At 34.8% G+C, this 140764-nt stretch overlaps 4 protein-coding genes across 7 annotated transcripts in view; 3 read left to right on the top strand and 1 right to left on the bottom strand.

Moving 5' to 3' along the window:
• Positions 1-19250: 19250 nt before the first annotated feature.
• Positions 19251-45718, top strand: LOC144965246 (uncharacterized). The gene is made up of 4 exons (XM_078900383.1): positions 19251-20237; positions 30718-30851; positions 43682-43901; positions 44147-45718. The coding sequence occupies exons 1-4, from the start codon at positions 19871-19873 to the stop codon at positions 45385-45387; spliced, it is 1962 nt and encodes a 653-aa protein (XP_078756509.1). The 5' UTR covers positions 19251-19870; the 3' UTR covers positions 45388-45718.
• Positions 45719-55806: 10088 nt separating this feature from the next.
• LOC144965244 (protein prenyltransferase alpha subunit repeat-containing protein 1-like) lies at positions 55807-66397 on the top strand. The gene is made up of 8 exons (XM_078900382.1): positions 55807-55939; positions 58169-58338; positions 58963-59038; positions 60426-60530; positions 61888-62215; positions 63770-63887; positions 64114-64216; positions 65240-66397. Exons 1-8 carry the CDS (start codon positions 55872-55874, stop codon positions 65469-65471), a joined length of 1200 nt encoding a protein of 399 aa, XP_078756508.1. The 5' UTR covers positions 55807-55871; the 3' UTR covers positions 65472-66397.
• A 15751-nt stretch (positions 66398-82148) lies between these two features.
• On the bottom strand, positions 82149-129203 carry LOC144965243 (rac GTPase-activating protein 1-like). Of its 4 annotated transcripts, XM_078900378.1 has the most exons (22): positions 129043-129195; positions 123296-123377; positions 122634-122775; positions 119636-119696; positions 119006-119151; positions 117861-118032; positions 117255-117396; positions 116727-116829; positions 115863-115962; positions 111397-111442; positions 110579-110673; positions 108752-108805; positions 106693-106757; positions 104531-104591; positions 103175-103286; positions 102621-102726; positions 100683-100815; positions 99395-99512; positions 98563-98659; positions 97401-97439; positions 86570-86643; positions 82149-83747 (listed from the first exon to the last, which is right to left on the bottom strand). In XM_078900378.1, exons 1-21 carry the CDS (start codon positions 129079-129081, stop codon positions 86586-86588), a joined length of 1971 nt encoding a protein of 656 aa, XP_078756504.1. In that variant the 5' UTR covers positions 129082-129195; the 3' UTR covers positions 82149-83747; positions 86570-86585. The 4 variants fall into 4 exon arrangements, with proteins under 4 accessions (XP_078756504.1, XP_078756506.1, XP_078756505.1 ...); XM_078900380.1 differs by lacking the exon at positions 97401-97439 and having other exon boundaries at positions 129043-129202; XM_078900379.1 differs by lacking the exon at positions 86570-86643 and having other exon boundaries at positions 129043-129199.
• An 8773-nt stretch (positions 129204-137976) lies between these two features.
• LOC144965242 (telomerase protein component 1-like) overlaps positions 137977-140764 on the top strand; it is a 64559-nt gene continuing 61771 nt past the window's right edge. Inside the window, exon 1 of the mRNA XM_078900377.1 lies at positions 137977-138259. The gene's annotated coding sequence lies outside the window, so the exon portion shown is untranslated. The remainder of the gene's footprint in view (positions 138260-140764) is intronic.

The raw sequence follows: 140764 nt of genomic DNA, 5'->3' as shown, positions 1-140764 counted from the left end.
AAAGGAAGAAGGAGCATGGTTCAACCCTCCCTACAGTAAAAACGTGACAACCTTTATCGGCAAAAAAAGATTCAACCTTCTACAAAAATGCTTCCGATAAGACCGTGTTTTGTACCCCATAATGAACAAAATTACCAACAAGATAGGATACTCCTGCATGCCAAACAACCTAACAACAATCTTCAGAAAAAAAATGCAATTTCAGAAAACAACATGCCCATTAAATGGCAATTGCTTGACACAAAACGTTATTTACCAAGCCATAGTTACACACTCAGACATACAAAAAAACAAAAGACATGCACATCGGTCTAACAGAATGCTCATTTAAAACCAGATATAATCTACACAAATCAACTTTCAAAAACATACATAAACGACACTCTACTACACTGAGTGAATATATCTGGAACCAAAAAGAAAGCAACATAAAACATAATATTAGATGGAAAACTATCTCAAGAGCACAATCATACTCAACATCTACCAAACTATGAAATCTGTCATTAGAAGAGAAAGTTTACAATCAAACATGGCTACACTGAACAAAATAAATGAACTCACATCCGCATGTAGACACAGAAATAAACACCTTCTTTGCAATGGGAGCGATCTATATTCATGTTTTCGTCCAACCGAGTCATCAATCACATGATTTGTTGATGTCCAACGATTGGGTATTTCTTAACAAATGTAAACAAGCTGCTTTGTTTATGAAAGTTGTAAACATACACATGTGTCAAGCTGAGCAAAATCATCAATCGTGATGTTAGATATTTCAAAAGCTGTGAACACTTTTCACTATGTAGGTCACTTTGAGCACATTTTCAATGTGACCAATGACCTCGAGCACATGGAAAGGAAATATAGATCATGCTCATTACAAACCACCATGATAATCTCGACACCAAAACATCACAGGAAGTACGATACGACACACAGTCCTAAACAACAATAACGATTACACATAGATTACCTTAGTGGCATGAAAAGGGTCTATAGAGCAGTATAATTAGGTGCCCCAAACGTAAACAATAACAAGTTGCTGGTGATTTTCGTTAGGGACCGGAAAAATTTACGCACAATATAGGTCTCCCAATTTTGTAGTTTGAGTTGTAGGCAATACACTTTCAGTATTGAAAATATGTTTAGATAAAATCTAACAGTTGCAGAAATAATATTATAAGGCTAAATTGTTCTGAAAATCAGGCTCCGAATAATTTTCGTTTTGTTCACACCAGCGCAATAATTTGCTCTGGTCTAAAAATAGATAGACTGTAACTTTTGATAAATTTTACCTTTTGTTCCATAAAATATCCATATCTAGACATTATTTGATGCATGATTGAGTATTTATGAATATGTGTTTCTTTTGCCACCTAACAGCCAAATTTTAAAGGTTATTTTTTTTCTATAATTTACATTGGAACGTGAGCTGTCAAGACAGGAACATGTGGTTTGCAATGTGCTTCTCGACCTTTGTTTACGTTTGGGGCACCTAATTATACTGCTCTATATATGTATGTATGTAATTAAATTGAGCTTTATATAGCGCAATATCCACTAAAGGTGCTCAAAGCGCTTTAAAAGGGGTCCCTGGTCAACAGCAACATTTAACATGTAGGACGGGACATGACACCTGTTAGGCGATATTACAATTTTTCGGACAAAGACAACGCTGTCAACGGCCATGTACTCATTTTTACACCTGAGTACGGTGAGAGAATGTGAGTAAAGAGCCTTTTCCAAGGACTCAACTATGCGCCGAGCGGGAGGCTCGAACCCAGACCTTCCGATCCGAAAGCGAATGTCATACCACTAGACCACATAGCCGCATGTATGTATACATACATACATACATACATACATACATACATACATACATACATACATACATACATACATACATACATACATACATACATACATACATACATACATATCAAAATTGTTTATTTCAGGAAATATACATGATAATGTAACAAGGATAACATATTCATTGACATAATACCATTTCCTAAAATAATGTACAATGTATAGAGCTGGAGTATTAATTTGAACAGTGAAGTTTCAGACTCTGCCACAGAATGTCCCAGAGGTAATAATGATATTAGTGTTGATGACGATGATAATGATGATGATGACGATGATGAAGATGATGATGATGATGATGATGATGATGATGATGATGAAAACGATGATGATGACGATGATGAAGACGATGATGACAATAACAGTGTTGCTATGGCGGTGATGGAGACGACGACGATGAGAGTTACAACGGTAGCAATGATATTAATAATAATAACAACAACAATAATAATAATAACAATAATAATAATAATAATAATCCCTACCACTATAATAATAATAATAATGTTGATAATTGTGGTGATGATAACAACAGTACTAATAATTACGATGATGATAATAATGACAATAATAATAATAATAATAATAATATAATAAATAATAATATAATAATAATAATAATAATAATAGATGATAATAATAATAATAATAATAATAATAATAATAATAATAATAATAATAATAATAATAATAATAAAACAGTAATGAAAAATTAAATCGATTATTACAATCATATACAAATTGATATATTTGGAATATTTGACAAATAGATGGATACATGTAAATAGAGGGATATATAAATAGACAAATATCTATATTATTATTATTAAATATGTAGTGCTACTAATTATGATGAATTTTACATCTTTGTCTCCAAACTTTGTAAGAGCTAATACATACATACATACAGACATACATATGCATGTATGTTTGTATGTATGTATGTATGTACGTACGTACATACATACATATATACATACATACATACATACATACATAAATATATACATACATACATACATACATACATACATACATACATACATACATACATACATGGAAATGACCCAGATGATTAGAGAGGCAGCCGAGGCGTCCCGATCAGATGATTAAAAGCGTAAGGTCTTAAGACTTAAGGTATATATATATATATATATATATATATATATATATATATATATATATATATATATATATATATATAACAACGCGTCCTGGATGTCAAGTGTTACTGTCGGCTTGGGACTCTTTGTGGGGTGTCAGTAGTGTCACAGTAAAGGTTGTTCACAATTATCTTATTAAATTTTATTTTATTAAGAACTGAATTCATCTCACTCCAGTTATATTTCGGTAGGCTTAGATAAACTTTACCTTCTAATATTAGATCGTCTTTCCTTTTATAGCCTTCCCTCGAATTAATTTCTAATTAGTGAATACTTTTCGTTCTACATTCTGTCACGTAGCCACTTATTATAAAAGCTGATAGGTCTAACATTCGACACTCACTTTCTCTCCACAATCTATGCCGGACGGCCAGTCGCTCTATTCCTTCTATATACTGTAAGATTTTTATCTTTTGGGACTTTGTAGATATTATATCTACACCATTAAGACGCCGGAGCTTTTAACTTTGATTGTATAATCTTCAAGGATCAAACCCAAGCCCGCTGTCAAAGGATTACATATTAACACATTACCAATTGCCTGGAAGTGGAATTTTACGAGTCCGATCCTGTTATCAGAGGAATAGATCATCCAAGCCCATCAACTGCCTGGAAACGTAAACTTACGAACTTGACATATTATCATAAGTTACGTAAAATATTCATATCTCTATTTGTAACTGCCACGATCACTGTTTATCTCTTTTAATTAAATTTCATCATTATTTTTATTTCATTGTAAACAAATCGTTAATTGTTTTTCATTTATAGTAACTAGTAAATTCTGGGGCCTCATTCTACATATATCTTTATGCATAGTCGAGTAGCTCTTTACTCACTTGAGACCATGACATTTTGGAGGGGACACATATAAAGAATTGAATTTATTTAGTTACTTATATCTATTTCATCTAACTTTAAAGTTTAACTCTTAATTGCCCCACTTGATCATATTTTAATTGAACTCCCTATTTACAGGATTAATTTTTTTTTTCTTTTTCATTTCTTCATTTAAATGGAATAGCAATTTATCCATTCATTCTTTCATTCAAATTGAATAGCATTTTATTGATTCATTCCTTCATTCATTTATTCATTTATAAATTATTCATTCATTCATTGTTCATTCATTCATTCATTCATTCATTCATTCATTCATTCTTTCATTCATCCATTCATTCGTTTATTCACTCATTTATCCAATCATTCATACATTAATTCCTCCCTTCATTCTTTCATTCATACATTATCCATTCATTCATTCATCTATTCACTCAGTTTTTCATTCATTCATTCATTCCTTGTCCACTTTGTTATTACATCACTCATTTCATTTTGTTGTTTGCCTCATTCATGAATTGTTTTCAATATGTTGACATTCCATAACGATTCATTCACCTATCAACCAATCACTCAGTGTTGTGAACACATTTTGTAACTATTGTAAATCTTACGATATTTTATTGTTTTGTATTTCAGACATCACTGTTAAACACTCTTCAATTCCTAATTACAATTGTTGAACAACCATTGAACAAGAGAGAGGTCCCAGCCACGAACTGAGTTGGTAAATATATCCTTCATTATTCTCTTTTACATGAGTTGGGCATCACATAGTAACTATAGACATCGTGATTTGTTTTGCATAGTGATTTGTTTTAAATGCATTTTTGGCATATTACTGTTACCGAAAACCACTTATATATTATGTTCTGAAAAGTGAGTCTTTAAAAACTAAATAATAATAAAAGGAGTCTACTAGCCGTCGTGTTATATTTAGTGATAGATAACTTGGGATTATTTTGGCATCCTATTATTGTTATCACACTCTAGTATATTAGCGTCATTGCGAATAATTGTACACAAACTAACGAGACACCGAGGATGTACAAAGAAGAAAACAGCTATCAAACGCCGCACTCAGTAAACTCACCAATGTATGGATTAGAGGTGACAAAATAAAGAGAAAAACCAAACTGAAACTGTACCATGCTCTTGTAAAACCGGTACTTCTGTATAACTGCGGCACTTGGGCGTTGACAAAATCCGAAGAAGAACATCTGGATGCCTTCCATCGCACACAGCTAAGAAGGGTACTGGACATCAAATACCCCAAAAAGATCTCAAATGAATCACTCTATAAGATCACAAAAGAAAGACCAATCTCCCTTGACATTTTACAACAACGATGGCAACTTTTCGGTCACATACTACGCAGGGACAAAAACATACCAGCAAACCAAGCCATGTCGGGATACTTCCAAAAACACGGGAACCTTTTCAGAGGAAGACCGATCACAACACTCCCTGTGATCCTAAACAAAAACCTCACAACACTTGGACAAAGCATTAGTCTCATAACGGCAGGGGACCTTGAAAATCTGAGAACCCTAGCAGAGGACCGGCAATATTGGAGACACCTCACACAGGAAATACTGGAAACAGCCAAGGCGACCCGATCTTTCGGTCGAGACGCGAAAGGCATCTAAGTCAAGTAAGTCAAACTAACGACGAGTCACACACATTGGTGATACATTTTTCGTAGTAACATAGTTTAGAGTACACGCGATTGACACATTGTTATTGACACAAGTCATAATAACTCCGCATTGTATTGACACATTGCTTTATAAGATATAACGATAAAAGGCATCAAATTCAACATACATCATAAGTTGAAATAAGAGAGAGAGATTTCTAAAAATAGAACAGTTCATTCCAGTAAGTGTAAATAAATAAAACAGTCAGTAACAGTATCCTGTCAATATAATATATATCGTAACTAATTTAGTGCAACATGGAAGCATATAAAAGATACTTAAGTCTCGCAAAGGACTTAGAAATACCCCAGGAAAGAATATTTTCATGGTGCGAAGAGAAAATAAAAGAAGAAAAAGAAGAAAGAATTCGTAGAGAAGAAAATGAAGAAAGAATTCGTAAAGAAGAAAAAGAAGAAAGAATTCGTAGAGAAGAAAATGAAGAAAGAATACGTAGAGAAGAACGAGAAGAAAGAGTCCAAGAAAGGGAACTAAAAAGACAAATAGCTTTAGCAGAAGAAGAAACCAAAAGGACCCAAATGATGCTGGAAATTGAAAAAACAAAAACCGATCATGAAAGAAAACATAATAATAGTGATGAATTTTTCGTGAAACTTCCACGCATGCCAACATACGATGAACGCTCAGACTGTTTAGAATCCTTCTTACACCGATTCGAAGTTCAGGCTAAAGGTTATCGTTGGCCAGAAAGCAAATGGGCCACAGCCTTGATTAACTGCTTATCTGGAGAACCGCTAAAAGTTTTCTATACCTTAACAACTGAAGATGCAGATGACTATGGAAAAATTAAAGACGCTCTACTAAAAAGATTTAGATTAACGGAAGATGGTTACCAGGAAAGGTTTCACACTGCAAAACCGGAAAGTGGAGAAGACTTTAATACATTCGTGAACCGAATTACTCAATTTCTAAATCGGTGGCTTGAGTTGGCAAACGTAAAACAAGACGACTTTGCAGGCCTTTACTATCTCACGCTGAAGAATCGAATCTATCAAGCTTGCAACCCAGATTTAGTCGCATTCTTTAAAGAGAGAAAGCCAGAAAACTTGGACAAATTAAAAATCTACGCAGAAAACTTTAACAGCGCACATCCATTGACACCCCTTAGCAGAACATTGAAGGAACCATACTACGCTGCTGCTGCTCAGAGTCCAGGTACACCTAAAGTTCAGTACTCAAATAGAACGAGCCGATCAATCACTCGGAACACGCAAGTGAAACAGGATGACCATAGTAACAAACCATGGAACAAACAGTTCAATAGAGACCATAGCCGACCCTATCAAAACAAAACAAGAAATAGCACTGACAATAATACTGAGTATAAGAAAACCAACAAACCTATAATTAAATGTCAATATTGTGGAATGAAAGGCCACACAGCAGACAAATGTTACAAAATCGTCGGATATCCGAAAGAAACTGCAAATGCATCACTCCAAACCAGTGTAAACAATCAGACACGAGTAATGTCAGGAGAAAATATAAATGTGTATTGCGTGAAAGGTATGTCACTTTTAACACAAACTCACAAGTCAGGATCGCTCTTTTTTTGTGAAGGCAAAGCTAATGGAACTGATTGCAAAATATTGAGAGACACAGGATGCAGTACAGTAGGAATAAAAGCATCTTTGATCAATGACGAAGACAAAACTGGAAAAACGGTACAATGCATCACATTCAGTGGCACAGTCGAAACCTTTGAAACAGCTAACGTGTACATAGAAACCCCATACTATACAGGAATAGTGGAATGCTGTATACTTCCCAACCCCGTCGCTGATGTTATTGTTGGCAATATAAAAAGTCTTAAAGACAACCCAACAGATGTAAAAGAATGGTCATTAACCCAAGAAACAGCTTGTCTAGCAGAAACAAGAAAGATCACTAAGACAACAGAGAAGCCAATGACTATTTCTCTTGAACCACAACAATTTGACAGGAACACGTTCATTGAAGAACAGAAAAAGGACCCGACTTTAACTTCATATTTCAATATCGCAAACAAAGGGACGAAATCAAAAGTTGAATACATCATTGAAAAAGATATTCTGTTCAGGTTACATAGGAAAAGAAACAAAATAGCTAAACAACTGGTCACGCCGAGTATTTACAGAAACAAAATCCTTGGAATAGCGCACGATTCAATAACTTCTGGACATCTTGGGAGCTCTTCCACATTGAAGAGAATATCCGAGAATTTCACATGGCCTGGAATTACTAAAGACGTCCGAGAATATGTGAAATCTTGTGACACATGCCAAAGAAGAGTCGCAAAAGGCAGAATACCGAGATTGCCATTAGAGACAACCCCAGTTATTGAAAAAGTTTTTCAAAAAGTTGCAATTGACATTATAGGCCCTTTAACAAAATCAGATAGAAACCATACACACATACTAACACTAGTCGATTACGCAACCAGGTGGCCAGAAGCGATAGCATTGAAATCAACTACATCGGATCACATAGCTGAAGCATTGATGACAATTTTTACTAGAATAGGCATACCAAATGAGATACTGTCGGACAATGGACCCCAATTTACATCACATATGATGCATGAAACCATGAAACTCATGGGAATCCAACACTCATTCACAACTCCCTACCACCCCCAAGCAAATGGTCTTTGTGAAAGATTTAATGGCACTCTAAAGAATATGTTAAGAAAAGTGTCAGCAGAAAAACCAGATGATTGGGACAGATACTTACCAGCAATCCTATTTGCATATAGAGAAATACCCCAATAATCTACAGGCTACTCCCCATTTGAGTTGATGTATGGACGATCACCTCGCGGCCCGATCAATATAGTAGCCGACATTTGTAAAGGGAATGAGGAGGACAATAACGAAATTATGTTTGCTTACGAATATGTAAGAAACCTGAAAGACAGAATAGAGGACACATGTAAGCTAGCACAGGAATCCGTCACTAAAAAAGCAGAGAAATACAAGGAATACTCCGATCGAAAAAGCAAGTCAAGAAAATTTGAGATTGGTGACAAAGTACTAATACTCTTACCCGATGACTCGAGTAAACTTTTAGCTACATGGAAAGGACCATTCAAGGTATTAGCAGTACGATCTGGTGTTAATTACGAGATTAAAATTAACAACACAACAAAGACATTCCATGCAAATATGCTAAAAAGATATTTTGATAGAGACACAGTGTCGCAACCTATGTTTACTAATATCGAAGCTTCAAATGCAGGATTGATCATACCGTTGGTCATGGGACACAGACACCCGAGACAGAAAAACAAACAAAAATCGCACAATTGCAACCACCTAAGACAAAAAAAAGAAGTACGCAAAGTACTTGGGCTCCTAAATTTTTACAGGAAATACATTTACAACTTCGCGCACATTGCGACACCGCTAACAAATCTGACAAAGAATGGGTCACCGAACAAAATTGTTTGGACAGAAGCGTGTCAGAATAGCTTTAACCAATTAAAGGCATTACTCTGTTCAGAACCAATTCTTAAATTACCCGACATATCAAAAGAATTTGTTGTAAGAACTGACGCGTCTGATAAGGGCATCGCAGGTGTACTATTACAGGAACATGAGGGAACTCTAATGCCTTGCTTATATGCAAGCAGAAAATTATTGGACAGAGAATCACGATACTCTGTAATAGAGCGTGAAGGACTGGCCATCGTCTTTGCTTTAAAGACATTCAGCAGATATCTACTGCTAAAAGAGTTTGTGGTCGAAACGGACCATAAACCACTCACGTACATAAGAAATAACAAAATGAATAATAGTAGAGTACTAAGGTGGAGTCTATTTTTGCAAAATTACACTTTCAGTATCTCTCACATACCAGGCTGTGAAAATATTCACGCCGACCTACTTTCTCGATTAGTGTAAACACGTGAGAAGGGTATAACTTAACCTCCCATGCATACTGTTAGTTACCTCGCAAATTATGCCAAATCAGAACGCACAATTTCGATAATTTTATTTGTAAACATGATGACCCAACTTAATGTAACATTGAGTATTGTTTGGATATATATACCATACCCATTCATGATTTGGGAAATCTTCTCTTTATCTATTATTGTTATGAATTTTCACTCATTTATGATTAATAATTGAAATGTCAATATTTCATTTACATTTTCATTCATTTCATTTAGTAAATTACCTTCATATCATCGATTTAAATCATGCTTCATTGCCATCACTATTGTTTATCACAATGATTTGTAATCACATTGCCATCATGTTGTTCATCACAATGATTTGTAATCACAATCTTTCATTGTTATTGTCACCCATTCATATACCTACGTTAATATAAACATTTCCATGTCTAGTTAATAAATAATTTAATTGTAGCACAAATCATAACAATGGATTAATGCTAGAGTATCATGATAGTAAATTTACTTCCGTTTGTAAAATCTATCTTTCCCATAATGGTTAAAGAGTATATTTTAAACGTGGGTGGGGGGTGTCACAGTAAAGGTTGTTCACAATTATCTTATTAAATTTTATTTTATTAAGAACTGAATTCATCTCACTCCAGTTATATTTCGGTAGGCTTAGATAAACTTTACCTTCTAATATTAGATCGTCTTTCCTTTTATAGCCTTCCCTCGAATTAATTTCTAATTAGTGAATACTTTTCGTTCTACATTCTGTCACGTAGCCACTTATTATAAAAGCTGATAGGTCTAACATTCGACACTCACTTTCTCTCCACAATCTATGCCGGACGGCCAGTCGCTCTATTCCTTCTATATACTGTAAGATTTTTATCTTTTGGGACTTTGTAGATATTATATCTACACCATTAAGACGCCGGAGCTTTTAACTTTGATTGTATAATCTTCAAGGATCAAACCCAAGCCCGCTGTCAAAGGATTACATATTAACACATTACCAATTGCCTGGAAGTGGAATTTTACGAGTCCGATCCTGTTATCAGAGGAATAGATCATCCAAGCCCATCAACTGCCTGGAAACGTAAACTTACGAACTTGACATATTATCATAAGTTACGTAAAATATTCATATCTCTATTTGTAACTGCCACGATCACTGTTTATCTCTTTTAATTAAATTTCATCATTATTTTTATTTCATTGTAAACAAATCGTTAATTGTTTTTCATTTATAGTAACTAGTAAATTCTGGGGCCTCATTCTACATATATCTTTATGCATAGTCGAGTAGCTCTTTACTCACTTGAGACCATGACAAGTAGCACGTTTAGTGAATATTTCTCTACATAAAAGCTTAATTATTATTATTTTTTTAATTTACAAAACTTTTATTTACCTACTAAAACGGATCTTCTTTTGTCAAAATCATTATTTAAATGTTAGTGTTCCATTTTAAAAATAGGATTGGTACTTTAAATAAATAAAAAAGAAATCCAACAAAAACACATACAATAGACACACACACACGCACACACACACACACACACACACACACACACACACACACAAAACACAAAGAATAAAAAAAACCCCAAAAAAACGCCTTTATGCTACTATGGTGGTTTTCTTGTTTCATTCTTATATTGCAAAAAAAAAAAAAAAAATTAAAAAAAAAAAAAAAACCCAAAAAGAAAAAAAATTTGGTCTTTCATATTGCGTAAAATCCACTAACTTTTCTAAAAGCGCTTTATGCCGGGTCCCAAAACAACAGCAAAATTTTAAGGGTATGTAGGAAAATACACACTGGACTGCCTATGGGCGCAATTATCATTTATCAATAATAGATAACGGGACGGGTGGGTTGTACACGCAGTAAGTTAAACTCAAATCTCAATGAAGGAATTTTAGCTAGTGCTAAAATTAAACACAAAAGTAAATACACCACACCTTCAAATCAGCGAGCGTTCTGTCTTTGTATTTATAGACCTTACATCAGCCAAATGTTTTGTTGTTGTTCTCAGACTTGCACAGCGTAAAAAAAATACACGCAAATCTGTTGGTATTAAAACCTCTCTCAACTAATATGGGTTTATAGTGGATTTGATGACCGAATGGTAGGCGTCTTGTCTTGTAACAATTTTCCAGCGACATTGAGCATGTTCAATAATCGGACGCTTGCTAATGATCTAGTAATATCTAATCCCGGCATTGAGACCCTTTGATAATGCAATTTACAAGCTTTTCCTTTTCCATCAATTAGGTGTAGATAAGTAGATATCCCGTCTGTTAATAGTGTCGAATGTGCTATAAAATACCTTACAGACGACTTGTTCCGTTTGAAATGGATATGTTGCTCTACATCTACAATAATTAAAATATCACATCAAAGGGCTTCATGTATCACGTGCATAATGTAGCTATGAATATGGGATGCAAAATAAAATATTGAGTTACCCACCATAACATTCACAAAATAATGTCGCAAATTTAAAGAGGGAATATCAATTCTAAAACCATTTTTTATCAAAGTTGGCAATAAAAAACACGAACACAAATGAAAATAAAAATAAAAAGATTATTAAAACATAATACAGAATCACAACTTAAATGTTCGCTCAGTACAGTCTTTGCAGTCTCTAGATACGTGGAATCGAAGGTGTTTGTTCATTTCGCCGCAAAGAGAGCAGTAGGCTTAATTATATATTTTATTTTGTTTACTTCTCATTATCTTTTTTATCGAGACTATGGCCATAATTTTCTTATTGATGCAGCCTGCTCAGACCAAATTGTTTAGAGTTTCAATATGGAGAGGTGGATGGCGTCGATTGTAGAGCGTCCCTCGTAACGGTCGGGTCGTGGCTTGGAATATTCATCGCCGCAAAGTATTTATTTTCCAATGTCTTTTGGTACTTTACTACTCACTTCATTTCTTGTTATTATCAACATCAGTGCCTGCTTCACTCACTTTTCTGAATTGGATTATATTGACATAAGTAGATCTTATGGATTTATATTGAGTTTTGACGTCTCCTGAAATCGATATTTCAATGTTTCAAACTACTCCAAATGTTTTTAAATTTTTTTTTATTCTCGTATTCTCGTACAGCAGTTTTACTTTGCATGTTCTTGTGTGTTCGATTGTGTCCCCTCATCAAGCGTCTACAATTTAATTCTTTCTCACAAATTACATTTATTACCGTGTTGAACTCGAAAAGAAGATTGTTCACAGCATCCATATTATTAGCAAAGCAAGAAATACTAACTAACCGAAAACAATGATTTTGTCATATTATTTCCTATACCGGTGTTATACTGAAATTATATACTTAGCACAAGAAAAGAATGTGCTGCTCTGAGTAAGTATGGTCAAATGAGCATAATTTAATGCCGAACCGAAATTTTAAAAAAAGAGGCTTTTATCGTGGCATATTATAATAATTAATCTTAAACGAATATATTAGATTCAAGAAAAATCATATATTCAAACAAGACACTTATATATAATATTACAACATACTTTGTTATGAGAATTTATAGCTAAGATTCTCCCTATGTAGATTTTGGCGGGAAAAACATATGTTTTTCTGTATATATATTTTTTTTCATATGAAAAGCATACTGTTGTTTTGTTGTGTTTTTTTTTAATGCATGCTTTGGAAAATATCAAGTATTAATTACACTAGATTATCAGACCTGCAAAGATGCACGCGTCGATATGAATCATTCCGCCTACAAAAAGTTAAATTTAGTATGTGAAATGCTGACGGATCGGCTGATGTGTAACCGAATGAAGTAAACAGGTTTGATTTTGTTCGATGCTTTTGTTTTGTTTCTGTTTGTAGTTTTTTTATCTGTTTGTTTTTTGTTTGTTTAGTTTTGTTTTGTTTTTGATTTTTTTTTTTTTTGTTGGTTAATGTTGTTTAGGGTTTTGTTCGTTCGTTGGTTTGTTTGCTTTTATTTTGTTTTTGTTTTGTTTTTTAGAAAGGTGTGTGTGTGTTGGGGGGGGGGGGGGGGTCGTGATATAAAGGATCTCTTAAAAGTTGTCAGAGTGTATTTTGACTATGAGTGAACTTTAATTAATGTAGAAGCAGCACACCAAACACTGTTTTTTATAATTTCGTTTTATTTTTGTCCCTTCCTTTTTTTTTTAATGCAAACAAATATCCATCGTATGCACATACGCCTACTTGTAGCAATTACACGGTATTGTTGCTGTTTTTGTTGTTGCTATTTTTGTTCTAAATCTTCTTACTTTGTCATCATAATCCTCCTCCTCCTCCTCCTCCTCCTCCTCCTCCTCCTCCTCATTATCATCATCATCATCTTCATCATGATCATCATCATCATCACCATCGTCACCATCAATATCATCATCATCATCATCATCATCATCATCATCATCATCATCATCATCATCAGTTTGTTGTTGTTTTTGTTGTTGTTGCTCTTCTTCTTCTTCTTCTTCTTCTTCTTCTTCTTCTTCTTCTTCTTCTTCTTCTTCTTCTTCTTCTTCTTCTTCTTCTTCTTCTTCTCCTCCTCCTCCTCCTCCTCCTCCTTCTTCTTCTTCTTCTTCTTCTTCTTCTTCTTCTTCTTCTTCTTCTTCTTCTTCTTCTTTTCTTCTACTTCTTCTTCTTCTTCTTCTTCTTCTTCTTCTTCTTCTTCTTCTTCTTCTTCTTCTTCTTCTTCTTCCACAAGTAGTGGTGGTAATAGTTCTCCTCCTCCTCCTCATCCTATTCCTCCTCCTCACCAACCCCCTTCTCATATCACAGCAACACAACTACCATGTTCCATCGTGTAGAAAATTACAAGATTGTTTAAATTTTATGTCGTTGATGCCAATCGTTTAGTTATTATAGGGGTGTTTATCGTATTCATCAAGTCTATTTTCATTAATTTCAAACCAATCCCATAAAAACAAAACTAATTTCAGTCCACAAATTCATGGTCAAAAAGCTCTCCTGGAGGGAATGGTGAACATTGGAGATTCTGATAGCTAAGGCTTTACACGATAAAATCAATGGTCAATATTGCTTTCACTTTTATACGACGTCGTGCGTTTTTAAATTCTTTTTCCTCCATTATTACAATTAAATATTATCTTTTACCGTCGTTATTGTGATATGGTATTAGTTTTGGCATGTAGTGTGATAAACATCTAAATCATACCTAACGTGCTGGAATATTATAGTGTAATTTGAGATACAGGTGAAAACGCCTTATTTTCTATGAAATGACAGAGACATTGTGAGATAGATATATAAAGTTTGATAGGTTGTAATGACAATGACACTGGGCCATATTAAAAAGCCGAGAAGAAAAGAAAGGAGAAAAAAATCATCTTTGATTTAAAAAAATCAAACTTCATTGGCTGGGGATCAAACCTCAAATCTTGTGATTGATGGTTAAGCTTATAAATCTGTCATACAGCTATGTGACCAGATTCTATAATTAAATGAAGGAGAGAGCTGCAGTTAAGTCCATAGGAAAGGCTCTTTACTCATATTCTCTCATCGTACTATGGTGTAAAATGAATGCCTGGTCGATAAATGTGTTGTCCAAAAAAAATAAAAATAATAATATTTAATAGCGCCTTACATGCACCGTGCCCCGATCTAGATGTTGCTGTTGGCTTGGGACCCCTGGACATTTTGTGGCCAAATAAAAGCTCAAGTTTAGATTCAAATTCATTATAGTCCATATGGCGATAATCATGATGCGATGGACCAGCGTCCATGTATGGGGCCCGGACATACAATTTTATACGGCGGCACAAGGAATGGACGTATAGAAATTTATCTCATTATAAAGATTTAATCCGTACTCGTCATTTTGTTGGCGGTGAGCGATTTTGTGGAATAGCGAGGTCTTCGTCTAGTTCACAATTTAGCACAGGCGAGTTAATGGCTAGATGGCATTTGTAATGCGCATTCGTAAGTTAAAATGTTTTATCATCTTTGTTCATAAACAATGAAACCGACCGCAACCGCTGGGCCGTTGATTCTGATGTTCTGTGTGCACAAGTAACTGGTAGCCTACTTAGTTTAACAATCCCTATGGTTTCATTTAGTCTCAATAATATGAATTGTGCATTATTATTTGTCAACAGTCATCCTACTTGTGTTCTTTTCAAGTATTATTAATTCACTCACCAACCACTCCTCTCACCCGCTACCATCACAGGCAATGAATAAATTAAATTCAGGAACTCATTTGTCGTTTGTAATCAGATTATCGAAAGTCGTTCAGTGAGTAACATCAGGGACCATGCCCATCATTAAATGCGTTATATTATTGTTTTCCTTGTTTCTTTTTTAAAATCATTATTATTATTATTCATCTGTTACTTTTGAGTGTTCGATCTTCGTATCGTATCGTATCGTTTAAAAGAACCAATAGGTTCTAATAACATTTAAATGCTCTGTGTAACTTTTATGCACAGATACAATTTATCAATCATGCGAACAGCATTCAATGTTAATTGATAATATTGATTATTAAATATCTAATACATAAATAAGTGTCATAGTCAATATTCGTAGTACAATTAACTCTATTACCCACCATCATTAGTTTCACACTTATAAACACAGTAAGACACGCGACCGCACGCGCCCACAAATACACACATAAACACACACACACACACACACATACATACAATCACACATACATAAAAAGCTACTTACCCTTAGAAAAATGATATAACTCGAACAATGAACTGGCTAGATCACGCACAGTCCAAAACTACAATACCTTCACAGCTCATTCATAACGAGCTCCATTCATTGATTCATTCAGCACGCATCAATCAGTATCGGAAGTAAGTACGTAGCTAACCGTACTCGCAGAGTGAGTGAGTGCGTGGGCCGAATGAGTGTAGTGTGTACTACTAGGTCTGCCAGCCACCGCCCACTACCAACCATCCATCCTCTGAAAAACGTAGTGCAGACTACTAATCAATGACAAGTAATTGGACGATGATAATGAACGCCCACGCGCATCTATCAAGCGCCAGGTCCGTTTCCCTTGGTCGTGACAACAGTTGTGGTTGTCGCAGTCGTCAATAAATTCGTTTAGGATGGACCTTAGTTATAGGGCAATGCTTGGATGACACTCCTTTATCATAATAATCGTCAACATTATCATAATCAACATTGATATCAATATCACCTTAATAGTTTTTAATTTTTGTTTGTTTTGATAGTATTTTTACATATGGGGTATCAAATTACCCCCGACGTATGATTAAGGGTTAATAACACGACGTACGATTAGGGTTAATCGTGTTTCATCTTAGTATAGTACTGCGTTGCTATGTTACTTCTCGTTCGTCACCATCACACCAATTCTTGCAATAAACAATGAACAGAACTCTCTTTTATAATATGAAAAAAAAAAGATCTGTATTTTCATTTCCCAGGGTTAACTTCCTCCACGCGATGCATCTGCTCTCTCTCTCTCTCTCTCTCTCTCTCTCTCTCTCTCTCTCTCTCTCTCTCTCTCTCTCTCTCTCTCTCTTTCCCAACGGATCATTTGGAAGCTTAAACTTAATTCCATCAAAACGCACTTCTGACGCCTTTTTCAAATAAATACAATACTCTAAAAAACGCCCATCATTGCCCATGACAATCCTTGCCCATATGACCGGTTGGGAACCCATTCACACTCTAGTCGCATGGGGTGAGCTAATGCACCCTAACTGTCTAAGCGGAAGGACATAACCCTATCATTGTAACCATCCTCCGTCCTGCTTAAAGAAACAAGGACCGACCTGGCAGTCGAATCGCATATCTGTGCTCCTAATCATGTCAATAGGTTGATCAACTGTGACAAATTACGTAACTTGGCCTCTCCCATGATGTCATGCATCCTGTTAAAAAGAAGAAGAAAATAAAAGAAAGAAACCGGTCAATCTCCCGAGTGACGTCCATGTTTTCAACTTTTCAATTAACTTTTAGTAGGATCGCCCTTACACTTCAATTGTAATTTAATCCCTTTAAATGTGTTTACAAGTGTTTCCATTTTTAGTTCGAAGCTGAAGTCATAAACTCAGTAAGTTTGGGAAATTATTGTGACATGATTATTTATTTAAGCCTGGCCACTCCTCAATGTCTTGTAGTAACTGATTTTATCGTTTCAGCTTCAGACGGTTGATTGGTCACTGAGCAGATAACGTTTAGCTTGTATTTAATTTGTGATGATTAAATGATTAATTTATCTACTGATAACCGATAATTAACCAAATCTAGAATATCAAAGGAAATCTTGAATACTCCTGAGCTGACCAAAGTCGGTAAATAATTAAAGGTAAATCTAATGACTAAAGATAGCAAAATTAGGCCCATCGATGCCTGCATTTCCCCGATATGAAATAGATAACTCATCTAACAAACGTTTTGTGTCAACAAGAATCGCGAATTTTGTCCAAGTGAGCAAACCGATCCGAAGACTACATTACTTTAATCAAGAAAACCCGACTAATTTCTGTATTAAATGTTTAAGACGACGAATCTGTGGATGGAGAAGCGAAGGGTTGAATTGGGTAATGATCGGGACCTTTAGTGTAAATATCTCATAAATATCTATGTCATGGTAGAGCGACGTGCACTTATTTGCAGGTCTGATAACCCAATTCCTTATGGGCTCATTGTTGTAATGGGAATCTAAAAAAATGATGCAAAATAATGTCCATTACAAAAATGTTAAACTATGCATTGCGCTTAGTAAAAAAAACCCCTCATAACATCCGCCACAGAACAATGTGTAACCTTAAACTTTTAAAGTCTGATTAATACTATTTAGTGAAAGCTACTCATAAAAATGGCTGGCTAAAAACAATAACCAAGAGCGGAGTCAAGTCAATTTAGTTCTATCTATAAATTAAGATTAGAAGTCGGCTGACGTCTCACGGCTGTATTTTCAACTAGACTGGGTACCGATGTGGCGCTCCATTCAGTTTCAAATTATTGGTGTTATTTCGCAAATGTGAACTCAATTTGATATATTAAACTATTACACTTTTGTAATAAGAACAGAGATAAAAGAGCATATTTTCATCAAAAGAATTGATGACCAAATGGAATTTGATCGAAAATAGATTGGATCAAAATGAAGGCCAAGGCACGTCCATTTGCCCTCACCACACTCACAGTCGGGATTATCTTCGATGCACGGAGTTGCCACTTGTATGGTTGATGAAAATAAACAGAAAAAGATAAACTAACCACCATTTTGCACCTTTAAAAAAGTATTTTCAAGTTCCCACAAAATAATCGGAACTAACCGACGTGAATATATTTGCAAATGTGCACGTCGTCACTAAAAGTTGTTTCAGAGAACGTACATAAGTGCTCTTGTTGTATAATAACTCCCCCCTCTCCTTCGCCACCCCTTTCTCGTCATGAGACGGGGGCACAGGAGTGAAAAAAGGTAAAAAGATTGAAAGTGTGGCGGGAAAAAAATAGCTTTATAATGTGTTCCTTCATCACGCAAGTAACAATTTCATTTATCGTGATTGATAATACAACGGGAACATAAGGAAAGAGGCGAAGGTTGGATCAGAGACTGCCGAATGGAATGTGGTTATTTCCGACCCACCTGTCTCTATAAACGCTACACACCTTGTTTCCCCCCCCCCCCCCCCCCCCCCCCTCCTCCAATTCTGCAATTCTGTTGCTTGCTTTCTATCGTGGGAAAAACAAGTTGTGCTCGTGACTTGTTTTTTCCCCCCGCAATGTGACGTCACATTTACTCATTATAAAAAATCATCTAACACACACATACATCGTTGACGACACACACAAACCTAAACAGCTTATGTTATGAAAAATTTGGTTGAAGTTAACGATTAACTATTGTAAACGATATAAAATTACTTCCGATTGTTATAGTCAGGACAAAATAGAACACGGTAAAGGCGTATACACAAGAGAAGCTGCTTTTTTGTTGATCGTAAGACACGAGTTTTAGCGCTGTCAGAACAACAATCTTAGCCGCGAACGCGTCACGCAAGTGTGTAGTGGAGTAAGAAACCAGCCAATGAAAACACGATGGTGAAACACAACTTGGCATGGCTGGAGATCAATACGCTCATTGACGGGCGATTCATTCATTCATAGGTATAGGCACAAGCCTCTTTTTCATCTTTCAGTCAGGTTTGGTGTTGTGAACAGGATCACTTTAAAACATCTTTCATCAGTGTGTTGCTTACTGGACATAATGTGATTATTCATTGCATTACCAAGGAGTGTTAATTCATTTAATTATTTCGTGAGCTCAAGCTCACACATATTGTTCTACAAAAACGGATCCAAGCAAAGGCTGCTTCCATATTATTTTGAGTCTCTTCCATCTGTCGTACATAATCCACCAAAATGGAGAATGTGTGCGGCATACACGCAGTGGAGATGACGGGAGTATTGGGCTCAAAGAATGTTCAACATTATCTCATTATAGATTGTCGCTCGTTTTTATCGTTCAATCAAGGAAGAATTTTGGAATCCATAAATATTCATTGCCCTCCCATTTTGAAAAGAAGATCTGGAGGCTTCATATCATTGGAAAACATAGTTCCATGTGAGCACAAACGTAGCTTACTACAGAATGGGATTCTCACGAATGTGCTTGTGTATGATGAAAACACAGATGATTTAACTCAAGTATCCAAAGATTCAAATCTTCTATCGGTAATTAAAAGTCTCCTTCAACAAATCAGCAATGTGACAGTACGCTATGTTATTGGTAAGTTCTCTTTTTCGAGGTTAAGTTTCATGATCTTTACAACCTATGTTTGCAAAGACCTTAGCCTTAATTTATGAAACATTATGTAATGAGATGTCAGCGTGTACTAATGTTGTGACTGTGGAATAAATAGGGTTAAGGAGTAGGAGTTAGAAAAACGATTTAGATAATACTAAAATACAGCATTATTTTTATTGGAATTTGGTATGGGGAAAACGGATTTATGACAACTATTTTTTTATTTTCTGCCTTATCTATCAGTATTCAGATTAATAATCTAGCCTGATTGGGAGTGAGGTGTAGAACAAGTGTAGGAGTATGATGTGGTAGTATGTGTGGGCGGTAAATATATTTAGCTTTATTTCTTTGCTTTCCCGTCCCTTTTCACATGCATTTCGAGCTGAAATGAATGTGATGCTTCTCTAGATAACGTAAGTACCTTTAATTCAATGAAATGTGCTCTCGCCAATCAAAGAGCAAAACCTGAAATTGAAGAAAATTAAGATTTTATATTTACTCCAGTTCAGTTTTGGATGTGAAAAATATGATCCGTGGCAAAGTCGGGTCAATCCCAATGAAGTTTTATTATAAATATTTAACCGTAATCTTTCCGATGGTTTTGAGAAATGCTCCTCCTCCTCTTTTTCTTCTTCTTCTTCTTCTTCTTCTTCTTCTTCTTCTTCCTCTTCTTCTTCTTCTTCTTCTTCTTCTTCTTCTTCTTCTTCTTCTTCTTCTTCTTCTTCTTCTTCTTCTTCTTCTTCTTTTTCCTCTTATTCTTCTTCATCTTCCTGTTAAGTATGTAACTTCAATTTTGAAGATTCCACAGACCACAGTATTTTTCTTTTGGTTCCTTTTTGGAGATGTGAGCATGAGACCAATCTGCTCTCAAAGCCGATGTACGAGTACAAATAAATGGGCATCCATTCTTGAGTGGGGAATGATTCCGAATCATAAATCAATAAACAAGAAAGAGAGAAACAAGAAACGACCAAGTGAAATTGCTTCTCGATGATTTTCAACAAAATGCCATTGAATTAACTTGATTTGTAAAGCTTACTAAAAAAGAAAGACTGGGGTATTGATTAAATTGCATGTCATGTCGAATTAAGAAAGAGAAAGTTGCGTATTAATATTATGTTATCTTGCAAATTTAATAATAATAATGATTTGTTATTTCTATCACAACTCTTGCTTTGATGACGGTTTAATCTTTCAATTTAACAAGATTACACCAGGAGGATGCATACATTCAAAATCACTTGTCTGGTTGACAAAGAAAAGTGTACAATTCTATATAAACATCAGTTACTAAGATGAGGCCCAGCTGAGACACCCCCCCCCCCCTTTTTTTTTTTTTCTTTCTTTCTTTTTACATACATTATAAGATCACATAATATTTTTAAAATCCAAATCTACATCTATTGTCTTTTGAAACTGCAAAATAGGGTAAGAAGCTGTATCAGACATTGTAGAATGGGGAATCTTTTGGAGAAAGGCACACACTCACACAATCACTATTCACCATACATTTTTAGTATCAAGACAGGGTGGGTTATCCTACGCTAAAATGTAGTCCTTGCATCTCCTTATCTACATTCTGTCTTGATTTTTATGTTGATTACAAAATGCAGGAATATAAATTTAAATGTACACATTTGTATTATACATCCATTGTATGACAACCCAAGGTTATGCACAATAGGTCATTTTGCTGCTTATTTATGAAGTTGTTTGCTTGAATGGGAGGATGACGTTAAGTCGTATCGTTCTTTTGAGTGGCCTGTTCATTTCATACATTCAAAAACGTGCGTCCTTCCTGTTAACCTCGTATAGGATTAGAATAACTTGATGCGTGTGTCAATTAATTCCTGGCATGGAACAGAGCACGGTCATTATCCATTTCCTGCTTTTCGGCCACTCACCCCTGGTTGTTTCAGTTGTCAAGTCATTGCGTTTTTCTCTCTTCCGTTCTCACTACCCCCTCCTCTGACCCCCTAAAACTGAAATATACATATAATGATTATTTTAGATAACAAATTCAAAAGACAAAAATAAATTAATTAAGTGAAATAAATTAAATAATTAAACCTTTAGAATTTCCCATTCTTTATCCTCTTTTGTGTCAAATGCCTTTCATTTTCCCTTTATTTATTAATTTATTGTATTTTGTTTATTTCTTAATTAATTAATTTGTTAATAATAGTAATACATTTTTATAATTATCATTAGTAGTAGTAATTATAGTAGTAGTAGTAGTTTTGTGGATTACTATTTCCAATCAATAAACATCAAATTCGGATTGCATGATTTTTTTAAAAAGAATAGTTCTGCCGAGAATCGTTAGTTATAACTTGGAGAAAAAAAAATTATGATAAAGAGGTCCTGAGGGCTGAAAGTGGAAATGGGCGGCTCCCTTGGAGCGGAAGTATGTGTTTACTGACCTCCACTGCTCCAAGGTCCGTAAGAACTGAAGGAACAGTTGTCAGAAAGAGAATAAACTATGGGAGGAAATGAGAAACAAACGAGTCCCCTGTTTGCTCCGTAACAACTAACAACGTCAAGGGTGTTTTGTTGATAACATAGTGGCAGGTTTCGTTTAGACGGGACCGGAAAATGAAGAAAAATAAGGCAAAAATTAGGGAGAGGGGCGCGTTAAAAAAAAAAAAAGAAGAGAGAGAGAGAGAGAGAGAGAGAGAGAGAGAGAGAGAGAGAGAGAGAGAGAGAGAGAGAGAGAGAGAGAGAGAGAGAGAGAGATTTCCGGAAGTGTAGCTAGCATAAAGCTAAAGCAAATACAAAATTAAATGTTTGGCGCGGGCATGCGACAGGATGTGTTCTAATTATCTCGTGGACATTTGGACACGGCATCCGGTTGTTAAGTTGTCGTTTTGGCGTTGGAAACCGTGACCTTTGGGATGATGTGAAAAGAAGTGGCGCGTGTGTTTAATTCATAATCGTTCAATGCGATTTTTTTCATCTGACAGATGTTATGGAAATTGTTTAATTACACAAGCCTTTATTTTCCTTCTACCCTCATGCCCCTGTTCCGCCTCTTCTTGTTCCTGTTCCCCTTGCTTTCCCCTCTCTCTCGAACTAATTCATACCTCAATGCCCTCTTATGTATTTTGTAGTTCTGAATAAGAGCAAAACGGTATAAATAAACAGCAGTAGAATAAATCATAATAGTTTTCATAGCGTTCAAAAATATTGACACGATGAAATGTAATTATGATGAGGATAATAGTTGTCATTGTCAGTTATTATTATTATTTATTATTATTATCATCTTCGTTTTTATTATTACACTCACTGAATATCCTGCCTCAAGCGCTTTCTGTCCAAACCTCAAAGCGCTTCACAAATTCCTTAAAATTAAATCGCTAGATTTTATAAAACTCAGTAGAGCAATTGATTTCTCACGAAATAGATAGGTACAGTTAGTGTCTTGTGTGTAAAAGATTTTTGTTTTGTTTTGTTTTGTTTTATCGTTATGAATCTCTATGTCCATCATAAAACTCACGTACATGTATATACTATATAAGTGTACTTTGTCATATAATCTGGTAATGTTGTGATAGGCGGTGACCAATGTATCTGGTTCTCGAAGTATCACAGGTCGATGAATACTACGAGGCGAGTGTTATAACTTAAATCTGTGTTTGGTTCATTTGTTTACCGATCACTGACTTGTCTGGTGTGTCGCAATGTACCTACTGTGTGTTTATGTTCATTGAGTTATTGTGTTCATATCAAATCATGCGTATATTGTGCAAGGATACTGTCAATCCACCCACCTCTCTCTCTCTCCCCCCCCCCTCTCTCTCCCCCACCCCCCTCTCTCTCTCTCTCTATCTATCTATCTATCTATCTATCTCACACATACACACTGTCTCTCTCTATCTTCCCTCACACACGGGGGGGGGGGGGGGGGGGGGGGGGGGGGGTAGGTGTTCATTTTCGTATGTGCCGAACCATGATCTCGCACAAGAGATATGTGTGCCTCTCGTTTTCAACTGAGTAGATAGGTATCCAGCTATTTCATTTGAACAGGTGCGGTGAACAGGTTTTTGAAAACACAAGAGGCCATCTGTTAATTGGTATTATGCGTGTATGAATGTAGAGAACGGAACATTACATACATCGGTGATTCTGTTCTATTCATACGTCATTCCCTCACGATTTTCATCAACTATAGAACAGAGCATAGATATGCCGAAGCCTATTATTAGTACGTATTGGGTTGAATCGCTCGCTTTTTTTTTTTAGTGGCCTTCAAGCTCTCGAGTTCAAACCCCAGAGGAGTCATTCGAAATTGTTTTGAGTTTGAAAATATTGTGATCGCTGTTGCCTGGATTTAATGTGTCTAGTTGGAGAAGGGAAAAAACAACTAGCGGGAGGGATACGGGGATGATGGGGAGAGAATGTGGATGGGAGATTCCCCCTAGTAATTGGGTTGTTGGGTCAATTTGAGATGGCGGAAATGACTCTGTTGCTATTTGTTAGCGCCCTGACCAAAGCGAGCAATTGCCATTGTCCCTGATCAACTCCGGCTTCGTTGTTAGCAGTGAAGGAAAAGGATGATGTCAAGGATCTCTGTCTGAATTTTAAGCCCAGCCTGATATTTATATCGCCTATTGTATTATACAAATAATAATACTTTACATATTGGTACATACCATACAATTAATAATAATAATACAAAAAAAAAAAGAAAATGCGTCGATATAATATTACCATAACAATGTACAACTCCCGTCCGTTATAACATCGGGTTGGTAAGAAAAATATTGTATTGTAAGTCGATGATAATGAGATAACGCGGACCGCGATTTTCTTTTTAGACAGATTGGGAGGATCGGAATGAAGCCATACTTCGAGGTGGTCTTGGCGTACGTATGCTTTCAATATAACTACACACTGCCGCACAATGAAAGAACGCCTTGTTTTCATTTTGGCCGGGACAATTTGACCTCATATATTATAGCGATGGATTAGAATGACCCGCGACTGTCAAAATTATCTTTCCAAGGAAGTCTCCGGTTTGAGATTTCTTAACAATGTGGGTCGTTTTACCTTTGGTGTGTTGACAAAATAAAACGTTTTCTGTCATTGAACAACAGAACAGTAGTTGTCTGTTATTTGACTGCAGACACAAGAGCTGTCAACTGTACGCCCAAAGGGCGTATTTTTACGCTGTTTAAATCAAAAACACACTTTTCTGCTTTTTTGTCCCACATTACGCTTTTTTTCTTCTTTTTTTGATTTTTAATTTTTATTTTTATTTATTTTTTTTTGGGTCGTAATCGAGGTCGTGTGTGCTGATTTAAGCAATTTTTTCTTCGTGAGGAATCTTAACTCCTGGAAAACGGAAGAAAGCTGCATTTTCATCATCCTGTTCTTGTTTTCTGAAGACTAATCCAGAAGCTTTATTTGGGCAGAAATAACCTATACCAAATTTATTGTGGAGTTGAATCTACTAATGGCGATTGAAGATGATTGTGGCATATAATTTTTTTTTTTTGTGTGTGTTTATTTTTACGATCAGCCTTGAAACAGAATAGATTAAAAAAGAAAAGCTTGATTGATAGATTGATGAGGTGTAGTGTGAGAGAAGGGGGGGGGGGGGGGGGGGGGGGGCGAACTGACCTGGAAGGGCTTGCAAAGAAGTCGAACAGGATTTCCTGTCAGTTCTTTTATCTTCTACCTCGGGAAAGAAAAATACAATCATTAACCGTTTTGCATTGACTGACTTCCGTTGCTTGTTGTAGTCATCGTCCGTCCGTTGGCCGTTGTCTGCTGGTCTGACCAGTTTATGCACCAGCTGACCTTATCGCTGGACGATAACAACATGACAACGATTTCCTCTCCTTCGGTTTGAATGAATGAACGCTCGGCTGACCCATCCAATATTTTCATTCAGTGCGTAACTAGTTCACGCTGTCCTCATTGTCATTCATTTACACCTCGCGTCCATCGATGTTGTCCAGGTGCTAGATTATATTATTAATTAGCATGTATGTATTGTTTACTGATGTTGGTATTATGATCAATAGAGTAAGGGGAATTTCTGGAGCAGTTACCATGGAAATTGTAGAGGATCTGTCGCATTCATATAATAAAATGGCTCAGATAACAATGCTTTAGATTGCTCTTATCAGCTCTTGTCTGCAGATAATTTGTCCCCATCATTGTATTTGTATTAAAGAATTTAAAGTGATTATTATAACCGTGCAGTTTAGCCTTTTTCTACTTCTCTTCAGTTGTAATCTGTTCGTGTTCTTTTCTATCCTTTTAACCCCTTATTTCTTTATTTTCTTTCCTTGTCTCGTCCCCGTCCCCTCTTGGACAGATAGTTTATTTTATTATTGTTGTTGTTATTATTATTATTATTATTGTTTTTGGTCATTGTGATATTGTTATTACTATTTATTGATATAGTTCAATGGATATTCTGCATGATGTACTATCTGAACATGGTTGATTGGACTGTAGATATAACATGATTTGATATGAACACGTCAATTTATTTACTAAGCGGGATTGAATCTGACCGGAAGTAATAACTATATTTCCAAGTTGACTTTTCATCTCAGCCTTAAACTGAGATTTAATTTTATTTCAATTGTATTTATTTATTGATGTGTATTGCTTGTCACAGCAATTTTGCTAGTCTTGTTACTTGGGTGGGGTCGTGCCTTTTTTATGGTAGGTGCTGTCAATGATGTCTATGTGTTGCTTAGATACACGTGTTGGCCGGAAGTAGTGACCCTTTGTTTGCCCGACAAAATACACATATTGCCTGAATTATGACATGGATAGCACTGTTGACAGCTTAATAAAGTTTTAAAACAATAATATTTTTTCTTTCCATTCGTCGTGTGCTGGTGGTGAGGGTATGGGTGGTTAAACCATCTCTTAACTGACACGTTTTGAAGAAAGACAACGTACAAAAGATTCAGTCTAGCTTGTTTAGATTTCTGCTTGCGCACTTGGTTTGTCTCGTTTATTAATAGATAAAGAGGTTAGCGAATAATGTACTTGGGCAATTCCTAAACGAATTTTTTTTTTCATTTCAATTGTACTCGTGGTGTTATCCAGTCACTGGGTGCATCTCTCTCTCTCTCTCTCTCTCTCTCTCTCTCTCTCTCTCTCTCTCTCTCTCTCTCTCTCTCTCTCTCTCTCTCATCTGTGTATGTTTGTGAGTGTTTGTTTTGTTTGCGTGGGCGGCCACCATTGTTGAAGATAAGCTGCCCGCCCACCAACTTTGGTGACAGCCGCTCTGCTACGGTTGCAGCAAACAAGCCGCCACAGCGACACGTTCAGAATAAGGGAAACTATGTTCACTGGGAAGAGAGAATAGAAATAGTAACAAAATTATTATGTACATTTTGTCCCAATAATTTATAGAAATGCTCTGTGCTATGGGAAAAGTTATTTTAGTACGGTAATTGTTTATATCTCTTTGAAATGACAGTAACAGTAACAGAGTAAAGTGATCGATTTGAGAAATATAGTTGTTTTTTTAAAATAGTTATTTGAAAGTCTTTTTCTATTTTTATTGTGCGGGTGGTTATAAGTCATTTTATCGTCAGTAAATGCTAGTTGTAGCTACCCTTTTGATAGGTCGATGGTTTATTGTCAAGTATCCCCCCCCCCCCCCCCCCCCCCCACACACACACACACAAGATAAAACTGATAACTCAACCACTTCATCACTGCTATATCTTGTTGGGGAAGAGGGATGGAAACATCTTCATATACCACTTGTGTTCGGGAAGGTAGGAATAAAGATATATAGTGAGAGAGAGAGAGAGAGAGAGAGAGAGAGAGAGAGAGAGCAAAATTAATATGTCATAGTTATACATGCCCTTACAAACGATTATTCTGTTTTTACCTTTCGTCCATCAATACAGAAATCAATAGGTTGACATTACTTATAATTTCCTTTTACATTCTCTACTTCAGTATTATATTATTATTATTATTATTATTATTATAATGCAGCGTGTCGGTATTTTACACGCTAATATTAGGGGTAAACCTGGTAGTGAAAGCATCTGGTTTTCAAGATCTGGAATAAATTGATGTCTTTGTAGGCTGTCAGCAATCTTCGTGGTTCCAATTATGAATTATGCCATTAATGCACGAGAAACTGGGTCTTCTTATTGTCCTTTTTTTTAAAAGCAAAAGATTAAATACATAATCACCCGAAAACATTTGTTTTGTTGTGCCTCGAAAGAAAGAAAATACGCATTAGTAAATGTAATATTTCATTGATATCGATGTCACAAATTTTCCACCGCCATCTTGTTTCCACATCAATTCATACTATAGATAACACTTTAAAAAAAAAAAAATAAGGGTGAGAGATCAGGACAAGTTAGTTATTTTAAATATCTCATTTCCACTCTCTTGTTCCTCTTTTTTGGTTTCAATTTATAACGGTATATTATTTGTTGCCAACATTATCAGTTCTTATTATGTCATCAAGAGTCATCCAAATGTATTGTCTGATGACATCTTCCCATTTATAATACATCATTCGTTGACCATCCCTTTTTAATATGAGCTATAACATATTTCCTGTCCAGTTTTAGTTTCAGGAACTTAACAATCGATCGTGTTTTACAGCCACGAGCGTCTGGTTTATCGAAAATTCGAAATTATAGGTTGGCGTCCGCATTGTTATGGTTGGTTTGCTGTTCATTGTTAGAAAAAAAAAAGAAAAAGTAGTTCATCAGTTTGTCATCCGGTGTTATCTGATAACTGAATAGCAATATGATGATGAATCCATCATGAACATGTGTTTTTAATATCTTCCTTTTTGCCATCCCAATGACTTCTCTCTCTCTCTCTCTCTCTCTCTCTCTCTCTCTCTCTCTCTCTCTCTCTCTCTCTCTCTCTCCCTCTGACATACACACACACACAGAGATTCCAAAAGCTTTCTATCTCTTGGTAATTATTTGGATGAACCTAGTGGATTACGTTTTTATAAGAAACCCTGGTATTCCCTGATGTTTGCACTATTTTCAAAATGTACTTAATTTCATGCACAGAATCGAATCTGCTAAACATTCCTTCCAAGAAAGACAAAAGTCTGCCGAGGTTGGATACTGTAATAATGCATCATAAATGGGTTGAACAGCCAGTGTGATTATAACTTCGATTAAACGTAAAATACCTGAAAATTAGAACTAATTGCGACGACAGCAAGTAAATACAATGCAATGATGAAGCGTTTTCTATTTCATAATGGAATTGATGAGGTTGTTATGTTACCTTTAGAATACAAATTGGATTTGACTACCATCACGCATAGTTTAGTTTAATCACCAACAGAGGTGAATGACTAATTTTTGCTCTATCAGCGAATATGAGTTGGTTTGTTGGTATAATGAAGATATCACAGCCATTCTATACATAACTTGATTTGACTTGAAAATAACATTCCGTTCTGGTGACGTGCCTCCCCAACCTTGACCTTGTCGTTTGTGTGTACTTTTTAAATCATTTATTTAATAAAATTAAAAGAGGTTTAAGTGTCTATATCTCTAAAGGTCAATATTTTGTCGAATTGCAAGGGTTAAACGTAACTAGGGAAATTTTGATAATTATAGCCGTTCTATTATTATTTTTTGTTGTTTTTCACACTGGCAGTTAGTCGTGTTGTTGTTCTGTCAGACTGAACTTTGTCTGCCAAGAAACTGGAAGGTTTTTTTTGGGACCATATTATGACTGTAGTTATACGTTTTCATTTCGAATTATCATCAGGCGATGCAGCTTGTACAGCAAAGTAAAATAATCAAATAATAATTAATAAATAGATGGATTTAAAAAGAAAAAAAATTAAACTATATATAAATAAAACATCTATCATAATATATTAACGACCACCCACCATCATCTTCCTCAATCTGCCATCGTATGGTTGGGTTTTTGTGTGTGTGTGATTCTTCTTCTTCTTCTTCTTCTTCTTCTTCTTCTTCTTCTTCTTCTTCTTCTTCTTCTTCTTCTTCTTCTTCTTCTTCTTCTTCTTCTTCTTCTTCTTCTTATTATTATTATTATTATTATTATTATTATTATTATTATTATTATTGTTATTATTATTATTATTATTATTATTATTATTATTATTATTATTATTATTATTATTATTATTATTATTATTATTATTATTATTATCAACGTCGTCGTTTGTTATTATTATTTCAGAAATGCCCCGATTTACTATTGAGATCAACTTTTGCATCCTGTAGATCCTTTTGTTCTATTTAGATCTACCTTTGCTCCCTGTTAGAACCAATCCGCTCACTTGTATCACATCTTGTTGGGCGTTTACAAGCGCAGATAAACAAACTCGGATCATTTGTCAGTCCTATCATTTTCTTTTCAACTCTTGTTGATATGACATAATAATAATAGTAGGACAACCGTGAGCCTCATGAATACAAACTAATATTTGAATTACTTCTTTATTTCACAGGTGGATTTGAGGCCATGCGAGAGGAATGTCCGGCTCTGTGTGTAGAGCAAGTAATGACTCACATTAGTCGGGAAAAGTCCTCTCGAGATAACAATAGGACATCTGTCATGAACTGCAACACTTCATCGTCATTTGTGAGTTAAAAAAAAAAAATAGTTTATTATTTTGTTTTAATCATTTACCATTTTTAAAACACCAAGGAGTCCTCAGTGGGTAGAGCATTCGACTTGCAAACAAAAGGGCCGGGTTCATCATTTATTTGACAGTTGGGTCTGACCGAAAGTAACTAATGTCCAATCCAAAAAGCTATAGTTTTTTTTTTTTTTTTTTGGGGGGGGGGGGGGGGGGGGGGGGGTTTAGGGCCTCAGCGGGTCGTATGGCTCGGAGGACCATTTTTCTTTTCTTTTCTTTTTTTTTAAATTTATTTTTTTTTAGGTTTGATAGATAAAAATTGTTGTGTCTTTCGAGATTAGCATGGCTGTCCCCGCTTTTAGGAAACCGCCACTGGGGGGGGGGGGGGGGGGGGGGGTTCTTTTTGGGTCTTTCATTTTCGGCATTCATTCCAATATCCCGCTGTCTCCACGGCACATTTTGCAACTAATACCGCACCTAGAATTCGATTCTTCTGTGTTTTTCCTTTTCATAAAGTGTTTATACCGCTTTAGGTAGGGTTGTGGCTTAGCCAACTTTTGTTCTTTTTTTTTTAGCCAGTTAACTGTCGCACGGTGGTAAAACTCTTGTTAAAAAATTTGGCCAGAAAAGTCGTCCTCCAAATATCGATCGATTTAAATGACTCTCATCTTGGTAAAAACTCTCAAACCTGGGACTCCGTGAAGTGCCAGGTTTAAGAGATTTTGCTAAGATGAGGGTCATTTAAATCGATCGATATTTGAAGGACGAGTTTTCTGACCAAATTTCTAAATTCGATTTTTTATTTAGTGCGGCATGAGTTAACTGGTTAAAAGCCCTCTATTGTTCCGTTGTCACTATAATACGACCAAGAACTTAAATACAGATGGAATTTAAGATGGTAAAGATAATTTTCTGACTGTACTCTATGACCCGACTTGCATGCACCATGAGCAACCCGCGAAGACTCATTTTTTGCCTTTGGCATTATTTTATTATTATTATTTTTTTAATTCACCAGATGGAAATTTATTTCCACATGGCTTGCTGGCTACGTATTGTAAAATGTGTGAATGAAATTGAACTGAGTCGTGATCCACGGTTTAAACACGCAATGGATTTTTAACATAATATAATATTAATGTATGTATTATGAAATCACCCTTTTCCCCCACCTACTCGATATCCAACAGATGGTTGTTTTAGTCATAGATATTTTTCACCACATTTTCCTCAACCTGTTACCATCCATATTTATATATTTATTTCTTCTGTCTTTCATTTTTTCCCCTTTTTTTTTCTTTTTTTTTTAGGGGTGGGGGGGGGGGGGATGCGTGTGTCCCCCCGCGCATGATTTGGTCTTTGTGTGTGTGTGTGTGTGTGTGTGTGTGTGTGTGTGTGTGTGTAAAGCTACCACAGTATTGAAGCATGGCGAACCCATCAACTATTATTGTCAACCGTGACTTTATACACGCCATAGAACAATATGATATTATTGATCTTTTGCCTATGGGTTTCTCCCTACCTATTCGTGAACATATTTTCTTTCGGTGTTTAGAGAGAGAGAGAGAGAGAGAGAGAGAGAGAGAGAGAGAGGGTGGGGGGGGGGGGGGGGGGTGTGCGTCTTTATAACGTTCATCTTGTCTTGTCAAATATTATAACATGTTCAGGCATAACATTATGATCTCTATACAAATTGAAGGATGACCATCTAAATTGTATGGGTCCCTGGTAGAGCTGGGGAAGACAATGGCATTCCAGACATTGAAACATTAAGACAATGTTATAATATTGTAAGGATTTAATTGAAAGAAAAAGTAGCTTGCTACTTCTTTTTCGTGACGCAATCCCGCTATTGATAAAACCGATGGTTTATTTGATTTGTCAAAGGTCATCTTAATTTACCGATATCTGAAGTAAAAAAAATTCTGGTCAAAATATAATTTTTTTTTAAAAGAAAGAAAGAAAAATATGTAAGTAAATAGTATATCTGAAAAACAAAAAACAACTAGACATGTGTTTTTGTCTTAATGCGATAAAATAGTCTCGAGTCCCTGCCAACTTTGGATGAAATAATATGATCCACACCCTTGATTTTTCCTACCACAAACTCTTCCACCACGTTTTTAGTAAAGAGGCTTGGTTTTTCTGCGGGTTTTCCTTGAATTCCATTGACCCCCGTACATGTACTACTACTCATTCATGACTATAGTTTGCCATATATGGGCATGTCCTACTACTACCACGCTGACGCATACACAAATAACCCACGGGATTGTAATTTGTCATTGCCATTCATAGTTGTGGTTTTTGGAATTAGTAGGGTGTACTATCATACCGAGCGTCAAGATGCAATACCGCGCGCTGTACTATCGACGAATGGTAATGATGGGACTATTTTGAACTCATTCAATACCCAGCTAAGCAGCCTGTCATGGGTCAATACTCGCTGTCGATCAATGCATTTTTGGTTAATATTGTCATTTGAGTTCCTTAACCAAGTTGTCGTGGGCGGTTTTGATGTAATCAATGACCAATGACAATCCCTACGCGTAATGATTGCACACTCTACATTACTGTAAATGACGGTCTTATCAATCCAGCTCTCCCCCTCCCACACACACACACACACACACTCCCACACGCAAATCACATGCATGCATTTATCTCAGTGCACTAAGTACGATGATATACTTGGTCCAGCTCCCCCCCCCCCCCCCCCTCCCCTTTCCACTCCCACAGGTACATCACGCTCGCCCCTTTTATTCTTTATAATCAGAATATACTTATAATATACAGATTGTCGTCATGAAGACTGGTTAAATATAATGGTTAATCTCTTTTATAATCAGAATATACTTATAGACATATTGTCGTCATGAAGACTGGTTAAATATAATGGTTAATCTCTACTAATGATGCTGTTACTCATCAACCTTCATGTCGTTTGGTAATCTTAGTGAGTGTAATTAACTCCCCGTTCTTGCCCTTCACTCAGCTATTATTACAATGGAAGAAGACGAGAATTGATCGTCTAAAGGTCTGTTTCCATTTTCCGCTATCAGTCTGTTTTTCAAATACACCCCTCTCTTCAATTTGAATCAATTTTTAATTAACTTCATATCCGGTCATTGTCATCACTTTAGAGGGTTTCAATGTTTCTACCTATGATCATTGGTAGTTCGGTCTATCGAAAGTACCTGCAACAAACTAGCGTTCAATATCCCTACGGCACGTGCAACGTAAGGCTACCTAAACCGGGATAAACTACAGCTCCGTGGGCCTTATAAACTCTTCTGCAGAAGTGGAGTGAGTGTATTTTACAAGCAAACAACGTTCTCAGTACAGCTACAAATTAATGTTGCGATGCTTGGGAAAGCCCATAATAAGAGGCGATGCGTCACCCAGCTTTTATCCCATCTCCCACGCGATGAAGGAATTCAAATTTCTAAGACGTGACTGAGTTTTGAAATGTCACTGTTCTAAGTTTTTCGTAACCCATTATATTTAAATCACCATCTTCTAAACTGCCCACGCTCTCAATGTTTGTCTGTATCATCACCACCTAGTCTCTCTCTCTCTCTCTCTCTCTCTCTCTCTCTCTCTCTCTCTCTCTCTCTCTCTCTCTCTCTTTTTTTTTTTTTTTTTTCTCTTTCTTTCTTCTCGCTTCCACATCTCAAGTCTTTGAGAGCATGCAACCTGCTCAGGCATAAATGCCCGATGAATTTAATTTAATACACACCACTTGGAATCCAATCAAACGCCTCGTCTGATGCTTTCTTTTCTATTTGCCTGTTCTCGTGTCTAGTATTTGTCTATTTGAATTTCACTCCCTATTTATGATGATTTACAGGACACCCACGCTTATTTTTAAAAATTCGTTTTTTATTTGTATGGCGCGTGCGGTAGACAGGGTGTGGGTCAGATCGAGTGAGTAACTATGTTGACTTGGGAGCTAATCGAATGGTGACACACAATATGAATTCTTTTGTTTAGATTAAAATTACAGGGGATGGGATAGTAGTCATTGATTTTTGGAGAGAAAGAAAACAAAATGACCATATTATGGAATCCTGGAAATGAATCAATCGTGTCATGCAAGTTGGCATTAGTATGGCTGAAATCAAGCAAAAAGTAGGTCATGAATACACATCACAGACTACTACTATGCTGCTTCTACTACTACTACGACAACTACTACTACTACTACTACTACTACTACTACTACTACTACTACTACTACTACTACTGCTGCTACTACTACTACTACTACTACTACTACTACTACTACTACTACTACTACTACTACTACTACTACTACTACTACTACTGCTGCTGCTGCTGCTGCTACTACTACTACTACTACTACTACTACTACTACTACTACTACTACTACTACTACTACTACTACTACTACTACTACTACTACCACTACTAAACTCATCATCATCATCAGCAGCAGCAGCGAAACATGGTTTTGATCTCAGCGAAGCTTAATGAGTTCATCATCATCATCATCATCATCATCACATTTTAAGATATTAAAGCGAAATATGGGTTTGATCTCAATGAAGCTTAACGAGTTGCATTCTATGTACATTTTCAAACGGGACAAATAGTACCTTGAAATGAAATGAAATAATAAACATAATAAATGCGGCTTCAACACCCAGCTCTTTGTAGAATTTATATTCTTTTCGCCCGCGGCCTACCAAAACTTTTAATTTTATTAACTCTCTCTCTCTCTCTCTCTCTCTCTCTCTCTCTCTCTCTCTCTCTCTCTCTCTCTCTCTCTCTCTCTCTCGGTGTTTATGTGTATGTGTGTTTATTTTATTATTTTTTGTTGTTGACATAATACATAAGAGAATAAATGAAATAACGGTTGAGTGGTTACATTGATTTGCGCGCAGCAATGCTCCGTGTAATTTGAGACCATTGATATTTTTTTATTTTTTTTTGGGTTCCCGTTAATTATTCTGACCCGAATATAAATGGAAGGTATAATTTTATTATTTTCCTTTTATAAATTGCCTGGGTGTGGTTGCTTTTAAAGAAAAAATAAATATAAATACATCTTCAGTGTTGGGGTTCCGTTGAAATGTTTAATTTCTTCCTTTCTCTTTTTTTCTTCTTTTCCCTTCTATTATTTAAATATCGCTTCACAGAGCTTCCGGTTTAAAAAATCCTACCTTCTGCGTTTTACAAATTAAACTCTCTCTCTCTCTCTCTCTCTCTCTCTCCCTCTCTCTCCCCCCCCCCTCTCTCTCTCTCTCTCTCTCACACACACACACACACACACACACACACACACACACTATCTCACCCTCACTCTCGATGCAAAATATGGTTCAACGATATAGATAAAATAATATGTAAATGTCCGTTTTCTTTTTTGTTTGTTTTTGGTGTTGATATTATTATTATTATTATTATTATTATTATTATTATTATTATTATTATTATTATTATTATTATTATTATTATTATTAGAGAACCCAGTGTGAAGCCCATTCACTTTCACATTATGAAACTTGTTTTTGTCTTTTATTTTCAGGCTTAAAGCAATGTTTTTAAGAGATCATAACTAAATAAATGGGTAGAGAATAAATAGATAAATAAATATATGAATAAATAGAATTTGTGTCTATCCCTGCGGAAACAAACTTAACAACCACGGATAATATTATTATTTATTTATGATAAAACGCGTTTAAAGTTGTCGGGTGATTGAATTATCCATCCACTTTTAAACAGCCAGCTATGAATTATGTATGTACCTACATAATAAAGCTGTTCCCAGCTCGGTTGTTATCTTCTTAAACAAGATCGTGTTCTGTTTCGTATTTGTCTTTGCCATGTTTGTGGAGTACCCGCCCACGCGTGTAAATGGGAAAGAAAGAAAAAACAAAAAACAAAAAAAAACGAGTGCGATCAATTACTGTTTCTTGAAACTCGATACTTCTGAATTGAGTGTGGAGAGAGAGAGAGAGAGAGAGAGAGAGAGAGAGAGAGAGAGAGAGAGAGAGAGAGAGAGAGAGAGAGAACGTGTGTGTGTGTGCGTTTGAAAGAGAGAGGGGAGGGGAGAGTGTGTTGTGTGTTGTGTGAATGAGAGAGAGGGAGGGACGCATAAAGCATGTGTGTGCATGAGAGGGAGATGGGGAGACACACAGAGAGAAAATGTGTGTGTGTGTGTGTGTGTGTGTGAGAGGGAGAGGGAAGGGAGACTGTGTTGTGTGTGTGTGTGTGTGTGTGTGTGTGTGAGAGAGAGAGAGAGAGCAATTCCATCATCCATCACTGCAGGGGTTGATTAAATCCCACTTGTTGAATTCTGCATCATTGAATTCGTTGCTGTAATGTTATTAATTCTATTCATTTGACGTGAATCTTTTGTTATTATTGTATTATCTTCCCCTCCTCCCTCTATTTTATGTATGCATGCATTTTTGTTATCAATCCTATTGTTAAAACTTTCCTTCCCCTTTCTTGTCAACCCCCTTCCACCCCCCTCCCCCCTTACGCACGTCTTCTCTCCTCTCTCTCTCTCTCTCTCTCTCTCTCTCTCTCTCTCTCCATCTCTTTTTCCACCACCCTTGCTTTTATTTATACCTACTCATTCATTGTTTTATTTATCTATTTATTTTGTTTTGTGCGTGAGCGTGGGTGTGTTTTTGAGTTATCTTTTTGTTTGTTGTTATTTACTTGTCTTTTTATTCAATTATTCACTTAGATTTAATTATTGTTCGTGGCTAATAGATTTATCATTTTTATAGTTTTTGTTTAATTTCCTTGTGTGTCTTTCTGTCTTAGTCCTGAAATGAGATTACTTGGTTTTGTCGTGGCCGGAGGCCTTCCAATATTAGTGTGTTTTCTCTAGTAGGCATATTTTTAAAGGATTATTATTTATTACTGTCGTTATAATTTTAATAAAATATTTGAAATCAACCCTATTTAAAAGTGGACTTTAACAATAAAAAGTTGATGCGGATGAGATGTAGAACCTTTTATCTAGTAAAGCCCAATGCTCTATTCATTTTAAAAATAAAATTCTGACTAAATTGCATCGGTTGGCATCTTTTTTTTTTATATTTAAAAAAAATTGCTTCCTTTTTTATTCTCCAAGAGTCACGTTCACAGATTCACAACTTATGATTTTTAAAAAAAATATTTTTTTTCGTTTTCCCTCCGAAACTATGTTCGAATATAGTTTCCTACTATAATAAAATGACGTTTTTATTTTTAAAAATGATTTAAAAAGTCCTTTGCATTCCTTAGTTAACAACGCAGTGAACAGGTATACGAGTCAATTGAGTTTGCGTAAAAGTGTGAGTGGGCTAACACTTTTAACACACTCAAAACCACCAATTATAGTATTGAAGGAGAGCACGAGTCATACAAATAACTTGTGATATAAAATTGAGTACCATTTTTGTGTCTATGTTAATCGTGTGGGTTTGTCTAGTGCGTTGGGCCAGTTTTAGCAACAGCTGCTGGTTCAATGTTTTCCTTTAATATACGCATTTTTAAATTTGCTCATTTTATTGAAGTTAGTTTGATTTAATTAAATGTTTTACCTTGCGTGAACATATTTGGAAGTTTAATAACCGAATGAAAGTCGATGGGGTTATTTTTATTACGTGTATGTGTATTAGTCACATTATTGACACGTAAAAGATAAAGAAAGAGAAGGTAACGGGACTTAACAATTATTGTTTAATTTAATAATGAAATAGGAGTTGATGGTGGAAATGACGAAACGGACGAGTTGTGAAATAGGGTAACAGGAAATTTAGACCAGCAAGAAAAGAAATAGCAGACGGCGGGCGACCAAGGGTCGGGAGGGGGTGGGGTTAATTAAATGATGTCCAAATTTCTTTCACGTTCTCGTATCCTTCGAGATGCGTTCAGGGGGGGGGGGGGGGGGGGGGGGTGATTTTGAAGAATGTAGAACGGTTTCTTTCCTTGTCTTTTCTTCTTTTAAACGGTGTTGGAATAGGGGCAGGTCGAAGTACACTTATTTGCATGTATTTGTTCACGTCGGGGCGGATACATTACAAATCTACTAACGTCTTTTACTTATGTGCTTATGTTAAATGTGTGGGATTATCTGGCTTCGTAAAAAAGGAACGGTTGGCTGCTGAAACCTTGTCAAACCTTGTCCCAGTAGGTAATGTTAAAGCTTGGCTAGTGAAATATTATCAGTATAATCTAGGTCATGGTATCTCCGCCACATCCGCTCCCTGTCGTAAACAACCTGAAAGGCAAACCGACCCGTGGATCATGATGTAATCATAACCTATATTGTAGTTATTAGGATATTAATTTCTGAATGAAGGTAAAGTGTGTGGGGAGGGGGGGGGGGGGGGGGCAACAAAACCTAAACCAAAAACAATAAAAAATCCCGAGTAACAACACTGAAAGTTAAGGACCGGTTTACTATCTACACTGTCGAGGGAGTATACAAAATAAAGTAGGCTAGCTCGGTTATCTGATGACGGGTACTAACTTTATTTTGCCGTCTAGCACGCTGACCTAATTTTGGAGGGGCAAGAGAATAATAAGTTGTTTATTTTGGTGGGTTCTACAAAGCAGCATGAATGAAGCTTTAGTGATGAAACACGTACGCGTAAATTAATGTGTCAACGCTTTGTGTTGAGAATAGTGCCGCATACCTGCAACATCATTACACCGTAAAGATACCTTACCCTCAGTGTCAGTTTGGTTGGTGGGAGTAAAGACGTCCTCCCCATAATAATATACGAAACAAATTTTAATAGAATAAAAATTTTAAAATAACAACAAAGAGACCTACTTTCCGTTTAGGACCTTAGTAAGCTTATAAAAAATTACATTGAGCTGGTTGATTTTATCTTAGAGGCTCAAGAAAATATTTTATAGATTTTTAAAAGTAATGTTTTGTTTACAGTTGAAAGGTAACTTAAATATTTACACAAAAAAAAAAAAAAAAAAGAAAGAAAAAGAAAGAAAGAAAACCGTACGCGGTTCAGTGGTTTTATTTTGGGTGTGTTTTACTTTTTCTTTTTGGTTGGTGGGGGGGGGGGGGGGGGGGGTTGTCTGTGTCTTTTAATTAATTGTTTTTATTCATTTTATGAATATAATTCTTATATTTATTAAATGTATTGTGGAATTCTCCTGACTATTATAGTCAAGATGAAAATTAGTTCAAATTATTATTATTATTATTATTATTATTATTATTATTATTATTATTATTATTATTATTATTATTATTATTATTATTATTATTACGTAACAGAAATATTAAAATTGGCATTTGCCCTCTTAGACACTTTAAACCAGTTAACTGCCGTGCTTTGGAAAAACATATTTAAAAAGTAGTCCAGAAAAATCTTCCTGACAATGTCGATCGATATAAAATGTCTCATCTTGGGAAAAAAAACCTCTCAAACCTGAGACCTCGCGAGGTCAGAGTACGACAGTTAATTTTATTTTCATTTTTCATTTTTTAATTTTTTTTTGTTAATTGTTTTTTTAATACACAAAGGTATGAAGAATAGGGGCAGTGTTAAGAGGTAAATAAATGCTTTGTGCTCGTTGGTGGCATTTAGATTTACTTCCATGTCCTCAACGTGCCTGCTGCAGCTAGCCTATTGCTATACTGTTAAAGTTAGGCCAATTGTCACCACTGCCGTACTCTGGAAAAACCCGTATTTTAAAATTTTACCAGAAAACTCGTCCCTCAAATATCGAACGATTTAAATGACCCTCATCTTGGCAAAAAAAAACTCTCAAACCTGGGACTTCGCGAAGTCCCAGGTTTGAGCGTTTGTTTTTTTTTTATTGCCAAGATGGTTATTTAAATGATCGATTTTTGAGGGACGAGTTTTCTGGACAAATTTTAAAATATGGATTTTTCCAGAGTACGGCAGACCAGTGGCAGCATTACTAGTAAAAAAAAAGTAACGATTGATTTCCTGTGTGATGTTGTTTTTGAAAATTATCGAGAGAGGGAGAGAGAGAGAGAGAGAGAGAGAGAGAGAGAGAGAGGGAGAGAGAGAGAGAGAGAGGGTGTTAAGCGTCACCGCGGAGATTGGTGGCAGCAGCATCACTTCCAAAGCACATAGCTCTTCATCCAGTGTCTTGGCGAGGCGATGAGTCATTCTCTTTGAGAGTGGGTGGACCAATTGATTTCTTCTTTACTTGGTTCGATTTTTTCACTTATTATTTTCTTTGTAATATTATTTATCTGGCACAATCTCTCCCCCTCTCTCTCTCTCTCTCTCTCTCTCTCTCTCTCTCTCTCTCTCTCTCTCTCTCATCTCTATCTCCCTTTCACGCACTCTAGGATAGCAAATTTTTAATTCACTAATTTTTAAATGACATAGTATTGCAAGCAAAGAAAACACATTAAAACTTAAGCTTTTCACTTATCAGAGCACTCAGCAATGAAACGATCAACAGTACATGAAGAAATAAGGGGGGGGGGGGATGGAGAGAGAGAGAGAGAGAGAGAGAGAGAGAGAGAGAGAGAGAGAGAGAGAGAGAGAGAGAGCAAGGGCACGCAAATGAACTACAATATTATATTTAATTATTGGCTGCCGACCACATCTCATTCATAACAACAACAACAACAACCGCCATTGACATTTTAAAATAAGTTACATTTGATACTGGTACTCTCGTTTGATTTACTACGGCGAATACCCAATCAGACCACCAGCCCATCCCATGGCAATACACGTCACAATGACGGGGCAATCGATCCCTCCATTCATTCATCTCTTTCATTCATTAGCATCACTTTTTTTTTAAATGTTAGTTGCTCCCCCTCCCCCCATTAGTTTTTCTTTTTCTTTCTTTTTCAGATTATCAATTATTCACTCAATTTTATACATCCATTTTTTATCTCCCCGCCCCCACCCACCTACCTATCTATCTATCTATCTATCTATCTATCTATCTATCTATCTGTCTGTCTATCGAACTATCTACCTATCGATCTGTCTGTCTTTCTATAATATATGTATATTCATTCATCTTTCCATCAATCCCATCCGTCCTCCCGTCAATCAACCTACCCCAGCATTCCTCCACTTTAATTCCTTTTTATTTCATCCATACGTTCGGTCGTTGGTCATTCCTTTCATCTTACACACCTTCCTCTTCTCCATCCCTCACCCCCGCCCTCTTCTCTTTTTTTCTGTATTTTTTTTTCTGTTGCCTTTTTGTGAGTTTTTATGGTCAAATAGGATCGGCTTTGGTCGTCTTGTCATTCCATATTTTGAACGGAGAGTGTAAGCATACCCCGTTCCCGTAACCCACAATGACAAATTAATTAGAAGCGCTACTATTAGAGCTTAACCTTGGAACGCTGTCTTCTTTTATTTTCCCCTGTGACAATGGTCAGTCAGTTTGCCCGACGCTGATCTGTCCTCGAAACTTTTTTTAGGGGAAAAAAAAAAGGGGGGGGGGGGGGGGGGGGGGGTTGTGGGATTGGTTGATGACATGAATTAATTGTTTTTCTTCGCTCTCCGTGAATGATGCAAAAAGTAACATTTTTTCCAATCATCTATCCGTCTGTCCCTCCATCCGCCCTTTCTCTCCCGTCGTTTTTACTTTTCTCTATTTCTTGCTCCCGTCTACTTTCTTTTTCTTTTTTTTTCTTTCTTTCTTCTTCTCTTATGTCATCCATATTTCTTTTTCATATTATTGCAAAGAATGTTTTTTAAAAAAAACAAAAAACTTTAAAACATCCAATCATTTCTCCTGCAGGTCGTTCGTCCTACGCAAAGAGTGTTAAGATTTTTTTTATTTATTACATATTATCTTGTTTTTATGTTTTCGAAATCGCTAGCACAGCAATAATGTTTTCTCGTCTTTCTTTATTATAATCATCTGTCTGTCCACGCCATAGGATGGGAATGAATGGAATCACATGATGGTGCCAGCTTGATGGGAGATGCCGATTGATCGATCTAAGTCCACCCACTCCTCCTCCTCCCCTTATGTTTCTCTCTCTCTCTCTCTCTCTCTCTCTCTCTCTCTCTCTATCTATCTATCTATCTATCTATCTATCTATCTATCTATCTCTCTCCGTTTCCCCCTCTCCGACCGCCCCCCCCCCCCCCCCCCCCCCCCCCCCCCCCCCCCCCCCCCCCCCCCACTCCACTCTCTCACTCTCCTTATTGACCCGTGGCTCCCAGTTTATATCTTTCTGTCTTTCTCTCGCTCCCTCCCCTCCTCTCTCTCTCTCTCTCTCTCTCTCTCTCTCTCTCTCTCTCTCTCTCTCTCTCTCTCTCTCATATTCACACCCCCCCTTTTCTTCTTCTTCTTCTTCTTCTTCTTCTTCTTCTTCTTCTTCTTCTTCTTCTTCTTCTTCTTCTTCTTCTTCTTCTTCTTCTTCTTCTTCTTCTTCTTCTTCTTCTTCGTCTGACGAACCAATATTGTGCCAATGCTGTCATTTTCATTCAAAATATTATCCTCATTGTTGATTAGGTCGGTGACCGGAGACTCAGTATAGTAATGTGTACGGAAGCGGCATACAGAAAACTATGAACACATGATGTACCCAACAATGGCATTGCTTAATAAATAATAAAGTCAGTGGGTTGTTTTACAAGACGTTACTAATTGTTCTTAGTGTTTATTCCATTACCCACTTCAAAACAAGATACTTTCCAGCCAGCTTTAATGCGCTCACAACAACAATAATAATTCCTTTCCTTTATTATGCTCATACACCCCCCCCCCCTCTCTCTCTCTCTCTCTCTCTCTCTCTCTCTCTCTCTCTCTCTCTCTCTCTCTCTCAAAACTGTCCAATATGATTAAATTGTTTTGTTTTCGTAATCTTCCACAGAAAGAGCCAGCTGAAATCCTGCCGCATCTTTACCTTGGGGACGAGTCTCACTCCTCTCAACAGACCATGCTGGATCGCCTTGGGATCACTGCCCTGGTTAATGTTTCGTCTTCCTGTAATAACCACTTTGAAGACCGTTACCGATACATGAACATCCACATTGACGATTCCATGAATGCCGATCTTTCCTCCTGGTTTTCGTCTGTCATCACCTTTATTGGTAAGCCCATATTATCATTCATTGAAGTCCTTAGCAGACAATTCTGGGCACAGCCAGTTAGTTATACATTGAAATTAATGATTGCCAAACTCTTTGTCATTTTACCTGGCGGAGACTATTTGATTTGACTTATTTATTTATTTATTTCACACCATGTGTACCAGAAGATATACTTTGTAACAAAGTGTAACACAGCAAATTCCATCTCTCTTGTAATTTAATTCTTTAATTTTGTTTTTCTTCAGATGAAGTGGCAGCTAGTGGTGGAAAGGTTTTGGTCCACTGTTGGGCAGGCATCTCCCGTTCAGCAACTGTCTGCATTGCCTACATCATGCAAAAACAGCACATATCCTTGGAAAAAGCATTCGACTTCGTACTCACCCGACGCTCCGTCATCGACCCCAATCTCAATTTCATCCAACAACTTCAAAGGTTTGAGACCCAATGCTTACAACAGCATCAACAACAAGAGGGAAACAAAAACCTAAGACATCAGCTCCATTTCCCATCATCATCATTGTCGTTGTCGTCACCATCTTCACAACAGCAGATAATGTCTGCCCACCATCACGTTCCTCCCCCATCTCCAAGACCTTGTTGTCAGACCAGCAGCAATACTAGTTCTGTGTTCAGTTTTTCCCCTGTCAGCCCAACAGCTCCTCCAACATTGACATCTTCATCAACTCATGCTCTAACAAGACTTACCTCAATGGTGCCATACAACAGCAATAATAATAGTAGTAGTTGTAATAGTAGTCATAATATAATTACCTCACAGATTCGTAGAAATAGCAGCACGGGAAGTCTCAACAGATCAGAGACCGTGTCAATGTCTTCTACAGAGAAACAAGATCTCTCCCCATCCAGCCTGTCTCAGACTGCTGCCTCACCAAATCCATTGCGAGTGGCTCCATCTCGACCCAACACCTTGCCAATTCTCCAACTCAATGCTTCCTCTTTCCCAAATCATCATCACCGCCATCACCATCCATATCATCATCCCCAACAACAGCAACAGCAGCTGCAGCAGCAAGTGCATCATCCATACTCACTTTCACCTCTAGGTTTGACGAGTCTCACCCAAGGGACAGAACCACCATCTCTCATCTTGTCACATCCCCAAGTTCAAAATAACAGTAGCAATAATAATAGGTTATCTCCATTATCTCCTATGTTTGAATTCACAACCCACCAACCCGAAGATGAGGTGGCAGTGGCCATCCCAGTTGTTCCTCCGGAAGCCGCTTGTGGCTTTGATTTCTTTCAGAGAGAATCTTCTACCGCTTGCTTCCCTCCTGTGACACTGTCATCCCCACAACATCCTACCGCCTCCACCACTGCCCAGTCCCACGATACAGCAAATTCATTGAACCCATTGCTCCAGCCTGGGAAGATGGATAGAGTTACATCTCCCGTCTTTCCGTCTCCCATTTCACCTCATGCTGTGCCACGGTCTCCTCTTTCACCTGTCCCATCCTTTGGATGACCCAGCCCTTACCACCTCTTATCATAGCCATTTTCAACTTTTTGTCAAAATAACAATTCCTGCAATATACGAGCATTTGGATTTCCTCACAATGTTCTAAAATATACCCTATTTAAACTGAACTCTATAAACATTACTATTTCAGGCGTCAGTGGTATTGTTGCTTTAGGTAAAATAGTTATATGGGTTGAATTCCATTGAAGGCATTGTCATTTTTCTACCCCACTTATGGCTTCAGGCCTATGCAGGGATTGTGATTAAAATTGAGGTGCCACTCAACTTCAAATGGACAAAAGAAAGAAAAAAATAAGGATTTAAAAAAAAAAAGAAAGAGTGAAATAGATTCTTTGCATTAAAACTTCAGGTGAATGTTCGACGATGGCTGTGCCTCCAACCTATTCAATATAATTGTTGTCTCACAACTGACTTGGACTAGCACACTTCATAACACATTTGTCATAGGACCACTTTGATTCCGTTCTATTTCTCTTTATGTTGGTAAAAAATGACTATTTAGCCTTACAAGTTATATCATTATTTGTTGCATGCATATATTCAAGTTTGTAAAAGATCTTTTGAACAACTCGTGCTGGGAGTGATATATTTTATTTTTCATTTAGATAAAGGACATAACTTGGAAAATAAATTGCATATTACACGCATTTCCTTGTTTTAAAAAAGGTTGTTGATCCAATTAATGAAAGTTAGATTCTAGCCAAAATTTTAAACTTTCTAGCCATTTGACACTTTTTGTCACCAAATAGAAAACGATTTATTAATGTTCTCTCTCTCTCTCTCTCTCTCTCTCTCTCTCTCTCTCTCTCTCTCTCTCTTTCTCTTTCTCTCTCTCTCTCTCTCTCTCTCTCTCTCTTCTCTTCTCTTCTCTTCTCTCTCTCTCTCTCTCTCTCTCTCTCTCTCTCTCTCTCTCTCTCTCTCTCTCTCTCTCTCTCTCTCTCTCTCTCTCTCTCTCTCTCGATAAGATCTGATTTAAAATGGTCCTGGTGATATTTTTGTCACGGTGGGTTACAAGCCTGATCATTTATTAGATCTAATGACGACATGAAGCAATAATTCATTAAATAATAATTGTCCAGTATTATTGTCTTTCAATGAAGTGACAAGATCCGCTATTGTTACTACTCAAAGTGTGTTACCATTTGGAGTATGTTGTGTGAATTTAAAGGGTGCAAAAGAAGATCATAAATGAGATAATATCCAAAGAATATTTTAAAATATACCACTATGACAAATGGAATGTTAAATTTGATATGATAATATGGTGCCTTTGCGGTGTGATGATTGCTTGATTGTTGTTTTGGTTTTTAACATTTTTTTTTTTTGGAATTGATGAGATGACGGATGTGGTGATTCTTTAAATAAAATGTTTAGAATAATTGTATATTTGTTCATCTTGTAACCTAACAATTCTGATCTAGATTTTCTAATCCCATTGTCAGTAGGTTTACCAAAACTATATTGATATTTGAATTTATAATATGTATATTAGATATTATTTCTTTCATCTTATTTGAATAGAAATCAGGTCTATGCAAAAATCCTGTTTTCAAGACTTGTGTGATCAAAGAGAATAACTGCCATTAAGGAAAACTGGCTGTGTTGGATGAGTTGATGAAATCTCGATAATTAGTTGATAAATATTTTATGCATCCCCGATTTAAGGATTTAAAGGGTCGAATATTGAAAAATTTTGAATTTTGAAATAGAAGTTATAGACTTTGTTGACAACGGCCTAAGCCTGTCATGGAAAAAACTTTAATTGAATCATAAGAGAAAGAGTACAGAACTCATCAAATTTGTTTCGATGTATTTTATGCATGGTCTTCCACTTCCGCAGTTTACATCTTTTTTTATTTAGTTTTTTTTTTTTTTTTTTCATTTGTGTAAGATCCCTATCCACTTGATAAAGTTATGATTTCTCTTTGTACTATTTGTAATTTGGCATAAAACATTTATCTACAATTGCAGGGTGCAAAACATTGTCCATCTGGGCTCGTATGTCTAAATCAGTCCACAACCTCGCTATCCCTTCAACCTCCTTACACCGTTCTTTCCATTTGAATATCCCTCCATGTCATTTTCACTGCTGCTGAAATGACCTAAAAGTTGTGTGTGTTCAAACCATGAAAAGTAAAGATCATATTAACGAGGGAAAACTCACAAATAAGTTGTGGTTCTTTCCTATCCACGCTTTTCTTCTTCTCTCCTTTAGTTTCCCTTACTCACAGGTCAGGTCTTTTACACACACAGGGCTTTTACACACCCACAATGAATAATTAGACTCATAGCTTAAATATTAATTGTATTGTATATTATATATATATGCAGTAATCATAAAATCTATTAAAAGTCAAAGCGAATACTTTCCAACTATGAAGATAGCTCACTTCTATAGCAGTTTCTCTCTCTCTCTCTCTCTCTCTCTCTCTCTCTCTCTCTCTCTCTCTCTCTCTCTCTCTCTCTCTCTCTCTCTCTCTCTCTCTCACTCTCGTTTTTTTCTTCTTTTTTTCATACCTTTCTATTCATCATTGTTTTTGTTGTTGTTGTTATTTTGTAACATTCCAGTTCCAGAGTTACTGAGTTTGTAATATCTTCTGATATTTTTTGTAGATGATAACAATCGGACCTCGATCTTACCCAATGCAATTTGTAGTTAATTGTTGATAATGAAAGACAGTGTTGTTGAATATATGAAAGAGTATGTTGATTGTTTTTTTTTCCTCCCTCACATCACACCTCATACATTAATCTCAATGATCTCTGTGTTGAGTTAAACTGATGCAGCAATGATTTGTCAAAATGTTAAAATAATCGAAAGTTTTCATATTAACTCTGTATCGTATCCATCATCGTTTATACAATTCTCCATAAGCTGATCTTTGAGTAGCAGGACATATTCCATTTGTACATGATAAGAGAAAAAATGTATTCATCAAATTCCAAATAGAGTGTATGCAAGTTAAGAATACAAAATCCGAAATTTTGGGTGGGGTTCCTGACCATAGTGGGCAGGGAGGCACTTACTGTGTCTTCTATCCCCCTGTATCTGTTTTCTACATGCTTTCTGTCTTTGTCTTGGAATGAGATTTCTTGGTTTTGTCCTGGTCCTGGCCGAATACCCTGGCTGAGAAGGAAACAGTCAAATGTATGGTTAGTTTTGGGAGATGATATTGTTTTCCTTGTAAATCATCTCTCTGTTATTTACTGTATTGTTTTGTTTACGTGTTATATATGATTTGTAAACATTTGAGTGTATTCCTCTTAGTGAGGATCTGTGCTTGTGTATGGATGAGACTTTTAGGTGATCTCAAACTAAGTACTTTGATGGTGTGCTCTTGGAATCTACATGTTTCCTATTTGAACCAATTCCCCTTTGTCTTACCTTTTCTTTGGTGATTTAATTGTAATTCTAGAACTTCTTACTTTCCCATTCTCTTCCTTTTTATTGGTGCTGATATGACCTTAATGTGTTGCAAGCGCCGAAAAAACCTTAAAACAAATTTTAAAAAACAAAATCCGAAATTATTTCTCGAGAGGATATATTATTTTTCATCCAGGAGGATATATTATTTTTTCAAACTGAAAGAACAGCTTATCGAGATCCAGTCTCAGGAATGATTAGAAGATGTGTAATACCAATTACTTGTAGCAGCTACAAACATTGAAATGAAACATTCTTTACACATTTGAGGTTGTGATTGAATTAAATTATAATATAACTGCACAACATTGTGATACATTCTTGTCGGTAGATGTATTTTTTATTAGTCTAATATTAATATAAGTATTTATATATTATAGCCATTTATATTTTTTGCCATTTTTGAGTTTAGTCGACTGCTCAGTACGGCATGCACACACTGGTGACAAAAAAAGATGTAATATTCATATAAAATAAAATGCTTTCTGTAAGGATGTTTATTGACAAGGAAGACAATATGGGTCACATCCTCAGTCACTTGTAGACACATGGATAAATTGTTCTTTAAATCTGCTTATGTTTCTGTGTGGACCAGTCCCATTTGTCTCACTTTTTTTCTATGGGCTTATTAGTTAATACAGTTGTCTCCACTTAATCGCACACCTTCAGGAGTTCAGGTCAGTGTGTCGATTAAGCGGAGAAGCTAAAAATAGCATCTAAGCACCAGCTTTCATGTTACATTCATGTAGGACCTTCTCTTAGTCTTCTATGAGTTTTGAACCGTCATATTCAAGATATGGCCTCATTAGAAGTTTTTTTTTTGTTTGTTTTTGTTTTGTTTTGTTTTTTGGGTTTTTTTTTGTTTGTTTTTATTTTCTTGTTTTGCTTGTTTGTTTTTTTCTTGTTTTCTTTCTTTTCATTTTCATGTTTTTATTCAACAACAAAATTTGACATCATTTTTTGTAAGAATAGTAGTGACGTGTTGATTGCTATCTATTCTGTGCAAGGTGTTTTCTATACCCTTGCCTCCAATATCGCCAATGTTGGTAGATATGTCAAACATTCTTCATGATTGAAGCAGCGTAGTTTGACCACTATGTCAAGTTTTTTAGTGTTTGCCAGGGGTGGTGTGTCAAAATTCCGATGACTCAGCCTCATTATCCAGGATTTTTTTTTTATGTGGCTGAAAGGAGTAGATGTCAGTTCACTATTGATGGGTATATTGTTGTCCAATTGAGATGGTGTGTGATTAAGCAGAGCAATTATATAGAAACAATTCTGTTTTTCGGGAAAGTGTAGCGTATAAGCGGAGTGTGTGATTAACCGATGTGCGATTAAGCGGAGTGAACTGTACCTTAATTAAGTTCATTAAATTGCCCATTATATTTCTTTTTATTAGTTCTGAAATTACCTAAAATTACAACAAAGCCCCCAAAACAATCAAACATGTTAGCTGTTTTGTAATTTAAGATATTTGCTCACAACCTGTTGTGCACGTCCAGACAACGAATTGAGCATCTAACTCTATACTGTGTTGTTTGTTTGTTTTTCCTGTAGCATATCAGATTAGAATACGGGTAGCAGTGTGTGCATGCTTCTACAGTGTTCCCAAATCTGGGTAGAAATTTTTTAGAATGATCTTGACCACATCGTTTGAAGTGAGTTATTAATCAAAATGTTGAATGAAAGAGTAAATTAAGTGTTTTATTTTAAGATTAACAATCTGTAATTTTCTTTAATCGACGTCTGTGAACCAGGCACTGTTGAACATTTTTTAAAAGACGATTCAAGATTCTAAGTGATGCAAGAGTTAAAAGATAATATATCATTAAAGTCCATATTCTGCATGTGTATCACTACTTTTTCTCTCGGTCGACGTGTGCATATTTGCAGGTCTGATAGCAATGCTATTATGGGCTTGGTTTACTTTGTAATGGACAATTTATTGTGTTGGGAGTATTTCCATTACAAATAATGAGCCCATCTAATTTGGTTTATCAGACCTGCAAATGAGTACACGTTGCTGATAGTACGTTATTACATCACAGCATTCAGATCATGTTTTTGAACTGAATACGTAAAGTTTAGGTAGTTTCTGGAAATTCTTTGTGACATTATTATAGTGAAGTTCACTCTCCCAACTTTGATTTCAAAGACTTGAGCTACTGATAAAAAAAAGCATTTGAATGAATCCTTTTGTTAGCTTAGAACACCTGATAATTTAAAGCGTTTTGAGTACATTTAGTGAATATTGCGCTATATAAAACATTTACTGAATATTGCACTATATAAAAGCTCAATTTTTTTTTAGCGCAGATAATAGTTTGGGATTTTATATGGTTACAGACTAGCTGCAATGATTATTATATTGCTCTTATATCTACTTCTGATAATGATTATCAATTCGTCCCTTTAGCGGGTGGTTGGATGGGAGCATCACCCTTGAATCATATACCTATGATGTTCGCATGGGTGTACGATCCGATAGTGATGTCGTTTCTTCTTCTCTTTACTAGCCTATCCTGCTTCTTTGGTTTGTGATTGTATTTTTGACAGGGGATATTTTTTTTCCTGTAAATCTTCTGCCTGTTTGTTCTTGGTTATTTATAATTTAGCTTATGATATCTTTAGGTTATGATTTTGATTTACATTTGTACTATTTTTGTTAGATTGCTTGTGTTTTTGTTTCAGCGGTCTCTCATATAACCTCAATTGTGTTGGAAGAGACCTAAAGCAACAAACAAACAAACAAACAAAATTCGTCCCTTTGTCTTACACTTTTCCTTGAGTGCGTGGGAGTTAGATCTTAAATTTTGACTTTTCTAGTATTTTCCCATTTACTTGCGCTGTGCTGAAATGATCTTAAAGTTTTGCAAGCGCTATAATATCACTAAAACAAAAACAAAAAAAAAGAAAAAACAATGTAATGGTATGTACAAATGTAATAAAATTGTTATTGTTGAGTGTTATTTTGTCTTCCATGCAAATAATCAATTCCTCTGCATGAGTTGTTGGATTATGTATCTATTTTCTATCGGTGTATAGAAGGGTCATAGAATGTTTGTTTTTTTGTTGTTGTTTTTTTCTTTTCATTTTTCTTTGATTTGGTCTAAAAGCTGGAATAGATTGATACATTACTATTTATTTGATAATAATAACAATGATTACAATAATCAAAAGTTTTGATTGATATTAATATGTAAAGTTACCTTATAATAAATAATAAATTATTTGTCAAAATTGATACAATGTTTTTGTCATTTACTCTTTAATAGATTGTTGTGTATTATGTACGTTATTATCATTTTGTGTTTTCGTGAAAAATGCATGTCTGGATGGGGATGGAGGTACTTATGTCTCTTCTATTCCCCTGTATCTGTTTTCCAATTGCTATCTGTCTTTGTCTTGGAATGAGATTACTTAGTTTTGTCCTGACCCTGGCAGGATTCCTTGACTGGGAGGGAAACAGTCGAATGTAGAGTAGTCGTTTTGGGAGATGATTTTTTAAATTTTTTCCTTGTAAATCATCTCTCTGTTGTTATATACTGTTTTTTGTTTTTTAACAAATGATATGTAAACATTTGAGTGTGTTCATCTTAGTGGGATCTGATCCCCATTTGTTCCCAGTTCCCCTTTGTCTTCCTTTCTCTTGGGTGCTTTAATTGTAATTCTAGAACTGTTTACTATTCCATTTTCTTCCTTTTTACTGGCGCTGATATAACCTAAATGTGTTGCAAGCGCCGTAAAACCCTTCAAAACAAACAAAAACAAAATTAGTGGGACCTTGTGTTGGTGCCTTTTATGTAATCTCAAACTTAGTTCGTACACTGATAGTGTGCTCTTGGAATCTACATCTGTTCCCTATTTGAACCATTCCCCTTTGTCTTACTTTTTCCTCAAGTCCTTTTAAGTGTACATCTATAATGTTTTTACTATCCAATTTTCTTCCTTTTTGCTGGCGTTGATATGACCTAAATGTGTTGCAAGCGACGTAAAACCCTTATAAACATAACAAAACTAGGGCTGTAAAACCCTTAAAAACAAAACAAAAATACATGTCATTGCATTGCATATGGTGTGTTGTGTGTGTGTGTGTGTGTGTGTGTGTTGGGGGGAAGGGGGATTATATTTTTTCCCATGCCAAACATCTCTTGCTGCTTCTGATATATGTTGAACTCATTTCTTTTCGAAACCTTTGACCATTCTTTTATCTTCTTTTTTACTGGTGCTGAAATGACTAATAAGATTGGACGCCTATATCTGTTTCTCTCTCTCTCTCTCTCTCTCTCTCTCTCTCTCTCTCTCTCTCTCTCTCTCTCTCTCTCTCTCACTCTCTCTGGGTGGGGTTCCTGACCTCCCATAGTGGGCAGGGGGGTACATACTGTGTCTTCTATCCCCTTATAACTGTTTTCCAACATGCTTTCTGTCTTTGTCTTGGAATGAGATTACTTGGTTTTGTCCTGGCCCCCGCCTGAGTCCTATCTGGGAGGGAAACAGTCAAATGCATAGTTATTGTTTTGGGAGATGATATTTTTTTCCTTGTAAATCATCTCTCTATTATGTATTATTATATTTGTTATTTTCAATGTATAATTTAGGCATTTGAGTGTATTCCTCTTTGTTGGATTTTGTGCTTGTGTCTGGATGAGACTTATAGGTGGTCTCAAACTAAGTACATTGGTGGTATACACTTGGAATCTACATCTGATCCCTCTTTGTTCCCAGTTCCCCGTTGTCTTACTTTTTCTTGGCTGCTTTAATTGTAATTCTATAACTTTTTACTATCCCATTTTCTTCCTTTTTACTGGCGCTGATATAACCTAAATGTGTTGCAAGCGCCGTAAAACCCTTAAAAACTAAAAACAAATTCTCTCTCTCTCTCTCTCTCTCTCTCTCTCTCTCTCTCTCTCTCTCTCTCTCTCTCTCCCCTCTCTCTCTCTCTCTCTCTCTCTCTCTCCCTCTCTCTCTCTCTCTCTCTCTCTCTCTCTCTCTCTCTCTCTCTCTGCGCGCGCATGTGGGTAGACCCTTTTCTTTTCAGTGAGTGCTGACATAATCAGTAGTTTGAAATTATTTTTTTTTTCGTTTTCTGAAAGAATAAAGTTCACCATAGCATTTTAATCTTTATTTGAAGTAATTCGGGTGATTTTTTAAATGATGTTATTGTCAGATTTATGTGAAAGATATCCAGCAACTTTTCTCAAATTTCATACAGTATCAACTTGACTACCTCTAAAAAATATTTAGAAGTGAAAATACGCTTTGATGTTTCCCGAAGGTACAAAAAGAGTTGATTTATTAATTTATGACAAGACTTCATTTTTTATTTTTTTAAATTTACCTTCTAACTAAACTTGGCAATATCTCAGTTCAAACCTTTTCACCATCCGACTGATCATGTCATTCACTGCAACAAATATGTATCAAGCAGTATTACATTCCTAAATAATTTAATTTTGGTAGAAGGAGCTGATGAAAAGAACTAATATTCAATGAAAAGTGTGTATATTTGGGAAAGGCCTATTCCCCCACTCCCGCACCCACCCTCAGCCGTGGCCCATAGGAGACGGTATCTCGATTGCCTTTCCATAACGTGACTCTCTGTCCTAGCTCTGGAATGTTTAGTATTGCATGGGCCGAGGATTGGATCATCAACACGTTTGTTGGAGACATCCCATAGGTAGGATGTCGTCAACGTCAGGAATTCAACTTTTTCTTGGTAGGCGGGGAGGTCACTATTGCCGTGAGTTCTATATCCCCTATTTTATGTGATCTTCTTTTCCGGGACGTTTTCTTTATCTTAGAATGGGTTTACTTGGTTTTGTTCAGGCCCAGATCGGGGTCCCTTAGCTGATAAGGAAACGGTCAGATATATAGTATTTGCTTTTGTTTGTTTGCTTGTTTTTGTGTTTAAGGGTTTTATCGCGCTTGCAACACAATTAGGTCATATTAACCCCAGTAAAAATGGAAGAAAATTGGATAGTAAAAACATTCTGGATGTACAATTATAAAGACTTGAGGAAAAGTAAGACATGGGAGAGTTGGTTCATATAGGGAACAGATGTAGATTCCAAGAGCACACTATCAGTGTACTTCGTTTGAGATCACATATAAGTCTCACCCAGACACAAACACAAGATCCCACTAAGTGGAATATACCCAAATGTTTACAAATCCTATATTTAAAAAAAAAACACATACATAACAGTACATAACAGAGAGATGATTTACAAAGAAAAAAAATCATCTCCCAAAACTACAACTATACATTAGACTGTTTCCCTCCCAGCCAAGGACTCCGGCCAGAGTCAGGAAAAAAACTAAGTAATCCCATTCCAAGACAAAGACAGAAAACAATTGGAAAACAGACACATCAAGTACCTTTCTGCCCACTACGGGAGGTCGGGAATCCCACCCAGGTATTAGTTTTTGGACGGATCATTATATAGTGTATATGTAAAAAGCAAACATCAATACAAACAAAACAAAACCAAACAAACAAACAAATAATATATATCCACAAAACGTGCTCAAACCGCTTTACAAAGGTTTTCTTGGCCAACAGCAACACGTAACATGCAGGACGAGACATGATGCCTGTTCGGATATACTAGCTACATTTTTTTCTTCCGTCACAAACAACGCTGTTAACGGCCATGTACTCATTTTGAGAGAATGTGAGTTAAGAGCCTTTTCCTAATCGTTAACAACAACAACAACAACAACAACAACAATAATAATAATAATAATAATAATAATAATAATAATAATAATAATAATAATAATAATAGTAATAATAATTATGATGATGATGATGATGATAATGGTGATGATGATGATAATGATGATGATGATGATGATGATGATGATGATGATGATGATGATGATGATGATGATGATGATGATGATGATGATGATGATGATGATGATGATGATGATGATGATGATGATAATAATAATAATAATAATAATAATAATAATAGAGGCATTCAATGTATCTTCTGAAGAAGAGCTCTATTGTATGTGATCACATGACATAACAAACAAGATGGCGGATATTCGAGGTCCTCGACTGTTTACTGACCTGAATAATGCATTTAAACGGGACCCGAACATGTAAGTTCTTTATTTGTGACAGAAGCAAAATTTTATTTCTAAATTAATGCATATGTAAACGTTTATGTCTTCACTGATTTACAAATTAACCTCAATGGAATTGTAAGAGTGGGTTATTTAATGGCAATACATTCATAATCTTCTTTACTTTATTTAGAGAGGTGGGCCTTTGGCCGACCAACCTCCGCTGCACGTCCAACTCGCCTTGAGCATGCATTCCATTCACGTAAAATATAAAGATTTTTCTTAAAAACCTACCTCTGTTTCAAAAACTAGCATCTTTCAACTTTCTAAGAAACATTTTGATTTTTCAGAACTTTAGTTCGTTAAAAAATACCGGCCAATCTGACCCGTTGAGTCGAATGAAAACGAAATTTTGTTGTTTAGTCTAGATTTCTATTTCTAGTAGACTATAGATAGACTGATAGACGTCTACTTTTATAGTTATAGGCGTACTTTGGTTTGTTAAAAAAATCAGATTGGATTGATCTCAATGAAACCTATACCATTATAAAGTGCTTTTCAACATGATTCTAATGATACCAAAATTGTGAAAATCAGATAAGCAGAAGAAAAGTTATGTCTAATTTAAACGGCTGAATAATTGTCTTCTATTTGCCTTTGTTATTTACTGACAGATAGTGAATAAGAATAAGACATAAATTATAAATCATTAAAAGGGACATCCATAAACAAAAAATCTATGGAACTTTTTCTAAGACCTATCACTCAATAGTCCAAAAAATCGGGTCACAGCCACTAGGCCATTTATCAGCTCACTGCTGGAGTGCCAAATGGACGTTTACCTGCCTAAGTGCCTACTTGTACTTTTAATTAATTTTTAATTTAAAAAAAAAAAAAATATTCTCACTCTCTCTCACTTTTCACTGTTTCCTTTCAACAACTTTCACAGTCTCATACTAACTAATCGCTGTTCATAGATTCATAGTCTTTTTAAAACTTAATAACTTAAGGCTGTGACTGTATGAACATGAACGCACTCATTTTTCATACTAAAATTAGCAGAAGGTTGTTGGGTTAAAAAAAAAAAGGTGGTGTTTTTATGAAAAAAAAATGCTCAGCTCAGGGCTCAGGTTCCAGAATTTCATTTAAAAATCAACAAACAACCCATACTTAAATTTATATGTCTTTTTTTCTGCAACGAAACATCAGTTGGTAGATATTATATTGAACTTAACTATCTCTAAGTAAGTAAGTGTAAGCATACAAATACAAGTATCATCTATGGTGTAGTGTTGTTCTCTTTCCGAAATGATGAATGAAGAAAAAATTCTGAAAGTGAACTAAGGACATAAATTTTGAATGAAAATTAAAAAAAAATTTTTTTATGGATTGTTTCCAGCGCAGGTCCTTATAAGTCCTCTTCGCCTGACTTTATTTTTTCATTGTCTTCGTGATTTTATTTTCTTCCGGTTTTACAATCTAAAGTGCATTTATAATTGTACAAAACATTTTGGTCAGACCAAAATTTGTCTTGTCTGCTCTTGAAGCTATTTGTTTTTTTAAAAGAATAAATCATTTACATTTCGAATAATGAGAAACCTTATTTTCTGTACTTGCTCATTGCTCTCCTTGTACTATAAACATAACATTTTGGACTAAGTAGATTCAACGGGCCAAACGATCAGGTTTTATCTTGGTTGTTTCTTTTTCTCTCTTTTTTTTTTATTGAACGAGCAATGTTTTAAAAAATGGAAGTAGTTAGAAAGTGAAAGCGAAACACAAATATTTTTGATAATGAAATATTTTACTGCAAATAGGTAACTCTTTGAAGTAAAAGGAGACAACAATCCATAATTTCTTACCTCCAAGTGCTTGATTCTTGGGACAAGTCTCTCATCTAATGATATTTAACCCTAATTGCTTGTTAATTGATTGTTGATATTCTTCCGCTTTTGTGCTCTGACATTACCGGGCATAACCAACCAAAAGTGTTTTGTTTCCAGACATACACAATGAAAAGACATATTTGATACTACCCTTACAAAACACTTGATTTTGGTATTCAGAGGTTTGTCAGGTAAAGAAATAAGCTACACAATAACACTAGCATTCTTTTTTTCCTCCACAAAATTTTTCAAATATATAGTTTTGTCATATGTTAAGAAATACATCTTCTCATTCATACGCAATGTTTTGATCTTATGAAATTTTCCATTTAGATGGAGAAAGAATAATCTTATGTTCTATCCACATACATCTTTCCAGAGACGAATTTGATGTCCTTGCAATTGTTGAGCCAAAACACAACAGATCTCCATTTATATTACAAAATCACAAATTGGGAGTTGAGGCCTGGGCTGTGAAAATTTTACTGAAGTATACAGCTAATCGTCTAATTGGTTGGAGGAAGAGAACACCAGAGGAAAAATTGATAAGTAAGGTCCTCATAGTTGAAGATAATAGTGCATATGGTCGTTTTCAAGGACAAGTGGGGTAACCTGCAGTGTTAAAAGTTTTTGACGAAGTTACTTGGGACATCTTTCTTATCATATTGGACCTCTTTTATCTAAAAATCATTAATTTCTAATGGTTAAAATGGTTAATATGAAACACTGATGCTGTGAGCTGAAAGAAACCTGGCTTGACATTTTTTTAAATCGAGAGAAAGTGAACATATGAGTTTTGAAAAAAAAAAATTAAGATAGCCCAGCTGTCCCTATGTTTGCATGCTTGTTTGTTTGTGAGTGTGTATGTTTCTGTGTATGTGTGCATGTGTGCGTACATATGTATCATTATGATAACAACTTTTAATTCAAAACTAAAACTAGTCAGGATACTATTGTCAACAAGAAAAGATCCGACAGGTACAGATAGTATATAACATAACATTTTCTTAATTTTTATTTTAATAAGATAAAAGCTTCTATATTCATTTTTAAAATGGTTTTGTTCATCTATCTTGAAATGTAATTTTGATTATTTTCAAAGTAATTATGGTAATATATTGGAATTTTCAGTGAAAATCTATTAAAGACATTTTCTTTCCCACTGATAATCAGATCCAATTGAGGTATGTCAGCTCACACGGGCTGTACTGTTGTTTAATCCAGACAACTACACTGCATGGAATGTAAGGTTGGTGACTTTTATAAATCATTGTTCTTTGGTGGAATCTTATAAAACATCCTACTAATTTAACTTATATCTAGAGGTGTCTTTACATTCCAAACCCAAATTTGGGTGGATGTTCAGTCATTTTTATATTTAACTGAAAACTGAAATTGGTCAAAAAATGATTATACAAAAACTTTTTTTTTATTATTCAATGAATTGTAATCTATTGTTTGTACCAGATCTATCCTGTGAAAAATCATAAATTCATCTAAGGCTACGAAATGGGGTGCTGTGATTTTTGTGAGCTAAATTTTGATGTATAGCTATGTAACAAACTGGTTAAGCAGCACAGACTGCAAAAGAGCTGGTAAACCGACAATAGATTGGTTCATTCTATGACTTTTCTTTAGAACATTTATCCATTTTTTTGGGGGGGGGGGGGGGGCTTCTTTTACGGAAAAGGGGGGGGGGTTGGTGGTTGGGTTTTTTAAAATTTTTTTTATTTTTTAAAGGGAAAAACAAGTTGCCCCATTTTGTGTTGTTTTTTTTGTTTTTTTGTCACTGTTGTGCCTGACGTCTTTGTAAACAAACCTTCAAAATCATGTATCATATTCAACAAATCTTCAAAATCATGTATCATATTCAACAAATCTTCAAAATCATGTATCATGTTCAACAAATCTTCAAAATCATGTATCATATTCAACAAATCTTCAAAATCATGTATCATATTCAACAAATCTTCAAAATCATGTATCATGTTCAACAAATCTTCAAAATCATGTATCATATTCAACAAATCTTCAAAATCATGTATCATATTCAACAAATCTTCAAAATCATGTATCATGTTCAACAAATCTTCAAAATCATGTATCATGTTCAACAAATCTTCAAAATCATGTATCATATTCAACAAATCTTCAAAATCATGTATCATGTTCAACAAATCTTCAAAATCATGTATCATGTTCAACAAATCTTCAAAATCATGTATCATATTCAGCAAATCTTCAAAATCATGTATCATGTTCAACAAATCTTCAAAATCATGTATCATGTTCAACAAATCTTCAAAATCATGTATCATATTCAGCAAATCTTCAAAATCATGTATCATGTTCAACAAATCTTCAAAATCATGTATCATGTTCAACAAATCTTCAAAATCATGTATCATATAAAATAACTATTTATTCTTCTTCTTTTTTTTTTCCTCCTCTCTACTCCTACTCATCCTTCTCCTCCTCCTCCTCTTCTTTTTCTTCCACTTCTTCCTTTCTTTCTCCCTTTTTTATGTTAAAAAAATCCGTTTAATAACAATTTTTTTTTTTTTTTAATTTTTTTAGTTGTTATTTACTTTGGGTGAAGTTGTTGAATTTTTCATTTTTTTCTTTTATTTTTCTAGAAAAGAACTCATCGAAACAGGTTACCTTACTATAAGCGAAGACCTGACATTTGGTGCTCTTGTTCTCACAAAACATCCCAAAAGTCCTGAAACTTTTATACACAGGTAATTGGTCAAACTAGGATAATTCATAATTTTACCATAATATAAGTTGAAAATAAAATATAACATGGAATTAAATCTTCTCAGTCATTTATTAAGCAAGTTTCTGTACATTTGCTATGCTCTATGTGATTTCTAGTGCATTATTTATCACCCCAGCATACCAAACAGAACCAAATTTTTATTTGTGTTGTATGAGTCACTTGTGAAGGCACTCTTTTTTGTTTTAGTGCTTGTGTCACGTTAGGTAATGAAGTTAGGTAATGGCTTTAAAGAATTATTTATTTATTTATATTTTTATTTTTGCACAGTTGATCAGACAGCAGGATGTCTTGTTTAATTTGTGCGGCCTTGTGGTCTTGTTATATAACATTCCCCTTTGGATCGGAAGGCCCTCTGTTCCAGTCCGGCTTTGAGCGGTGCATCTATGAGTCCTTGTAAAAGGCTCTTTACTCACATTCTCTCCCTACACTCAGGTGTAAAATGAGCACATGGCCGTTTAATAGTGCTGTATCTGTCTGAAATAACAGTAATTTTGCCTAACAGAAGTCATGTCTCAACCTACATATCAAGTGTTCCAGTTGGTTAGGACTCCTTTGAGCATGTTTTAGTGGATATGGCGCTTTATAAAAGCTCACATTTTAATTTATAGTCAAGGTGATTATTTCTTAAAGATCCTTCTGTTCTTAATGTTATTTTATACCTCTGCACTCATTAAATTTTTTTATATGGGCAGGGAGATCACTGTTGTTGTTTCTCCTATCACACTGTATTTCCTTTTCCAGGTTGATTTCGGTCTTTGTCTTGGAATCAGATTATTTAGTTTTGTCTTGTTCTTGGCTGAGGGGGAAACAGTCAACTGTATAATATTAGTTTTGGGAGATGATGTTTTTTTCCCTTGTAAATCATCTCTCAGTTATGTACTGTTGTTATATTGTTTGTTTTGAATGTATTTTGTAATCATCTAAGTGTGTTTCTCTTATAGGGATCCTGTGCTTGAGTCTGGATTAGACTTTTAGGCTAGGTGATCTCAAATTAAATACACTGATTGTATGGTCTTGGAATCTACTTTTATCCCTATTTGAAGCAGCACCTTTAATCTTACTTTTTCTTTGTTGTACGTTTTTAATTGTAAATCTAAAATTTTTGACTATCTCATTTTCTCCCTGTTTACTGGTGCTGATATGACCTAAATGTGTTACAAGCGCTGTCGTAAAACCCTTAAACAACATTCATTTTATCATTTATAAAAATAAAAAAACAGTTTTCCCAATACCCGTTTCTCTCATCATTATTTTATTGAAGTTACCAATCTGTTTATCAACCATTTACTCAAATTTCCTGTCATTTCTTCTAACAGGAGATGGGTGTTTCAGCAGCTGCTTCATCATTGTCTGTCCTCCAGTTCAGGGAGCAATGCTTCCTGCTCAGGGGCAGGAGCTGCTTCAAATGTCAGCGAAGACTCTACTGTCAGTATGGACGGTATTGATGTTGATGTGAGCTCATCACCTGATCCAAGTTTAGTAATGAATGGTGCATTTAGCCTCGAGGCCAGTCGTCTTCTAATCTCACAGACTCAAAATGAGCTTTCTGTTTGTGAGAGGGCAGCTGCAAGATACCCATCGAATTACCATGCCTGGTCACATCGAATTTGGATTATTCAAAATTGTTTGAATTGCTCTACTCAAGTAAGTAAATAATTATGAAAACTGCATATGGTCAGCAGTATCTTGTTTCATCCTCATACAGTTTAAGGCAAGCAATTTGTTTCTTATAACTGATTTAAGTTTTAAGCATGGTTGCACATGCTATGGAATTAATTGATTTCAGTAATTTCAGAAACCGTTGTCTCATTTAGTTAAAAATTGTGACAGAAATCCCATTGCGAATTGATACCTTTATATAAGTTTACCTGAAAAAAGAATCTGTTCAAAGATTATATGATATCTGACATGTGTGTATTGATGCTATGCATTTAGCAAAAAAACTCATAACATCCATGTGCCTGATATAACGTACCAACACACAAAACTATGCATAACCTTGAACGTTTATAGTCTGATTGATAGAATTTAGTGATAACAACTCATAAAAATGACTGGATAAAAAGAAATAACAAAGAGCACAGTGACAACAATTACATTCCATCTATATGAAGAGAGAGAGAGAGAGAGAGAGAGAGAGAGAGAGAGAGAGAGAGAGAGAGAGAGAGAGAGAGAGAGAGAGAGAGAAGCATAATTCACTCATGATGGAATCCAAACAAATCATTTACTGTCAAAGATCTCAAGAATTACATTTATATAGGCACAATGCATGTTGTATGGTAAATGGCACTATAACGTTATTCATCACTGGCCAGAAGCTGCAGACGAAAGGGGCTATCAATATTTTCTTTTGAAAATATTATTCTCTCTTTTGACTTCTTATTTTTTCGCCTTAAGATTAAAAAAAAAATTATTTATATTTATATTTATTTATTTTTTTGTAGATAATGGTTTGTTCCTTTATTTCTTTCTTGCTTTTTAGTACTTTTGAAAATTAAGATGTTATGGCAGAGATCAATTTGTCTTAGCAGTCAATAATCTCATCTATTGTAGTCATTAAAACGGATTCAACTAACTCTTTCAAGTCCAATTTAAAGACTGAACTGTTTAAAATAGCCTTTACTTAATTTAGTTTAATTTTCTTCAAACTAAGCTTTCAGTGCTGTATTTTTAAAATATATTTGTGTTTTATCGTAAAAAGCATGAATTCATGGAATTTGTGCGCTTTACAAATGATTTATTATATTATTGTTGTTGTTATTATTATTATTATTATTATTATTATTATTATTATTATTATTATTATTATTATTATTATTATTATTATTATTATTATTATTATTATTATTATTATTATTATATTTTTATTATTATTATTATTATTATTTGATATAGTGCTGGTATCCACAAATGCTTCTCAGAGTTGAGAATTCGGACTATTGAGGGATATTTACTTGTTCATAAATTAGGAGTTTAAGAACTTTTCTGGATTATAGGAAAAGAAATAAAGAAAGAAAAAAAAATCTGTCCGCATTTCACATGTCAAGACAACAGATTTGTCCAGAGTAGAGAATTTGGAATAGGGAGACATGACTGTAGTTTGTTTAACTAAAATCATGTACAAAATGTTCATCGTTCAATATTGTCATTTGTCTAAATAAGTAGAATGATTGTCTTTTTCATTTTTACCCTCAAAAGGCACTACTTTCTGAACTACACACGACTGAGGACTGGACACGGAAACATATATCCGACCATAGTGGCTTTCATTTCAGACAGTTTTTACTCTCCCAGCTCTTAGCCCAAAAGGATAGAGGTAAATTAAGATCAATTTAACCTTGATTTTATATTTATTGATAGAAATAATTACTGCGCATTCCTCGTCCAGAAAATGGGTTTTGTTCTTGTGGCAAACTAATTCATGTACAACAGATGAAATACTTCTTTGATTACTGTCATCATTACTTTCTTTCATCACAACAACATAATACATACATTGTTACTCACAATATTCCCAATTCATTTTTTTTCCTCTCCGAAAGGTAACTCCCCCATGAATGCTGAGGAATTATTAGAAAAGGAGATTAAGTTTGTGTCTGATCTGATTCATTCATATCCAGGACATGAAGCCCTGTGGTATCATAGGTATGTGTGGTCAAAAATGTACTTAAAAGAATTGTGTATTCATTTAAAGATTTTTTTTAAAAAAGAGAGAGTCATGATTCTGTAACTTGAGGCAGATTGCAATTATAACATTTGCGACCTGATGGATGGAAAACTCCTTTATTGCAACTGCTGGATTGATTTTTAGACTCAGTATTTAATCACTGTTCGGTGTAAGAGAGAGAGAAAGGAGGGGGGGGGGGGGGGGGGGGGGAGATGACGACGACTTAATAAATTAAATCATCAAGCTTCCAGATAGAACTCAGGGAAAAAATTTATTGCTCAGTTTTTAAAATGATATTGGCAAGAGTTTTATGCACAATCATCCCAAATGGATTTTTACAGGCAACCAATGCATTGGTTTGCTAATAAAACGTGAAAGGAATGAAAATCATCCTTTATCTGCTGTTGTTGATGAGGATGGCTGTTGACAGAAATAATAATTTTTTTTTTTCAATTTTAAATGTAGTATCCATGATCCCAACTATTGCAGCAATTTTAAATCTTTGGATTATAAACGACACGTACTTATTTGCAGGTATGATAACCCAAAATGTTATAATCTCATTGTAATTGTTGTAATGGAAATGCTCTCAAACCAACGCAACATATTGTCCATTACAACAATGTTAAATCAAGCCCAAAATTGCATTCGGTTATCAGACCATCTAAATATGTGCACTAGATTGTAGGGGGATTTAAGGACGTCATGTCCTTTTTTTAGAATTTTGAATATATGTTAAATTGAAGGATTTTTTTTTCTTCTCTCCATAATACACGGCTGTCAGCTCCAGTTGTTTTGATATTTTTGATTTTATTTCTCATTATTCCAAGTTCTAATAAGCTTCACCATCTCATGTGAAATCCCTCTTCAATGCAATAAAGTGCTCAGAAAAAATGTTTGATATTGTCAAGAATCCTTTGTTGGCTGAATTTTATCCCCCATGATAATGTGATTTAATCATAACACCTCTTTTTTTTTTTTTTTCTTTAACAACATTATAGGAGATATGTCTTTCAAGCTCTTCTTCGTAGTGAACATCAAATCAACAAAGATACTTATGACTGCCTCGAAAAGATGGATGGGACTATAGATGTAAGAGAAAAGAAACTGTGCTTTATAGCTAATGAAATAAAGAATGCTCAGAGTAGAGCTGTCAATCCAAAGCTAAAATATGAACAACTACTTTGTAAAAATTATATAGCTTGGGTGGAGAGCTTGGAGGGGTCACTCTAGGATTTGTAGAGTTGGTTTCTATTGCTCAGATTAGGATCTTAGTCAAGGTGCACAGTCAATGATATTGATTCTACAAATACTTTCAGCTTCAACAATGCTGTACTGTGGTTTATGCTTGTAAGTCATGTCAGAAAAATAAATTGAGAACAGCAGGATTTAAGAACATGACATTATATTATATTATCGTTTCAAAGCATCAGGGAAAAGAATATCCTCCCTCTTGCACATCTTTTGCACTGATCACTCATCTCTCACTTAACTCTCCATGTTCCATGGATTTTCACGCTTTTTTACCATTTCATGGGATGGCTATTTTCAAAACGGTCTATCACACCATGCAGTTGATCAATCCTGGCAAACGACCCCTCATTTTATTTTTAAAATAAACAGAGGTGTGCAATAATGATGAGTATTACACACTGGAGCCCCCAATAAAGAACAAACATTGAAAAAATGAGTTGTACGATAAGATGGAAATAAGTAAAAAATGACTAATTTTACAAGTGCAAAGAAAGGTAAAAAAAATAAATCAATATTTTGAAAATTACAGAATTCTTTTATTATGTCCAATACCAACCATACTCACACTAGATATGGGGATATCAAGTCATTTGAACACCATTTCATAAATAAGTGATTATTTGAAAATATCATAATAACTTGCAAAAAACTGACTGAAAAATGAAATCACTGCACTTCAAGACAAATGTCATAACTATTATAAAGTACAGCTGCCAAAAGTAACTTTTGATCATTGCGGTCATAATATATTCTAAAAATTGAAATAAAAGAATAAGCGGACCACAGACTTCATAGCAGATGTCGGACTGCAGCCATAGATGTCCATCAGAGGAACGAAGAAGAAGAAGAAGAAGAAATAAAAGAATAATATTTGTATTTAATAAATCAAATGATAACAAACAAAATATTGGCGCGTAATATAATAGAAAAATTACACATTCAAAAGATAAATGCAACCAACTTCCAATACAATTGATGAATAGTTATGCCAAAAACTTCTGATATGCAAGAAGCAACTGCATGAATGTTACATTTCATAAAAAGTAGTTAGGCCATTTTTATTATAATAATAAACTTGAAGTTAAGAGAGTGTGGTCAATATTGCTTGTTATGTTTTATGTATGATCTCAAACACAAATGTATATGTCTATTTTATGCACTCTCATTTTCACATTGTGATTCATAAAAACGAAGAATCATAGTCACTTGCTGTGTCTTATATCCCCCAATATCTGTTTTCTGAGTTGCTTTGTCTTGGCATGGGATTATTTGGTTTTGTCTTGGTCCTTGCCGGAGTCCTTAGATAGGAAGGAAACAGTCAAATGTTTAGCATTAGTTTTGGGAGATGATTTTTTTTCCTTGTAAATCATCTCTCTGTTATGTATTGTTAGTTATGCTTTCTGCTTTGGATATATTCTGTACACTTTCCAGTGCATTTCTCTCAGTAGGATCTTGTGCTGGTGTCTGAATGAGACTTTTAGGTGAACTCAAACTAAGTACACTGATAGTGAGCTCCTGGAATCTACATCTGTTCCCTATTTGAACCAGTCTTATAGTGAGCTCCTGGAATCTACATCTGTTCCCTATTTGAACCAGTCTTCTTTGTCTTACTTTTTCTTCAGTACTTTTACTTGTAATTCCAGACTTTTTTCACTGTCTCATTTTCTTCCTTTTTACTGGTGCTGAAATAACCTAAATGTGTCACAAGCGCTTTAAAACCGTTAAAAAAAAATTAAAAAGAACAAATTATTGTCTGCGTACATTTGTACATTTTATGATCACTTAAAGATAAACGACGATCAGAGACGTTTTTGTTTTTGTCTCTTCAGTAGATTTATAAATCCACAAATCTACATGAGATAAATGGTTCTGTGGCATCAATAGTTGGCTATCGTAATCCTACTGCTGGAACTGTTGAGAGTTAATATTTATTTTATTTCACATCAACACAAAATCAATGAAGAACGAATCTCATTGCATGTGCTCTCTGGTCATAATCTCCAATGAATAAATTTTCTCACCTATTACAGCTTTTCATCAGTAATCGATGTATATTTGACATAATTACTTATTCACATTATGCCCACAAAGTACTATTTGACTACAGCAAATTGTGTATATTTGAAGAATTGTGCTAACTCCAAGATGTATGATGCTGACCGTTGAATTATCTTACTGAAGCTCTTAATACCTTCTAACTTCATGTAAGTTTATTATCGTTATACAAAAACGCTTTAACTGTGCCAATTTGATCAAGGATAAAATAAATTTGAAGCTTTTTATGATATGGAAAATCGCTGAAAAATACCCATTTATTAAATGAAGTTGTTTTGGGATCGGTTTTTATGTCTTAAATATTTTTATTTTACCCTTGTGAACATATTGTGCTGATATTTAATGACAGCAATTTTTTGTAACCTTCCAAAATCATCTAAGTCTTTTGAATTCTGCATTTTTTGAATTCATTTCATTTTGCTCCAACCCTGTATGGGATGATGCTGATGGGGGGAAACAGTCAGATGAATATTTTACAATTTGTTGGATATATATTTTTAAAAATGAAAATCAACCCTCGGGTTAGCTATGTTTATGTTATTTATATATCACGGCGTCTAAACTGCACTATAAATCTGACCGTTTAGTTTCCCGCTGTTCCGAGCGCCGACGTAACCTCATCCGACAGGTAACTGGGGTCAACAGCGGTCAGCCGATATCAATTCCCAGAACGTAGATTTGACGTGCATTGGGTGATACCAATGGATGATTTCCGTACCAATTAACCTCACGATCTTCGTGACGATGCAATTCCACCCAAATGCAAAGAATTCTCGCAGACCTCCTCTTTCCATCGGTCCAATTTTTATTTCAATATCTCCAGTACTTATTCCACAAGCCGTGATTCAAATTCACATATTTTTCTATAACATTTAAATAAAATTACTTGTAATTACCTCAGGATTCTAAAAAAACGTTGCTATAAACTTCAAATTTTTTTTGGTGTGATTCACAAGGCACAAGTTTTACTACGAAATGAGGTAAGTTTCATTTACTCTTCAGTTTTCATTATTTTGTAATGATTATTTTTCCGCGGTAGGTCAGGTAATAATGATATTACCTCTTTAGCCTTGTTCTTGAAACGTAATATTTCGCTGCGGTTTTATTGTTAATTATATTTTTATTTTTTCAATGATGAGTTAATTTGATTTTTAAATTGCATAATTTGAATTATCTTGCTAATGTTTAATTTTAAATGACAGTGTGTGTTGGGCCTCAACTTAGCTGTTAGAATTCCCCCCCCCCCCCCCCCCTTTCTTTCACCAAATTGGGTGAAGTATTTGGTTTTTCTTTTTCCAAATTTTATGTACGCTGTTATGTATGCATGGGTATGAGAAGTAATACAGAGTGTTTTAAAACTCATTTTATTCATTAATTCACTATATCATTGCTTACATCGCTCAGTCAATTTTGAATTTTCTCTTACAGCATGGACCACACAATTGCAAGTCATAACCAAGCAGTGAATTCATTATGTAGGACATGTGGTATGATTTGTTTAACACAGAAATAGAAACGTGCCCGCAAGAAACCATTTAAATGTTCAAATTATTCTAATGACATTCTTTTAGTCTATGGGACTGACACGGCATTGGACAAGCAAGGAGCACACTCATAATTTATGTGTAAAAAGTACACATTATAAAGCACATTGAACACACGACTCATTAGCTTCTTTGTATTTGCTCATTGCCAAGACGTTAATAATAAATAAATCAACATTGAAACGGGTTGCACTTGCATGTTTGATATCGACAGAGTAGAATATAACAACAAACTCCAAAACGCAGGAGAGACTTTCAAATCTCATGCACGAGCCTCAGGGATGGTCTTATTGCCTCTGAATTGGACAGAATACCGCATTACACAACAGGCTTACCACAGCAGATCATTCATTGGCAACCACTGCCACAAATACTTACAAGAAAAAGTCTACACTTACAATTATCCAACAAACAAAGAACTGCACCCACGACCCACTCATCATTGACGACGCATGCAGTATTGGATTAATTTTCTACAATATATACAAGGCCTATAGTCATGTGCACAACTTTATTTCACACACAAAATCAATCAAAGCAGACACAATCCAATATATTCAAAGTGCAATAAAACAGTACACGGATACATACAGAAAATATTTTCCAAACAAAATAATCCCAAAACAACACCTCCTTGAGTACCAGTGCATACCACACATCACTCAATATAAGTTTCGACTTAGACTTCTTGGAGAACAAGGCACAGAGACCTGTCACCAAACAACAGCAAAATTGGAAAAAAAGAGCATCCGGCATTATCAATGATATGAATAAAATGCGATTTGTCATCAACGCAATGCAGTTAAAGACCAGCCCCAAACTACACTGACGAGTTTGAATGCTCGTAGCGGATTTATTTTTGTTGAGGAAAAATACTTTTTTTGTGAGGAGAAGTATTTACATCTTGTCTTTATAATACATAAAATTCAGACAAATCCATAGCAACGTTTTTTTTTCTCTAATTTTTGAAATGTTGCACCCGCTATATTTTTTGTGTAATTTGTTACCGTTCATTGATAACTTATATTGAGAAATCTAGTAATACTATGAAAAAATAAAAAACACAGTAAAAGTAGAAAATATAAACTTTTATACCAAGTAGTGATATTTCAACTCATTCAATATAGGTGTCTAACAGACAATAAAACAAAACATTGTTAAATTGAGTGAAACGGCAATCCCCGTTAGGTAAATTCCTCTCGGTGATTGACCGCTCACCGTGACCGGGTCAGCAGGTGTCAGGAACGGAATACCGTCTCAACTAAACTGTTGTCGTTGTGTACGCTGTGATATATATATCGTTTAATGATTTAATTGTTACCCACTTGGCTGAGATACAGGATTTGTGATTGGCTGGAATTTTTGAGTGACCTTCTTCCTAGACAATACACATATGAATAGACTTCCCTCAAATCTACTTGTTCTTTATTTGAACCAGGAATAGATGGAAAAAAAACCCATTGGATTTACTTTTGTTTTTTCTTTGAACCCATTTCCCATATCTTATCTTTTTGACACTGAACTGATTTACCCATGATATTTCTTTGTCCTGGCATTGATATGACTTAGTAGTTGCAAGTGCCATTTACCATCTAAATTATAAAAATATATTTTAAAAAATCCTGTATATATACAAGGCTATTAAAACTATCATTGATGAGTACTAGTGATTCTTTCTTTCATTTGTATTTTCATGCTCAATATAACAAATGTTTAAAATCAAATAATCATATTTTTGCTATTATAACTTATAGTCCTATAATAAAAACATGCAAGAGTGGGTGCGCTTTGCTTGAACAAAGTCAACAATAATTTGGGGTTTTTTTTGTTTGTGGCTGACTGTAGCATTAAATTTATTGTAAGTAGGACATCATTGCGGTAGTAATGATTTATCTTTTAGCTGCTACTGCAAGTGAAGACCAAATTCAATCTGCTAAAAGAGAGTGGTACTTATTGTGCACTTGGAATAGGTATTTTTGGTGTTGTACTCACTCCTATCAAAACTGTGATTGAATATTCAGTTTAGTTTCTCTGGACTGTCATGGAATAGCTTTTAGTTCATTAGAATTTTTGTGGGTTATTTTCTTGTCCCTGCTCCACATAAAGTTCTATAGCTTGTTCATCAGTGCATTATTTATCATTCCACAGACCAGACGAGATTAGCACATGAACAGTCTCTTTTGACAAAATACATAGTCCATTACATAAGATACACATTTTTAGTAATCGGCACAAGTATCACTGAAAGGCTAAGAATGTAAATCTTTCTTCTTGTCAAAGCTATTTTATGGTCTAAGAGGTGCTGACTTTAAATGGACTGACTGCTTTGTATGTGAGACGGACATGTTTATACATTACCCTTATTATTTTTAAGATAAAGCAATTGATCTTCAAATTTCTAGGCACTTAAACTGAAATAGATAAAGATTATGTCAAGTTTTTATGTATTACATAATATATATGCCACCCCATATATTATAAAAAGCCATGTATCCATTTGCCAATGAGATGAAGTGTAATTTCGCGAAACAGCTCTAATTTTGAACAACGCATATGATTTATTGACGATATACAAATTAATTTATCATTTTTTAAACTGTTATAGTATTTCCAATTGATAAATTGATTATCTGACAATGTTTGTCTTCCTGAGAGTTTTTACATCTTAGCATGACAAATTGAAGTTGATATTATAATGATAAAAGTCAACTTGGGGTTAAATTCAAATGCAATATTTCGTTACATATGTCATTTTTTTTTTTACAAAGCATAGAATATAATTGAACTTGTCATCCAAATGATATGTAATTTATTCTTTATATATTTATAAAAAACAAACCACCCTTTATATATATATATATATATATATATATATATATATATATATATATATATATATATATATATATATAGGGTGGTTTGTTTTTTGTTTTGTTTTCATTATCAGATACAGATACACATGACCTCAAAAACCAGTAAACAGTAGAAATGTCAGATTTTTTTTCTTTGTGTTTCTTTTTTTATTACGGTTTGTGTCATTTGTGTTCAAATGTATATAGTATTTACATACTGAATTATAAATAAAACTAGACATTCTGGCAATGGTTGATTTGAAATAAACAACTTTCTAATAAAAGCATCTACATTGATTAAAATAGCCATAAAATCAGTTACCTAGCCTTTAAACAAGTCTGAGCAACTATTAAAATTTATGCTAACGTAAGAGTGATAATGGAGAGGTTTCAGATGGGAACAATAAAGACATATAAATTAAGTATATATATTATATTATTATTATTATTATTATTATTATTATTATTATTATTATTATTATTATTATTATTATTATTATTATCAGTGACAGTACAAATGTATTCTCATTTTCGGCAAAGATCTAGGTGAAAGGATGTTTATTGTCTTAGACTTGAAAAAGAGGTACATTTCTTCTATTGCCTACACCTGTTCTCCCTTTTATCTAAATCTATCGTCTTACTTTTTCTGGCACTTATATAACCTAAGTGTGTTGCAAGTGCTGTTAAAACTCTGAAAACAAATCAAATTAACAAATAAATGCTTATAATACAACTAGTCATTTAGCTTCTTCCTTATTCATAGATATTTATTCTGGGCAATGTCAAACAATTTTTATCCTTAAAGCATTAAACAAATATTGATGAATTTCATTATAATCATAAAAATTGAAAATGGTCAGTAATACTGCTTTTTGCTCAGGTTTCTGAAAAATTTTGAATACATGAGTTTGTTCTGATTCTGGTTCTTTTTTTATGATGTAAATTGCATTAATACCATTAATATTTATTGTGAGACACAGATCTCTCTTGCCCTTTCATCGATCTTTTATCAACGTTGCCAGCTTTCCATATATTTACGGAATTCAGTATGTTATAAACCCTCAGTATATTTTCCAGTCACCTGCTAAACGGAAAAAAAAAGTATGTTCTGTCTTTTTACTGGAATTAAGCGATCAGAAAAGGCTCGGCCAATGTGTTTGCGGAAAAGTTCAGTAAATTTTGGTCTCCTGGATTGGCAATCCTGTTTTATCTCTTCCAGATTAATGTTGTTTCCTAGTGGTAGAATTGAATTATACAATTTGATTTTTGCTCAGACCCTTGCTGGGATTCTCTGAAAAGGAAACTTTCTTCTATTTTTGCCCTGTAGATCTCTCTGTAATATTAATTTATAATTTATTTTTTTTTAGTTCATTGACCATGTTTTTATAGTTGAGAGTGTCCTTTTTGGTAGGAATCTGTATTGTTCTTGGTATCTACTTCAATTCCTCTTACCATCACCATACTTTTCCTCAGGCGCTTAAAAATACAGTTAAACTTTAGATCTATACTCTTTTAACGAGCACATCATTGACCTGTTTAGTGGTGCTCAGTGGTTTAAATGCGTCACGAGTGTCGTGGACTAAACTATTAAATAATCAATTCTAGATGTACATATAGTATTTTTGGACTGTCCCATCATCTTTTTTTTCCCAGTGGCGAAACAACCTGAAAATGTTTCAATGACAGTTTATTTCCTAAGGCTTATCATGCTATGTCTTGATATATTCTAGAGATTAATAGATAAGAACAATTGTTGGTGATAGAACGATTGTCTGCAGAATACTTTGTTTTAGACTAGTGTCTTATTCAACAAGTGTTGAAGAAACTAAGATAAAAAGGTGGGGTCTTTTGACATCCCATAGTGAGCAGAAGATCACTTGCTGTGTCTTCTTTCCCCCTATAGCTGTTTTCTGTGTTGATTCCTGTCTCTGTCATGGAATGGGATAACTTGGTTTTGTCGAAGTCCTTGGCTAAGAGGGAAACTGTATATAGTTATAGTTATAGTTTTTGGAGGTGACATTTATATTTTTTCTTGTAAATCATCTCTCTGTTATTTACACTTGAGTGTATTCCTCTTAGTGGGGACCTGTGGGGATGAGACTTTTATGCTATCTCAAACTAAGTACACTGATAGTGTACTCTTGATTTTACATCTGTTCCCTATTTGAACCTTCCCCTTTGTCTTACTTTTTGTCATGTGCTTTCAATTGTAAATCTAGTACTTTTTTGAAAATCCCATTTTCTTCCTTTTTACCGACGCTGAAATGACCTAAAAATCCTTGAAAACAAAACGACAAGACATTATTCAAACATCAATAAGCAATTGTTACTGTTCATCAAGTGTTGAAGAAACCAAGATAAACTCTGTCTCCACTCGCCTTATGGCTATGGAAACTGCAGACATTTGTCACCCCCACCCCCCTTCCTCATCCTAGTCCATAAAGAATTAGTAAGAACGACACTAACAAAATGTAATGAATTTCAAAAGAATGGATAGATATTGCACCTGTACCTGTTGTATCAGATCATGGCTTCCTTTAACCATATTTGTTGTCATGCCTTTTTCAACAAATGCATGCTGGATTTTTTATAAGTCAATAATTTTTGAAGCAAGAAAACCGGTGAATTATTGATATTTTATAATTTTTATTATTATTAATATTAATTATATTATTATTATTATTATTATTATTATTATTATTATTATTATTATTACTATTATTAATATTAATTATATTATTATTATTACTATTATTATTATTATTATTTTTATTATTATTATTATAACACTCGACCACGGAAATCTCAAACAAGTCAGGACCGGGCGTATTTGTTCAAGATTTCTGTGTTTTCGAGTTTTCCGTGTTGAGTATTTTACAGAGGATATGAGGGAGGTAAATGTGGGTGGTCTTGATAAAAGACATATATAATGATAACTCTCCGTTAATGTGAACTCTGTCAAGAATCGATAGTGAGACAATTTAATTTCCTTTTCTCTGCTATCTTTTACAAAATTATTTCACTGGTGTTGCATATAGTGCGTCTTGTCTTGTTCAATTACAGAAATGGAATTACAATTCCCACTGTGTGCGCTTGATAAATAGACAAAGCCAGCATATCGCATTGTGGATTACACACTCAGCACGTGACATCATTACCTACGAAACCGGTACATAAAATCACTGTCACTCCTCACTTAACACCCGCACGCTCTTCCCTCTTACCCCTAGCAGGCTAAAGAGAGAGGGAAGGCATTGCTTTCACCCTACCTTCCCCACCCCTAATTGTTTGTTTCATTTTAATACGTAACAGTTACTGCCTTAGGCAATCACTGCCAAGTCTCCCATCCCAATGAGACTGGTCATTTTGCGATGGTACTGGCACCTCAAATTAAGTACCATAAAATGAGGTAACGATGGAGTGTGGGTGTGTAAAACGCTGGTCAAACATTCTTCGTAATTCCCCCTCAATTCAGTATGCACACACACACACACACATAATGTATACCACACACACGCACATGTAACACATTAACTGACGCTTAGCGCAACGGGGAGAGCGATGGCATGGCATCTTTCGTTTCCGTTCAACACAGACAATTCGCAGATAAAAAATTCAACAGACCGCAAGGGACTGTCCAGTTTGTTCAAGATTTCCGTGTTGACCCCGGAAAGTGTTCAAGATTTTTTGTTGCCAATACTAACGCAATAATAATAATAATAATAATAAATGTACATTTATATAGCGCTTATGCCGAGCTTCGAAGCGCTTCACATAACATATATACACATACATACACACACTTAACTGAATGTATACACGAGTGCACACACACACAAACACAAACGCACGAACGTATGCGCTTAGCAATAATTCTTTATAATAGAAGGATTAAAATTGGGAATTGTACCGAGTTTGAGATTTCAGTGCTCAAGTGTATTATTATTGTTATTATTATTACTATTATTATTATTATTACTATTATTATTATTATTATTATTTTTATTATTATTATTATTATTATTATTACTATTATTAATATTATTATTATTATTATATTATTATTATTATTATTATTATTATTATTATTATTATTATTATTATTATTATTATATTATTATTATTATTATTATTATTAAACTTGTGTGTGCGGGTGGTTGGATGGGAGCATCACCCTTGAATCATATACCTATGATGTTCGCATGGGTGTACGATCCGATAGTGATGTCATTTCTTCTTCTCTTTACTAGCCTATCCTGCTTCTTTGGTTTGTGATTGTATTTTTGACAGGGGATATTTTTTTTTCTGTAAATCTTCTGCCTGTTTGTTCTTGGTTATTTATAATTTAGCTTATGATATCTTTAGGTTATGATTTTGATTTACATTTGTACTATTTTTGTTAGATTGCTTGTTTTTTTTTGTTTCAGCGGTCTCTCATATAACCTCAATTGTGTTGGAAGAGACCTAAAGCAACAAACAAACAAAAAAAAAACTTCTGTGTTGTTCCTGACCTCCCATAGTGGGCAGGGGGGTACATACTGTGTCTTCTATCCCCTTATATATGTTTTCCAACATGCTTTCTGTCTTTGTCTTGGAATGAGATTACTTGGTTTTGTCCGGCCCTGGGCGGAGTCCTAGCTGGGAGGGAAACAGCCAAATGCATAGTTATTGTTTTGGGAGATGATATTTTTTTCCTTGTAAATCATCTCTGTTATGTATTATTATATTTATTATTTTGAATTTATAATGTACCCTAAGCATTTGAGTGTACTCCTCTTTGTTGGATTTTGTGCTTGTGTCCGGATGAGACTTATAAGTGATCTCAAACTAAGTACATTGGTGGTATGCTCTTGGAATCTACATCTGATCCCTATTTGTTCCCAGTTCCCCTTTGTCTTACTTTCTCTTGGGTGCTTTAATTGTAATTCTAGAACTTTTTACTATCCCATTTTCTTCCTTTTTACTGGCGCTGATATAACCTAAATGTGTTGCAAGCGCCGTAAAACCCTTAAAAACAAAACAGACATTATTAAACTTATTTGCATTTGGTGCTGAAAATTAAATGAATGAACAATTGAATACAGATGTAATTTAGAGAATTAAAAGCACAGTTGGTCAGGGTAAGATTTTATTATTTGAAATTGAAAGTGTGAGTTGTGTTATTTAATGAATGATTTGCAAGCACATCCAACATTTGGGGATGTCATGGTTTAATGAACATGAAATTGAATATGTATTTAAGGATTTTCTCAGTATTTTTAGCCTTTTATAGTTTCCAGTCTACGTCTATATCTATACATTATGCACTGTTTAGCAGTTTGGTTTAGGTTGAATCTATTTTTTAAAGTTAAAATTGAAAATTTCATGATAATTGCTTTGTACAGTGGTGACCGCCTAAATACCTGGTGGTTGGGATGTAGAATAAACGGTTATTTAGGCAGAACAGGCAATTTACACGAAGTTGATCAAGAGCATGATAAATACTTATATGAACATTTAAATCACGCATTTCAATAGATCCACAATGACTAATGCACTCCACAATGCTTCGTTTGTTCCACAGGCTGACCACGCTTAACAAAATGTCCATTTCAAACAATACAGGTTGTCTGCTAGGTGGCTCTAAAGGATTACTTTACTTCACAGACACACACACATACACAAGTTTGAGTGATACTAGGCTGCTAGAAGCTGTGGACTGTAAAAAGTAATAAACAAAAATGCAAAATGCGTATAACAGCTTCCAAAAAGCACAAAATACCAAACACGGAACGTATCGGGCTCAAAACCCTTCTTCAGCCAACAACATAAAACAATTTTGTGTGTATCCCTCTTATAGGATCCTGTCTTTGTGTCTGAATGAGACTTTTAGGTGATTTCAAATTAAGAAAACTGATAATATGCTCTCGGAATCTACTTCTGTTCCCTGTTTGAACCAGTCCCCTTTGTTTTACTTTCCCTTGGAAATCTAGAATTTTCCTCTTTTTACTGGTGCAAGTGTCACAAGCGCTGTGAATCCCTTAAACTTAAAGATACAAACAAAAACATGATGCATAATTTGGTCTATTAATAGAATTCGTTTGATCTTTTCAGTATTATAAAGTTTTTATTTATTTAACACCTTTATATTATTATTTCAGTAATATCATCTATTAGTAATTAGTTATCCTACTTGTATTAAATGCTGTAATACTGACAAAATGGCATTAAAACACGAATATTATTATTACAAATTAGAAAATGTATATTTCAAATGTCATATTTTGATTATTCAATTAGTCATATTATCCAGTCTCCATATAAATAAATACTGATGTACATATTATATTTTCCTTTATAATTTTGCATGAAACAAGTCCTCTGATGGATCTGATTTTTCACACTGGTCTCTATTTGTGGATTTGCTATTGTCAGGAAATATATTTTTTCTTTCCGAATAATTTACTTAATGGAACTATTTGTATACTTATCAAATGCATGAATACAGGACTTTGAAACTGACGAATTTTTGACTTTTTATCTAGTGTGTTGCAAAATGATGTAACAACTGTAATACAAAAAAAAAAAATAACAATAACAGAAACAAACGACAAACTGAATGGTTATTATGATGGCCTTGGCAATTGAAATGCTTAGGTTACATTTATACACCGTGGTATTGTTTTCCTTGGATTTATCAATAAAATTATAAAGATATTGAAAAAACAAAATTTAAAAATAAATGTTTTTTTTAAACACCACCAAAAATCTAGTCCAAAATCAGTTGATTCCTGAGGGCCCTTTACATAAATAAAGACCATTGTTGTATCATCATTAAGATTTTGCTAAATCAACCTGTTTCCTTTTGTTTAGCCCTTCCGACTTCATATGTGTATATTAAATGCTCTTACCCTGTTACCATGGTATTCTAAAATTCTAATTCTCTTCTTGTGATGACTCAATTTTGTACCATTACAACACTCACCCTCGTGTATTATTTCCTCTCAGTTTCTTTTTGATTATCTTAATAGAAAACAATTATTTTCAAGCAGTAATATCGAGTAAGATCTCATGATCCAAAACAATTGTTTGAATGATCATCTCACTTTATATCTGTGTCTTTGGTAAATTCTATTATTTACTATACAAATTGATGTTTCCATCGTACATTTCATTTGTTTTTGAAAGGGTGGGGAAATCATTGGGTCACACATCGTTCCACACCTTTTCTGTTCTTACTTTTTCTCTGTATCATTTTTTTTTCTTTTTTTTTTTTGCATGTAGCTTTGTTCTTGTTCTAGAATAAGATTATTTTGTTTCATCTGGGTCCTGCCTGGAGTTTTACTTTTGTTGGTAGGGAAGCTGTCAAATTCAAACAATTTTTGGGAGGTATTTACTTGTGTCTGGGTGGGACGTATGCCTTCATTGGTTGTCTCCGACACGATGCACTGACAAATTTCTCCTGGATCACTTTCTGCTCTATTTGATTTAGTCCTCTTGTCTTTGGTACCTATGATATAAAATCTAGTCAACAATTGATTGACTGTCTCACCAAACCCTTTTTGCTGACGCTGAAATTGAAATTATACCAAACGTGCCACAAATTTTATAAAACCCCTATAAAAACTAAATAAATTTGTAATGGTACACTTTTCTTTTTGGCTTTTCAACTTACTATTTATTTTGAAGTGGCGTTGAAAGACTCCCCCCCCCCCCCCCCATGACTTTTATTAATTATACCTAAAGTATATGTATTGATTTCAAGGACGTTTTGATATTCACCATCCTTGATTTGAATGGTATTATTTATTTTATTTGCTAAAATAAAAGTTATAACATTTCAGCCTTTTTTTAGTCTCCCAAGCTTTGCCCCCAGTGTTTTCTATTGTGAATGTTTTGTCTTGTAAGCGGTGGTGGAATTCCCTTTAGGGCAGGGAACCATGGAACTGAACACACCAGGACTGGTTTTCTATTCCTCTACTCTAAGGGACCGTTCACAATTGACTTCAACCAAAAAGGGGTAGGGGGGGGGGGTCTCCCAAAAGTTGATGTCAACTATGCTATAATTATTTGATACCACCAGCAATACAAAATTTAAAAAAGAAGATACCGTTACAAATAGTTTACTTTCAGTCATGTTTCAAGTTGCACTTTTTTAAAAAGACATTTCTATTTTAAGGTCCAAAAAGTATCATATATTTTAAAATGTCTAGTCAGTTTTTACAACGTTTATATAGATTTTTGTTTCTATAAATAAATGTTAGAAACGACAAGATAATAATTTCTGTCCTGACCAGAAGATAAGACCCCAAAAGTCTAGAAGGACAGAGAACGACATGGAAATGGAAATCAAATATCAATAGATAAAAGACAGTGCAAAAGTCACCTCTCATTCCACCAATGGGAAGTCATAAATCCCGCCAAGTCTTTCATGTTATATATTGATCAACCTGATGTGGCTTGATAAGAATCTGGTATAGTCTCAATTTGAAGAGTGGGTGGGGTTCCTTACCTCCCACAGTGGGCAGGGAGGCACTTACTAATTCTTCACTTACTATCCCCTATATCTGTTTTCCAAGATGCTTTCAACTTTCTGTCTTTGTCTTGTGATGAGATTACTTGTTTTTTTCCTGGCTCTGGCCGGATACCCTGGCCCTGGTGGGAGGGAAACTGTCAGATGTATAGTTAAAGAGTTCTGGGAGGTGATATTTTTTGTCTTGTAAATCATCTCTCTGTTATGTACTGTATTATTTTTTGTTTACATATATGATTTGTAAACATTTGAGTGTATTCCGCTTAGTGGGGACCTGTTCCCCATTGTCTTACCTTTTCTTGGGTGCTTTAATTGTTACTAGAACTTTTGAATATCCTATTTTCTTCCTTTTTACTAGCATTGATATGACCTTAATGTGTTGCAAGCGCCATAAAACCCTAAAAAACAAACTAAAACATCAATTTGAAGAACCTCTCTATAGTAAAATTATATCATTTGGGGTCCTAATCGCTCATGAGTAATGAGACTACATGCAATGCAACAGTAATTGGGTAACTGGTCTTTGGAACAGATTAGCATCCTATTCAAAGTAGTCCTTCAGAGCCAATCAGCCCATGGAGCCGGAGTATAGCAATTGCTTACTATCCTTTGGATTGGTTAGGAAACTAGTCTATCGCAAATTGTTTTTAAGGGTTTTACAGCGCTTGCAACACATTTAGGTCATATCAGCGCCAGTAAAAAGGAAGAAAATTGGATAGTAAAAATACTCTAGATGTACAATTAAAAGGACTTAAGGAAAAAGTAAGACAAAGGGGAATGGTTCTAAGATGTAGATTCCAGGAGCACACTATCAGTGTACTTTGAGATTACCAAAATGTTTCACCCAGACACCAGCACAAGATCCCACTAAGAGGAATACACTCAACAAATGTTAACAAAATCATATATTAAAAATAAATAATAACTACATAAGAGATGATTTACAAAGAAAAAATTATCATCTCCCAAAACTATAACCATACATTCAACTGTTTCCATCTCAGCCAAGGAGTCTGGCCTGGTTCAAGACAAAACCAAGTAATCTCTTTCCAAGACAAAGACTAAAGACAGAAAGCAATTAGAAAACAGATACAGTGGGAGAGAAGACACTACAAGTACCTCCCCGCCCGCTATGGGAGGTTGGGAACCCCACGCAGAGTCTATCGCAAAATACTTTCCAAAAAATCTAACAGACTTAGCAAGCCATTCACTGCTGGGTGGACAGGAGGGTCCGAAAAAATCTCGACTGCACCCGGGATCGATCTTGGTCCCTTTGCATGTGAAGCGAATGCTCTGTCAACTGAGCTATTGGGTGTCAAGCAATGTTACTGTCCTTTACAGAAAATTAAAGTAACAATCGAAGCAGGCTAATTTTTTCTTGTATTTTTCTCTTTGCTTTTCTGGCACTGTTTCATGCACACTTTTTTGAATTTTTACAAAATATGAACTGAATTCTGGTTCCAAGGGCCTGATAATTTTAAAGAACTACCAGTTGGATGATTTAGAATAACGTATCATATGAGATCTTATTGTTCGAAAAACCATTATCTGAAGACAAAAACAACCCCCCCCCCCCCCCCCCCCCCCACATAAAAAAAATCTATATCTACTGAATTCATTTGGATAAGTAACAACTCTGATCAGCCTCTCACGCATTCATCTTGAACTTAAAATGAGAATTAAACAACAGTGATTGAACAATAAAAATTTATTGTCTTAAATGGATTACAAAGGCACCAGAAAGATATACAAATACAGAGGAAAATATACAAATATTTAAGATTATGGTGTAAACAATATGCATAGCTCAAAAACTTTCACCTCTTCAGATGACGAGCACAAAAAAAAAAATTCATAAAAACCCGGAAAAAAAACAACAACATATACCCTGTACTATAAGTAATGATGATTAAGACAAAGTGATTATATTGTACAAGTACAATGAATACAACATTTAAACTGTCTACAGTTCACCACATTACTTATATGAGTTGACATTTTAAATTTTCACTCACTATTAAAACTGATAAAATCTAAGTTCTTATAAATACATCAAAATTATATTAAGAATACACATGCATGCATTTATTTATCATTCTGACAATATTCAAATCATTTTAAATTTCTGTTAATTGTTCTTTGGCCAAAAAAGAAAGTTCTCCTAAATAGCACACTCATTTTAGAAGGGAAGCTTAGTGTTACAACATTTTTCATTATCCAGTACTACCTCTGGATAACGACAACCCTGAATAACTTTGTTTTCTAATTAATCAAGAATGAGTCAAAAATCGAGATGTCTACTCCGACCAAGACTAAAACAGTGGTTCTCAAACTTAGTTCGGTCATCCCCCCCCCAGTATAATCCATTCTAGTTAGTTTAGTTCCTGATCATCGCCCCTCCCACCTGGAATACCTTATCGACCCCCAGGGGGGGCAATAATGCCCACCTTAGAACCACTGGATTAAAAGATGAGAAAAAAGGAAATCATTGCAGAGTACAGGATTCCCCACAACAATCTGTCGACAATAGCTATGAACCAGGACAATATTGAGACGAACATCCATAAACCACAAAGGAAGAAACTTCGATTTGAGACGAAGCTGTGCTGACGTTATTTAATTCAGCAGATGAGACCTATTAATGCACCAATTTCTGGCCCCATCATCTGCAAACAGATTGACAAGCTTGGAGTGGCAGATTTTTCAATGGAACAATGATTGGCTCGATAGATTTTTAAAGAAGCACGAAATTGTCTTTAAAGTAGCCTTTGGTGAGCCTGCCTCAGTTTAAGTTTCTATTGTCAATGAATGGAAAAATACACAATCCTACGTGGTTGGGATGTCTCTTATCGCAGGAACATTGCATTGTTACAGTCATATGTCTAATCACACACCCCTTTTCGCCATCTTGAAAACCCTGGAATGACATAATTTTCCAGTCCCGAGCTATGTCGTTATCCAGGGGTTGTATTGTATAAACACATTTTATTCTAATCGGCATCAAACGACTTGAAGAGCCTTGTTGAATTTCAGGTGCTCAAGTTCAATAGCACACTGTAATTAAGGTTATAATATACAATACAAATTAAAATGTTACAAATTCAAAACAAAAGGAATTGCTTTGGTATGTAGCGACACAAAATACTATTAATATTATTATACCTTACTATTAAAAATGAAATATACATCTTAGGAAGAAATGCAATATTGCTCTGATGAATAGAAAATGAAAAGTAGAAATTTTTAGTCAACGACTGGTGATGCAAAGAACCGCCTGGGTTTGTTGGAGTATCTGTGGATAGAAAGAGGAAATGTTTAAATTATGGTTTTTACGTTTTAAAAAAAATTGTACATGCAACGATAATGGAAAACACGATAGGAGATCTTGAAATTGAAAAGGCACAATTTATGTTATTTAAAACCATAAAAGGCAATAAATATAAGCCAACAAAGGATTTTTTAATCATCGTTGATACTGCACATAAATGGCTTCTTTTAAAATTGAATCTGGTAACAAAGATATCATGGTGGTGGTTGTTGTTGTAGTAGTAGTGGTAGAGATGATGTGGTGGTGGTTGTTGTAGTAATGGTGGTAGGTTTGTTTTATTTGTTTTTTTTTAGGGTTTTACGGTGCTTGCAACCTATTAAGATCATATCAGCACCAGTAAAAAGGAAGAAAATGGGATAGTAAAAAATTCTAGAACTACAATTAAAGCACCCAAGAAAAGGTAAGACGAAGGGGAATTGGTTCAAACAAGAAACAGATGTAGAGCCCAAGAGCATACTATCAGTGAGTTTGAGATCACCTAAAAGTCTCATCCTGACACAAGCACAGGTCCCCACTAAGAGGAACACACTCAAATGTTTACAAATCATATAATATAACATGTAATACAGTTCATAACAGAGAGATGATTTACAAGGAAAAAAATATCATCTCCCAAAACTAACTATACTCTGGATAATGACACCCCTTAACAACGACAACACCTGGTTAGCGACATTGACCTCTGGTCTCAATTTTATTGCTATATGTTATTAGTAATAAAAAAAACCCAAAATAGCAACATACATTTTTGTAAAACCCCTGTTTAGCGACATCATTATAACAATAATTTGCATGACGCGCGACCATGGTCATCTCAAACCAATAAAAAAAAACTTTTTTTCTCCTCCCAATGAAACCGCTTTTACCGACTGTGGAATCAGAGCAAAAGAAGTTTGTAAGTGGATGAACTCTCAAGGGTCCATTAACCTTCCATGTTAGCTACCTGTCTGAGGTCAATGGAGGTTAATTTAAACAGGAAATGCTGTGTCTAATGGGGCCAATTATGAATATTTATGGTCCTATAACATGTTGGAATAGCAGGAAAAACAACAGCCTCTTTCACTTTATTATTTTCATTTGAAAAATCAGTTGTTTCTCTAAACATCATTCCAAATTTGATCTTATTGCGGTTAAAACCTAGTTGGGTTTTTTTGTTTTTTTAAAATATAGCAAGCTGTAGGTCTACTATTTTTTAAGTGCTTGTAAATTTTGGTGCACTTAAACAAAATTGTCAGTATTCATCAATACTAATCAGCAGTATTGCATGGATTTGATTTTAATTAAAATCAAAACTAGATGTGTGCATCTGTGTTCTTGTTCGGTACTATCATTTGGCACTTGGTTTTTAAAAATTTATTTTTGGTTTTGTTAAATGGCATTCGAGCAGTGTTTATGATCAAAATAATGACAATATACATTGGAGAGTGAAAGCATAACTTAACTGGTAAAAACTTTGTAAACAGGAGAAATACACATTCTAACATTATTGAGACGTGTCTTCTCTCAGGCACTGGTCTGCGCATCACACTGTTATGTATTCACAGGTCTCACCACACCCCCTATTCCACCATCTTGAAAACCCCGGAAAAACGACACCCCCGGATAACAACATCATTGTGAGGTCCCGGGCAATATCATTATCCAGGTATTGCATTGTATCATCTCTCCAAAAAAAAAAAGAAAAAAAAAGGAACTATACTATACTTTCAACTGCCTCCCTCTCAGCTAAAGATCCCTGACGGACCAGGATGGAAAGGAAACCAGATATAAGGGGAGAGAAGACAGCTAGAGCGACCATGAAAGGTTAAAAGATCCCACCCAAGAAGGCTGATTTACACCAGTAGGACTTCTAAATTGTAGCTCCATGCAAAACATGAGCGCCCTCCTTAAGATTTACAATCATACATAGTGGAGTAAAATATCTTTTGTCAAATATAAATCAACAAAACAGACTTTATGATTTATGATAATACAAAATGGTGTTAGTTTTAGAAATTCAATGGCACATATTTAGGTCATATAAGCCTAGGAAAATTCTGTAACATAAGGTTATATTAGATTTAGTCCATCACATATGTCTATAAACACAGGGACAAATGAGACAATAGTTCAACATCAGAACAGGAGTAGAACAATCCATCTAATATCTTGCCTGAAGCCCCCCCCCCCCCCCCCCTCCTCCACCTCCTCCTCCTAAAGAGCCTAACACATAACCTGGCAACAGACTTTTTAAAATTTTAATTCCTTGATATCCGCTTAGTAGGGAATATACGAGAGAGAGAGAGAGAGGGAGAGAGAGAGGGAGAGAGAGAGAGAGAGAGAGAGAGAGAGAGAGAGAGAGAGAGAGAGAGAGAGAGAGAGTTTTATTTGAAAAAATAGAAAAAATGAAATTTTTAGTCAATCCTTGAACGTGAAAAAATAAGAAATAAAAACACACAAAAGAAACCCATTAAAAATTACCCGATGATTTACTCTCAATATTCCATTGATAAAATTGAACTGAATGAGTCCTGTTGAAATCTTGAAGATTAAATAATTCCAATTCCAACAACCAGAAATGATTCTGAACAGCTACATAAACATGTGAATTTCACGAAGATAAAAGTGAAAGAAGAACAGCTTTTAAAATAAATTTTAAAAAAATGATTTTCAGGAGAAAAACTGTCAAAAATTTCCACAGATATGAATATTGGAATATGTCTTAAAGATGAATGTAATCTTGATCTCTACAAGAGTTTCATCCAAAATAACTATGACTACAGGTGTCAATCAAATTGGCCATCTACCTTCTGTCAATGCCACCTAAACAGCCACACTGTCTTGCCAGCCTGGGTAGAGAGGGGGCATCAATTTCTTGCGCCTTCATTGAGGAATAGACAACACAGCCTCAGCATCATTGCTTTCAAGGGCATTTGGTTTAGTTTTTATGAGTATATTGTTAGGACGGATACATGGGCTCAGCACAGTATTAGAGTGCATTGTTTAGAACGCAAGCTGTTATATGTGTAAGTGTAAGAGGACACTTTGATTATTGATATATAGTGAGAAAAACTAATGATATTAAAAGCTACGTCTACCTTAATTGACTAATCAACTCCTGTCTAGAATATTTACAATGTGACCAAATAATATGGAACAAAATAACACCATGGCAAATGTAAAATATTCATTGCAGAGTAAGACGGAAAAAATATTAAAAACACAGATTATAAATCATGGAGATGACGCGAGTACAGTGGAGAAGTACTATAGTTAGGCAAACAAAAACAAAAATGCATTGCGATGACTGAGGCACACCAATAACGATTACTACCATCATAAAACAAAAAAAGGAACCTGTTTACAGGGCCATTACAATAAAATGACAATTACACTCATTGGATGTTTCAAATATTCTCACAACCACCCTCCTCCTACCCCACTCTTAAAAGTAAAAAAATGATCCCCAGTTTATAAAATCAAAACTTTTCAAAACTAACTGATCAAACCTCATTTAAATTCATCCCACACAATTTAAATCCCAATCGGCATCATTTAAAATAATAATATATAGCACTTGTATAGCACATAACTATGACTAGGTCATGCTCTATGCACCTCATCTAAAATATCACTAACATACACACACAAACAGACACATTTTCAGTTTTTACTCAAAAGAAAAACAACAACAAAAAACAAAAACAAAACAAACATAATCTATACAGAGATGCCAACTTTAAATTTGGCTCACAGGAGTTTCAGACACCACTCGTAGGAATTTCAATGCCGAAAGAGGAATTTCCGCACACAAGAAAAAGGAATTGGAATGGTATTTGGCATTGTGTTTACATATTGTATAGTTCTAAATAGACAACTGGTTAGAATTATATTACGATATATAAACACATTGCCAAATACAATCCCAAAGTTTCCTTATTTCAAAAGAAGTGCCAAAATCTAATGGTAGAGATTGTAGTACTGGTGGTAGTGAGGATGATGTGGTTTTGGGGTTGTAGTAGTAGTGGTAGTGATGATGATGAGGCGTTGGTTGTAGTAGTAGTCGTGGTAGTGATGATAATGTGGTGGTGGTGGTTGTAGTAGTAGTAGTGGTAATGATGATGTGGTGGTGGTGGTGGTTGTAGTAGTAGTGGTAGAGATGATGATGTGGTGGTGGTGGTGGTTGTAGTAGCAGTGGTAGTGATGATGATGTGGTGATGGTGGTGGTGGTTGTACTAGTAGTAGTTGTGGTGATAGCAGTAGTGATGATGAAGATGTGATAGTGGTTGTTGTAGTAGTAGTAGTGCTAGTGATGATGATGTGGTGGTGGTTGAAGTAGTAGTTGTAGTGATGATGATGTGGTGGTGGTATAGTGGTTGTAGTAGTTGAGGTCGTGATGATAATGATGTGGTAGTGGTTGTAGTAGTGGTGGTGATGGTGGTTGTAGTACAAATGGTAGTGATGATGATGTGGTAGTGGTGGTTGTAGTAGTAGTGGTAGTGATGATGATGTGGTGGTGGTTGTAGTAGTAGTCGTGGTAGTGATAATGTGGTGGTGGTGGTAGTAGTAGTAGTAGTAGTAGTAGTAGTAGTAGTAGTAGTAGTAGTAGTAGTAGTAGTAGTAGTAGTAGTAGTAGTAGTAGTAGTAGTGGTAATGATGATGTGGTGGTGGTGGTTGTAGTAGTAGTGGTAATGATGATGATGTGGTGGTGGTTGTAGTAGCAGTGGTAGTGATGATGGTGGTGGTGGTTGTACTTGTAGTCGTGGTGGTAGTGATGAAGATGAATTGGTGGTGGTGCTTGTAGAAGTAGTGGTAGTGATGATGATGTGGTGGTGATGGTGGTTGTAGTACAAATGGTAGTGATGATTGTGTGGTGGTGGTTGTAGTAGTGGTGGTAGTGATGATGATGTGGTCTTCTTCTTCTTCTTCACCTTGTGGAAACCTCCAATATTGTCGAGGATCACTCCACAGTTTGTAGTGTTTTACATTTTAAACTTGCTAAAACTGTGCACATAATACTAAAACCACATAGATTAAAAAAGTCACGTTGTGAACTCCAGCAATCGCGTGAAGGCATGTTGGCAACCGTTTTCAGCCACTTCAGCTGGGAGGCTATTCCATAGTCGGGCAGTGGAAGGGAAAAACGAATACATGTGGGCGTCTGTTTTTGATGTTGGGATAGTTACTCTTGCTGTGTGTCCCCTCGTATTTCTTGTGCCGATATCTTTGATGTCGTTTGGAAGTTTAAGGCACGAATTTTTGTAGTAGATCTTGTGGAACAATTTAAGTCTATCTATCTTTCTTCTCTTTTCCAGAGGTTCAAGGCCAATCTGTTGTGATATTTCAGACGCACTTGAGAAAGGATCGAATGTGTTTGTGATGCGTCTTGCTGTTTTTCTTTGGATGTTTTCTAAGGTGTCGATGTTTTTCTTTGTATATGGGTCCCAAATTGAGCTGCCATACTCCAAAATTGGTCTAACAATAGTTTTAAAAGCAAGGGTTTGAGTTGTGATTGGGCATCTTTTTAAATTGCGGGTGATGTAAGCGCTTGTTTGATTTGCCTTTGAAGCCAGGTGACATATGTGGTCATTCCATTTGAGGTTTTTAGCAAACTCAATGCCCAGGTATTTTGCTGTCTTTACATGTTCCAGGTTTTGACCATGAAGTTGGTATTCAAATGTAATAGGTGCTTTCTTATTTGTGATGGTTAGAACATTGCACTTTGATACGTTAAATTCCATTTGATTTATTGTTTCCCATTCTTGTAATTTAGCTAGATCGTCATTTAGTGTTTTGCAGTCGTCTGTTGTTCTTATCTGATTATATAATGCTGTGTCGTCAGCAAAGAGGCGCACTTTTGACCTTATACCTCGTGGAAGATCGTTTATGTACACTAAAAATAGGACGGGCCCAAGGACTGAGCCCTGAGGTACGCCCGATGTCACCATCCCGATAGTGGAAGTCTCGCCGTCGACAAGAACTTGTTGGGTGCGATTGTCCAGAAAAGTTGCAATCCATTGTAAGGTTTTGTTCCTGATACCAACGTCATACAATTTCTGGATTAACCGATGGTGAGGGACCTTGTCGAAGGCCTTGGCAAAGTCCAATAGTACTAGATCAATTTGACCACCTTTATCAATAGCAGCTGACAGATCATGTGTTAATGATAGAAGTTGAGTTTGACATGAGTGGTGCTTCCTAAATTCGTGCTGTTCATCACAAAAAATACTGTTAGTTTCGAGATATTCAGTTATTGAGGATCTCACTATATGCTCCAACAGTTTGCAGCAAATGCAAGTTAATGAAATTGGACGGTAGTTTTGAGCCCTGCTTCTATCACCTGGTCGTAATGGTGGTTGTAGTAGTAGTGGTAGTGATGATGATGTGGTGGTGGTTGTAGTAGTTTTAGTGGTTGTGATAATGATGTGGTGGTGGTGGTGGTGGTTGTGATAATGATGTGGTGGTGGTGGTGGTTGTAGTAGTAGTGGTAATGATGATGTGGTGTTGGTGGTGGTTGCAGTAGTAGTGGTAGTGATGATGTGGTGGTGGTTGTAGTAGTAGTGGTAATGATGATGTGGTGGTGGTGGTTGTAGTAGTAGTGGTAGTGATGATGTGATGTTGGTGGTTGTAGTGTAGTGGTATTGATGATGATGTGCTTGTGGTGGTTGTAGTAGTAGTGGTAGTGATGACAATGTGATTGTGATGGTTGTAGTAGTAGTAGTAGTGATGATGATGTGGTGGCGGTGGTTGTAGTAGTAGTGGTAGTGATGATGATGTGGTGGCGGTGGTTGTAGTAGTAGTGGTAGTGATGATGATGTGGTGGTGGTGGTGTAGTATTAATGGTAGTGATAATGTGGTGTCGTGATTGTAGTAGTAGTGATGATGATGTGGTGGTGGTGGTGGTTGTAGTAGTGGTGGTAGTGATGATGATGTGGTGGTGGTGGTTGTAATAGTGATGGTAGTTGTAGTGATGATGCTGATGTGGTGGTGGTGGTTGTAGTAGTAGTTGTGGTACTGATGATGATGTGGTGGTGGTGGTGGTTGTAATACTAGTGGCAGTGATGATGATGTGGGGGGAACCTTGGAAAAAATTGACCTCACCGGAATTTGACGGAAGTTGCCCGGAACCCGAAATTTTTTGCTCCAGACCGGAGTTTTTTTCCGGTGAAACCGGTTTTGGGCATTACTGATCTATATCAAATAAATGTGAAACATTGACTGAGACAAAAATATGTTTTTGTAAAAAAGTACTAATTAAGCTTTGATGTTAAAACATCGACAATTGATGCCTCACAAATAGCCCCGGGAAGACCGTTCCATTTTTGAGGACCAAGTGTTGAAAACGATTTCCCACCATAAAATAAATAATTTGATTTGTTGTTTTTTTTTTAAGTTCAGCATGGTCAGATGAAGACAGCAGTATTCTAGATGGAGAATAGACATTTATGAATTCATTAAGAGACCTGGGTGCTAAACCATTAAGGCATTTAAAGCAGATAAGGGCAATCTTGTATTCAATCCTTTATTTCACTGGCAACCAATGCAATTCGAACAGAATTGGCAGCGAATGTTCATATCTCTTTTGTAATCAATTTTGCATCACTATTCTAAATTGTTTAAAGTCTTAAAATTGTATCAGTTATCCTAGCCAAAAGAGCATCACAATAATCTAATCTTGATAATATAAATGTTGTTACTAGCTTTTTCATTACATCTTTAGTCAAGTAGGTTCGTACAATAGCAATTTTCTTGAGATGTGAATTTAAACATTTGCATAGATAATCAGCATGTGAATTCATGCCCAAATCGCTATCTAAAAATACTCCTAAATTTCTAATTGTTTTACTTGATTTTATAGAACTGCCATCAATATCGAAGTTCATCACCATTTTTCTTTGCCCCACATAACATTATTTGTTTTTTTCATTATTAAGTTTAACTTTATTTTCATCCATCCAGCTTTTTACACCAACAACATAATTTTCAACTGATTTTTGTAAAAGAAAAATATCAGAAGTATAGCTTTGTGTATCATCAGCATAAAAGTGGTAGTCCATGATTATTAACATTTTTAGAAAGAGGCAGTGTACACATTGTAAAAATAACAGGCACTAGGACAAATCCCTAGAGTACCCCATGCATCAAATAAAATTCATTTGAAAATTTGCCATTTATTTCAACAGTTTGTGTTCTAAATCTAAGGTACAATTGAAACCACTCTAGTGCAGTGCCTCTGATTCCAAAAGTAATGTTTAAACGATAAAGTAAAATTTCATGGACTATGGTGTCAAAAACTGAGGAGAGATCTAACAGAGTTAGCAAGCAGACATGTTTTTGTCAATAGAATTCAATATATCAGTATAGACTTTGAGGACAGCTGTTTCTGTGCTATGTTGTGTGTTTTGTATGCTGACTGATAAGTTTCACTTAGATTATTTAATGTAAAATGCCCTAAAAGTCTTTTTAAAATAACTCTTTCATAGAAAGGAAAGATTCAAAACCGGCCTATAATTATTAAGTTTATTCTGTTCAAGTGTACTCTTCTTCAATAGAGGTTTTACAATATTGATATGATCCATAAAAAAGATTAGGAAGTACATTGTGTATATCATGTCTCAATAATGGCACACAGTATATGTTAATGCATATAAATACATGTAACCGCCACCGTTCATAGTCATAGAGAAAACTATACAAACTTTGAATATGGTAGACACAATCTAGTATATAATGTTAGGAAGTGATTAAATGAGAATATCATTTTACTGAGCAACAGCTTCAACGCACCATCCAAATTTAGGTTTTTGTTTTAGCACTAAAAGGCCAAGCAAGAATAATTTGGATATGATTTTATTCAGGTTTGATTAACATAAAATATGTGAGTATTTGGGAAGTCTAGCCATGACCTCTTCAAAATAATAAGCTAGTCAATGGCCAAGACAATTTATTGCATTATCACTCACTAAATTTATTCTGGAGATGTTCTGATGAAATTTAATTGCTAAACGCCACTCGGCCCATGGAGCCAGAGTTTATCAAAGTTTCTATAGCAAGAAACAGACAATAGCATTTGCTTGCTGCCCATTGGATAGGACACTAGTCTTATCGAAAATTACTTTCTGCCAAATCTAACAAACCCAGTTACCCAATCACTGTGGAGTGGACAGGGGGGGGGGGGGGGGGGGGGGAAGGGTCAGAAAAAATCTCAACTGCACCCAGGATCGATCTCAGTCCCTTTGTGAAGCAAGTGTTCTACCAACTGAGCTATCGAAGACCCCTGCTTATAAAGGAAATATTAAAATAAAAGCCTCTAAAGCAATATTTAGAGTCTCACTGGATAGTTTATCTCTTGGGCTTCATGATTGCCCTACTTATCTGCCACCAAACCTGTGGGACATTATTGATCATCTACTAAAAGTCAAATAGCCTGCAAGTTTGGCACAACGAGAAAGAACAAGTGTTTGATAAATATTCCTCAGGTGATAGCCAATGATGCTATGATTTCATGAGCTAATACCTAGTCCAAGCCTTGGATAAAGAGGCAAAGCACACACAAATTAGAGTGATCACAAATTTTTCGTTCATTTTATCAAAACTTTCTCTTTTAAATTACAATAAATTATATTAGAATCAAAACAAACATGTCAAATTGGATAACATTAGATTCAGATATAATTTTCTTTTCAATCATAGTTTTTAATTATTTCTGCATTTAATCTCTTGATTTTTAAAAGTAGTGGGATGCAGCTGTTCCTCAATAGGCCATATGTGTGGTGGCATGAGAAAATGTACCACAGGGTAAATATTTTTGTTCTCAAATAGGAATAAATCATTTCTTCTTTATTAGGCCAAAGTCACAAACAGTTATATAATGTACATCATATTCTAATAACAAATTATTTTATTTAAATTGTATTTTAAGTTTTAACATTATTTATAGCATTCTGTCAGTAGCAAAAAAAAAAAAAAAAATTTAATGCTGGTTATTTTTTGTTAATGGAAAGTAGTTGTGAGAAGGCCTTTTACTTTTAATCATCACTGAAAGTAAATGAGCACTAAAGGAGAAAATCTGGGAGATGAAGATTTTTCCTGTTATTTCACCATTTTGCAGACTTCCAGCACCTTTCCAAAGACTACCACACATATGTGCTTAATATCCGAAAAGACTTTTGAAATAAAAATTACAAAATGTATTGATTTTTTTGTCATGCCTCGACAAATTTCAAAATTTTAGCTTCCAACATATAAGATGGTATTTACCTGAAGGAATTCTTGGGGAGTTTATATTTTTAATGCAAACAACTCATTATAATTGAAAATCAAGCTAACATAAGCAAATTGACTTAGGACATAAATAGTGTAGTCTATTTAAGCTCTAATGTAATTTCAAAATTTAGTCCTTAAGAAATGCTTTGTTGTTTTTTTTTAATTGTTTTATATTTCTACTGCATCCAATTGAAACAGGAGAGTGACAAGACGCAAGTCCTGTTTAAAAAAAAAAAGTTTAATGCAGTAAAGCCAGTCTAATTCAATAAATACCAAAGCCTTATAAATAAAATAGAGCACATTCTAAAATATTGAAATAAAAAACGATGTTATGTTATTAAGGGTTTTTTTTACGCTTGTGACACATTGAGGTCATATCAGTGCCAGTAAAAAGGAAGAAAATGGGTAAGTAAAAATAAGTTCTAGTTTTACAATTTAAAGCACGAGAGAAAAGGTGAGACAAAGTGGAAGTGTTCAAATAGGAAACAGATATAGATTCCAAGAACACACTATCAGTGTACTGAGATCACCAAAAAGTCTCATCCTGACACAAGCACAGGTCCCTACTATGAGAACTACACTCAAATGTTAACAAACCGCTATATTAAAAAAAAAAAAATATGCAGCAGTACTGTACATTACAGAGATGATTTACAAGGAAAAAAATATAATTTCCAATTTCCTAACTATACCTATACATTAGATTGTTTCCCTCCCAGTCAAAACCAAGTAATCCCATTCCAATACAAAGACTGAAAGCAACTGGGAAAACAGATATAGGGGATAGAAGACCTCCTACCCACCATGGGAAGTCAAAGACCCCACTCAGAAAAGAAGATAAAATTTCCATTCAGGATCAATAAAGTATATCTTATCTCATCTTAAATAGTGAGCTACATTATCAGGATCATTTATTTAATAAACAAAGTGAAAATAGCCTGGAAATGAAGGCATAATTTCCAGATGTTTAAACACGATCTTATTCATCACTAGAATTCTTCAAAAGATAAAACATGACAAAAAAATAATTGTATAGACATCCAAGAATGTTAAACCGTAAATAAGCTGATATAATAAAAAGTCGGGTAGAAGCAAACAAAATAATAAAAATATTCAAGTGACATCACAATATTGACCAACATCACTCATAAAACAAGCAACATGACAAGCCATTGATAAAAATAATGTATTTACCTATTGCTTTTAAACCTTACATCATAGCAATTTTATTAAGGTGTTGAATGAGGGGATAGACTTATAAACCTTGTAAAAAATTATCATGACCTGCTACAGGTACAAACAATAAATCTGAAGGCTTTAAAATGCTTGCTTTGTTAAGTTTTCAATCAATCAATTTTGAGTAATTTCCCAACTATTATACAACCATCCTTATAACGTGTAAAGCTCAACGGACAACGAACCAATCCTCAAACCACTGCACCATTTCTTTACATCAAACGCTCACTTTTTTCATGTCTCGTTTATAACTTTTTGGTTCGTTGTACTAACTTGCATGCAAACATAGAGAGACAGCAAGGCCTCTTTGCTTTATTTTGTGTCATGGCAGCAAACTGAATTGAGCTGCTCGATACTGGCAATACCCTACCAAAAATGTCTTATTTCTCGCTATACCTTTATGAACCAATTCCTTACAAAGGTCTAATGTAGAGCAGTTGAACTTCATCAGATAGTTGTTTGTGAATTACATTTTTTTTTATTGCTTTTCTTCCAATATTTATGTTATAATATCCAATATTGGCCAAATTTGGCCCCTGAAAAAATCTATTTATATCAGTCAAATCTGTCTAAGCAGGGGGTTTGACTTTATGTAATCTGCAATCCCTGATAAATTGTTGCAGATATTTAATCGTCTGATTATTGTATCAAAGGGCAAATTGTAAACTGCCAACCCCAAGAGTTGAAAAAGTATTCCATCAGGTCCAAAGTAGAAAATAGCAAGATTGAGAGAAAAAGTGTACAATGCTGGTGTGCAACAACGTAAACTTTACAAAAGACAATGGTAAAAATAAAGAGAAGCAATAAACTAATTGAAGCCATAAAATACATTAATTATATTATTCTTAAAACAAAAGGGGGTACTGATAGCTAGTTAGTAGAGCATTCACTTCGCAAGCAAAGGGACTGAGATCAATCTCGGGTGAAGTTGAGATTTTTTTTTTTTTTGGACACCCCCTGTCTACCCAGAAGTGATTGGGTAACTGGCATAGTTGCCAACCCACCAAGCTTATTAAGAGGGAGTTTTGGTCAGAAAATCAGGGAGATTCAGAAAAAATCAGGGAGATACATAAATGTATAAATCTACATTTCAAAAGTCTGACAGCCGTTGTCTCTTGGGCAAGGTATAGTTGAATTAATCCACTCTTAAGCGAAATTACAAAGTAGCCTGCACATGCACTTAGAACACAAACAATCTCCATCCATGAATGTTTCTGGCAACCACTAATAAACAAAACATACTTGATATCAAGATACACGATGACTTGGCACAGTTTTAGAATGACCAACAATTGAGTTTTAACGTTTTTTTTAAATGCGGGAGATCGGTGTGACGGGCGGGAGCGCGGGAGACGAACTAAAAATGCGGGAGTCTCCTGCAGTTTCCGGTAGGATTGGCAGCTATGAACTGGGTCTGTTAAATCTTGTGGAAAGTACATTGCGACAGACTACTGTCCTGTCCAATGGCTAATAAGCAATTGCTATTTATTGTTTCACGATATAGAATCCAGGATAAACCCCAGCTCCATGGGCCTAATGGCTCTGAAGGACTACTTTTGCCCTTAGAGCAAAATAAATATCTATCACTAAACTACGACTACAGTATTATACAAATAGACACTAAATATCGAGCAGATAACAACTTTGCATATTATGACCAACACTTCTGACCTCTCTATATTTTAGGCTAATCTTACGAGTGGCCTTTGACCATAAACACATACAACCTCATCTGCATCATGTACAAGCGTACAAAAGCCCAGAAAGTGTACAATTCTGCTTTTTAGTGTACATTTGGTAGCTCTGCAAACATGATTCTATTCATGCTGAATCCAAGAGTGGGATTAAAAAGGCTTGAAAGCAATAGAGCAATCAAGGGGTCCTGTAATCCATGAAAGCTCATTGTGACCATTCAAACTAAAAAGCTTTAAAGCACACAAGGCAAAATGAATGAGAAAGAAAAAAGACCTCCCACACACCAAAAAAAAAAAAAAAAAAAATGGATTAAAAAGTCTTAAATTATATTTTTTTCTCTGTTTATAGTCAGGTAAAAACAAAAAAATCAAAAGGCTTAAATGCAACATGCAATACTAGCTAGAGTAATACAAGCTAAAAGTATTATTTGACATCACCCACTTTGGCAGCTGAGCAGCTACAACCCCAATTGTTGGCATACTGAAACAATGACAAATTATTGAATTCTCACAACAATCCGATCTGTCTGACAGCCCAATCAAATTGAGTTCAACAATTCCCTTCTCTTGAAAGATAGAGAAAACTGATGCACATCCCACACTGGAGCATGCACATTTTTGTGTGCGCGGCACGCACACACACACACACACACACACACACACACAAATTCACCAAACAAGTTCTGCATGCTGCTGCAGTATGATTCATAAAATCAATAGAGCATATACTGCAGCGATGCAAAAAATATTCAACCCTTAGAGAAGAGGTATAGCCCTCTGCAACTTCTCTACATAAAAAAACTTTTCAGTCTACTAGAAGAACTCAAAAAGATGAGTACCTTCATTTTCGAAACAGGACTCCAGATATAAAGGCATACGAGAAGACGAAAGAGGATAAAATAAATTTCCATACATATGAATAAAGTTCTATTTATTCATATATTTCAAATTTTTAAATACATATAGCACAAAAATAAATTTAAAAATTAAACAAAAATAAATTAATATTTACTGATAATTATGATTATTGATTTCTTTTCTAAGTAGTAAATAAAATAATAAAACAAATAAAAAAATCAAGAGAGTAACTGTAAAGTTGAAAAATCAGGAATGAGCACACAACTATAAAAAAATTCCAAAAAAGTCGGGTATATCTGCAATGTTGACATTTATAGCTTCTTCAGCTCAAAAAAGTATGCAACCAAATACTTCTTCTAAGATCTGTAAGTGATAGTCAACAAAATTGTCTGAAAATTTTCACGGAACGTAAGGCACCAATGTTTTAAGCCAATGTGACTTACATAAAGTGCAAAGTGTTGATGAAAAGAGTACAAAGATTTTGGCGATATTGTCGGATTGACAATTGTCGAACATTTGACAGGTCGGTTCTATTCAGCTAGGTTCTTATGGTAGTTGATTCAGTATCCAAGGAGAGAAAGGTAGCAAGGTAAAATTTAAAAAAAGGATGGGATGGCAAATAGTTGGGAATGAAGCTTTATCTGGCTATGCATCTTAATGGTGCAAACTGTTCATTTTCCAACATTGGATTGGCATCTTCACTTTCATGTCATGTAATAAAGGGTAAAAGCAACGATTGCACATACCTCGGTGTTTGTCCTTTCCACGTATTGCTGTCCCTGTGTGTGATGTGACTGGGATATAAGTCAGGGGTATTGATAGGAGCAAAGTAACTTCTTTGAGCTGAGGGATTAGAAAGAACATACACTCATTATATCATCATGTCTAAGAACAATAATCCAATGTAATTTCAATTATCAACCGGTACATTGACAACATCCAGAAAAACAGAAGTTTAATCATCTTTTTCATGGTAGTTCCAAGAAATTAAGTTCTAGTTCTTAGACTAATCGAGCTTTTAATAGTTTTGAAAATTTTTCAGTGTGAACAATATGCATAATAAAGATAAAAATGATTAAAAGACCAAAGAACATAGGAACAAATAGCCCATTTCATACGAAACATAGCTACCAAGCCAGAACATTTGTTGAGAGGGAATTTGGAGATAAAAATCAGAAAGACTTGGCTAAAATGAATGAGATTGCAGTTTTACTGGCCTAAGCAGAGATGCCAACTTAAAATTTGCTGCACAGGAATGTCAGATACCAGGTGGAGGAATTTCAATGCTGAAACAGGAATTTCCGCAAACACACAAAAAAAGGGAATTGGGATGGTATTCAGCATTGTTTTTATTCTGGACTACTTTTTATGCCTTCAGATAGTCTAGAAATAAAGTATGTATCAACAAAAACCATAGAAAACTAAATAATTCAATTTAGCATGACCTCCACAGAAATGAAACTCCAGTTTTTCTTTCATAAGTTTGATGAAATAATTAAGATCAATCGGATCTTCAAACCATTACTTAACCTAGCACAGGGTTGACAATAAAGAAAGTCATGAAAAAGGGGCTCCTACCCAAGTTTTGAGGGCTATTGGGGGTGTAAGGAGTGCCAGCAGGATAAAGGCTGATGTCATCCACACACAATATGTCATTCCAGTAGGTAGCAGGGATTTCCAACAAGCTCTCCATCACCTTTTAAAATCAAACAGAAACTGATATTTAATCAATCACAATCAAATGCAATGTTTACAATTTGTTTCACAAAGATTACATATACATGTTAACCCGTGTCTCCCAATGTTATCAAAACATTATCAATATTTGCATGGCAATTGCAGACCTGCAAAAGACAACCAATAAAAATGCTGTACATTCTATTTTGGGTTTTTGATTTTTTTTTTTTTTAAAAGCCTAGTTCATATTGAGGGGATAAAAATGATATCAACCCGCTATATTTCTACTTTTTTATGTAGATATATCATTTTTTAAAAGCTCTAGAAGAAACGTTGCATAAATATTTGAGAGCAAATCCAATTCTATGTAAGATTTAATTATTTACCCGTTTTCCGCAACTAAAAATCTTAATCTGAATTTTCTTTTTAAAAAACAAAAACAAAACAAAACAACAGAGACATTAGGAACCAAACTGGACAATGTTTGTTGAATTTGGGATCCACGTGATAAAAAGGAAATGAAGGAAGGTGGAAAAGGAACACAGGTATATAATGAGACATGTTACAAATCTTTATTAATATTGATTGGTAATACAAATGTAAATATGAAACAATCAGGATGATTACCTCATCATTAAATATGGACTAAAGCTAAAATAAAACTTCTGTACAAAGGATTAAATCAGTAGATCAGGTCAAGTTAAATAGAAACTAGACAGTCAGGGTATCAAACTTTTAATATTCCATCTAATGTTTGCAGTCATCTTTTCTCATTTTCCAAATGACACAACTTACCTGCTGGTATCAACCTTCTGAGCAAGATTGAGACATGCACTGCGCTGCAGACCGTCGGGCAAGTACCACATGGTATTTTTTTTCTCTTAATCTTCTTTGGATATGCACATTACATTGACATTAATACTCGGCCTGACTATTTATTTGAAGGGGGAAAAAATGTGTACACTGAAATTTAAAAGATGCCAACAATACGTATTACCAGGCAGATCCATACTTTTCTTTAATCTTAAGTTTGGTGTTTTAACATTGGTTTAAACATGAAAACAAGATTGTGTGAAATTCCAATGTTGATTTTTTTCTAATAGAAAAGAAAGAAGAAAAGATAGAAAACAAAGATAAATAAATAAATAAATAAAAAAAACAAAAAAACTGATGACATTAGACTGCTTACCATGTGTTGTTTTCGTGTCTCATTCATGATCTGCATAGGCTCTGGGTTTGGGCAAGAGTATCCTATCAAAGTTGGGCCAAACACTTTGGCAAGGTTGGCCACACCCATTTTACAGGCAGGGTGGATCGCAACACTAGAAGAAAAAGATATGAATAAAAAATTCAGGTCTCAAATTTCCCTGCAATTGACTTAAACAACAACTCTGGTAACTGGTAATCAAATCCATACAAAAGTGAAAGAGATATAGCAATAAAAATGTCTTACATATCAACATGGTAAAATTCTAGCATGGCTGGAAATTTCCAGAGAACTTTCAAATAAGATCAGATCGCCATATTCACCTTTTGCCAAATTTGATTTTCTGATACAAAGACATCATTTCATTATTTAGTTTTATTTTATTTTCTATCCCAATATATAAGACTACAATTTTTGATTTTTCATAGCCTGAAGTTACAGACAATGACATCATCTGAGGCATAGAGGAATATATTACTTTTTAATCCTCTAATCCCCATCTAACTTTGAAGGACATAGATCAAGTTAAAATCACAAAAAGATAATCAAAAACAACATCTTATAGATCACACTGTCGATTCAAGACTACAAATGATAATCTCAATCCTTTTCTCATAGTTGGGAACAATTAATATTTAATACTTCTCTCACCTTTTCATTAAATACTTATAAAGTAAATTCCATATACTACAATCAATTAGAATATTCTAGTACACAGTAGATCTAATACATATTAGATATCTCTAGAATACAATAGATCTTTCTTGATTGTCTAGTATTAGATTATATTTGTGATGAATGTTACTATAACAAACCTTTGACATTATAGTCTTGTATATATATTGGGTGCGAGAAAGAAAAAAACCCAGAAAAGTTTAGAGGCCTGTAACTACTGGACCATATCTTGTGCAAGCCTGAAAGTTCACCAGACAGACCAATTTATTGAACTTTATGTACACAAATTTTCAGGAAAATATATTGAGAAATGATAAGTTGACGATTGACCTCAAATTTGCCAAATCGAAGATTTTGATACAATTCTCAAATTTTTATTTGATTTGTCTATCCCCCATTTTGCTTTATGATTGTGCACAGCCTTTTTCCCCCATTTGATTGATTAATTTTCTAATGTCCTAAACAATGATTAATTCGATTCCTTGCAATTTGAATTGACTCTTTTAGCCCTGCTTCTGTGTAAAATATTGTACGTCACTTGTACACTGTTTGGCATTATTATTTATTTATTTATTTATGCTGTAGCACGTTCAAGTCAGGACTCATTGAAGACCATTTCATCTTTAGAAATAAATCAAATGTGATTTCTACATCGCATTGAGAATAAAGTAACATTGTGAGAAGAAAACTTATCCCAGAATCTATCACGATAGGTCATTTGGTTTTCAACGAGAGGGGGGTAACTTTCTACATTAGTCATACAACAATGCTAAAAACAAGAAGCAGGTTTGGAAACTTTCGGTTTCGTAATAAAGGACTTTGGTATAACCGGCATGGTTTCTGAACCAATCGTGGATTTTTAATAAAATTTAGAAAGTATTAACACAAGGTGTTGTTCTTGTTGCTTGCAAATTTTTAATGTTTCTGTTTTCTTTTTTGTCTTGAAACAGCGCCATACTTTTTTCCAGTTATTTTTTCCAGTACCCTATATATATATAAAAAGCGTGCGGATGACATCACTCAGCTTTTAGTTGTCATTTTTAGGCAGCAATAAAGTTGAAGAGATCTCACCAAATTTTCTTTGACCCATGATAAGTAACTAAAGTCACACATACATTTGTAAGTAGGTTACTTTTGTTGTTGCTATTACTGGTTATCCTTTTACTTAACACATACTATCTACATAAGGACCTACGTGTTGCTCAGATAAGACTAAAAACTTTTTAAAATATAGTTTTGACTCACGTCTGAAGATGCTGCAAAAGAAAAGCCAGTGTGTCTTTATTTGCTTGCGGCAGTTGATCAATCAAACTAACCATGTACTCTTGACGCTTCTCCTGACATGAAATTTCTTATGAGAAAAAAATAATAATGATAGTAATTTACATTGGACTAAAATTAATTTACTCAACCTTTAGTCATAGAAGTTTTAACAGAAAATGAGACACTTTAATGTCCTAAGGAGGAAAGAGGATGAAGGTGAAAGAAAGTTGACTGTTCTAGAACCAAACTTACAATACATAGGAAGCTGTCCCAGTGATAAAATGTTAACCTTCCTTCTTTGGTTTGATTTTTTATCAGAAAGTACCAAGTTTACCAAACTAACACACCCTCCTTGGAAGCAAATAAATGAGATGCATTTGTTTGATTAAAAACAATAAAAAAATTTAAGAAAACATAACTAAAGCAGACATTAATAATAAATTAATCAAACTGAGATTGTGCAAACAATACTCTCGAATCTGAATATAAAAAAAAAAAAAACAAATTTTTAAAGAATGTCTTAGACTGTTCCTCACCAGTGGATTCCACAAATCTCTCCCAAAGATTGAAAGTGACAAGAGGCTCTTTTAGGCCCCTCAAGAAATCCTTCAGACAGCCACAGACAATGTGAATATCATGAATGTTTGACTGAAATGGAATAAGATGACAACTTGATATGTTAATAAATCAACAGATAAGACTATTGGGGGGGGGGGGGGGGGGGGGGAGAACAAAAGAACAACCTAAACAAAAGTTCTTTGGGGTGAATGGTAACGAAATTGGTAGAGCTTCCATTGAATCAAATATATATTAACCTGACTTGAATTTGCATAAATTAGATATGCTTGAAAGTAATCCGCAATAGACAAATGTCTCATTCACGGAGTAGCAACATGTTGACATTTTCCATCACCATGACACAATGGGCTCCTGATTTGTCAAAGAGGCTATAATATTATTATTTTGAATGGAGGGCTCTAAATTCATATCAGCTTCTATATCTTGTAGAAAATTATGATATCCTTTTTGGATCAGGCACAGAAAAAAACCATGCCTTTCATTATGCATAGGGTGTTCTAAAAACAAAACAAAAACAAAAAAAGAATTGTTGCCTAATGTGTATTCACCAAAAATAGGCTCTCTAATTTGATAAATAATCAAAATAGTTGACAAGTATGTTTTAAAAGTTCTTTTTCAGTTTGGTGTAAGTAGTAAAAATTATATCAATTCTAGCAAAACCACCTTTTTAAAAAATATCAAGGATCAATGATTTCTACTTCATTTTTAGTTATGGGTGCACTGTTCTATCAATGATCCACCCAGCTTACAAACCATACACAACCTGTTTCCATAACGTAATTGCCTTCCTCATTTCTAACGAGGTAATTTCATTCCACAAACCATTTTTTTCTCAAGGGTCCTCTTGTGTGAATGAAACTATACGATTAAAGTTGATTTTTTCACTTGGCAAATTAGCAAATCCCAAATAGCATAATCTCTAGGATTAGGAGCAGGTGTTCGGGGTGGCCACTGATCTTTGTTAATGCAACATATTGCCTTTTCAAGGAATCTCTGGCTTAATTAGTTAAACCGCCATATCAGTGCCAAGGAAAATAAAAATGATATGTCAATCAAAAGATTTAGATTTAAAATTCATCACTGCATGCAAAGCCCTTGGCCCATCAATGCCTTAGATGATGTAGAACCAAAAAGGACAAATTTAAAGAAAGCATGGTACTAAAGTAGATCCCAATTCTAATTCAGGCTTAATTCTCAGACTAAAAGCCCCAGACTTTAGGCATGAACCCTTTTTCTCCACTACTAGAAAAATATTATAAATAAAATTTTGATTTAATTATTATTTACTGCTCATTTTGTGTTATGTGTCTTACCAAATTAGGATATCGTCCTTTGAGAAACTTCTCTTTCAATTCTTTTTGTTCCCTGTCAGATCTGGATTTCAATGAAAACAAACAAGATAGAAAAATTGATTGGATGCGTTTTAAAAATCAAATATCCTCTACAGTGTAGATGGGTGACAATATGTATAAACCCATATTATTTTCTAATTTCACATACGTACTCGACTCAGGTAAATAATGTTTAACATTGCATATTCATTTTCAAATTTTAGCTAACTTGAATCATTTAATGATCTGGTATGATGATCTCATACACTGCAATATCTTATTGATGTTGTATCCACCAGTTCACAATAAATGTTATATAATTGTTTTCTTATTTATTCCTAGCATCACTGATAACATGTATTGACACGTCAATAAGTAACATTGCTGTTCAATATAGAAGAATATTGGTTGCATATAAAAAAGATTATTTTGAAAAACTTTTTTAAGTGGCAACATTGCAAAACAAGAAATAGAAAAATTTTAAATAGTGAATTTAAAAACAAAACAAACAAAAAAAATTGTATATATTCATGTACAATGCACATTATAGGCATGGGTGAAAGTTAACAATGGATCAATTTGCCTGAAATTGACCGGTGAAGCCAGTTTGCCTGAAAAAGATGCTAATTTCATTTTTAAAATTTTTTTTCGATCTGCAACTCGCCGTTTGAGTGCTAACCTTCGCAGAGTGCAAAGTGTATTTAATTCTATGATCCTAAAAGCGTTTTTTTAAAAGCAAAAAAACAAAAAACTGAAACAATAAAAAAACAAACAACACAGTACTTTGCCCGCACCATTGAAAACAAAAGTGCAAAAATTGAGCAGATGCAAAATACAAAATTTATATAAAAGTTAACACCAAACCCAAATCAAAATAAATGATCTTCATCCTTTAAACACTCATTCGCAACAATCTCTAGTGGTTATGGAAACATCTGATTTATGGAGACACCAAGATAAGTCATCACTTTAAATTAGTATAATCTTCAGAAATTGCATTAACTATGACTATTGCAATCCAAAACACCCCAAAGAAGTAATCAAGAGACCCCAACCGTGGTACTTGTTTTGATGCTAGTGTTGGCTTAAGTTGTAATAGTGATGATGCTCTAGTGGTGGTGGTGGTGATGTTGATGCTGTGGTGGTAGTGGTTGAGGCAGTGCCAATGCTGTGATGGTTGTTGTAGCAGTAGTGACTAATACTACTAACATAACTTCTAGTGCTACTCCTCCTCCTCCTACTACTACTACTTTTGGTTCAAATATGATAAATACCCATCTATGTAATACACTAGTTGAATACCCCAAAAATGGGTCTTAGAGAGTGCGTTCATTAAAAAAGTTTGACCCATACAAAATATTAAAGAAAAAAAAAAATATAAAATCAAAATTAAGTATTTTCAGTTGTACTATAAAGGGAAATAACCCATTTATGTTTATTGGCAATACAATATTTGATTGAAGGCTTCACTGTCAAAGCTGTTGGTTCTATCTTATTGTCACTTGACAAGTTCTATTTAACAAGAAGCAGAAGCTTAAATGAGATCTGAGACAATATGAAATCTAAAACAAGCTTATATGCATAATTCAATGCAAATCTTCAAAAGTGGAGTGAAAGATTTTAGTGAAAACCAGCGTTTCAGAACCAACTGAAAAGATAAATATAGTACAAAATGTAAACAGATCAAATTTATGAAAGAAAAGTGATACACGTGTAAAATTGTCACCTTTGAAAGAAAATTAAAATAGCGAACACAGGCCTGGTGCACAGGTATTTTCTGATATCAAAAGTTAACGTTCCGGTAGTGCAATAATGATAAAGCCGGCAAAAGAGTCAAAATTCTGAAGGCGATTATTAGAATAACTTTTAAAAAAATGGAATTTCTGGCATTTGCCAGCGATCTTTCACTCATGATTATAGGTTATCATTCTAAAATGCTTTAGGACACATGGAGCAGTTTAAATTTGGGAACGATTCCATAAACTTTTAAACTGGTTTTCCTTTAATTTTTGTATAAAAGTCTGAAACTGAAGGAAAAAGAATTTCTAGTGCCATACTTTTCCAAAAATAAATATGCAGCTATCATCTTTATCCGTACAAGTAACATGTCTGCAAAACAATTTGTCCAATCCAATGAGGCTTACCCAGGAACTCTGTAAATACCAACTTCCTCAAGTCCTCGGTGTTCTATCTCCTTAGCACAATTCACCTGCAACAATAAATGAATCAACTTAATCAAGTCATAACAGGTTGCTTGTTACACATGGATGACAAAACAAAATGAGAATAAAAACAAACAATATCATTCAAGGCAAGAAAGGGACCTTGAGAATAAAAATATAAACAAACATTCTTTCATAATAAGCTGCTCAATAATCATACTCAATACCGAGATTGAAATCACTGTGCTTCTAATGATATTGGAACTGCTGAAGTGTATATGTCAACCCGAAATTTAAGGTTTTAGGAACATTTCAGGGACTGAGGCTTACATTTTAAGATTAATTCTTATAAGTATCTAGTTACTTCTGAATAATTATCGAAGTAGGGGAAAAAATTGGATCAATAAATAAATTTTTCTTTAGGAATGTAACATTTCTAATACACCTTTGCAAACCTATATTTACAAACCACGGGTTTACAGTGGAAATCCTCTATATAATATTTTTCTCTTCACTGTCTTCCTCCTTGATGTCCGCTCTCCCTAGAAAGTTTTGGTACTTTCCATAAGTTGAAATAAAATTTAACTCAATCTAAGAAAAAATTGGTATGTACATAGTTTCATTCAACCACCACTACCATGTAAAATCTGAAATCAGTAGCTTTAATTAAAAAGTTGAAATCATTCTCAATGATATTTTTTTCAATTAAGGCTTCCTTTTTTGTAATGGACCTTGCGTTAAGCAAACCAACCTTAAGACATTTATGACTGTTGTTGTTAGATGCTGAGCTGTTGTTTATTTGTATAGGTAACAAGGATTGTCTTCATTCAATGGCCGTATGTTGGAATGACGGTATGTTGAAGCGATCAATTACATTGATGACCACTTTTATCCTTTTCAGTTTCTTTCGTCCACCACTTTTTCTCGTTTTGTCTTTCTTCTATTACTATTTTTGTCTATACTATATTTTCCTATTTCTGTTCTTTCTTCATGTTTTGGCTTTTTGACATGTGATGACAATGGTTCTAATAACATAATAAAAAAATAATAGGTGGGGGCAGCCAGTAAGTTGTATATTTATTAAGGGACAGCAGGATAGAATGGTTACATTGAATCGCTGCTGGCATTTCAAAGCGCTGATGACAACATTTTAAAAAATAAACACAATAACAATAACATGTTGAATGATGTATGGTGGCATCTAGAACTCAGGAATAAAAGTTGGCCTCTGAAAGAATAAAATCCATTTATTTAATTAAAAATCGACTAAATATATAAAATATTCACAATTGTATAAAAATGATTGTCCAATAGTTTGAAATCATGTTTTAAAATATGCAAATAATAGAGAATAATACAGAGGTGGTAATGGATGCAGCCGTTCACCAGCGCTACACTTCTCACACCAGCAATCTTGTGGCAAATTTTCCACAAAAATGAATGAAGGAATAACCTCCATATTCTTCCCTCTTATCAACATTGTAGCATTTTGTGTCACCATAGAGAGATCTTACGGGTTAAGCTTAAGGGATTTGTGTTAGAACATTATGAAGTTGTAAAGGTTGTGAATCAATATTCTGACAAACTGATGTTAAAAATTTATAAATTTGGATAATAGTTCAAAATACACATACCCTATCAAAACAATCTCTCTATGGTGATATAATACATTATCTCTGTGATAACTGCAAATTTTCAGACGATTTCATGGAATAGATTATGAGAAATAAATGACACAGTATCCCATTCTCCTAGAAAAATGACTTATTGAGAAAATAGCAAATAAACATTCAGTTTTTCTCACTTTTCTGACTACCTATACCCTTTCGACCATGTTTTTTTAGAAGTTACACTTGAAAAAAATTTTTCTAAGATAATAAAATATTGTTTTCCACCAAAATCACAAAATCTATCTTTTTAAAAGATTTTCCTTTTAATTAGATCCAAACCGTCCCTTAAAACTATATATAAATTTGACATAGTCTGAAAATAAATAAAACATTGCTCTTCAAAATAAAAAAAATAAAAGGTTCAGACTTACAACTAGGCGTGGAATCATTGGCCTCTCAAGAGGTGCAAAGTCAGAAATCAGGCCCTGGAGAGAATTTCATGGAAAAATTGTAGCAGAATCTCATTTTCAACTATCCTATATTTTGGTAAAGCATAAAAATTTCTCTCTGTCCACAGATCTAATTGTGATCTCTATTTTTTATTCATTCTCCTGTTGGCCTTCAGAAACGTTAGAAAAATATCTTACCTTAAGCTTGTAAAACAAATTAAAATATAAAAATCAAATTTCAGAAAAAAACAAATAAATAAAATTATCTTCCATATTCGTTTTAATATAGTAAAACCAAGTCAAAAACGATTATTGCTAATCGGTATTGCATGAAGGAAACGCTCTATCTCTATCTTGATGCAGATTGTGTGGAATAAAATCAATCAAGATCCACTATAGAATGAAATGTATATATTTAGTTCAATTCAACATTTAAAATTGTATGAGCTAAATGTAACAACGTCTATAGAAATGTAGAAGAACAGAGTACTTTTAACTCCCCAATTCTCTGTTCAATATATGAAGGCAAAACTGATGAGACCAAAGCCATACAGGGCCCAAACCCATCGTCTCTTGAGACGGAAGGATGCCTACATACTAAGGCAAAAGTTGGGACAAATAATAAAGAAAAAAAACTGTCATCCAGAAAATGGTAATTCAGCCACCAATGGATGGCACTAAGGATCACAAAATATGACATGATCCTTCTCTGATGGCAATCATTTTTAATAATTGATATCGTCTTATTGCTGCTTTTTAAAAATTGACAGAACAAAACATTCTAAAGAACAGCAGATTCATAACTTAATGTCACACTTAATTTTTTCCCCAATATTTCCACTGCTCCATTAAACAACTGTTTTAAAGATGTAATAATTAAATAACATAAATGAGTTAAATAAATACTGACACCAAAATGTATTATTAGCTATAATAGCAGGGATGATAAACTCAAGGATCAGTATTTGGGAGGAAAAATGTGTAATTTCAAAAAAGGAAAGAAAAGAAAAAAGAAAAAGAAAAAAAAAAGAAAGAAAAAAGAGCAATCCAGCATGGTCTCCGTGTAAAAGTGAACACAAATCAGTGTCTTGACACTCTAGCCCTTTTATCAAAAATGACATTCACCTTCAGGAAAATAGAAACTTGTCCAAAATATGCAATCTTCAAGGGTTTTTTTTTTTTTGTAGTTTTCACATTGGCATCATCATTTTAAAGTTTTTAAAAATTATTATTTTCATAATAGCTGAAATCTCTGTAACGCTTAGACCTTGTCAAAATCAGCTAATAAAATCTGTATACAATTTTTATTTATCTATTTTGCAGAGAGAGAGAGAGAGAGAGAGAGAGAGAGAGAGAGAGAGAAAGAGAGAGAGAGAGAGAGAGAGAGAGAGAGAGAGAGAGAGAGAAAGAAAGAGAGAGAGAGAGAGAGAGAGAGAGAGAGAGAGAGAGAGAGAGAGAGAGAGAGAGAGAGAGAGAGAGAAGCAAAATCTGATTTACCCCTTTGTTGCATTATCTACTTAAAATTTACTAGAATTGGTGCAGCGTAACTCAATTTGACTAAATACCCATGCCTGAGTAAAATAACCACAATTTCACTAACTTTTATTTAAAATATAAATTTCAAAATCCTAAAATGGAGCAAAAGTCTAAATCTAGCCAATTTGACTCTCAGAAAAAAATTTGGATACGAAATAAAATATTTTTAAAAAAAATTGTGAATATTTTTTTTAAAAATTGTGTAAGTGGCAGGCCTGAATAAATGATAGCTAGAATAAATGATAAACTTAATCATACACTACCACAACATACCTCTGACAATTTATTTCCTGGCGTGCTGGGACATGATGGAATGCAGGGCAAGGGAAGTTTATCTTTACATTCAGGATGACACACAGCACGGCAATCTGGAATAATTGAATGAAATATAAATCCATCAGAGAATCTTGACACTAGTCTTAAAAGTAAATTCAAATTAGGAATAGAATATCATATATTTAGCAGGACTAAGTGAGGGAGTATCTTGAGGGAAATTTGGCATTTGATCTAACAGAAAATTTGGAAACATTCAAATGGCTGTGAGCATCCTTTTTTCAATCAAGGAGAGACCAATATGATATACACTTTAAAAGTCAAAGTGATACTAAGCTGCTAGAAGCTGTAGACTGTAAAAAGTAATAAACAAAAATTAAAATAACAGATTCAAAAAAGAACAGAATATCAAACACAGAATTTTAGGCTCAAAACCTTTCTTCAGCTGACAAAAAAAAAAAAAAAAAAAAAAAAAGATTAATAAATAAACGCATTACTTATAAACCTGATAGATGGCTGAGAAATAGTTGGCATAAAGTGGGTTAAAATATGGATTTAAATAATGCATTTATGTTTTTATTGTTTTTTGTTGTGAACTGAAGAAGGGTTTGAGCCCCGAGACATTCTGTGTTTAGCATTTTGTAATTTTCTGAAGTTGTTTTTTTCTTTTTTTTTTAAAATTACTTTTTACAGTCTACAGCTTCTAGACGCTTAGTATCACTTTGACTTGATACACACTTTGGAAAGTTCTACAAAAGAAAAGGGAGAAAATCAAAATGATTCAAAGGAATTTACGGATGGAAATGAAAGTAAATTACCTTTGCACTTCATTGCCAATTTGCTGAAACGAATTCTTCGGCCACACTGAAAAATTTTGAAAGAACTTTGAATCAAATGAAAGATACACATATAGAAAAATGTTAAATGGCAATAAAACCGTTTTTAAAGTATTGAAAAAAAACAAAAACCCCAAACAAATAGTAATACAGTCCACTCCAGATAATCGCAACTCGGTTAATCACAACTTTCGGTTAATCGCAATATTTCCTAAGAAACAGAATTCATTCTATATAAAAGTCACTGGTTAATTGCAACAAACTTTGGTTAATCGAAACAAATTTTCGAACTCAAAAGAGGCAAATTCAAGGAATCAATCAAAATCTCATGATTAAATTTAATCATGGGTGAAATCATGACAGGTTGAAGAATCAAGAGTGGACTGGGTTTAATGCTATAGCAGTGTGTCGTCACACAATTAGAGACAAAAGAGGATAGGACTTTACAGTACAAGTTTGGGGGTCATCTGTAACTATTAGATATGAGACGAGGGGGCTGAGCATAGTCTAGACTCTTGACTAAATTACTCTTGTAAGGAGAGACTGGGCGATGCAATCCTTTGTTTTGGGATTGACAGGAACTGTGCATTGTAACCAAAGGGTTTGGTGAGAGCTTATTGTCTCTCATCACGTCTAATCTCTTTGACTCTTACAAATGCTGGGAACAAAAGAATGAAAGTTAATCCAGCCTTAAGATGTCGGCTTGTCTCAAAACTATTTGTGCTTGTCAAAATCTATACAGGGCTGCCATATGGTTTTTATTCCAATCACATGGGCCAGTCTGTGGTGGACTCAGAACAATGTTTATAACAACTGGTTTGAGTTTACCATATTTGTGTAAAATGTTGCAATAGTGGACAGGAAACTCATCTTCGTTTAATTACAACATTTTCACTGATCTCAAGGTGTTGCGATTATCCGGAGTGGACTGTAGTAATAATGTTTAATTGTATTAGAAGTTTCATGACATTTGCAGCACATGAATGCCATTTCAACGCCAGAATAGAGGAAGATCATAGGATAGTCAAAAACTATAAATGTCAGATAGAAAAGGGACGAAAGGTAATCGAGAGCGTCATTTGTTTTTATTGTCTGAATCCAGAAATATAATTAAAACACTAATTTAGTTTTTCTTTTTAAAACAATACAATTCATAACATATGTAAAAATGACACATCCACATTTCCAGTCCTACACACAAGGACAGACATTTACAAATACAGGACAATCACTGAATGGATCAACTTGTCAAACTAAGTTCACATTACCCAGTGATGATAATGGCAATTTGTCAAAAAGGAGGAAAATGTATCGGTCCATCTGTCAATTTCAAACAAAATCGTAACACAAAACATCGTAGTATATTATATTTTTACTTTCAGTGTACCTCTATTCTTAATAGTAGATATAACTTACTCTATGTAAATTATTAATGAATTGTCCTTTCCTTAAAACGATTTCTTAAAAATACCTTCTATTCAAGAGACTTAAAATTTGGTCAAAAGGCCTGAAAGCATTTGCTTTTACTTGTATTATCTTTGTTACTGTAACCCAGTGGTCACAGATCTTACAAATAAGACTCAAGTATCTTCAATAAAATTGTTAAACATCGTAAAAACAAAGGTAAAAAGTGTAAAGTTGAGCACCCCTTATAATTGTAACAGATTAATATCATCTCTCTATGACTAGATGACGTTTATAAAGTTAACACGAAGATTGATAGAAGAATGGTTGAGAGGAATACGGATAAGGAAAAGATAGAAAGAGAGAGAGAGGGACAAAGAAAGAGTGAAAGAGAGGGAGAGTGAAAAAGAAAAAAAAAAAAAAAAAAAAAGAGAGAGAGAGAGAGAGAGAGAGAGAGAGAGAGAGAGAGAGAGAGAGAGAGAGAGAGAGAGAGAGAGAGAGAGAGAGAGAGAAAGAGTGTTGTTTAATTGATGGGGCTTTTTTTCTAACCAGGGGAAAGTTATGATACAGTTCACTCCGCTTAATCGCACACTCCGCATATACGCTACACACTCCCGAAAAATGGAACTTCTATATAATCGCTCCACTTAATCGCACAACTTTTCCGCTTAATCACTACATCTTAATTCCATCTTGATTTGAGAAAAATATCTTTAAAATACAATTTTAAAAGGTAGTGAAAATGCTTTTCACATTAAGCCAGTCGGCACGTTAATATGTTAATATCGTATCGCGCTTTCCTGTCAACGCAATTTCACTGTCCCTCTGTCCCCAACTAGGCCAGACGCGCAATGCTTGTTAACTGACATCAAAGGATTACATGACACGACGGGCTAATTGACTCAGAACTCGTCTGCATCACAAGGTGTGAAATGTGATCGCAGTCCACCCAATGCCATGTGTTTGTTTACATTGACCACTCAATTGCAATTCTCTACCTGTGCATTGTTTTCCTCTACTAGGCCGTGAACAATAAGAAAGGATTATAGGGAGGACTTGCGTCTCATCTTTTGATTGATCTATACAGTCCATGTCCACATTGATACACTCAAAAGGCGACTAAACGGGTATAAACTTAAGGCAAGTCTTTCTCCCCATTAGAAAGCTGGCTCTCGAGATGGAAAGGTCGACAGAATGTCTTGCTTGAAAAAGAACATGACGAAAAATACTATGCTGATGTCTCTTCTGCCAGCCAATGGAGTGATGAAGTTTTGAAACATTTTCTTCAGCAGCACGACTCTAATGACATTTACAATACAGATGAGACGAGGCTTTACTACAATCAACGATTCAAACAAACAATAATGTCACACTTTGTTGTCGATGAAACATGAATAAAAAGAGAAATTTTTAAAGAAAAAAGCCCCCCAAACAAAACCCCCCCACCCCAAAAAAAGAAAGAAAAATTTTAAAAACAAAAACAATAGAAATAAATAAAAAGAAACAGAACCCCCCCCCCCCCCCCCCAAAAAAAAACCGCCTCTTCTAATCAGTCTAAAGTCGTGAATATGATGGTCCCAAGCCCGTAGAAACCTCAGAGGGGAAGGTCATACATGAATGGTAAAGCTGGTACTTAGATGCTAGTTTTAGATTTTCCGCTAAATCGACACACCAACCTGAACTCCTGAGGGTGTGCGATTAAGCGGAGTCGACTGTAATTAACTTTTGAAACGGACCTATAACTGTACTACCACTCTTGACCTACTTACAAATAAAATTTAGACTCATTTACCCCCTCCCCAACACCCTTTCTTTTTGACCATCAATTGCCTTTTCTCAATTTTGACATCTGACACCAGTTTGTCAAGACTGGGAGGGTCACCAAAATGAATGAAACTGAGCACAGGTGTCAAAATACGACACGAGACATAATAGTAATTATTTCACTATCCACAACTTGGCCTGCCCGAGCTTTTATCAGAGGAAAATGTTTGACACTGCAAAATCAGCGGAAAATTTCTGAGAAAATCCCAAACTCATGGAATGCCGCGAAGATTATCATCACTGATTATCTTCAATTTCATCAGAATCAAGAATTCAACAATTAGACTCAATTTCCATTCCTGTTTGTTTTTAAGGGTTTTACGGCGCTTGCAACACATTTAGATTATATCAGCGCCAGTAAAAAGGAAGAAAATGGAATAGTAAAAAGTTCTAGAATTACAATTAAAGCACCCAAGAGAAAGGAAGACAAAGGGGAACTGGGAACAAATAGGGATCAGATGCAGATTCCAAGAGCAAACCATCAATGTACTTAGTTTGAGATCACCTATAAGTATGTCTCATCCGGACACAAGCACAAAATCCAACAAAGAGGAGTACACTCAAATGCTTACAGTATACATTTAAAATAACAAACATAATAATACATAACAGAGAGATGATTTACAAGGAAAAAAATATCATCTCCCAAAACAATAACTATGCATTTGACTGTTTCCCTCCCAGCTAGGACTCAGGCCAGGGCTAGGAAAAAACCAAGTAATCTCATTCCGAGACAAAGACAGAAAGCAAATTGGAAAACAGATATAGGGGGATAGAAGACACAGTAAGTGCCACCCTGCCCACTATGGGAGGAATTTCCATTCCTGAGTCCATTGCGTGCATTTAGAAAATTTAAACACACACACACACACAAAATACTACTGATTTTTTTACAAAAACTGAATGTGTGACATTGAAAAAAATTCAGTTTGTTTACTTAAGAACCAAGGGATATAACTGGAAATAATGTCATTTTACAGTTTTATACTTACTGCTGTCAACTATCTTGGTATGAAATTCAACATTTATCGCATGGAAAGGGTTAAAAGGTCATAGTCAAGGCATAAAAAACAAATTAAAGTCTCTTCCAAGGACAGAGACAAAAAGCAACATGGAAAGGACAACAGATATTGTGAGACAGAAGAGACAGTAAGAGTGTCTTCCTAGGTCATCGTGGAACAATTAATAATAACCCCAGACTTTATTATTAAAAAACTTACAGGCACGCATGTTTCAGGCTTGATGACAGTCTTTGAGATGAACATGTGAACACGATTCAACCCACTGCTAGCAGAATTAGCTTTTCTCAAAGAAGGAGTTCTGTGAACGATACAAATGTTTTTTGTCACTCATTCAAAACATTAAAATTTCAACATGGAAATCAAAATCATGCAGTCTTGTCAATATTCAAACATGAGCATTTAATATTTAAACCAGAAAACATTTATTTTAAAAAGTGCATATCCAGTTTCACTACCCTCAATGCACTCTTGCAAAGCTTCAGTACTTCGCCTCCAACAGAATGTAAAGTACAAATTCCCATTCCTTAAGGTCACTTAATAAGCATCTTTTTAGTACTTTTGTAATGTCATTCAGAACCATTTTAGGTCCATGAAGCCAGCGTTTACCCTGGTTTCTATAGCATGAAACGGAAATAGCAATTGCTTTGAATGGTTGCTAGTCTACTATAAAGTACTTTCTACCAGATCTAACAGACCCAGCTACCCTATCAGTGCTGGGTGGACTGGTGGATTAGGAAAAAATCTCAACTTCACCCAGGATCGATCTCGGTCCCTTTGCATGTGAAGCTAGTTGTCTACCAACTGAGCAATCGGGACACCCATATTTTAGTACTAGTGCTCTTTAAATTATCCATCACAGCCTAGAAGAGAGATATTTTCAAATTGCCAAATAAATAGATGCGAGGTCATTCAAACTAGAAATAATTCCACTGGTGAGCAAAATGAAAATTAATTGGATTTTTTTCCCTTGGTTTAATGGCATAAATATTCCTATTTAAAGGAGAGCTTTTATTTTGAGATAAATAAATAAGTAAATAAAAATAAGTTCATTAAAAGTCTCACTCTGGTGTGCTTTTCAAGATACTCTTACGAGGCTTGGCATTGTAGTTGATGTTACAAGCATTTTCATTAGTCCACATCTCATCATCACTCTCAGCATCACAATCTGAAATTATTGGTCAAAAATTGAGAAAAGGCCGAAAAGGAAGGGGGTTGTAAATGAGTCTGGATTTTATTTGTACGTAGGTCAAGAGTGACAGTAGCGTTATAGGTCCGTTTTAAAAATTAAGTATTATAAATTCCCCCTGATTAGAAAAAAAGCCCCAAAACAAAAATCAATCATACTTTATCACTTTTTAAAAATCATCTAAATTATGAAAAAATTAAACATTTCATTCCACAAAATTGCAATCAATTGTTACATTGCTCTGCAGTTGACATCAACATAACTAATTTGATTTCCAAATTGTTCTGGAAAAGAAATAATAATGAAAAAAGAACAATTCTAAGGAAATTTAAGCAATTATTATCTATATTGTAAGGGTGAAGAAGAAAAATATTAGAGGGAAAGGAAAAGCAAACTAAACCTACCATTCTTAAAATTCCCATGTTTGTCTAAAGTTGGTTCACTAAAGCTTTTGTTCAACTTTGGAACATGTGTCTCAACCATGGCACTAGGCTTCCCAGCTGTGTCGATAGTTATGGTTGCTGTCACAATAGAGTTATTTGCATCCTAAAGAAATAAGAAAAATTGAAATACAATACCTCTCTTCCTCATAAAATCCAAAAACAAGTTTTCATTTGAAGCAAATAAAATAAATTAACTTTGCAAAACAAAACTGTAACGTCTTGCATTCGACATGTCTCAGCCTGCATGTTAAAAGCTGCTGTTGACTCGGGACCAATTTTAAAACTATTTGAGCACATTAAGTGGATATTGCATGACATAAAAGTCACATTTTTATGTTAACCAATTTTAATATGATTTGCTGTGACAAACAGATGATGAAATTTGTAGCTGTTTTTAAAGCCTCTTAATGTATTCATTCATCCGAAAATGTGTTGTGGGTTTTTTTCTTTCTTTCTTTTCCTACTTTTTAAAAATTTGACAAAGTGCCTGATCTCTGTGAACTGAATGGGGAGCTACAGGTCTACATATTAAAAATTCCAAAAATATCAACATGAAGACATAACAACCTCCTTAGATCTTTTAGGTGGTGTGATATTTTCCAGCTCTGCAGGGGGTGCTGATGGTCTCTTCCAGTTCTTACCACTTCGCAAACGGGATGTACCTAAGGGATCCTCCTCAGTTTTATCAAAGCTTACATCAGACAAAAACGAGGCAGAGCCTTCCATGATTGTGTTCAGTCTGTAATAATAAAACAAAGATTAGTAAATAAGTGTAGTATTATCAAAAGCATTGTCATGCAGACAACTTTATAGAGATGCTTATTTTCCTTATAAAAATGTCTCAGCATCTAAATAAGGAAAAATGGTTGGGGGCAGAGAGATACCATTGTACCACTGTAACTGAAAGCAATTTTTTTAAAGCATACAAAAGGAAACACAATCTGGGTACAAAAAGTGAATGTATGAATAATGTCGGAGAGCATTAAAAGTATATGCCATGTTTACATGCATATTTTTATGCAAATCTTCAATACAGTATGAAAGGTTTAGTTTAAAAAAGGTGAAATATTACCAACTAAGATTAAAGAAATAGTTTAAAACCAATCATTTATGATAGAGGGGTATTATGACATAAACTATCAAGATTGATATTGAGAGTTTTTCCCTAACAAAATGTATTTAGATCTTACAGAGATTAAAAAACGCACAAATCTTCAAAACTTTTCAGATATTCAAATTTTTTTGCTGAACATCAAAAATTTACAGAAACCGGTGTTTTTATGGAAAATCGGCAACCCTGATAATTAATTCATTTTCGCTGAGGAAAGCATATAAAATGAATAATGTTTGGCAGACCTGTCTACTTAAAAATTATAAAATTCGTAAATTTTAGGAGATAGAAATTGTAGTCACTACAGTTAACTTTAAGAATCAACAATTTAAATAACACTTCAAAATCCTTAAAATTATGTAGTCTGGCATCAACATTCATTTTCAATAAGTTTTAATAACTTAGAGATGCTCATGAACTTCTGAAAATGGAGCCAAGATTTCGTAATTCTACAAATTTTTCGTGTTAGGCAGGTCTGTATTAGGCCACTGAAAAAAAAAAAATGACGAGAATGAAACTTGCGGATTGCAGATTCTATTAATTTTAAGATTTGCAGGCCTTCACTGAAGATTTTGCTTTCTTAATCAATAAATCAACTCACCGAGTGTTACTGGCATCTAAATTTGTCATATTTTGTCTGTTGTGACTATTGGTAAACACAGCCAATTTTTCCCTATCCTGTTCATGGAGGACGCTCTTACTATTCTTGTCATTCAGTAACTCACGAATAACTTCAATCTGACGTGCCTGTAACGATAATAAAAAAATAATGGTCAAATGACATTAACAAAACATGAATAATTCAAAACAAAGACATATTTATCAAAGATCAGTTTATTTCTCCAGCCCGAAGACATCTCTATCAGAGATCAGTTTATTTCTTTAATCCTAAGACATATTTATTAGGCAATCAGTATAGTTCTTCCACCCTAAAACTAATATTGCTTAATAATGTACATTGGTGGGTCAATACACATTATCATGAAATCTTTTTTCTTTTTCTTTTAGCTTCAAAAATAAGCAAGGTGTTCAAAAATAAGTCATACTATTAATTGGAATAGCTCTGATTAGAACTCCCATATAATTTCTACTGATTAATCAGAATGCACATGACTTAATTGGAACAATTTTAACGTTTAAATCAAACTTCATTACATCTCTTTTCAAACCTAAAATATAAAACCCCTAAAAAAGGCTTAAGTATGGAAGCCTGTTTAAATTGAAGAATTACCATGTCTTCTTTTTCTCGTTCAATGTTCCGTCGTCGTTGAAGTTCGTATTCAGCCTGTTTCCTGTTTCAAAGCAGCAAAAACAAAAAGAAAAAAAAAAGTTTGTCAAAAGTTGCATTGTTCAAATAAATCAAGTATCCATCAAAAGGCATCCTACAGATTGAACGATGTATCTTCAGAACTCAGTTCAATATTTAGAGAATTATGTACCCCTTGACTAAATATCTTTTCAGACTTCTATGAAATAGATGACATAAACGAGGATCTTTCACAAAATTTAGAGACTATCAAAAATAGGAAGAGAATATACTGAGATGAAATCATGTCATGCCATTTTTATATTTTTTGAATTAGAAAGTCAAATTCTGAGTTTAATAACAAAAACCCAAAATTTTCTGGATATATGTCATTAACAATCACATAAAACTATACATTCAACACAAAACTTTACTGTGATTTGTCATTAAAAAGATATACATAAATAAACACAAAAGAATAAAATATCACAATTACAACAATGCCTCAACTTACTGTATTATCCATATAAAGTGCATCAATCCTAATAAGCTCAACTACCCCACCCTTTGGACTCAATCCAATGAATTTTTCATTTTTTTTAAAAAACACAAATTAAAATCAAATGTCTCTGGTCAATGGCCTATGATCCATGACATGAGTGATGGGCATAAGTTGGTATAATCAGACTCATGCTTCCTTAACTGTCCCAAACAAATTAACAAGATTTCCGCTCTGTAGAGATACTCTATGCAATGATAAGCAATGGTCTTAATATTATTATTGCTTGTTAAGGGGAAGGTCGGCAGTGAAGACAAAAATCCGCAATAATGACCCAAGAATTAATTTCATTTGCTCAATACATTTGATTAGGACCACCATTGATGAAAGCACAGTTGAGTTTTGAAAATCGTTTCTGTTTGCCATGGAAATGGACATAAACATCTGCCATCTTGGATTTTTGGCATATTTTCAAAGTGAGATATCTCAAAAACGTATTCATGTAATGTCACGAAATTTCGTGGTTAGTTTGATACAGGCAAAATGCAAATTTTGTCACATTTTTTAATCGATATTGTTAAAATTGTATTTTTGATGAATTTTTGAAAAATGTCATGTACAATATTGTGAAAAATACCAAAATTTGGAATTTAAAAAATCGTTAAAAATATATTTTTACTCTTATCCATAAAACAATGTGATAAAATCTTAGTCTTACGTAGATCAATGTATGGTGTAAATTTCAAGTATTTACATACAAGACTTTTTTCTAAATGTAATTTTTTACTAAATAAAATCGTATTTTGAGAAAATGGCAATTTAATAACAAAGTTAGCAACATAAACAGGTAAACATCCTTACATTTTAACAATTTAGGTTTAAAAGGCACCAGCAGCATAGCTTGGACCTCCCTCAAGAACTCCCATCTCTCATTCCCTCCTGGTTTGTGCGTTTTTTCGCATTGAAAGACGTTTTGTCAGTTTTTTGTGTGTGTTCGTCAACTAGTGGAAATTCTTTTCAGCGCTTCTCTTTTTTATGAGAGGAGCAGAGAAATAACTTTGTTACTGTACAAGAAAGTTTCTAATGGCTGTACTACTTTGTGGACCATGATTGAATTCACAAATTGAGATTAGTGTGGAAAATCTACCCTTCTTAGCTGACGCAACTTTTGAGCATATGCTCCAGATGACACTGTGCAGACTCATTTGCATTTTGAGTTTGATGGCGCTGGCATCATCGTGAACAAACACCCTTCTTACCCATTGCAGCAGTGTCAAGAATAATCAAATTGAAATAGTAGCAAAGTCTGTGGTAAAATTATAAAGTTATCTTGAATATTAGTAAATACAAACGTCAAAGATCACAAAGCCACTGACTGTTTACAAAAGGATGCTACCTCTGACCCCGATTAGCAAACACACCAGCCAATCACAGAGCTAACGAAGATCATGCAATCCAATGAGCGAGCAGCCGACACGTGAACTTTCCTTATAAGGAAGTTGCGTACTATGAATGACTGTGTGACACCCTTTTCTATCTGTATAGTGTGTTTATGAATGTACCGTTGGAGGGGAAATTTTCCACAAGAAAGGTCACGGTGATTATGACAGGCAAAGGAGAGACGCATCTTCATATCGATATGAAAATTCATGGCATTCGATGCTGTGTCAGTTGTGTTACCAAGGTGTGAATATACATGTTTATCTGCATCAAGCACTGATAGAACACTTACCTCACCTTATATAAACACAGATTTCACAGGGTAAAACAATGTTTTTGAGCACGGAGTGTGTTTCATATTATCAAGAATTAGCCAAAGAATTGAAATATCGATAAAAGTAAAAACTGATGATTTTGATATAGATCACTGTTTTTCACTGCCGAACTTCCCCTTAACACTTTTTCAAAACTTTGACCCCGTGTTGACAATGTAGTAAACTTTATGATGAGGGTTGTTGATTGGATCAATGTCATGGACTAGATTTAGTTCATATTTCATATTTTCATCATGTAATGTAAGAAATAGGCACACCGATTTGTACGCTAAATAGGATTTAAAGTCCAATATCTCTAAAAGAGACCAAAAAAGAGGGAAAGAAAAACTTTCATCAAAATAACACGTAAAGGGGCCTTATTAAGAAATTTTACTTTTCAAACTCTAAATTCAATGTAATTATACTGTGATTCCAATGTCTGGAAGAAAAAATATATTTACATAATGCAACTTGATTATGATTATAATGGTGGTGGTGATGGTTGTGATGATAATGATGGACATTACAAGTTTAATAAACGTCAGTTAATTCCTTTTCAGCTGACATTAGAAGATAATAATAAGAAAAATAAGAGCACAACATATTTCAAGTAAAAGTTGACAATTGATGACCTGAAAAGTTTAAAAGGTCAGAATTCGAATTGTATTCATGCAATATCATTTAACATTTATCAAGACATAATCATTTTTCTTTCTTTAAAAAGACTTGCCTTGCATGTTTAATCTGTGTGTCAAGGGTTGAGTTTTCTGTTTCCAAACGTTTCAGCCGATCAGTTTGACTTTCGTTGCTCTGCACGGCTGCCACCCACCTTTTTCTACATTCTTCTTGGTTCAATGCAAAAGCAACAAATTCTGAACACAAAGATTATTAAAGCACATATGGTTATTGTTGCCCAAGCTCTATCAAAATAATAATTATTTTTTAAATGAGGGTTAAAGTATGATACAGAACAAGATTCTCTAGTAACACGATTGATAGTTATTAACCTCATATTTGTTATAATAAGCATTGTCAGCCTTGCCAACCTACAATCATTGTGTAAGTATATATTCAAGACAAAATTTTAAATCATATAAATATTATAAAACACGATCTTGTCAAGTTTCATTGAAGGTTATATGAAATATCACTCTAAAAACCTAAAATAATCTAGATCCGTAAATGAGTACAAATAGTATCATTTCTATTACTTTTCCTCTAAAAATTAAATTCATAAATTCAACCCAAGAGGACAAAATCGGGGTGTGGCCACATTTGGTTCCCCAAAACATCTGTTTATAGAGTGGTAGGTCTATATTAATTACTATAAAATTCAAAGTAAAATCATTTATCAATTTTACACCAAAACCTCTTCAAGAAAATAATGCTTACCTGCTTCACATCCAGCTCTCAAAACATTTGACTTCCTGACAATGTCATCAAACTGAGCCACCAAAGATGGTCTCAACTCATTCTGAAACAAAAATTTTAAATTTTAAATAAACCATCTGATCTGTAAAACCAAAATTTTGATTTTAAGCTTACCTACTTGTGAGCTTTAGTCAGGCAATCTATGTTTTTTGTGTTTTGTTTTTATGGGTTTACAGCGCTTTCGACACTTTTAAGTAATTTCATTGCCAATTAAAAGGAAGATGATAGGGGGAAAATTGTAGATCTGAAGTTAAAAGCACCAAAGAAAAGCAAGACAAAGGGGAACAGAATGAGCAATGTATGAAAACTAACGTGCCTATTTTGACATAATTAAAGTCCCATCCAGATACAAGCAGGCATGCCTATCATCAATTTCGAATTTCATATTTTATGGATAAAACCTCAAATTTTAGGAACAATAAGTTGCGCAACAGTAATGTCTTAAAAGACAAACGTCTGATATCAAGAGCATAATATGGTTACAATGGTGCTAGAGGTTATTATAAATATGTGTAGTTACCAATCTGCTAGCAACAAAAGGGGTATCCTCATTCACTGTTTTAATAATATAATATTATTTGGATAACTCATCCAGATAGCACTGCCACTGGTGAGAATGACTGACCACAAAAAAAAAGAGGACATTTTTCTCCAACCATTGTGAGAGAGAATAGCTTACCTATTTCCAAATTATATGATTTGTTGATGGCTAATGATCTGGTGGTAGAGGTGATGGTGTGGCAGTGATGAAGGTTCTAATAGTGGTGGTAGGAATGATGATGTGGTAGTAGTAGTTGTAGTAGCAGTGGTGGTAGGATGATGATGTGGTAGTAGTTGTAGTAGTAGCGGTAGGGATGGTGATATGCTGGTAGCTGTTGTAGTAGTGGTGGTGGTAGGGATGATGATGTAGTTGTAGTAGTAGTGGTGGTAGGGATGATGATGTAATTGTAGTAGTAGTGGTGGTAAGGATGATGAAATGGTGTCAGTTGTTGCAGTAGTGGTGGTAAGGATGATGATGTGGTGTCAGTTGTTGTTGTAGTAGTGGTGGTGGGGATGATGATGAGGTGTTAGTTGTAATAGTGGTAGTAGGAATCTGATGTCGTAGTAGTTGTAATGGTGGTAGGGATGATGATGAGGTGGTAGTTGTTGTAGTAGTGATGATAATGTGGTGGTGGTGGTAGGGATGATGATGTGGTAGTAGTTGTAGTAATGGTGATAGGGATGATGATGTCGTGGTAATTGTCGATTTTTACAAATTTCCCGGATAAAAAGTAAACTTCTGTATTTTCCGGGACAGCCATTAATTTTTACAAATATCAGGAACAAATTCGGAAATTCCAGGACGATAGGCATGCCTGCACAAGCAAAGGATCCCGCTATGAAGGATTCACTTAAATACTTAAAAAGTACAATAACTAAACACGTATTCAAATCTAAAAATTATAATTGTACAAAGTAATAACAGAGATGATTTACAACTTTTTTTAAATCATCTCTCAAAGAAAGAACTATACATTTGACTATCATGAGCAATGGTGAGTGTTTGTGTGTGTGTGAGAGAGAGAGAGAGAAAGAAAGAGAGAGAGAGAGAGAGAGAGAGAGAGAGAGAGAGAGAGAGAGAGAGAGAGATTCCTGGAACTTTATAAAATATATTTAACTGTAAATAATAAAATAAACGGGGATGGAACTATTCAGACAAACTGATAGATTTCAAGATGTGAATGAATGATCAAGTCGGAGAGGTGGGGACGGGGAAATTTTCATGGATTGGATTGGGGTAACAAAAACAAAACAAAACACGATCTTGTCAAGTTTCATTGAAGGAAAAGTTGAAACATTCAAAATCTCAATTCTAAATCACACAAAATGTTTCAATCATCCCTCCTTTTCTTTCCTTCTCAAACTAACACACTCATTCAGCTTCAAGCCATTTGACAACAAGCCATTTTGAACAGAAAATACAATGTTGTGTTCAGTGAGGGGACAAAGACTAATTTTCAGAGACGGGAGAGTGCTTACTAAATTGGCATTGATTAAAAATTAAACACCAAACGATAGAGTAATTCTTCCTGAAGAAAATAAGATAAAAATCATTAAAATTCATCCATAAACAAAAAATCTATGGAACTTTTTCTGAGATCCATCACTCAATAGTCCAAAAGGCCATTTATCAGCTCAGTGCTGGAATGCCAAATGGACGTTTACCTTTAGCAAGGTACCTACTTCTACTACTGCAAACAGTTATTCTACCATGAAATCACTATTTGCAATACTACTGCGAATATAATAAATGTGTTACAACACATAAAACAACAACGAGTCAGCTAGTTTCAGAATTTTAATGCTTGATAATAATCAACGTTCCATCCAAAAAAAACCAACAATGGCCGATTGCCGGTCTACCCTTCCGCCCACTACTCTACAGTCATGCGCAAGGCACCATATAAGGGAGGTAACAATTAGATTGGTTTGAGTATTTTCAACAGCGAATAAGTACTTCGTTTAAAAAAAGTGTCTGCCAATAACCGTTCATCGTTATTGCCAGACAGGTGTCTGCCAATCGATTTAAAAATCATAAAGTGTATTTATAAATAAATAATCTATTTAAATAGGCACTTAAATGATGGGCTAAATCTGTGTCACAGTTCTGCCATTCATCTGTGTGACCGCTAGTTATCGTTTGTGAACTGCAGACGATAACCATGACTTGGTTAAATTGAGATATCTTTGGTGTTTATTTACAGAATTTGATAAATTAAACACTAAAATAAAGGGCATTGGAAGCTCTATCATTTGGTACAATTACTGTTTCCCTCCTTTAATTAATTTAGAAGATATTGTAATGGAAATATAGCTTAATTATAGTGGGCAAGATAATTAAGCTGTGAATCATCATTAATGAAAAAATTCCCTTGAAACATAGTAGATAATAAAATTCAACCATTTTCAACTATCAAAACTGCTTCCCGGATACCCTTTGAGCATTCAATAAAATCACACTCATTTCAAAATCTACCAAAGTAGCACCATTTCAGCTTGGTCAGTGTTGTTCATTGGCTCCTAGCCTAGTGACGTCACAGTGTTTCAGGGGAATCCCCTTTCGTTTTTTCAGTCAGCTGGAGCCCAGTTTCAGGCTGATTCCTACAGTAATTTTTGGGATCTTTTTAAGGTGTAAGAAATTGAATAATTCTGCTTCTATATAACCTAGATAGGTACAAAATTCAAACGGTTTTATCCTTGGGATGATATATTGCATCAAAGTAACCCAGATTTTATACTGACATTTGAAAACTGAATTTTCATTTAAGTGCCGAATTTAAAATTAGGCCGTCTCTATTTCTCCGAACACTCAGGAAAATAAACTTGAACTCTATTTCTCTTATTGGTCGGCTAGCCTCCAGTAGCTGATGGGTTACGGATGAGAGGTTGATGCAAAAGTAAATGATCAAACAGAGTGGACAGGGAATTCTCACGAATCATCAAGCTAGTGTTTTTTAGGCATATTGTTTAGTTTAAAAGACGGATTTTATCAAAAAGTTGTGCTATCTCGAATACTTCACATTGATCATGGCGTGTTCACTTTTGCATGTCACGCTGCACAAGAGAGAACAGAAGTAAACCGAAATAACAAAGAGTATCAAGACAGGAACAGAGGTTGAAAGACAGGATAGCACAAATTCAAATTCAAGATCGAAGTCTAACAGAAAGTTGGGAATAAAAGACAGTAAGACAGAGCGCCCATCAGTTTATTTTCCCGGTCCCGATCATGAATCATAATCATGGTCATGGCATAGTCACAACAAAAAGCGAAGCCAGTGCGCTAGGAACTTGCGGGGGTGAAGCCAATTGAAAGGGATTGAGAAAACTGAAACTGAAACTACCAACACTAAGTTATAGAAGAATAAGAGGTGACATGATTGAAGTGTACAAAATGTTAAATGGAAAATATAACCAAAAGCTGGTAATCTACTTAAAACTCTGGCCCGAACACTCCCTGAGGACAGGAACAAGGGGCAACTCTAAGAAGACTAAGAAACTTTTCACACAAAGGGCCAGACAAGATGTGCGCAAGCATGGCTGTCATTATCCGAAGGCTGGGGTTTCATTATCCCCAGACACCTGTCTGGGGATAATGATAATTCATTATCCCTAGACACCTGTCTGGGGATAACCAAAATTCGTTATCCCCAGACACATATTTGCAACTCCGCTCTTTTAAACAAATATCCACATTCCAGAATATGGAATGTTTCCTAATGCACATAGAAATAAGGAAAGTTAATAAAATATCTACAAAAACATAAAATTAACCAACATTAAATCAGTTGTTACTACATATACACAATATGCATCGACTTCGAAGTGGGTGTCGTGGCTGAATGGTTTAGTCGTCTGCCCTGGAAGTTTTACCAGAATCGACGTTGTGGGTTCGAATCCTGGTTCCGCCACTATTTTTTTTTTTTTTAAATTCCGTCTTCTTTTTACAGAACGTTGCAAGGGATAAATGTCCCATCCATCCTCCCCCCACCTCTTTTTTTAAAAACTCTCTACTCTCTCTCTCTTAGTTCCTTTCTAGTTTCTAGCAAATTGTCATATTTGCCCCCACTCCGATCTCAAAAAGCGACTAAAAAGGATAAATAATTAAAAAGCAAACAAACAGAAATATTCAGAGAGCGACCAAATGGTCAGATAGAGGAGAAAAAAACAAATAATATTTTTTTTAAAAATAAAAACAATTTTAAGAAATTCATGCTCAGAAACGGAACAAAAGGTCAAACAAAAAGGAGAAAAGAATAGACTCGCACAAAAAAAAAAAGAAAGGTGGGGGGGGGAAGAGAGGATGGATGGGACATTTATCCCTCGCAACGTTCTGTAAAAAGAAGACGGAATTTTTAAAAACAAAAAACAAGTGGCGGAACCAAGATTCGAACCCACAACGTCGATTCTGGTAAAACTTCCAGGGCAGACGACTAAACCATTCGGCCATGACACTCACTTCGAAGTCGACGCATATTGTGTATATGTAGTAACAACTGATTTAATGTTGGTTAATTTTATGTTTTTATAGATATTTTATTAACTTTCCTTATTTCTATGTGCATTTGGAAACATTCCATATTCTGGAATGTGGATAATGTTTAAAGGAGCGGAGTTTCAAATATATGTCTGGGGATAACGAATTTTGGTTATCCCCAGAAGGTGTCTGGGGATAATCACAGCGCGCAAGTTTCGGTTTTAGTAGAGTGGTTCAAGTGTGGAACAGTTTACCGGAGAAAGTTGACAGTGCTAATTCACTTAACTCATTCAAGAACAGACTGGATAGCTATTTGAAAAAAACAAGAAATCTTCTATGATTACAAGTACAAGGCTAGCATCACATTCTGTCTTCACGGTAATCTGTAACGTAACCGGAAGAAACAAAGATGACACCCGAGTCCAGCGAAGAGGATCATTGAGAACCTGTGCTGGAAATCATCTCTAATTATCTCTAAGTAATTCATCTTTCTTTTTTCTTCAACAACATCCGACCAAACACATTGTCTTCCTTCGTTAGGCACGGAGCACCTCCTCAGCCTCAGTGACAGACTCCAACTCCCAACTCCAGTTAGTTAGTAGTGTGGTGAGTCAGTGGCCAGTGGACTTTAAAATTCAAATTACAACAGAAATGAAGACTCCAGTAGTCCGAACTCTCTAGACGTTATCATTACCTTTTTATTTCTCATGTTTCTGCTTCGATTATCTTCCATTTCGTCTGTTTATTTAAAACAAATGTTACTATAGAACAATAATGTCATCATAATATTTACAGTTTTATATTTCATAGAAACCGCCTTCCGTGGCCATTTTAAAACACAACACTAGGAGAGGGATGGGTATTAGGCATGGATACTGGATACCGCTTAGTAATTATTTGGGTATCGACTACTTCATCTAACCGGTCATTTTCGCACCGGATCACCTTATCCCCTAACCAAAATTGATTCCATATTATGGGATCCACGCGCGTAACTATTCAATAGATAAATAATGAGCCGACGTATACTTATTTGCAGGTCTAATAACCCAAATATTATGGCTCATTACTGTAATATAAATACTTTTAAACCAACGCAAAACATTGTCCATTAGAACAAAGTTATAACTGCCCAATAATTGCGTTCAGTTATCAGACCTGCCAATATGTGCACTCATAGCAGGACCTACTTAAAAATACGTTTATTTTTCATTAATTATATATATATATATATATATATATATATATATATATATATATATATAAATATATATATATATAGGTATCATGATAGCTGTTTGTTTTTCAATCATGGCCTGTTGTGCATTCCATAATATACGTCATTGGATGGTGGTGGCATTTTATCGAAATGGGCTCTTCATTGAAAACCCTTTTCCCATGCAAACCCCAGACAATAAATTAAATGTGAAAGAGAGATAAGTCAAGTTTTAAAACAGAAAGTGACGATTGACGGTTGACATAGTTTACATCAACTACATTATAAAGATAGGCTAAGTCCCTCGATTGTCTAAGACATTGCTATTGAAGGAAGTTTTCTACATTTTAAAGACAATGATATGATAATTTTTTCCAGAGACATTAGGAATATATATATATATATATATATATATATATATATATATATATATATATATATATATATATATATAAGCATATAAGCCTCGCAGTCTGGATGACGCTTGCTGGTAATTGTCTGACTTAGCCACGGAGTTTTAAAATTCGAGGAGTACATTTGCCCTCTCCATCCATGCTGTTAATTGTTTCTTTGATCACGGTCCTGGGACAGAGTTTTGGGGCTGTCAAGTTCTTGTTGTGACTTCAGTACGGAGGGCACTGCAGTTTTTCTTAGTTCTTCAGGGATTAATTCGGCCTCATCTGAATTCAGAAATGCCAGATATATATAGAGAGAGATCCTGGTTCAGTGTAGTTACTATTGGTGTTGGTGGTCTCCCTAATATTTGTTGCCATGTAGGAAAGATTCTGTCTTTGCACTCTCGGATGGATTGTTTTCATCTCGACGTAAAATATGACCAAATAGCTTCCACCGCTGTTCTTTTATCACGGTACTTGTAATGATTTCAAAAAGCACGCATAACTTTTTTCGAAATCACACATAACTTTCTCACAGCGTCACCTACATAATTTTATAACCCTGCCTAAATAACAGGCAGGCCGACCTCTAATATTTCAAAACGCTGCATTAATTAAAGACAAGCCTAGACACAGACAATTAATAACAATAATAATAATAATAATAATAATAATAATAATAATAATAATAATAATAATAATAATAATAATAATAATAATAATAATGATAATAATAATAATAATAATAATAGATCTTGAATGTCCATAAATATGGCAATTTGTCATTTAGTTACACTTGTTATAACGTTAAATGATAACTGTAACATTGAACAGATATTTCACTCCTATTTATTTTCTCTCTCTCTCTCTCTCTCTCTCTCTCTCTCTCTCTCTCTCTCTCTCTCTTCCTCTCTTTCTTTCACACGTTCGGTATACACAACATAAACATATTCATTTCGTTTTCAATTTGTTACAATTGTGGAGATTCGACACCAAAAATTGTCATCATTATCAATTGGTCAATCTTACATTAAATAAATTAATCAGTTAATCAGTCAGCGAATCAATCCTTGGTTTTTCTGTACCATATGTAGCCAGGTGCCTTCGTAATTATTGCACCGCTATCGGCGTCACCGAGATCAAAGGACAGGCCACCGCCACATCGCACCGCCCTCACACTTGAACTCCGTTTATTTTGCTGATAGAACATAATGATCTAATTCTACCTAGGATTACGACATTCATGTCTTCTTTAATATATCATCTGAATTGACCAGTTAAAACTCTATGGTCTAAAAATGTGATTGGGTCCGGCTAAATGACCAGTAAAAATCTAGGATAAAAAATTCAGGAACCTAATTGGTCCCCGCTTAAAACCGAAACTCCGATCATTTTTATCTAAAAGAGAGGTGTGTAAGCCATCTCATCCTTTCTCTCATTTATGGCACTAGATTTAGACAGGCTGTTGTGATCAGGATTCCGAATCATATTTAGCGGAATATACTGTGTGGACGAGAGTACGGCTTATTTACAACAATCTTATAGCTGTAGAATTTCATTCTATTATGATTCATTAATGTCATTTAAAACTAGTATGTGCAGTGAATAATAATTAATATAGTGTTTTCGACTGCACCGAACGTAGACGCCAACATGTCAAATAATGAAAATTGATAATTCATGTTATTATAAACAAAAATATTTTATTCACTCTCTATGTCTATACATATATGTATATATATGTGTAAATGTTTGTGTGCCTTTCAAATGAATGTATTACATTTGCATGAATTTATATCTTACGAATGTGCTATCGCGTATGCGCAATAGCAATATTATATATTTATATGTAGGGTGTAATGTGTTCAACACTGGAAGGCTGCTATTCACATAGCTCTTAAAATAATTGCATTTTGTGGCTATTTTAAGTGTTATTTCTGTATAGGACGAATTTTATTTCACACTCAGAGGATTTCGTATGACTTTGTGATGAAATTTCGTGGATTTTAAGCAATTAATTGAGCGATATTTTAACGTTTTGTAAATTTCTGCGAGGATTTTATCAACTCTTAAGGCCATTTATGTTTACGTTTTTCGATTTTAATGACAAACACAGTGAGTTATTTTAATACAATTACAACGGTCGACGATGAACATCGAAAATGACAACACCTTATTATTGTTATAACTATTCACCCCAACACCTACGAACAATACGACATACAATTAATAATACACCGACTTTAGAAATCATTTGAATTATTCAAGGCATACAGAAAAAAAAAAGAGGAAAGAAGGTGGAAGGAAACAAAAACAGAAATAAAGAGAAGCCAAGGAAAACATCAAATTCAACTTAGTGACATTAAACTGTAATAATTTAAATTCTACTTATAACAATGACGGAAGCTGTCCCGAAAACGTTGAACGTTGCAAACTGGTGCGAAATGAAACAATCACATTGGCCACGTGGAACATAAGTACTTTAAACCGTTTAGGCAAATTTGAAAACGTTATTCAAGAAATGAAAAGGTTCCAAATTTGCATCCTTGGTATCTCAGACACGAAATGGAGAGGAGAAGCAGTAGTTAAAGGAGATGATTTTGTATTGTATTATGCAGGTGGAAATTATCTAGAGAAAGGAGTTGGAATTCTTTTAGACAAATCAACACCAAAGTGCTATTTAGATCATGTTACAATCTCAGAAAGTTATTTTAGTAATGTTGAAAGGAAACCCATTTAAAGTTAATATTATTCAAATATACGCTCCAACATCAGACAGTGACGAAAGCACAATTGAAACATTCTATCGAGATATTAAAGCAATGTAAATCCAATGAAATTCGTTTAATAATTGGTTATTTCAATGCTATGGCTGGTAACGAGAGAGTTGAAGATATCATTGCCCCCCACGGACTAGGTACCAAAAATGAAAGAGCCGACTGGTGCAGATCGGAACATCTTACCATTGTCAATACGTGGTTTACAAACCACGATAGAAAGAAGTGGACACGGATAAGCCCATGTTGTCTTTATAAAAATCAGATAGATTTTATTCTGGACCAACATTGATTCAGAAATATCGTATACAACGCAACAAATATTCCAAGCGCAGATTGTAATAGTGACCACCGACCTGTCAAGGCCACGCTTTAAAAAAAAAAAAAAACAACTAAAACAAAAGAAGAAAAAGAAAGTGAAACCAAAACTTCAATTAGATCATTTGAGAATTAACAATCAAATAAAAAATGAGTACAAAGAATGCCTGAAGGGAAAAAAAGCAGTGAAAACTTTACCTCAGTTATAAACATCGATGGGTGCTGGAATCAGGTATCGAACTGCATCACAGAATCTGCAAAGGATACTATTCCATCTGTGAAAAAAACACGAACTGAAGCAAAATGAATGAATGACAAGATCTTACAAATGATAAATGAAAGAAAAAAAAAACTAGAACGTAACAGCAATGAATATAAAGAAGCTAATAATAGTATAAAACATGAGTGTAAGAGAGCAAAGGAAGATTATATTATTGAACATGAATGTCACAGAATTGAACGACTAAAACAATCTCACACCAAACAATTATACCAGTTAATACAAGATCAAAGTGGAAAACGACCGGCCATGGCAAGAAAAGGCGTTAAAGAGTTACGCAAACGGTAATATACTTATCGACAACAAAGATATTTTGGAACGTTGGGCAGTATACATTTTTAAAAAATAAAAATCTTTACATGAATGACAAAAGAGGGGCGTGCTTGGATAAAGAAACCTATACTGTGAAAACGGGTCCCCAGATTATGCGAGAAGAAGTAGAAGCTGCTTGCAAAGAGATTAAAAAGGGGAAAGCGATAGGCCAAGATAGTTTCTCATAAGAATTGATTGACGCCCTCGACGATCAGGGAATAGATATTCTGACAAAAGCCTTTAATGTCATAATATATGAAAAGGGTGAACTGCTTAATGTTTTAAGACAGTCGGTATTTATTACCATCCACCCCAAAAAATCAGGAACTATTGATTGTAACTAACGCAGAACAATCAGCATAATGAGCCAGGCCACAATAATTATATTAAGAATACTTATGCAAAGAATGAGGAGAAAGATCTCTCCAGAGGTAAGTTTTGATTTGATAAAGAAAAGTAAATGCAATTTTTACATTGAAAACAATAATACAACGGTCAAACGATAACAAAAATCACTTTATCTATGCTTCATTGATTATTCCAAAACTTTTGATTCAGTACAACATGAAACGCTCTTCAAAATCTTAGAAAAGATCGGTGTAGACAGTAAAGACCTTCGAATTGTGAAAAACTTATACTGAAACCAAACAGCGTGTATCAAACTTGACAGCGAAACATCGGACTTCTTCTTTACATCGAGAAGGGAGTAGGACAAGGATGAGTCTCATCACCGAACCTTTTTAACATATATAGTGAAATAAGATTCAAAGAAATTAAAGATACGAAAGGCGTCGTCGTTAAAGGTCAGAATACGAATAACACAAGATAAGCAGACAATTGTATTCTGGTGGCATACTCTCCAGAAAACGTGCATAACATTTTAGATATACTGGTGAGCAAAAGTGAAGTATATATCTTTAACCGTGACATGCAAAACACACACACACACACACACACACACACACACACACTTGCATCCATATATAAGATAACCATAATAAGATAACAATGCATGATATTTACATAAAAGATTGAAAGCCATGTCAACAGCACTTCAAATACGTATTATTCGTCACATATAAATCTCCCATCATGTAATTCCATGTCTACTAACACCCTGAGATAATCCATAGATTTTGCATTCTTTGTTTCAAATTTCAAATTGTTCCATTTCTGCACAATACGAATATCGAACCAGTTTTGTCTTATGTTTGCTTTGCATCTAGTGACATAAATCTTAAACTTGTCCCCTCTAGTAAAAGTAATATAAGAAAATGAAAAAAAAAATCAGAAAAGTCTATCCTATCAAGACTATGTACTATACAAATATGAATTAAATCCCCACGAATTCTTCTACATTTTAAACTTGGTAAGTTTTCTAACCTTTCCTTATAAGATAAATACTGCATCGCATAAATCTCCTCTGTACTCTTTCAATACTAATAGATTGTATTTTATATAATGGACTCCAGATACAAGTTCCGTATTCCAGAATGGGCAAACAAGCGATTTATACAAATACAAAAATATAGTTTAATCAAGTCTTATAAACTTTCTATATATTATTCCCATCATCCTGTTTGCATGGCTTACACAATTATCAATATGTACATCAAAATTCAAAGTAACTACCACATCCTTTTCATAAGGCACAGCGAAAAGTAGAATTGACATATAAGTATCGGTAAAATAATGACATAGATTATTTTTTCCTACATGTAATACTTTAATTTTGAAACATTAAAATCCAAATGACATTTGATGCTCGGTTGTACTATTACTATAGATCTTCGTATCGTTTGCAAACAGTTTACCGGCTGAATTTATGGCACATGGTAAATCATTTATATATAAAAGAAATAAAAGTGGTCCCAATACACTTCGATCGTTTTTTTTAATGGCTCGTAGTCAATATAGAGAAAAGCTGCCTTCATTGTTTCAATTTAATTTTATTCGGGGAAGGAGAAAACAAAGTTGCAAGTCGTAGTGTTATAATATTATATTAATTTAACTATAATATTGCTAATTTTAATCGACCTCCCTCAACCTGCCGCATAACTATATTTTTTCAAAGTTACTGATCTGATAGCTGCCCGATCACATTCAACTCTATCTTAGTCCCTTCTCTTTGAAGTCTCAGACTACGCCGCTGATAAGGATAAACACTGAAAATTAGTATAGTAATTCCGATTTAGACCTCTTCTTGCTTTTCTAAAATCCAAGACATTCTCTAAGACTCGATATCACTCCTGTGCGGCTTTGTGATTTAATGCATTTGACTGTTGAGTCTGAGGTAAAGACTATACTTTACTCACATCTTGTATTTTGAGTGATGAGTTCCTGACCGATAACATGTTGGTCTGTTTTTTTGTGTGTGTGTTTTGTTTACGGGTTTTACGGCGCTTGCAACACATTTAGGTTATATCAGCGCCGGTAAAAAGGAAGACAATAGGATAGACAAATTATAGAATCACAATTAAAGCACCCAAGAAAAAGGAAGACAAAGGGGAACGGGGAACAAGTAAGATCATATGAAGATTCCAAGAGCATACCATCAATCTACTAAGTTTGAGATCACCTCAGAGTCCATTCCGGACACCAATACAGGATCCAACTAAGAGGAATACACTCAAATGCTTACATTACACATTCAAATTAACAAATATAACAATACATAACAGAGAGTTGATTTACAAGGAAAAAACATCATCTCCCAAAACAATAACAATAAATTGGACTGTTTCCCTCCCAGCCAAGGAGTCCGGCCAGTGCCAGGACAAAAGCAAGCAATCTCATTCCAAGACAAAGAGAGAGGCAAATTGGAAAACAGCTATAGAGGGATAGAAGATACAGCAAGTGCCTCCCTGCCCTCTCTCTCTAGTCAGCTGATCCTGCGTAGGACGTTGCTTCCCGAACTTTCTTGCGAAACAGATTACGGTTTTCCGCCAGTCTACTTGCTTGAGTTGCTGTCATTCCCAGCCATTCACATATATCTTGTTCCCAGCTTCTTGTTGGTCTACCTCTTCCTCTCTTGCCGTCTACCCTTGTCTGCAGAATGTGCTTTTCTAATGATTCGTGGCGAGTCGTGTGGCCAAAATAGTTTAGTTTCAATTTCTTTACAGTTTGAAGAAGAATTGGTGATTTTATTCCGATCCTTCTCAGGACTTCTTTGTTTGTTTGTTTTTCAGTCCATGATATTCTGAGTATTTTTCTGTAGCATGCCATTTCAAAAGCTGTGATCTTTGTGCTCTCTGCTTTGCTGATAGTCCATGCTTCGCATCCATATGTTGCAGTTGGGAAAACAACACTTTTGAGGATTTTGATTTTTGTTTGAATGCACTGCCCTTTCCAGATATTATTCATCTTTTCTAGCGTTGATCTTGCCATTGCTAGTCTCCTCCTGATCTCTGGGGCCGATTTCCCGTTGTACTCAATCCTGGCTCCAAGATATTCAAAATTCTTTACTCTTTCTATTTCTTCTCCATTGATTTTTATGATGGCATCTGTTTTGCATTTGTCAGTATTCATGATTTTGGTCTTCTTTATATTCAGCTTAAGGCCTTTGGTCTCGCTATGTTCCTTTACAGATGTTATTAGATTCTCTAGTCCCCCCGGTGTTGTGGACAATAGTGCAGTGTCGTCTGCGTACCTCAGATTTTTATGGGTAGACCTTGCATTTTAGGTTCGTTGTAATTACTTCTCAAGACATCGTTTTCCACATCTCGCATTATACCTTCAGTGTAAATGCTGAACAAATGGGGTGATAGAATACATCCCTGTCTTACTCCTTTTGTAACTTTGAACCTCCCTGCCCACAAAGACTAATTTTCAGAGACGGGAGAGCGCTTCTACTAGTGCGAATAGTGGTTCCACCGTGGAATCATGATTCGCAGTACCACTACGAAGAAACCTTTCGTTCGTTAAAAAATATCAGTAAATCTTGTCTTCATATCAGCATGCTGTGATGTCGTTGGGATATTATATTTCTCACTCTTCGTCAGGCACGCGCACTTCTCCCAGTGTCTCCGCCAAGCTAGGAAACGGAATGTTTCGACTTCAGTGGGACAGTTCCAATCTTGATAAGAATGACCAAAGTTCTAAGTTGTAAGTATCATTTGAAACTATACTTAAGCTATAATAATATTCATTATTATTTTTGTTTTTTAAATTGTAGCTTCTTTCCCTAAAAATTTCATATCGCTCCCTTAGGTACTCTCACTAACGCAATTGGCTGGATGAAATCCACGACTTCGCCCAGCACGAGTGGAAACGGTAGCGGAAATATTAAGTTTTCGTTTCTTTTCCATTTTTCTATATAAACAAACAAAAAATATAGGGATAAGTTCTCTCCACTGTCGTAAGGCGCTATGAATAGTAACAAACGTTCACGAAACTTGCAAGCGGTTGCAAATTTCTTGCAGGTTTGAGGTTAACCGTCAGATTTTCTTTATTGAATAAGTATGTGCATGGTACACTGTTATTGATTTGAATTTCTCCCATACAGGATAAATCATCAACAGTGAATCAGTGAACGACTGATTGCACACTGCTGACTGAACATTGATACTGATATTCGACGACTAAATGGTACTGATTGGGTCTCGAGTTTAGAGGTAAGTTCAATGATACTATGAATATGAAGAATGAAATAGGTCTGTTCGTTTTTCCCCCCAAATATGTCTCCATGGAGCTCGAGCTTATCCCGATGTTTCTATGGAAACGGACAATAGCAATTTTCTTACTGCCAGTATACTATACGCTAGATAGTCTATTGCAAAGTACCTTCCGCCAGATCCAAAAGACCCAGCTACCAGATCACTGGTGGGTGGACAAGGGTTTGGTGTCAGAAAAAAAACAACTCGACTTCAACCGTGATCGATCTCGGTCCATTTGGTTGTGAAGCGGATGCTCTACCAACTGGGCCATCGGGGCCCCCTTTGGTTACAAATGTTTAATATTTTATTTGAAATTGTTGGGACAGTCAGGGTATTTATCAAACTTTTCATACTCTTCCATCTAATGTTGACAGCCATCTTAACTCATTTTTTTTTATTTCGCAGACGAATCATAGGCTTAGGTGTTTTCGTCCAGCTCCCGACCACTTCTAATATTTTCCTCTGTCTTCCTCATACAAAATAATATAATTTATTATAACACTTCCACAGAACTAGATTCAACAACACATCCAAATCAGAGATGAAAATAACGGTCAAAATCAAAACAATGAAGCAAAACTGGAGGAAAATTATCTATCACATCTTATTTTTCCTATTTTTTATCCTTTTTTGCCATGATTATTTTGTTTCTGAACAAATATATAATTTATAGATATACTTTTTGAGATCGGAGTGGGGATGAATATTACAATTTGTAATGTTTTATAGAAAGCAATTAAAAGAGAGAAAAAAGGAAAAATTAAAAAAAAACGGGGAGAGGGGGGGGGGGGAGGTAGGGGCATTTATCATTTTGCAACACAACATTAGGAGGTCGTTCACTCATCTTGATAAAGATAACATGAGACAATTGTTCACTGCACTTGTACGTCCCCACTTGGAATTTGGCAATGTAGCATGGGCACCATGTCTGCAGAAAGACAAAGATCTCATAGAAAGTGTTCTAAGACATGCAACTAGGGTTATTCCTGGTCTAGAATACACAGAGAGACTGAAAAAGATATGAATACCGAGCATGCAGTATAGAAGAGATAGAGGAGACCTTATCGAAGTGTTCAAATACACTCATAATCTATACTTTGTAAACATGAGCCTTCTCAATCTTGATTCCACCAGCACTACCAGAGGACATAGATTCAAACTCTCCAAGGAAAGGTGTTCTCTAAACCTTAGGCAGAACTTCTTCTCAGTTTGGGTAGTTGACAAATGGAACCGCTTGCCCCTTCATTGCAGGCATTCAATTGCCGTCTCGACGCTCATTGTGAAACAGAAAAATACTGTTTGTAGAGTTAATTCAGATACCTCCTTCCACTATGTGGCATGCCCAGTTTTGAGAGACGTGAATTAAATACGTTCACGAATGCACAAGAGCAGATAAAAGGCTGTAAAAGCCTACATAAATCTGGACTTATATCATATCATATCAAGAAGACTTTGCGTGTGTGGTGTGTGTTGTATACATGTGTGTGTATGATATTGTGGTGGGATGTGGTTGTGTGGGGAGGGGGGGGGGAGGGGGGGGGAGGAGGGGGTAGATGCTAGTTCTATGGATAGTGGTAAAAAGGGTCATAATAATAATAATAATAATGATGATAATAATAATAATATATATATATATATATATATATATAAATATATATATATATATATATATATATATATATATATATATATATATATATATATATATATATATATATAGAGCGAGAGAGAGAGAGAGAGAGAGAGAGAGAGAGAGAGTAACCTACTATCCATGGATTTATTTGGGTAATTTTATACTTCTATTGATATATTATTAACTTTACTTATTTCTATGTCCATTACAAGTTTTCACATTCTGGAAAGTGAATAAATGTTTGAAACAGAGGAGTTTCAAAAAGTCTGTGTATAATCGTCAATTGTTATTGACAGACACTGCCTGTGAATAATCATCTTCGTTATTGACAGTGACAGAACTGCAAATAATTGTCCATCGTTAGTGTCAGAAATGTCTGCCAATAATCACAGTGTTCAGCCTAAATAATTTAGGCCCTTGTTTTCTCGTATTTCATAACTTTAACATTCGTTAGGGGTGAGAGTAACTGTTTAATTTTTATCTCCCATAATTTTCAACGGAATAAATACTTTCAAACTAAATATTCACGGTAATGTTGCTCATATCTTGCTACTCTTATATTTCTGATAATTTAAATGCCAATTAAGAATAGTAGACTTGATATTTTCATGATTTCCATTGTACCATATAGCTTTTAAGTTTAAATGGTATTTATCAGATGTTTTAAAAGAGCAAGTTTTTATCTCTTTCTTTTTGTTTTTTTGTTTTTTGTTTTGTTGTTATTGCTAAAAGAGCGTTTTTCATGCCTTTTTGCATAACAAAAAAATTCTGATAAATTTTCTTTTCAAATAATCCTGTTTTCTGGCATTCATGTCAACAAGTCAGTATGA

The sequence above is a fragment of the Berghia stephanieae genome, chromosome 2 (genome assembly GCF_034508935.2).
Source record: "Berghia stephanieae isolate SIO BIC M18660-M18661 chromosome 2, UCSD_Bste_1.3, whole genome shotgun sequence".
NCBI lineage: Eukaryota > Metazoa > Mollusca > Gastropoda > Nudibranchia > Aeolidiidae > Berghia > Berghia stephanieae.
This window is presented reverse-complemented; position numbering and strand designations above follow the sequence as displayed.

Excerpts from the sequence above, each read along its gene's own strand:
- LOC144965244 (XM_078900382.1), top strand. The coding sequence starts at position 55,872 with ATGGCGGATATTCGAGGTCCTCGACTGTTTACTGACCTGAATAATGCA. Across the intron at positions 59,039-60,425 it reads TACACTGCATGGAATGTAAG|AAAAGAACTCATCGAAACAG; the intron begins GTTGGTGACTTT and ends TTATTTTTCTAG. Across the intron at positions 63,888-64,113 it reads CTTAGCCCAAAAGGATAGAG|GTAACTCCCCCATGAATGCT; the intron begins GTAAATTAAGAT and ends CCTCTCCGAAAG.
- LOC144965246 (XM_078900383.1), top strand. The coding sequence starts at position 19,871 with ATGGAGAATGTGTGCGGCATACACGCAGTGGAGATGACGGGAGTATTG. Across the intron at positions 30,852-43,681 it reads GCAACACTTCATCGTCATTT|AAAGAGCCAGCTGAAATCCT; the intron begins GTGAGTTAAAAA and ends AATCTTCCACAG. Across the intron at positions 43,902-44,146 it reads GTCTGTCATCACCTTTATTG|ATGAAGTGGCAGCTAGTGGT; the intron begins GTAAGCCCATAT and ends GTTTTTCTTCAG.
- LOC144965243 (XM_078900378.1), bottom strand. The coding sequence starts at position 129,081 with ATGGAAGATAATCGAAGCAGAAACATGAGAAATAAAAAG. Across the intron at positions 116,830-117,254 it reads ACATGGGAATTTTAAGAATG|ATTGTGATGCTGAGAGTGAT; the intron begins GTAGGTTTAGTT and ends CAATAATTTCAG. Across the intron at positions 86,644-97,400 it reads GTAGCTGCTCAGCTGCCAAA|GCGCAAGAAATTGATGCCCC; the intron begins GTGGGTGATGTC and ends TCCTCAATGAAG.